At 54.6% G+C, this 129,599-nt stretch overlaps 6 protein-coding genes across 18 annotated transcripts; 1 reads left to right on the forward strand and 5 right to left on the reverse strand.

The window, feature by feature from the left end:
• Positions 1-228: 228 nt before the first annotated feature.
• On the reverse strand, positions 229-21,443 carry PNPLA6 (patatin like phospholipase domain containing 6). Of its 7 annotated transcripts, XM_059695723.1 has the most exons (34): positions 21,422-21,443; positions 19,901-19,969; positions 19,468-19,555; positions 19,224-19,306; positions 18,958-19,055; positions 17,206-17,346; positions 16,971-17,130; positions 16,563-16,643; positions 16,245-16,373; positions 15,837-15,917; positions 15,579-15,741; positions 15,185-15,268; positions 14,814-14,923; positions 14,567-14,734; positions 14,396-14,473; positions 10,527-10,732; positions 10,202-10,333; positions 9,993-10,116; positions 9,506-9,619; positions 9,223-9,298; positions 6,781-6,924; positions 6,529-6,592; positions 6,138-6,306; positions 5,787-5,969; positions 5,518-5,636; positions 5,178-5,334; positions 4,791-4,907; positions 4,635-4,704; positions 4,089-4,205; positions 1,981-2,282; positions 1,044-1,160; positions 786-882; positions 568-677; positions 229-476 (listed from the first exon to the last, which is right to left on the reverse strand). In XM_059695723.1, exons 2-34 carry the CDS (start codon positions 19,901-19,903, stop codon positions 402-404), a joined length of 3,960 nt encoding a protein of 1,319 aa, XP_059551706.1. In that variant the 5' UTR covers positions 19,904-19,969; positions 21,422-21,443; the 3' UTR covers positions 229-401. The 7 variants fall into 7 exon arrangements, with proteins under 7 accessions (XP_059551706.1, XP_059551701.1, XP_059551703.1 ...); XM_059695718.1 differs by lacking the exons at positions 4,089-4,205; positions 19,901-19,969; positions 21,422-21,443 and adding an exon at positions 4,292-4,408 and having other exon boundaries at positions 19,468-19,823; XM_059695720.1 differs by lacking the exons at positions 19,901-19,969; positions 21,422-21,443 and having other exon boundaries at positions 14,829-14,923; positions 19,468-19,820.
• Positions 21,444-21,627: 184 nt separating this feature from the next.
• On the reverse strand, positions 21,628-30,103 carry MCOLN1 (mucolipin TRP cation channel 1). The gene is made up of 14 exons (XM_059695728.1): positions 29,911-30,103; positions 27,617-27,822; positions 26,746-26,913; positions 26,488-26,653; positions 25,806-25,914; positions 25,461-25,557; positions 25,164-25,263; positions 24,814-24,920; positions 24,541-24,690; positions 24,307-24,408; positions 23,868-23,990; positions 23,247-23,462; positions 21,890-22,029; positions 21,628-21,807 (listed from the first exon to the last, which is right to left on the reverse strand). The coding sequence occupies exons 1-14, from the start codon at positions 29,939-29,941 to the stop codon at positions 21,771-21,773; spliced, it is 1,752 nt and encodes a 583-aa protein (XP_059551711.1). The 5' UTR covers positions 29,942-30,103; the 3' UTR covers positions 21,628-21,770.
• Positions 30,104-31,701: 1,598 nt separating this feature from the next.
• ZNF358 (zinc finger protein 358) lies at positions 31,702-35,306 on the reverse strand. Of its 3 annotated transcripts, none has more exons than XM_059695724.1 (3): positions 35,151-35,306; positions 33,716-33,820; positions 31,702-33,483 (listed from the first exon to the last, which is right to left on the reverse strand). In XM_059695724.1, exons 2-3 carry the CDS (start codon positions 33,786-33,788, stop codon positions 31,778-31,780), a joined length of 1,779 nt encoding a protein of 592 aa, XP_059551707.1. In that variant the 5' UTR covers positions 33,789-33,820; positions 35,151-35,306; the 3' UTR covers positions 31,702-31,777. The 3 variants fall into 3 exon arrangements, with proteins under 3 accessions (XP_059551707.1, XP_059551708.1, XP_059551709.1); XM_059695725.1 differs by having other exon boundaries at positions 33,716-33,979; positions 35,151-35,296; XM_059695726.1 differs by lacking the exon at positions 33,716-33,820 and having other exon boundaries at positions 35,151-35,302.
• Positions 35,307-42,695: 7,389 nt separating this feature from the next.
• Positions 42,696-47,095, reverse strand: SAXO5 (stabilizer of axonemal microtubules 5). The gene is made up of 8 exons (XM_059695126.1): positions 46,452-47,095; positions 45,134-45,255; positions 44,952-45,052; positions 44,579-44,691; positions 44,392-44,501; positions 43,862-44,063; positions 43,382-43,467; positions 42,696-42,920 (listed from the first exon to the last, which is right to left on the reverse strand). Exons 1-8 carry the CDS (start codon positions 47,005-47,007, stop codon positions 42,696-42,698), a joined length of 1,515 nt encoding a protein of 504 aa, XP_059551109.1. The 5' UTR covers positions 47,008-47,095.
• An 11,474-nt stretch (positions 47,096-58,569) lies between these two features.
• Positions 58,570-64,179, forward strand: PEX11G (peroxisomal biogenesis factor 11 gamma). 2 transcript variants are annotated; one of them, XM_059695737.1, is made up of 5 exons: positions 58,575-58,735; positions 59,956-60,144; positions 60,537-60,715; positions 62,926-62,988; positions 63,552-64,179. In XM_059695737.1, exons 1-5 carry the CDS (start codon positions 58,676-58,678, stop codon positions 63,784-63,786), a joined length of 726 nt encoding a protein of 241 aa, XP_059551720.1. In that variant the 5' UTR covers positions 58,575-58,675; the 3' UTR covers positions 63,787-64,179. The 2 variants fall into 2 exon arrangements, with proteins under 2 accessions (XP_059551721.1, XP_059551720.1); XM_059695738.1 differs by lacking the exon at positions 62,926-62,988 and having other exon boundaries at positions 58,570-58,735.
• A 1,635-nt stretch (positions 64,180-65,814) lies between these two features.
• Positions 65,815-121,327, reverse strand: ARHGEF18 (Rho/Rac guanine nucleotide exchange factor 18). Of its 4 annotated transcripts, none has more exons than XM_059695732.1 (20): positions 121,173-121,327; positions 87,568-87,706; positions 86,674-86,786; positions 86,394-86,534; positions 84,278-84,528; positions 82,708-82,833; positions 81,247-81,364; positions 80,226-80,474; positions 78,464-78,540; positions 76,729-76,907; positions 75,566-75,657; positions 72,437-72,616; positions 71,088-71,222; positions 70,574-70,698; positions 69,973-70,029; positions 69,838-69,885; positions 69,264-69,734; positions 68,640-68,904; positions 67,763-67,891; positions 65,815-67,687 (listed from the first exon to the last, which is right to left on the reverse strand). In XM_059695732.1, exons 2-20 carry the CDS (start codon positions 87,633-87,635, stop codon positions 67,554-67,556), a joined length of 2,958 nt encoding a protein of 985 aa, XP_059551715.1. In that variant the 5' UTR covers positions 87,636-87,706; positions 121,173-121,327; the 3' UTR covers positions 65,815-67,553. The 4 variants fall into 4 exon arrangements, with proteins under 4 accessions (XP_059551715.1, XP_059551713.1, XP_059551712.1 ...); XM_059695730.1 differs by lacking the exon at positions 121,173-121,327 and having other exon boundaries at positions 65,815-66,441; positions 67,539-67,687; positions 87,568-87,959; XM_059695729.1 differs by lacking the exon at positions 121,173-121,327 and having other exon boundaries at positions 87,568-87,959.
• Positions 121,328-129,599: the final 8,272 nt, after the last annotated feature.

The raw sequence follows: 129,599 nt of genomic DNA on the forward strand, positions 1-129,599 counted from the left end.
GCGTCAGGACAGGCACCCATCTGGGACCCCCAGGGCGGGCATGTAGCGTTTGGAGGCCCTGTGCTCAGTAGTGGGGCTACAGGTGGATTCTGGGATGGCACTCCCAGCTCATGGAGCTCAGCCAGAGGCTGGGTACATGGGTCACTGTGCAAGCTCCAGCCCCAGCTGTCCTCAGCATGGAAGGTGGGGCGCGACACCCCTGAACCCAAAGAACGACATGGGCCCTCCTCCGAGAATAGAGGTTTATTGGGAATGACTGTTCAAGGTCCTCAGTGCAGTGCCGCCCTCCTGGAGGGGCAGCTATCCAGTGTGTGGGCCCTGGAGGTCCCAGGAGACCAGGAGGCCACAGGCACAGCAGCAGGCGGTGGGGGAGCAGCCCAGCTCCGGGGCCCCTGTGTTCCTCAGGTGTCTGCGGGCGAGCTGGCAGCGTCCTGTGGCAGGTGGCGCCGGTGCCTGAGCACCGTCCTGTCCTCCTCCTGCGGAACAGGAGCCCCCACACGTCACACAGAACAGGTCCTGGGACAGGTCACTCCGCACAACCTCCCGGGGCCGGGCAGCTCCTCTCACCATCTCAGAGGCGGTGCTGGGGCTGGCACCCTCGGGGGAGCCCCCTTCGTCCCGTGAGCAGTCAGGTCCTGCGTCCTCCTCATACTCGGTCAGGCAATCTGACTCTTCCCCTGGAATTCGGGGAGCAGCGGGACAGTGAGGGGACATGGGCAGGCCTGGCATTTCCAGCCACATCCCATTGACCCCGGGCCTAGCCCCGCCTCTGGAAGCGCCCTCACCATCAGCACAGCCATCAGAAACATAGCTGGTGGGGGGCTCAATCCGGGACACGATCTCCGCCAAGTCAGTGAAGCCAGAACTGGGGAAGGCCAGCACCTGTGGGGGACAGGGGTGAGGTCTCAGGCTCCATGGTGTCCTGGGGTGCTGGGGGACTGTGCCTGGGGGACACATCCTGAGGAGAGTTCTCTGGTCGGAGGAGCTCAGAGAAACCCAGGGAGTCTGGGGTCACCAGAGGGGCAGGTGGGTCCCCGGCTTACGTCTGCACGGCGGCTCTCAATCAGGTCAGCAGACCGCCGGTCTGTGAGCATCTTCTCAATGACGTCGCCCCGGCTCCAGCCCCCAAACACAGCCTTCCCGTACTGGTAGCCCACATCCTGCAGGGAGAAGGGGACTGGGGCCATCCACACTGCAACTCCCCCAGATGCTCCCCGCCTGGTCCGCTTGCTTAGCCCGTTGCCTGCCCCTGGCCTGGCCCCTCAAAAGCTGCTGCTTCGGGAAACTAGCATCGAGGCTAACCCTATTTTGGAGTCAGCCGTATGTAGCACTCTTGGCCCATGTCCTCCATCCTGTGCCCCTGCCAGACATTACCAATCCATCACTTCATGTTCTTACCCACTCATCCCCATGCAGTGGGCCAAGTACCAAATGACTTGAGATGGTGGTGGCAACCTCATTTCAAGTTCTCCAAATGTGCAGTCTATTGTGGGTATCGCCAGCTCCCATACCCAGAACAGACACCACTAATCCACCAGGGCACACTGTCCCCGTCAGCCCTGAAAGAGCATCAGACATGTACCCAGGTCTCTGGGCAGCAGCTAACCATCCGTTTTAGGTGGCACGGGCTATGGCACATTCTTCAGGGCCTGTGACACATGACACACACTGCTCCTTCCCTCGCTTACCTGTGGCAGGCATTACTAGTTGATCACTGTCCCCATGCCCACCAATGCAGAAATCTCTACAGTGCTTCAGGTAGTGCAGCTGGCACATAAGCAGCTTAGTTCATACACAGCATGTGGGCAGCGTGTTCCATTGCCACGTCAATACAGACATCACTAATTGATTACTGTTCTATTCCCCGCAGTTCCCAGCTGGGAAGGGAGTCCTAGAACCGTTCGCCTTGTGTTGCTCTGGGCGCTCAATAGTAAGCCCTGCTGGCCCCGCACTGACACCAGGCCACTCCCACCCACTCACATAGATCTGGTCGAACTTCCCAAAGTCCATGGTCTTGAAGCAGTCGATGGGGGGGCGCAGGTACTCGCAGTAGGAGCTGGACTTGACAACCTCCAGCTGGCGTACGCAGGACACGTAGGCCAGGCGGGACTGAATCTCAGCCATGTCTGGAACCTTGATCTTATCCGTCCAAGGGTTTAGCCGCTTCCACAGCAGCCACCAGCCAGACAGGCTGTCCCCGTAGGTGCTGAGGTCTGTCTCGTCCTGGCTCCCGACGTCAATGGCAATGACTGTCTTGGCACCCATGCTGCGGGCGATGTCCGCTGTGGGGCCAGGGGGTCAGCGGGTGGCTCCCCACCAGGGCCCAGAGCAGAAAAGTTCAACCCAGTCCCACAGACACCATCATGCAATGTCACGCAAAACCCATGCAAACAGCATGTTGGCATGCAAATGGCATGGAAAGTGATGCCCATGATGAGGAGAAGACAGGGTCAGATGGCGGAGCTTTTAGAGGTGAGGAACCACGCCAGAGGGATGTAGGGGTTAGAGACAGAGGGATAAAATTGCTGGGGAAAAGGCAGGACAGAGAAGTGGGAGGAGAGTGATGTAGAGACAGAGCCATAAGGACACCTGGAGATAGAGATGCAAGTAGTGAAGACGGCAGGAGACGGGCCACAGAGAGAAATGCAGGGAAGCAGAATTAGCAAGAGGTTTGGGGAGGAGAAAGAGATCAAGAGTTAGAGAAATGGAAGAAGAGAGAGTCTGGGGCTGTGACAAGGGACAGAGAGCCAAGAACAGGAAAGCAGAACAGAGGAGGTGATGGGGAGGGGCCCGGCAGGGAGGGTGGTGTGTCCGTGGGTCCATGTGGCCCACTGAGGGGCCCTGAGTGGGTCTGGGGAAACCTGGGGGGATAGGGACAGGGTCCTATAACCACACTCAGCCCAGAAAAACAGAGTCTCTGTCAGATTTCCATGTGTCCCTCAGGAGCTGGTGTGTAAGTCTGAGTGCGCATGCCCACGGCAGGTGTCCCTGCTGTCTGTGTGCGTCTCCCGTCCACGTGTCTCTGTGAGCACACACACCTCTGGGCATGCTACATCTCTGTCCACATCCCTGGGCATGTCTGTGTTCATTTAAGTCATCATGCAGCTAGATCAACGTCTGTGTTTCCTGTGCGTCCGAGTATGCATCCACCTAGGGGCTTACACACACATGAAGGTGTGTGGTTATGTTAGTGCAGGTATGTGTACAGAGCGCCTATACAAGAGTTGGCAAATTTTTTCTGGAAATGGCCAGCAAGAAAATAATTTCAGCTTTGCAGGCCACATGGTCTGTGTCACAACTACTCAACTGCGCTATTGTGGCAAAAAAGCAGCCACAAACAATGAGTAAATGACTGGGTGTGATTGACAAAATCAGGCGGGGGCCGATTTGACCTTCAGGGCAGAGTCTGCCAAGCCCTGCGTGCAGGATTGCAAGTGTGTGTGTGCAACCAGTGAAGGTGTCCACTTGTGCATGCACGTGTCCGGGCATGTAAAATTTTAAATTGCAAACCTGCCTGCCTCTTATCTGCACACAAGTCAGAGGGTGTGAAAAGATACTTGACTTGGTCTCGTAGGTGCCCCCCCTACCTCAGTGTGTACGCTTATGCTCATCTTAGGAAGCATGAGGGTGAGTGTGGGCGGACTGGTGTGAGAGCACATGTACCCAATTTCATTTCATTAATGCATGTGTTTTCATCCAAGCACATGCATCCAACCTTGAGCACACAAGTACCCTACCTGCCATCTGAGCATCTACGTCAATGTGCACGTCAGCAGATGCATGTGGAGATGTCCCGTTCTGTCCTCTGTCCGGTGCTGTGTGTACATGTCTGTGTGCATTCACCTGCATCTTACATATGGTACACTTTCCACCTGCACGTTCCCGTCCTGGGCTCATCCACATATCTGCTTGTGCATCTGTGTGTGTGTGTGTGTGTGTGTGTGTGTGTGTCCAGAGCCCTGCACCGGTCTGCTTGCACACACGTCCTCCTGGGCACCTGTCTGCATGTGTGCCTGTGCATGGGCCCACTCGCTCACTATTTGCCTGTGTGCATGTGTGTGCACATGAGCGAGCGGGCAGCCACTTGCCTGGCAGGTTGTTGATGTAGCCGCCGTCCATGAGGAGGTGCCCGTCCTTGGGGTCGCACAGCGGGGGCAGGTAGCCCGAGAGCGTCATGCTGGCGCGCACGTATCGCCATAGGGAGCCTGCCCAGTGGGATACACAGACACAGACACGCACAGACACTCTCAGACACGCTCAGAGGCCCGGCCAGCCCGGTGGGCTCGCTGACCTGGCACGTTGTTGACGTAGCACCCGTCCACCAGCAGGTGCCCGTCCTTGGGGTCGCAGAGCGGGGGCAGGTAGGGGCAGTAGGAGGCACTGGCCCGGACGTAGCGCCACACGCAGCCTGCAGGGATGGCGTGAGCGGGTGAGGTGCCCGACTATTTCCTGGTCCCCACCCTGAGGACAGACCTACCTGGGACCTCTGGGGCATTAGTGGGTGATGGTTAGTGCTGGCAATCAGGTCAGGATGGACGGTCACTCGTGTTAACAGTGTCCCAGGCACTTGGCTGCCCTGCCTGCCCCCCTCCCCACGTGGACACAGATGCTGTGGGCCAGCCAGGGGCACCCACCATCTTTGTGAACACGCATGGCCGAGGCAGTGATGTCCGTAGTCACATTGAAGTATGGCAGCCACAGGTCCTATGAGGATGAGGACCAAGGTTGGGGAGGAGTGGGGACACGTGTGGACAGGGGCAGGGACAGAGCAGGGGTGGGAGAGGGCGCACCTCAATCTGCTTGTCCTGGAAGACGCGGTGGATGCTACGGTTGAAGGCTGACCCCGTGAACATGGACGTGGCGGGGTAGGTGAGGTCCAGCATGGGTTCCAGCACGGAAGTCATGCTCTAGGGGCAAGGGGGGCAGCTGGGGTGAAACAGGAGTCACTTGGGGTCACTAACAGGGGGTCACTAAGAATGCCGATTGCTCAAGCTGGGGACTGGGGGCTGAGGTCGCTAGCCAGAATGTGGTAGGGGTCATCCAAAGTCCGGAAGGTATTCCGTTAAGCGTCCACAAATTAAATGAGGAAAAGGTTGGCAGAAACCCAGAAGCTCCCATGGGATCGTTTTAGGGTGCTTCTGGGGTGGGGAGCTCCCCCCCGCCCCCCCCACACACACCTTCGCCCACTCTCGGGCCCGCTGCTTAGTTCGGCTGGCGCTTCGCTCTTCGGCATACAGGGCCCCAATGAAGGAGCCGATAGAAGTGCCGCCCACTAGGTCAACAGGGACCCCCGCCTCTTCTAATGCCTTCAGCACCCCAATGTGTGAGCAGCCCCTGCAAGGAAGAGGCGCCCTGGTGACCCGCTGGGAATCCCTTCGGCTGCGCCCCCAGGAGAGGCCCTTCTCCAACTCCCCACTGGCCTGGACCAAGGTGCCAGCTCCACCCCTATGGGATCTCACCCCAGTAAGCTCCACCCCCGGGCACCGCTCACGCCCGATGCCGGCCACACCCCCTCACCTGGCTCCGCCCCCGCCCAGCACCAGGGCGATGGTGTTGCCGGTGAGCACCCGCGCCAGGCGGGAGAAATCGCTGTGCCGGTCTGCGCGCCTGGAGAACACCTTCTCATACAGCTCATGCTGGGATGAGAACAGAGAGGCGACCCGTAAGAATGGGGTGCAGAGGGAGCATCGGGATGCCGCAGGGCTGCAGTTCCCTAAGCCACGCCCCCCGTAGCCACACCCCAGAGAAGTCCGAGGAGGGACCTTTTCCTTGGATCCCGCCCTCACCAGTTTGGCAGGACTGCGACGCGAGAACAGGCGGCGCGGACAGCGCAGGTGCAGGTGCCCCGAGCACCAGCTGCGCATGTTGAGCCACTCCACGGTGCGCGTGGGGCCCGGGCCCTCCTCCCGGTGCAGCAGGACCAGCTGCTTGAGGGCGCGCACGGCCGTGTTCTCCAGCATCTGCTCCAGCTGCCGGGGAGCCCAGGGCGGGTGTCACCAATCACCAGTCGTTTCCTCCTCCACTGGGGCCCCTAAGATTTAGCCTAACCCCACAGTGAGGGTGCATGTGGCACTGGTGCTAGCACTGGAGGGGAGGGGGCGGTCCGGGAGTGGGGTCCCTGTGGACGGTTTCCAGACCTGGCCCAGCGTGGGCTCCTGGTCGCCCAGGCCCACGATGAGGATGCAGTCAGCCTGGCGCAGGCAGCGCACCGTCCAGGGCGTCAGTGACGAGTCTGTCTGGTAGAGCACAATGCGGTGGGTGTCCTCCTGCTGGGCCAGCCATCCGGACAGCCGAAACTCTTGGATGCTGGGTGGGGGTGGGGGGAGAATCATCTGGAGCTGGTCAGAGACCATTCCAAGGCCACTGCTGGGGGAGAGGGACTCCACACCTAGGCTCCCACACACATCCCTCCAGGCGGATTCATCCCACTAACTAGGTACAGGGGAGCACGCTCCTCAGCCCGCAGCCTAGATCTGAAATTGCAGCTGAAAGAATCCTAGACTCCCACCCCCTGCCCCCAGCACACACCTGTCCAGTGCGGAGGCGCCCAGGCGAGCCCGGATGATGTCACTGTTGAGGAGGAGTGTGGGGCCTGAGGATGGGTAAGGAAGAGAGGTTAGGAGCCCAGGTCAACAGAGCTGGGGCCTCTCCCAGAACAGAACACCCCCCACCCCACTCCCGTGGCCCTGTTCTGCCCCACCCCCCATGGACCCTCGGGGCATCTCCACTCATTGGCCAGTGCCCCACCCACACGCGCCTTGCCCCGCAGATCCGACTGACCGATGGCTTGCAAAGCATGCTGGAGCTCCAGTGTGAAGGCCACCATGGGCACCTCCGCGCACACAGGCAGGATTGCTACCGTGGCCAGGTTGCTGGCTGGGTTGGTGAGTTCCGAGTGAGGGGGGACACCCAGTCCCGAGCCTGCTGAGACCCCAAAGGATGAAATCTGCTGTGCAGACGTGTCCCGAGAGGGAGACCTCCTCCTCCTCCTCAGAAACCCTGCCCTGTGTCCCACAGCTGAGGCTCAGTGAGACCACAGTGACGATCCTGGGCCACACATGACAGGACTTGGCCATCCAACCTTCCATTTTGGCTCCAATGTCCTCAGTGGCCCTCACTAAGCACATCGAAGCCTCTGATTCCCACAGGGCCTGCATGCACCCATTCTGCCCGCCCTATGCTGGCCTGGGTGCCTCTGTCCACTGAAGAGACTTGAACACAAAACTAAGCAAAAAACACAAAAATGTCACTTCTGTTGAGGGGGGAGTGTTAGGGGTGAGCTTCGTTCTAGGCGGCAGGACCTGGCTGAAGGATGGAGAAGAGGGTGTGCTGGGAAGTGGGTTCCTGGCTGGTGTTTGGGCCCCGGGGCTGTGGAGAAGGGGCTCTGACGTTGCCAGCAGCTGGCAGCTGTGATTTCCATGAACTAGGGAGCCCTGGGAATGGGAGTTGGGTTTGAGTTGTATGGAAACATGGGACTGAGACTGGCAGCCTCTTTGTCTCCCTTTTACCCCAGGGGCTTCTGCCCCATCAGCTTTGACTCCTGCTCCCCCCCCGCCCCCCCGCCCCCCGGGTGGTGGCAGCGGTGAGCAGTGGCCAAGAAGCGCCTCATGCCCATCGTCAGGTGCCCCCTCCGCCACAGCCTGAATTGTATGTATACAAACGCGGGAGCCATCCTTGAGGTGATGCTTGGGCGGCCCTGGGGCGGGGCCGTTAAGATGCTGGGCTTCCAAGAGCCTCCCTGCTGATGCTCCACAAAAGGCATTTGTGCCCTGGCCAGTTTGTAACATTTTAGATTCCTCATGCCCATCTACTGCTTCCCAGCGTCTCCACTAACACCTCACACTCCCACTAACCGCCAGGGTGCGGAGCCTCTCACTGCCTCCAGCCGCTTCCCATGCCCTCTGAACAGCTCAAATGCCTTTCCAGGGCCCCTCGCCCCTATGCGACTTGCCCTGGCCGTTTCTCCCCATCACTCACTGTCCTCCTCCAAGGATTTCAAAACCACCAAACCCTGTGTGCAGAACCTTCAAAGTTCTCTTCCATGTCCGGCCCCATCTCATTTATCAGGGCTCAGCTCTGTCCTCTGAAAAGCCAGTCACCCTCAATCAAGACCCTGCTTGTTGTCTTACAGTGCTGGTCTGGTGTTTTGCCTGTGGCTGTAAACCGCTCTAGGGCCTGCTGTGCACTCCCCCACGCCCATGCTGGGCACAGTGCCTAGCACACACTAGGTGCTACTGGAATGTGCCTCTTCTTTTTGCTGTTCCCTCACCGGAGGAGTGAAGATATTTTTTCCATTGATTTTTAGAGAGAGTGGAAAAGAGGGTGTGGAAGGGGGAGGGGGAGGAAGAGGGGGAGAGGGCGAGAGGGAGAGGGAGAGAGGGAGGGAGAGAGAGATTGATTGGTTGCCTCCTGCTCTTGTCCTGATGAGGGCGGGGGATTGAACTGCAAGTCGGGACCGATGCTCTCACCGCTGAGCAAACTGGCCAGGGCACAAATGCCTTTTGTGGAGCATCAGCAGGGAGGCTCTTGGAAGCCCAGCATCTTAACGGCCCCGCCCCAGGGCCGCCCAAGCATCACCTCAAGGATGGCTCCCGCGTTTGTATACATACAATTCAGGCTGTGGCGGAGGGGGCACCTGACGATGGGCATGAGGCGCTTCTTGGCCACTGCTCACCGCTGCCACCACCCGGGGGGCGGGGGGCCGGGGCAGGAGTCAAAGCTGATGGGGCAGAAGCCCCTGGGGTAAAAGGGAGGCCAAGAGGCTGCCAGTCTCAGTCCCATGTTTCCATACAACTCAAACCCAACTCCCATTCCCAGGGCTCCCTAGTTCATGGAAATCACAGCTGCCAGCTGCTGGCAACGTCAGAGCCCCTTCTCCACAGCCCCGGGGCCCAAACACCAGCCAGGAACCCACTTCCCAGCACACCCTCTTCTCCATCCTTCAGCCAGGTCCTGCCGCCTAGAACGAAGCTCACCCCTAAAACTCCCCCCTCAACAGAAGTGACCTTTTAGATTCCACAGCAAGTAGCCCGAGTCTAACTCCGTTCGGGCAGGCCCAGGCCCCTGACTCCCTCCGGCAGGGCCGGAGCTCCAAGCCCCACTTCTGCAAACCCCCAGAGGGGGCCTTGGTTTCCCAGCATGCCCTGGGCCAGGGCGCTCTCCCAGCAAGTCCCAGGTGTCCACGACATCCCCGCAGCATCTGGGGCACCTGCCGGATCTCACCTGGGAAAGGTCCTTGCAGCTGCTGCAAATTCCCCAGAATTTTCTGGCTCAGCAGGTGAATGAGGCGGGTCACGACCTGGGGCGTTGAGATCGGCGGTCCAGCGGGACTGGAGGGGCCGCAGTGCGAGCCCATCTTCCCCCCGCGTTCCCAGCCCCCCTCCAAGAGTCCCGCCTACACTCCGCACCTCCAAACTTTAGGCCCTGCCCCCTGCCCCCCCACCCCCATCAGCCGGCCCGTTAGAAAGCCAGCCCGCAGCCCACAGCCCGCAACCCGGAGTCGCACCTGCGGGTACCGGCGCTTGATGTGGCCCAGGGTGCCCTCGGGGAGCTTGGCCAGCTCCGTGTCGCGCACCGCGTGCACCGTGGTGGCGCGCGGCTGCCGCGTCAGCGCCTCCACCTGGGGGACCCGCGCGTGACCGAGCCGCTCGGGCAGGAGGCTCCGAACAGGGAGGACGGGTGAGGGGAGGCCCGGGGGCAGGGCCGCTCTGCTTGGTTCCCCAGAGGCGGCGGGAGGAACCAGCCTCGCTGCCCGTTAGCCCGGGAGAGGGAGTGCAGGGACCCGGGCGCGGTCCGAGGGGGAGGGCTGGGGGCAGGCCAGGCGCCATCCCGATGGGTTCCCCACCCCCGCCGCGGGCAGGCCCGGGAGAAACGGACCGGGCGAGGTCACGGTGTGCCCCACCCGGGCAGACTAGCGGATAGTGTGTGTGTGTGTGTGGGGGGAGAACACCGGACAGGGAGGGGCCAGCGGTCAGGGGCGTGGCCGCGCTCACCACTCCCACGAGGTCCCCGCGGCCGTACTCGCCCACCAGCTCCTTCTTGCCGCTGCCGCGCTGGATGACGCTGCGCAGCCGCCCGTTGAGCACGATGTAGGTGCAGTCGGAGCGGTCGCCCTGCCTGGGTGGGGTGTGCGTCACGCGGGCTCCAGCCGGTCCGAGGCCGGGCCTGGGCGGCGGGGGCGGGGGCGGGGGCGGGGCTGCACCTGTACAGCGCTCGTCCGGCCTCCACGGCGGTCCAGTCGATGGCGAAGTCCATCTGGCGCACGAAGGGGGACATCCTCGCCGCCACCGTGTGCGCGGCGCTCAGCACCACACTGGGCTGTGCGCGCATGATCCTGGAGAGGAAGGACGGGGAGCAGGGGCTCGGGTGTCCTGGGGCTGCCCTGAGGGAGGGGCCGGGCGGGTGATGGCCGGGAGGTGGGGCTGGAAGGGCCCAAAGCGCCCCTGTTCAGGTGTAAGCCTTCAGGGGGGTGGTTTCTCCCATGGCAGAAGGGAGTCAGGGCCCCCCAACATAGGGCCCCGTCGTACTCATAGAAGTCGCTCTTGGAGATCCGCAGGAAAGTGCAGTCCCGCTGGGCTCGCAGCGTGAAGATGAGGGGCTCCCCAGTGAGCACAGCCAGCTGCCCAACCAGCTCGCCTGGCTGTGCTACGAACAGGCACACGTCCTCAGCCTTGTCGATCATGCGCTGGTAGACGTGCAGGCAGCCCCAGAGCACAAAGTGCAGGCTCACGTCCTACGGGCAGGCACCAGGAGATGGGCACAGGGCCAACACTTCCACCCCCACCTCAGGTCAGTTCACCCCGCAGGAAGCGGAGGAGGGGGTGAAGGCTTTGCATAGCTCAGCTGATATATATATATACACATACACACATACATATACACACACATATACATATACATATCTCCATATTATTCAGCTCCCAGGGCAGATATTGCTAATGGATCACCAAACTCTTAAGCCCAGATTATGGCCCATGAATTCTTTCCAACACAGCCAGCAAGAGGCTGCAAGCATTGGCTACGTAGGGGGTGTGGCTTCAATCCTCTTTGCTCTTCTGGGCAATTGGATAGCCGCAGGGAAGAATAAAGTTGGATCCTCACCTTACACCATATCAAAATGGATTAAAAACATGAATGTAAGAATTAAAAGTATAAAACTCTTCAAAGAAAATACAGGGATCCATATTCATGACCTTGAATTTGATAATGGATTTTTGTTGCATAAGCAACAAAATAAAACTTTTGCACTTCAAAGGACATTATCAAGAAAGTAACTGGACAAGTCACAGTACGGGAGAACGTATTTGCAAATCATATGGCCTACTAAGGGTCTTGAATTCGGAATATATAAAGAAATCTTATAACTCAATAATAAAACAAATAACCCAATTTAAAAATGGACAAAGGATCTGAATATAAGAGAGATAAGCACATGAAAAGATCATGACTCATTAGGGAAATGCAAATCAAAACAAAAACGAGATGCCACTTCACACTCACTAGGAGAGCTAGGATCAAAAAATGTTAAAGAGAATGTGGAGAAATCAGAACCTCACACAGCAGGCGGGCGGGGAGAGGACAGGTGCAGCCAGAGAGTTAGAAGCAGAGTTGCCGTATGACCCAGCCGTTTGACTCCCAGGTATCTACCCAACAGAAATGAAACTCACGTCCACATGGACACTGTGCGTAAGTGATCACAGCAGCACTGTGCATCATAGCCCGGAGGGAGAAAATAACCCACATGTACATCAACTGGGGAATGGATCGGCAAAAGGCTGAGTGTCCGCACAGTAAAACATCATTCGGACATAGAAAGGAGTGACGCACTAACACGCGCTTCCACAGGACTGAACCTTGAAAACACGCTGCTCAGTTGGAAGCCAAACACAGAAGCCCACAGAGCATGAGATTCCACGTACATGAAGTGTCCAGAACAGGCCAGTAGATAGAAATAAGACCAGAGCTGTTTAGGGCATGGGGTGGGTGGGTGGCTCAGGAGGCAGGAGACTGATAGCTGCAGAGTATGGGATTTCTTTTCAAGGTGACAAAAACGTTCTAAAATGGATTGTGCAACTCTGTGAATATACTAAAAACCACTGAAGCACACTCTTTCAATGGGTGGACTGCACAGTATGTGAATTATATCTCAATAAAACTGTCACCAAAAGTAAAAAATCCCCTCTGCTCCCCGTTCCCTGTTCCCTCCATGCCTGCGGACATCCTTGGTTTCTAGAAAACGGCGCATGGCTTCTCCCCACAGCAAGTAACTGGCACAGCGTTCCCTCTGCTCAGAATGCTCCTTCCTCCCCTCACACTTACCTCCCTCCCACCTTCCTTCTTAGCTGCAGGTCACGACCTCAGAGATGCTGCCCCCGCCCCCCGAGCCAGAGTCTGTAGGGCCGAGAACAGATCCTTCTATCTATGCACTAAGCACATAGGATCTTACGTCCTCTGAATGGAATGTCCATCAGAACTGTGGGCTTCCCAGGGGTAGAGGCCTGGTTTTTCCGCCTCTGCAGCTGCTACACAGGGCCTGGGACATCTGTCCAGCAGGACCTGAGACACAGCAAATACTGAGTACGAACAGGTGCCCCTCTCCTTCCTCTCTGGTTGGCCTGCCTACCTGGACACCTCCCTTTTCCAACCTTTGATAAATAAGGAAGTGAAACTGTACAGATATGGAAAGATTTCTTCTTCACCCAACATAGCAACCTGCCTGGCGCCTCACAAAGCTCCAGTGAGCACCAAAACACTGCAAGGACCCCTGGGAGGGCCAGCCCCGGAGATACACACATGTGCTGGAACCGCCTACGACAATTTCTGGCTGCGTCTGGGATGTGAACCACGTTACTGACATGAGGCTGCCATTTGCCACCAGGTCGGGAAGCAAGTCTCTCTACTGCAGCACTCCTCAGAGCCTTGAATATGCTAATGCTGTTCAATGGGACTTCCACAAAGAGAGAAAGCAGCCGGCATTTCCCAAGCCTATTGGCCACGGACCCCTTGTGCTGCAGGTGTGTCACGAAACACACTTTGAGAAATATCTGTGCAAAGCAGAGTTCCCAGCCTTGGCGTTACTGACATTTTAGGCTGGATCATTCTGCTGGGGGGCTGTCCTGTGTGTTCTCGCATCCCTGGCCTTGAACCATTAGACGCCAGGAGCACCCTCCCAAGTCAGGAAAAAACACCTCTACATTACCAAATGTCTGCTGGGGGCAACATTCTCCCAGGTGGAAAGCCATCAGTGTGAAGTTTCAGAGAGAGGCACAGTCACATCCCTAACAAAGCTCCTGAGAAGTTCCTGAGAAGACCCCGAGTGGCCACAGGACAGCGATCCGTTAGCATCCATGGCTGCACTGAGCCCAACAGGGTCTCCCAGATCAGCAGGGCCTAAGTGCCCCCGCAGGAGCCAAGGTAGGACCGCACTTTCTCAGCTCATTCCCCAAAACCACAAACAGCTGGCAAAAGCATCACCCACTCCCTCTGCAGAAAGGAGCCCAACCCTGTAGTAAGCAGCTTGAGGCGACGGCTGAATCAGCCGCCAACAGGCAGGCGCCCCACGTCCACCCAAGCAGTGCTGCAGTCTCAGTACCTATGCCATGCTGCCCTCTGCGTCACCCCGGAGCTGCTGCTCCACACCCTTCCCTGGGCTTGTCACCCTTTCAAACCTTAGGCAGCTCTGACTATTTCCTCTTTCATGCTGGTGGCAGTTACTGCAATACTTCCATCCCACAGATGAGGAAGCAGAGAACATCCTAGATGACTTGCCCAAGGTCACACAGGGTATCTGGCCAGAGTCCTGATTTTAATCTAGCCCCTCCCTCCAGAACCCTCTTCCTGTGCTTCCTGATATGAGATCACGGCCTCAGTGTCCCCAAATGGAGACTAGAGGGATTCATGGGGCAGTTTCCAAACCTCCAGGTGCTACCAGCAGGCACTGAAGTCCAGCTCCTGGGGCCAGTTCATGGCCTCTGGGTCCTGATTCCAATTCGTACACATTTATCAAGTGCCCAGCAGGGGGCCAAACCATCAGGGTGTATTACAGAAACAGAAGCTCAGAAAACAGGTTGCAGGAAAGGCCAAGGCAGGCAACAGATCTAGGGGCCAGGGTCTTAGAAAAAAGTGTTGGAGGTCAAAGACTGATTGGTCCAGAGCAAGCATGTTAAACTCATAGGCTAACACGGGCCAAATAAACAAGGCCCATGGGCAGAAAGTTTGACATGCTTGGTCCAGAGGATAAGGGGTGTGTGAGCTGGGGGTCAGTCGTAGGATCCGAGGGTCAGGGACTGGAAATCATAGACTAAGAGTTCTACATGTGGGGTCAAAGAGCAAGGATCAGAGATCAGAGGGGTCTCAGGTCACAGTTGTATGTTTAAAGGTCAGGGGTCAGCCTCACCTGGTCCCCCTGGCGGGCGATGATGGTGCCGGCTTTGGCATGATGTAGCAAGACTCGGCTGTTCAGGAGGGAGGGGTCCTAGGGAGGGAGGGAGGTTAGACTGGTCCAGCCAGGCCTCCCCCCCCCCCCCCCCCCACCTAGTCCCCCAGCTCCTGGGCCAAGGCCGCCCACCTCAATCCGCATCAACTTGGACAGCTCCCGCTTTGCCGCCTCGAAGATGCTACTGGTCTGGCGGCCCTGGTAGGGCCCGAAGGGGCAGCCGCCGGTGGCTGACTCATCCTCACAGTAGCTGTACTCGCAGGCCCCTGCCGGCTGCTCCCGGGGCTCCTGAGTGGGAGTCTACATGGGACAGGGCCTGTGACCTCCCTGCTCCTCAGGGGCCTCTGCCAGGGGAAGGGCAGAGAGGGCAGGGCCTTACCCGAACAGGGACTACCTGGGGCCCCCCTGAAGCCTCTTCTTGCAGAGACACGGAAATCCGGCCACGTTCATATGCCATGTCGAAGTCTGAGCGGGGACCTCCCTGCAAGCCTGCAGTGGGCAGGGGACAATAAAAGCAACAGAGACAAGACTGACCACAACTGCCAACCCGTGCAGACGTGACTAACCAATGACTGCACTCCTCGATCCTCACCACAGTAGGGAGGGCATCATTCAATGAGCACCCATGAGAAAGACAGCAGAAAGTGCTGCCAGGGTTTCCATTTGACAGATAAGAAAAATAAAGACTGACCAGCCTGCATTCCAACCCAGAAGTTCGATGCCTCCCCCTCCCGGCCCAAGGCCCCAGACCTGAGATGTCCACTGGCATGGAGATGCAGCGGCTCAGCAGGGGGGCCGAGGGCGCTTCCAGGGATGTGGGCTTCACCAGGTCCCCTGGGGGAGACACGTGTTCAGGCTCCTGCCATTGGGGGTGGGGGACGGAAGGGGGCCTGGGGAGCAGTCAACTCAGAGTCCCTGGGGACTGGGAGACTAGGAAAGGTCCTTCCAATGGGTCCACAGCAAGCATGTCAAACTCAAAGGCTAACACGGCCAAATAAACGAGGCATGCCGCCCGCAGGCCGTGAGTCTGACATGCTTGGTCTACAAAGCTGAGGCCACAGGTCACTGGGGGACCAGCCAGGAGTCAGATCTGGGTTCCCAGGTAAGAGGCCACTGGGGCTCCAGCATGGGTCATCTCAGGTACCTGCAGGTCCAGGCAGAGGGGCCCCGGTGGGGTCAGGTGGCCGGCCAGGGGCCTCGCGAGGCTCCTCAGGTGCCGAGGTGCTGCCAACACGCTTGGAGCCTCGAACGGGGCTGGTGCGAGCCGGGAGGCCGGGGCTGGGGAAGAGGCGCAGCGGTTGGATCTCCTGGGGGCAGAGAGCACCTTATAGCAAGTCCTGGGAGGCATGTGCCGCTGCACCTTCCAACCCACCCCCTACTCCGTGCTCTCCGAGTGACTCACATGGCTGAAGAGCTCATTGGTCAGACCCAGGTAGTTGTGGAGGGCCAGGAAGGTGACTCGCTGCAGCCTCACCATGATGATCTGCAGGGGCGTGGTCAGCAGGGGCAGAGCCAGAAGAGGGGCAGCAGAGGGGCCAAAGAAAGTTGAGAGGAAGCATTAAAGGGGTGAGGAGGCTGGGTGGAGCCAAGACCAAGGCTGGGAGCACTGAGGGGAGAGCAGAGCCACAGAGGCTCCAGTGAGGAACCCACAATGAGGTGGCAGAAGCCTGGGGAGATGGGTCAAGACAGCTAACGGGAAGAGTCGGGCAGCACAGAGGTCTGGCTGCTCAGGGCTAACAGCATAGCTTGAGAGACTGCTGGGTGCCAGCCCGCGGGCGCCGGTGACGAGGGAGGTGGAAGGCCTGCTGACCTGCACCACCCGCACCAGGCTCTCAGGGTACTTGGTGAAAACTGCAGAGAAGGCCTCCACCGGCAGCCGCAGTACAGTGGAGTCTCGGGCTGCGCGGGCAGACACTGTACGCTGGGGGTGCTGGTGACCCTGGGGATGCAGGGATAGGAGGAGAATCAAGGTCAGGGGCTGAGAGTCCTCACTGCTCCCCCAGCTCTTTCTAACTCTAGTGCCTAGAGGAACCACCAGCAGCATCAGGAGACCGGGGCCTCTCCAACCCGGTCCACGGGGTGTGGCGCTGAACCCCAGCCACCCTGCCGCCCCAAACTGATCGCTCACAGTGATGACATCCAGGATGCTCAGAAGGCTGTTGACACTGTCCCCGGGGACTACCTCCTTCACCACACACTCCTTCCCATCCTGTAACACATGGCGGTGGGAGTCAGGGCAGTGACCAGGGCTGCCAACCAGCATGCCATCTCCAACCACACCACTGGCCCTCACACTCACCCACCCCTGATCACTGATGCCCCGATCTCTGACCCCACCGAACCTTCTGACCAGAACCCACTTCTTGCCCATAACTAACTGCAACCACTGACCACCCCAGATACCCTCGGGCATCTGCTCCCAACTCCTGCCTGCACATCTCAAGACCACCAGCCCTATGACCAACAGCGGTGCCTGTCCCCTGTGGCCACTGCATCACTGCTCGTCTCCCCGCATCCCCCTTCGGGCAGCACGTACAGGCCCTGGCAGGCAGAGCTCCAGCAGCCCGTCCTGCACCACATAGATGCTGGCATCTGGCTGGCCTGGCCGGAAGACGTAGTCACCCTGGCTGAGCCGCTGGAAGATCATGTGCCGGCAGAGCTCCAGGAAGAGCGGCTTCTCGAAGTGGCCCAGCACCCTGTGGGGGGGGAGGAGGAATGCAGGTCAGATCGGCACCCGGCTCTGCAGCCCCCGCCTGCACTCCGACACTGACCGGACGTTCTTCAGCATGTAGAGCACCTCGGAGGGCAGGTGGGAGTTGGCCAGGTCGCCCTCGGTCAGGTCAGCCTCCAGCACGGCCGGCGGGGGCTCCTTCCGCTGCAGTGTTGGGGTCTCTTTCTGGATGCGGAGGATCCTGGTGGGAGGAGAAAGGTATGGGGGCGAGCAGGGAGAAGGCACGGGCAGACCTGAGATCCCCATATACCCTTTCTCCTGAGGCACAGAGAACAGGGATCAGCAAATTCTGGCCTACTGGCCAAATCAGGCCCCCCACTTCTTTTTTGTACGTAAAGTTTTGGTGGCACATAGGTACAGTCATTCATTCATGTCCGTGTCGTCTGGCTATTTTCATGCTACAACAGGGTTGAATAGTTATAGCAGAGTTGTATGTGGCCTGCACAGCCTAAGATGTTTACTACCTGGCCCTATACAGAAAACCCTGAGCTCACTCCTCCACTAGTCATAGGCCCCTGAAATGGACCCTCTAGTTAGACCCCTGGCATAGCTTCTAAGACACGGGCAGACTTTAGAAAAAACACCTGTTCGTCATGGGAACCCTGACATAGTCCTTCCAGCAATCACACACCAGACTCCTGAGATAGCCCTTCTAGTGTAGGCAGACCCCCGGCATAACTTCCATTATATGAGGAGACTTCAGATACAGCCGCTCTGTTCTTTATAAGGTCCCTGAGCTAATCCTTCCTCCCAGGTCTCAGCGCTCATTACATGTGGAGAATCCAGGCACAGCCTCTGCTGTTCATAGGCCTGGGAGAGCCCTTCCCCGCACGTCAGTTACTCTGACAGCCTCTACACTGGTCACAAGATGCCTGAGATAGACCCTCCAGTGTGAGCAATTCCGAGTTCAACCCCATGATACAGAGAAATCCAGACAGAGCGCCTCATCTGAACAGGGAGAACCCTGGGCTAGCCCTTTCCCAGGTCAGATTCCTGAGACAGCCCTCTGATGGTCATGACAACATCAGGGCAGACACTGAGATGTGGGGACTTGAGATACGGTGTCTGATCATGGAGAACTAGAGACAGCCCTCGCAAGCCACAGAAAGTCATGTGACAGGACATGTTGGTCATGGACAGCCCTGGGACAGACCTTCATATCTCATGAAGTGGATTCCATGATGGTAGGAGACCCCAGAGCCAGCTCGCAACTTAGCAAGATCCCCGGAAGAGCCTTCCTCAGACCCTGAGGGCGTCCTTGCTAATGACAGGCACCCCTAAATGTCCTTCCTATGTTTCTCGTGCAAGAAGACTCTAGAGATAACTCCCAGGGAACGCAATCCCTGACACAGCCTCCTTATGAGGGAAGAACTCCAAGGTAGTGACATGGAGAGATGTTTTCTGAGGTAGCAAGACTGCTCAGATAACCCGGGAGAACGGAGCCTACAGACAGCTCTTCCAGCTGAGATAACCCCAACGCGCACCCTTGTGTGAGGAGACCCATGAAACAGCCTACCTAGAAACCCCAGATAGAGACCCCACAAGGTGCCAGAGATACTGACCGAAGAGCAAATAGCTCATAGATAACCTCTAGGGAGAGGCGTCGCTGGCAGGGGAGTATCTCTGAGAGAGCCTAGGGGGCCAGCCTGTCTGGTGAGGCAGCTCAGGGATGGCCTCGCTGATGTGAAGACTCCCGACAGCCCACGGGGTAGAAAGAAACTCGGGATACGCGGGCTGATCACTCAGACGGCCCCTGGGTCGCCCCGGGCCGGGGCACTCCGCACAGCCTTACTTCTTGGCAATGTTCAGCATCTTGAGTTTCTTCTTCATGCGTGGCCTGGAGGCGGCGGAGACGGAGGTGTCCACCAGGGAGGAAGTGGACTGTGACACCTAGCATAATTAAGGGGAAGAGCAGTCAGCTGCTAGCTCAGACCCCGGGGACGAGGGGTGTCAGATGCCTAGGTCCTTAACCAAGGAGGAGGGGTTTACAGGAGTTGTGACTAAGTGAAGGGCAGGGCTTCTGCGTGGCCAGCGGGAGCCTGTTGGTCCTGGACTCACCTTCCGCATAATCTTCCGGCCATAGAAAAGCACTTTGTCTCTCTTCCGGAATCGGTACCGCGGGCCCTCCGGGGCGGGGGTTTCTAGGATCAGGGGAGAGGGGCACTCAGCTCTGCGCAGACGCCACGCGGCCAGAGGGGACCCTGCGTGCAGACCCTAGGCAGTCCAATCCCGCCTGCCTCCGGAGCCGGCATTTCAGCTCCCCACAACGCAGCCTCCCCAGAGGGACCCGCGGGATCCTCACTCGGCACTCGCAGCCTCCGCACTAGCAGGAGGATGAGCACGGCAGTGACCAGCACGGCGACTCCGGCCCCGATCATCACGCCCAGCACCTGCGGGACGAATGGCACTGGCTGCGCATCGCAAACCCGCCCCGCCGAGCCCTCCCCGGGGGCCAGGACGTCCTGGACCCCATCCCACTGCGCTACGTCCACACCCGAGACGTTCACAGCGGCCCCTGTCTTCTGTGTCTCCATCTGTAGAATGGGACAGCGCGACTCCCCCCCAGGGCGGGGGCAGGAGGCGGCGCGACTCTTCCCGGCGGCTCTGCCGTCCGCGCGCGGTGCACGCCGGGAAATATAGTTCCGCCTGAACAGACATTGCCCAGTTCTTGCGGGACGCGCTGAGCACGTCGGGAGTTGTAGTCCCCGCGGAGCCTCGCACCCTCGGAGCTTTACCATTCTTGCATGCAGAGGGGCCTCCACCAGCTGTTTCTGGCGAGTCGACAGGTTTGGTAGCCCAGAGTCCTGGGAATCAAGAAGCAGGAGGAACCCGTCACTCTGGGCCCGCCTCTCCCCTGCCACAAGCCCTGCCCCTTCGTACCCGTAGCCTGGGTGGGGGAGAGCTGGAGGGGCGCGGCAGGGCCGAGGGGTGGGGCAAATTGACCTCGGGTCGGGCTGGGAGTGAGGCGTGTCTCGGTCCCGCCTGGCTCTCTTCACTTAGCACCTGGGCCGACCAGCCGCTCTACCTGTCCAACCCCCACCCTAGGGCCAAAGGGCTGCCGCCGGGCACCCGCTATGCGCAGCCAACGCCCGGGTGGAGGCCTCCTGATCTCCCCCCCCCCTCCCCGCGAAAACTGGAGCCTAAGCTAAGGGGTCGGGGAAGATGCCTGGCTCCTGGCTCAAGCCTGCCCGGGGGAAGACCCAGAGGCTGGGGCACCTGGGGGTGCTACTGGGAGCTCCTACCCAAGGGTGAAGCATAGTAACCTCCATCAGGTAAAAACTGCTGTTTAAAAATTTAACCCTGCTATTCTGGCTTCTGTAAACGTTTTCTTGCTTAAATAACAGGGAAAATAAGACTACTCCCCATTCCAGAGAGGCCATAAACTCTGCCCCAGAGTTGTCAGTGCTGGCGCCAGGCCAGGCCTTGAGATATGGTCTCACTGCCCTGTCCCAGCAAACAGGACTTTTTCTCGGAAGGTCCAGAAGTCTAGTTCCAAATTTGGAAAACAAAGAGCTGAAAAACATATAAATAATGGAGACTTCCACCATATTGGGCCCCAGAATTTGAGAAGCAAGAGTTCCTCTGGGCCCGCTAGTGCTGGCGAAAATGACCAGGACTCCAAATAAATTGGGCTTGTTGATGAAGGCGTCTTCTGATTTACAATATAACGAGGGGTCTGGGAGGGTGCCGAGGTCTTGGAAGGGTCCTGGGGCTCTGGGAGTGAGTGGGATCCCGGGCGTTACTGGCTGATGCTGGAGATCTACTGTCACGTGATAGTAAACAGCATCCCTGGGACTCGATGCTGGGGACGCCGGGATTACTGGGGACAGTGAAAAATCACTGAGATTCTGAGGACAGAACTCTTACTGGGAAACCCGGGAGCTGGGGCGCACGTCCCTGGGGTCGTTCGGGGTGGAGCGCGCCGGCTCCTTGGCAGATTCGAGGAAAGCTGGACTATTACTGCGACTTTTCCGAGAGGCTGCGAATGCTTCTGGCTTCGCTAGAGTATTAATGGGAGTTTAACGCAATTGGACCCTTGAGACATTACCTAGAAGCTTCAGGGCGGGGTGGGTGGATGGGACTAGTCCCCTCCCACTTTAGGGAACACCTGGCTCCCGGTGCGGAAACACCTGCCGGAAACCGGGGAATGAGCATCAGAAAGTCGGGGGCGTCCATTAGTCGGCGGAGGACTGATCTTGGGAAAGCCGAGGACTCGCTCACAACCCCCGAAGGCGGGGATGGAAACCCGGACTCACCCGGAGGCCGCAGCCGGATGCACTCTGCCAACGCCGCTGGAGTCGCCCCCCAGCGCGGCCCCTTTAAGTTACTCGCCGAAGGCGCTCGAAGCCCCGCCCCGCCGCTGGGAAGGCCGCGGAGCCAGGCCGAGTGTGGCGACGCCTTAAAGGGGCTTTAGACGAGGGGCTCTTGGAATGCACCTCCCGCTAGAAATGGGACCACCACGTGTATTTTCCCTTTTTATTTAACATCCACCCTACGCTGGTCCGACCCAGTGGCCCACGCCTGCACAGGGTGCGAGAGCCAGTCCTAAGTCACCCCTAAAAACGGCCAGCCCGGCTCTCCGCGGTCCGCGGTCCCGGGTCCGGGTCAGTTCACCAGCAGCGGTCGCTCCTCCGAGGCGTCCCTGGAGGAGGGCAGTGTCAGGGGGCGGGCAGGCGGCAGTTCCCCGGCAGCCCTCCCGGTTCCCGGGGGATGGGGGATCGAACCTGCTCCTGCTCCGGCCGCAGCAGCACAGGCTGCAGGCCGAGCCGCTCCCGCGGCGGAACTTGCCGGAGGTGGGGCTGTCCTGGCACTGCGCGATGTAGGCCTGCAGCTCGCTGGGCTCCACGCCCGTGCTGCCCGGGTGCTGCGGAGAGATGCGGGTGGCCGCCGTGGAAGGGGCTCCTCGGATCTGCCCTCCCCCACGTCCTCCCCCGCCATCTGGGTCTCCTCGCTGTGCTGTCCGAGCGGCTCCCACCTCTGGGCCCTTGTGCGTCAGGGTTTGACTCCAGGAAGACCTCCCTGACTCCTGGATGCGTGGGATGTGCGACCCCGCACCTGGGCCAGGTGGCGCCCATCTACTCCTCAGTGGGTGGACACCGCAGCTTTCAGCGAGCCCAGCCTTTGCCCTCCGCCTCGGGAGGGAGCCACCATCTCTTCCCCAAGTTCTTTCTGGCTACGTGGCCTTTGCTCCAGGTGCCCCTTCCCCCTGGTGCTCCCTCTCTTGGGATCCCAATCTAGAACTTTCTGATATGACGGAAAGGTTTGATTCTAGGGTGTTCAATCAGGAAGCCGCTAGCCACATGGGCTCCTGGGCACTTGATGTGTGGATGGTGTGAGTGAGGAACTGAATTTTGGAATTGTATTTCATTTTAATTAAAATCAAAATTTAAATAGTCCCATGAGGTTAGAGGCTCTTATTGAACAGCACATTTTAGAGACTTTCCTTGCTTCCTAGCTCTCACCGGCAGTGATCATATCCTGCTCATGCATTATCCGTCCTGCCCACTGGCTCTGGGCAGCCTGTGTACACCTCACCTTGTTTCCTAGAGGCCTGGCCCAGCACAGGGCCTGGCTCACAATGGGCCCTTGGACGCGTTGGCTATAAGAATCTGCCACCCGCACATTCTGCTCTGCCCCTTTCTCTCCTCTAACCCCCACTGTCTGCCCCCACAGGACAGAGGGTGAGGAGCAAGGCTTCCTGGTGGAGCCTGGTTTCACCCCTAGTTGCTGATCTTGGTAAGTCACTGAATCTCTGCGGCCTGGTGTCCCTGTTGGTAAAAGCCGACTCGAGACCCTACCTGGCCGGAGCTCACCTGATCAAACTGAGAAGGTGGCAAGTAAGCCATGACAGCAGCCCCACCTGTGACCCCTAACTTCCAGCCACCACTTCCTTTGGCTTTGCAGAGTCTCCCACATTCTCTCCCTGGGTCCTTCTCTCCTCACCCCGCCATGTCCTCTGGAACCGCCCCCCCCCCCCCCCCCCCCGTGGTGGCTTCCAAGGGACACGGAGCCCTGGTTAGCGCTGTGTGTGACGGGGGCTGGCCCCGTGGGGAGGCAAGCGGGAGGGGAGGCGCGGCTGACCTTGATGGCGTCATAGGCGCCGGTGATGAGCGCGATGAAGAGGCTCAACACCATGTAGATGAAGAGGCTGATGAAGGAGTAAAGGTAGATCTGGGAGAAGAGCCAGACAAGGCTGCTGCGGCCCTGCTGCGTCTGCATCGCCGCAAACGTCACAAACATGTCGTCCCCATTGATGAGCGAGAACAGGCACTCCGACACCATGGACAGCGAGCGGAACTGTGGCCAGGCAGCGGAGTCAGTGGGATTGTAGGGAGGCGGGGCTGGGCGGGGGGACCGGGAGTCAGAGGGGACAGCAGGGTACTAGTTACAATGGGGCCACCTGGGGCTCACTATGCAATGACAGTGCCCTAGAGTCAAGGCCAGGGTTACCAGGGGTCAGAGGGGCAGTGGGCAGAATATCAGCAGTTACAATGGGGTCGTCATGTCAATAAGGTCATAAGGCCAGAGTCAGTGGGCAGAGCCGCTGCAGACCTCTTGGTAAAGTACAGAGGGTCACGCAGTGTGTCCAGGTCAGTGAGAGTTAAACCAGGGGCCAAGGGCTTGGGACGTAGGCTCGGAGGCAGGGAGCCAGAGAACCTTCACCTGTGGGCCGTGCACCCCCACAGCCCTGCTGGTCCCTACCTTCACGTGGTAGGGCCCCAACACGATCCAGCCGCAGAAGCAGTAGCCCAGGTAGATGACAGCCACACAGCAGCAGAAGCGCATGACGCTGGGCAGGGCCACCCGCAGCGTGGCGATGAGGATCTGCAGCGGGCAGATGGCTGATGAGGGCATGGCCACGACCCTGGTCGTCAGTGCGCACGGGCGAAGCGGGCAGGGCCTGGCTGAGGGCACAGCTGGGGAGCTGAGAAGGGGGAGCCTGGAGCTGAGGGCCAGGCTCACACGGTCCCTGCTCAGAGTCAGTGACAGGCACGTCTGGGTGGACAGGTATATGGCTAAAAGGCTCATGACGGGTCCGCTGCAGGGGCTGGTGACTGCGCATGAGGATGAATTTGGGAGGTGGGAACTGGGGGATGTGTGGCTGCCACCCGGGAGGGCCCGGCTGCACCCACAGGCTCACATTGTACTTGTGGAAGAAGGTCAGGTAGCGGATGACGCCGACCCAGACGAGCAGCGTCGAGGTGCCCAGGAGGATGCTGCAGACATCGTAGCTGGCCAGGTTCTAGGAGTGGGAACAGTGTCAACCACATCTGGCTGGGGAATGTGGCCCCAGGTGGGCATCGGTGGGGGCAGTATAGGGGCCAAGGTCTGGAAGGGGCTGCGTGGCCCCGGGCAAGGTGTGGGCAGGACCCACCTTAGCTTCAATGCCGATCTTCATGATGGTGCCCGAGATGGTGAGCACATCGCTGGTGACCAGCAGGATGTACCAGCCGTTAACAAATTCCAGCCGCTCCCACAGGCTGATGGCCCGTCCCCGCTGCCGCCACATGAACCCCACAAACTCCTGCAGGAGGCAGGCGGGGTGAGGGCTTTTCTAGGCCCGGGAGCCTCCTGCCACCCACAGCCCTTCTGGCCCCAGAACTGGGCAAGGCCGGTTTGGCACATGTGACGCTGGGATGGCTCTCACATTCTGCAGCAGGAAGCCACGGAGCAGGGAGCGGGCACACAGCAGGAAGGAGAAGGAGCAGGTGAGGATCACTACCACGTCAAACAGGAGCCGGAAGCTGTTGTCTCCTGTGGGGAGGGGCCTTGGGTAGAGCTGGGGTAGCCTGGGGCCTTGGGAGGCCAGGGCTGGGGCCGGGCCAGGCCAAGGGGACTGCAGGGCTGGGCTGGGCTGGGCAGGGGGCTCATGACTAATCTGAGTGAGAAGCTCAGTCAGTGTGGGTCTGAGGTTCAGGGATCCCTCGGTAGGTCAGGGTCCCTGGTTGATGCTGGTCTGGGGTGTTGAAATCCCTGGTCTAGGGTTTGAGGACTCACCATGCCTGAAGACACTGGGGTGCTTACACTCCTGGATGTGGACCTGGGTCTCCAGGCTGATGGGGACACGCCCGCTGAATGCCTTATTGTCAAACGTGATCTGTGTGGGATACAGAGTGAGCCTGGACAGGCCTGGGCGCCCAGACCTGCATGAAGGATGGTCTGTGTAGCTCCAGGCTCTCAGCACCCACATGCGGTCCTTGGCCACGGGTCCCTAGCCCTGGAGCTCAGAAGTCCTGCTCCCCACCCCAGATCACGGCTGGGTCCATGCTCTTACTCGGGACACCGCGGGCTCACCAGGATGCTGAAGGTGTAGCAGTCGGGGATCTCATTGTTGATCAGGCTTTGAAGGTTGATGGTCTTCAGCTGGAAGTGGATGGTGACGTTGATCAGCCTGAGGGGAGGGTTCTGGTGAGGGGGAGGGAGCTCCACAGCTCCCTGAGGCCCTAGAGTGCCAACACTCCTGCCCGATGCTGACTCTGCAGCTGGCAGAGGGAAGTGATCACTCAGCAGGCATCCGCCTGGCCCGCCCTGCCCCCACCTTCAGGGAAGTGGCTGCCAGGGGGGCCCCAAGGACACCTGGCCTCCTGCCTCCCCCCACCCTCTGCCCAGCCCCTGGTGACCCCCTCCACCGGGCAGTACTTGTGGAATTTGAGCGTGAGGTTCTTGTAACTGGCGCTGCCGTCCAAGAGAGAGAAGTCATCACTGGGGGGCACAAAGGGTCTCTCAGGAGGGTCCACCCGGATGCAATCTGAGGACAGGGAGTCAGGGAAGGGGCACAGGATAGAAGAGGCACAGGCAAGTCTCCCTGCTCTCATTCACTTTGTACTTGAGCATTTGTTGTTTGTCCCCCGTTTCCCTGGGGTAGGGCCCAGTATGTCTATTCCCTGAACAGACACTAGGGCCTGGAGCTCTGTAGGCCCTAACTCAGCCGTGGGAAAACTACAGCCCGGCCCGTTTGAAATGAATAAAACTAAAAAAAAAAAAAAAGACCATACCCTTTTATGTAATGATGTTTACTTTGAATTTATATTAGTTCACACAAACACTCCATCCATGCTTTTGTTCCGGCCCTCCGGTCCAGTTTAAGAACCCATTGTGGCCCTCGAGCCAAAAAGTTTGCCCACCCCTGCCCTAACTGATTAGTGGATTAATGATATTAAACATAACACCTGGCTCTTTCTACATGCCAAGCATTCTTCTAGACACGTTGCATACATTATCAATACTCAAGACAACCCATCTCCTGGATGAGGGTAGAGCTGGGATTTTAATCCCAGCAGCCAGGGACCCCCAATAGCTCAGTCCTGCCTTGTCCACTCACCAGTGACAACCCTTGGGTCGATGTCAAAGGTGTCATTGGCTGGGTCCACGTGGCCGCGGTTGTAGTACCGCTGGCAGAGGGCCAGGGCTGAGCCATTGGCCCAGGGGCTGCCCCCGCCCCGTACATATGCGTAGTGGCCCAGCGACACATTAGGGAGCATCAGGTACTGTAGGCAGAGAAGGGGAGGGTCCGTCAGCCCCACCACCACCACCTGCCCACCTGCCCTGGCTGCCTGCACCTGCCCTTGGCTGCCCGCACCTGGTCCACAGCATAGAAGATAGCCTGGTAGAGCTGCTCCCGCGTATAGGCGGCGAAGGTGTCGTCTGCCCCATCAGAGTAGCCCAGGAGGAAGAGGTGGCGGAAGGCAATGGTGTTCTCCTCGCGGAATGTCACTGCCAGCTGGTTGCTGAGCCCGAAAAGGATGAGCTGGTGGGATGACAGAGGGTTGACACTGCTGGGATGGGACCGCCCTCGATGCGTGAATGGAGGAAGAGTAGAGGACCCACTCCATGCCCGCCATCTTCCATGCCCACCATTTGTTCCCAATGCATAGCACATAGTGGCACTCATATATCTCAGGGTAGCAACTAGTGGTCATGAAATGTTTACCTGGTGCCAACTTCCATGTTAACCCAAACCTATAGGGTAAGTGCCACAGTGCTGGAACCCTTACCAAGGGGAAATTAGAAGCACAGTCACATGTCCAAAGTCACAGCGCCTAGGGCAGGGTCTGATTCATCTTGGGATCACAAGACCCCAGCACAGAGCCTGGCATGGGAAAGGGGGCAAGTATCTGTTCAGCCACTGGGTCAGTTCTCTTTGAGGGTCAGCATGGTGCCAGACTGCCTGGGTTCAAGTGCCAGCAAATCCCAGTGCCTGGTTGCCATGTGACTTTGGACAAATCCCCTCACCTCGCTGAGCCTCAGCTGCCTCATCTACAAAACAGGGGCATGTGTGAGGTTAAAAGAAGCTGCTCACCTAGAGCTCAGCGGGTTTTCTGACTTATTACTGCCACTGTTACAGTCATTATGCTGCCGCAGGGTCAGGACGAGGTTCTGACTCCCAGACTCTCCTTCAAGGAACACAGTGGCCACAGCACCATTCCTGCTGGGGCCCCCACAGGTCTCACCTGTACAGTGACTACCAAGATCTTAACCACTTGCAGCATCAGCTTAAAGGGCTTGCGGCCCTTGGCCCGAAACTTGTCACAGGGACTCATAAAGAAGTACTTGAGACGGCGGCGGAGGTCTTCTTCCTCCAGAGGGGCTGGAGGGGCCGGCGACGCCCCCGCCTGGGTCCCATACCCGGGGCTGGCGGTCAGGAGGTGCTCGGTCTCTGTGGGAATGGAAGAGAGCAGTGGGGACCGGACCCCGCCCGGCCTACCTCCCCAAAGGAAGGCAGATCTCACATCCCAGCCAAGAAAGAATTCTGGGAGATCTCAGAAAATCTGAAAACCTACGTTTTATGCATATACGCAGCAGTGCTGCTCGGAGGTTGCAAAGTCAAGTTTGGGACTCAAAAGGGCCTGAGTTGATACCTGACCCTGATGCTCACTGGCACGGACAGGGCACCCAGACTCTCTGGGCTCAAGTTCTCATTGGCAAAATGTGGCAATAGCATCTCTCACAGGAAGCTGAGGATTTGATGCTTACAAAGTCTTTATCACAGAGCTTGTAGTGTGGTGAGAATGCCAGGACATCCCACCATTATTCCTGTTGATCTGTGAGGAGAGAATGAATTGCTCCCACTGGCTTCTCACAGGGTACTCAAGGCTCCTGGGCACATCCCAACTCCAAACCCCAGGCATGAACATGGAACTCAGCTGCATTCTAGTATTTTCTGGAAAACCCTTCCCACTCATCATGACCTGATCTGCCCAGCTGACGCTCTCACAGCCACAGGCTTGGAGAAGGGAATGTCAACACGTAGGGCAATAAGGGAATGCATTTGCTGAAGACTCACTGCGCGTGGGCCAATGTTATTACAGCACTGCCCGTATGTCAGTTTGTGAGCTAATACGGCATCTTCATTAAGGCTACCAGCTCCTGGAAACCACACAGCCCTAGGACCAAATCCCAGACCTGCCTCTTCCCGGTCGGGGGACCCAGGCACCTTCCTAAGTCTCAGTTCCCTCATCTGAAAAACGGAAAAAGCCTGGGCGCTGGGGCCAGTGGTTGAGCATCAACCCACGAACTAGGAGCTGGTCTTCCCGTCCCTGTCAGGCACATGCACGGGTTTCGGGCTCGATGCCCAGGAGGAGGCATGCAGGAGGCAGCCAATGATTCTCTCTCATCATTGATGTTTTATCTCTCTCTCCCTCTCCCTTTCTTTCTGAAATTAATTTTTTTATAGTGGAAATTTTTTAAAAGTCTCCCCCTGAGGCCAAAACCCTGAGAATGCTTCCAGAATGGAGTGAGACAACGCAGCTCAGCTCGAATATCAGTAATTGTTCAGGAGACAGGGGCTATTCTAAGCACTGCCTTTTCCCTTCAATCCCCACCAGCCTAAGAGGAAGGGCCAAGGTTTCCACAACTGCTGGGGTCACAGCTGGTCACAGCAGCCCAGAACTGTCCCTGGCACCCCCCCCCCAACCACCCTACTGGGAGAACCCAGCTTCTTTCCAGGACCTGGCTGCCCCCCTGCCTGGCACTGCCACCAAGATGACTGTGGCCACTGCCAGAACCTGTTCTGCAGGGAGGGCCAGCTCCTGACTGGTCCCGTCCCTTTGGAGTCTGGATGCTTTCGCAGTTGTCTACAGGAGAGCTGGACGGAAGCCAGAGGGCAGGCCGGCCTCTCTCTCTGGGTCATAGCTACCCCATCCCAGGCCCTACCAGTGAGACACCTTTCAGGGTATCCCGCTAGCTCTACAAGGGAAGATCAACAGCAGGGCCTTCCTCCAGGCTCCCCCGGGAGAGGTGGAGACTGAAGGGACTGGAGGCGGGGCACCCCACGCCTGCATTCAGGAAAGCTGAGCTTCCAGGGTTCGGAGATCTGAGAGAGAGAGTCAGGCGCCGAGGCTCAAGGAGGCAATGCCCCAGTGCTCGGCCTGGGGTTAGAGAAGCGGAGCATCCACTCCTGGATGGGGGAAGGAGTCTCGTGGGGATGGAGAAACCGGTGCCCGCCGAGTTCCAGCAAAGCTGAGCGGTCAGAGCCGAGGCTCAGAACGGGAGCCTCGCTGCCCAAGTCAGAGAAGCTGGCGGGGCCCGCTCGCGGTCGGAGTTCGGGACCTCCGAGCACAGCCTGGGTCCAGGAAGGCCGTCGGGAGCCCCGCCACTCCGCGTCGGGAAAGCCGGTGCCCGCCCGCCTCCCGGGTCCAGGAGCCCAAATCCCCACCGCCCTAAGCTGCGAGGTCAGCACGGGAGTTCGGGACAGGGAAACCGGGACTGCGCCGCCCCGAGTCGGGGCAGCCGCCCGCGACCTCACCTGAGCCACCCCAGCCCCCGGGGGCTGCCATCCCGGGGCGGGGAGCGCCGGACGCCGGCGGGCGCGGCGGAGCAGCCAGGGCACCAGCGCCCGCCGCTGTCACTGCGGTCTCGCTCCCTCGCGGCGCCGCTTCAAACCCTTGCGCGTCAGGTGACTCGCGCCGGGTCACGTGCCCAGGGCGCCCTGGGAGGCACGTGACAGGATGCGACCCCGGAGCCCTGCGCCGAGACCGCGCCTGCCATCGCGGAGTGCGCGCGCACCAACGCGGGCGCCGGGTGCCGAGGGCGGTCGCGGGGCCCTAGCGCCGCCGGGCGAGCCAGATGCTGCAGCATGGGCGGGCTCCCTGTCCTGCCTGCGTCCTGCCCGCATCTTGCCTTCCATGTCCGCGATGTCCAGCGATGACCCTACATCTTTCTAAGGGTTGTTTCCCTCCATCCTCCCAGAAATTCCCTGATTGCTCTCAAATCCTTCCTCTTCGGCCCCTCTCATGACCTATCAGCAAATCCTATTTCACTTCCTAATTATATCCCACAGAGGCCCACTTGTTCTCACTTTTATAGCTCTCAGCCCAGAGTCCCCACCACGCCTGGCTCGGACCACTGCAGCAACCTCCTCTCCGATCTTAGACTCCCACTCCCGACCCCTCCCATTACACCTCCATCAGCAGCCAGGCCGTCTTGGAAGAATAATTCCTATCAGTCCTTCCCCAGAACCTGCCGGCGACTTCCCGTTTCTCTGAGATGACAAACTCCCTGTAGCAACCTACCAGAGCCGTCTGGTCCGCCGCCACCTCCTCTCTTATTTCATCTTTCTTTTTAAAAAAATTATTGGTATTGAGTTCAGAGAGGAAAGGAGAGGGAGATAGAAACATCAATGATGAGACAGAGCCCACAACCCGGGCCAGTGCCCTGACTGGGAATTGAACCATAACCTCCTGGTTCATAGGGTGATGCTCAACCCCTGAGCCACACGGTCGGGCCCCCAGTTCATCTTTCAATGGCCCCAGAGCCTTTGAGCACTCTTGCCCTGGAGAGTAATGGTTAAGAACACAGGCTGGGGGATGGGGGCAGACAATTCCGGTTAAAATCTAGGCGCTGCCAACTGCCATTTCTTGTCTCCCAAAGAGCCCCTGAAAGTCCGTGTGCCTCGGTTTCATCATTTGCCGAATGGGGATGCTCGACCATAGTTGCCTGCTTCATGGAGAAAACGCAAAAGTGTAGCACAAGGCTGGGCAGTGCTGATGATTAAATTAGTGGTCCTTCCTGAGAAAGCTGTCCCCAAACTAAATCAGAGTCCTTTATACATTTAGAACGTACCAGACCATGTAATTACTGTTTAAATGTTTCCAAATGTGGTACCTGTGAGCTCTCAATAGATGTTTATTGAATGCATACATGAGCAACCTCCTTTGTCCAGTGGTGTACCTATAGTGTGGACTTCGAGGGGCAAGGGGTAAGTCAGGGGAACAGACAAGGCAGAACTGCCCCATGGCTTCTTATCCGCCTCCATTATCAGCCCCCTAACTTCAGCATGCCAGACCCCACCATCAGATAAACCAAAGGGAAGGATGCTCTCCGACCGCCTGCAGGGTAAGTCTGCTGCTAACGAAGGTGACCAGGTCTGGGGGCGCAAAGTGGTAACTGCTCGGATGGGGGACGCTGGGAAGCGTGGAGGATGTCAGGGGGGAGCCGGAACATTAGGATTCCGGATGTATGGCTGGCTCAGGCCACACCTTCCGTTTCGAGGAGCTATGCATTAAGGGAAAAAAACCGGAGAACCATGAAACAGAGCGAGCAGGCAGTGGGAAGATTTTACTAACTGCACAACACACAACTTCTCCAGGCCTCCATGGGTGATGGCACCCCTTTCAGCCGTCAGGCCCCAGCAGTGCCCCTCGCTCCTGCACCCTTTCAGGATTCTCACAGGTAGGGAGGGCTGAGCTGTCGTGGGTGGGAGGGCTGGGCTCAGGGCGGGACTCAGGGTTGGGGTTGGGGCTGGGCACAGGATCTGGGTCCGAGCTGTGACCAGATCTGTGGCCAGGGCTGGCCACAAGGTCAGGATTGGCATCATGACCAGGCTTAGCGTCAGAGGACTTGACAGGATCAGGGGTGAGGGTAGATTCCGAGCCAGGGCCAGGTTTAGGGCTGGGATTGGGGAGGGAGCCCAGCATAGAGCATGGGTCCGTGCCCAGGCCAGAGCTGGGGCCCAGGCCAGAACCAAGCACAGGGGCAGCATCAGGACCCGGGAGGGAGACCTGCCCAGGCCGCAACATCGAAGCAGGGCTAAGGCCCAGGCCAGTGGCAGCAGCTGTGGCTGCTGCGGCTGCCGCAGCTGCGCCCTCATGCACCCTCTTGTGCTTGGTGAGGCTGGAAGCTTGGCCGAAGGCCTTGCCGCAGAGCTGGCAGCGGTAGGGGCGCTCTCCGGAATGCACGTGCAAGTGCTGCAGCAGCGCGGAGCTCTGCCCGAAGGCCTTGGAGCAGTGGGGACAGGCATAAGGCCGCTCGCCAGTGTGGATGCGCAGGTGATGCTGCAGGTTGGAGCTCTGGCCAAACGCCTTGCCGCAGTGGGGACAGCGGTAGGGGCGCTCGGCCGTGTGCGTGCGCTGGTGCTGCAGCAGCGCCGAGCTCTGCCCGAAGGCCTTGCCGCACTGAGGGCACGGGTAGGGCCGCTCGCCCGTGTGCGTGCGGAGGTGCTTCAGCAGCGCCGAGCCCTGCCCGAAGCCCTTGGCGCACACCGGGCACTTGTGCGGCCGCGGCCCGCCGTGCGTGCGCAGGTGCTGCGCCAGCAGCGAGCCATGCCCGAAGGCCTTGCCGCACACGGGGCAGTGGTGCGGCTTCTCGCCGCTGTGGCTGCTGCGGTGCTTGAGCAGCGTGGAGCGCCAGCCGAAGGCCTTGCCGCACGCTGCGCACTGGTAGGGCCGTGCGCCCGTGTGGATGCCGCGGTGCTGGGCCAGCGTGGCGCCGTGGCTGAACGATTTGCCGCAGTCGGGGCAGCGGTAGGGCTTCTCGCCGCTGTGGGTGCGGCGGTGCTGGCTCAGCCCCGAACTGCGCCGGAAGGCTCGCCCACAATCGGGGCAGGAGAAGGGCCGGGGCGGGCTGGCGGGGGCCGGGATCACCGCCGGGCTGGTGGCCAGGCCTTCCGGGGTGGCAGTAAGGCTGGAGGAGAGGGGGTCCAGGTCTGGGGCTTCTGGGGGACTGAGGGTGTCGCTGTTAGGGTCAAGGACCAGGGGCACAGGGCCAATGACGTCTGGATCGAGATCAAAACTTGAAGACATGGGGTCGAGATCTTGGGCATCCATGGCACCGGTCCCCAAGATGGAGCCTGGAGTTCCCGCGTCAGGGTCCAGATCATCAGAGACAGGCTCTAGCTCTTCATAGCCGGGGTCCACGTCTTCAGAGACAGAGTTGAGGTCCTCCAGGTCGGGCTCTGGGTCTTCGGGGCCGGGGTCCAGGTCTTCTGAGTCTGAGCCAAGCTCTTCGTAAGCAGGCCCCGGGCCTTTGTGGCTTGGGTTCCTGACCAGCACCGAGCGCCGCATCCCAGCTGTGGAGGTGCCAGCTGCTTCCAGGGCAGGATCTGCAGGGCGAGGACAGGGTGGGCAGAGGTAGGTTCTGGGGAGCAGGGGGTCTCTTTTAGAGCCTGGGCAGGGATGGGATAGGTGGCCAAGCTGTGCCCCCAAACCCGCTTCTGAGCATACACACGGGTCCTTCTTGTTCTAGGCTGCAGGCAGATTGTGGCTCGCCCTGGCTGGGGCCCGAGGAGAGACCCTGGTGGGACATGAGGGGCCCCTCCCTTCTCGGCCCCACACCTGGATGGAAGTCATGGGATCTGGCACTAGAGGCCTCCAGTGCCCAACTCCATGGCTCTGCCCCTCTCTCCATCCTGGACTCCTCCTCTGTGGGAAGCTTGGGTCCTGTAGAGAGAGAGTCCTGGGCTCCTACCCCTCATGGGGAAGGGGTGGGTGTCCGGGATCCTGTGCTTGCTTCTAAGTACACGGCCTGAATTGTTGTCCCACAGTCGGAGGGGCATATTTGGGAGTTTCTGGTGGAGTGGGGGACCTCTGGCTCAAGTACTAGAGATAAAGCATCCCGAACTTAGAAGCCTGTATCTGGGGGATGAAGGCGATGGGGGGGGGGGGGCGCAAACAACATCTGGTAGTGCTCTGGGGGCCTTGGGGGAGTGCAGGGGACCTGGCTCACTTTCTGGGGAAGAGACCGCCTGAATGCCAAGCCTCACAGTTCCGGAGCACCTGTGTTCTGTGTTCCCGAACGCCAGGTCCTGAAGCTGGCAGGTGGGGAATAACCTGTGGGCCCGTGGGATGGGGGAGACCATGGATCCCAAAGTCGGGGCACCTGTTGCCCAACTGGATAGAAGATTCTGAATTCTAACCCCTAGCTGGGGGCTGCGCAGAAACAATACCCGTGGCCCCTCTGGGTGACTGGGGGACCCCTGAGCCAACTCCCAGGAGGAGGAGACTCCTGAGTGCCCGGCGGGTATGGGGAAGTGTCAGGACACTTTTGTCCCCTCGGGGAGGAAAGATCCATAGGGAAAGGGGTGGAGAAACGACAGCAGGGACCCTGCTGGGAGCAGGGGGAGCTCGGGATGACCTGGCGGGAGGTGATGCCTTACGCTACCCACCCATGGCTGGGTATTGGGGGAACCTCTCCTGGGGAGGGAGACATCCACCCATAGCTGGGGGTGGGTAAGCAAGTGGGGTGCAGAGTTCCTGGATCACCCCCTCTACCCACAGCCCCAGGTGGGCAGGTGGGGGGACAACGCCCAGGTCCCTCCGGGTTCCTGGATCACCTCCCGGGGAAGTGGCTCCCGACGCTGGGCTCGCAGCCTGGAGAGTGAGGAACAATAGCGGGTCCCTCTACGGGGAGGGCCGGCGGAACTCCCGGCCCGGCCCGGGGCGGGGGAACAATGCCTGGGCCCTGCTGGGTTTCGGGGCAGAGGGTCCGGATCGCCTCGGGAGGAGGGGCGCCCTGAACTCCCGGCCCACAGCGGGGTGCCCCATCCTTCCCTCCCGAAGGCGCCCAGCTCGGCCGGGCCCTCCCTGGGCCGCAGCGCTGGTCTGGCGCGCTAGGCCCGCGGGCGGCCGGCCCCTCGCGCGGGGCCACGACCCTGCTCTCCGGCCCGGGCGGCGGCGTGCGCGGCGGGGGCGCACGGGGCCGCCCCCCGCACCGGGGTCCCGCCCCCCCCACCGGGCCCTCGTCCGCCGGCCCGCTCGCGGGGACACTCACCCGGCGCCCCTCGCCCCTGCCCGGCCCGCCGCTCCCGCCGGCGCCCCCGGGGCCCGCAGCCAGCGCCCCGCCCGCTCGCCCGCCGGCGGCCCCCTCGGCCCAGCGGCCCCGCCAGGCGCTCCCCGGGATCGAGGGGGGCCGGCCGCAGCGGGAGCTGCTGGGACTTGTAGTTCCCCCGCGCCCGCCCGGCCGGAGCCTTCGCCGCCCCGCCCTCGCCCCCCGCCCGCCGGCCTTTGTCCCGACCGCCTGCCGGCCCGTGGCGGGCGCTCCTGTGCCGGCCTCCCCGTCCCCGTCCCCGTCCCCGCCTCTTTCTCCATCCCCGTCCCGGTCCGGCCCCGCCGTCTATCCCTATTCCTTTCTCTGCGTCTCCATTGCCATCATTTTGCCTCTGTACCCCTCTCTCTCCCGCTCCTGCCTCTAATTCTGTCTTTGTTCAAAAAGCACCATTTTGTCTCTCTCAAGACTGGCAGCGCGCACAAGCATAATCAAGGCTCCGAGAAGCCCTGCACTTTACAAACTTCTTTATCTTTGCTTAAGGCAGCGTTGCCCTAAGGCCCGAGGAGGAGTTGGGGCGTCTGTCCCTGGGTGTCTCCCGCTCCCGGCCCAGTCAGGGGCCGCTCTGCTGTCACCCTGAGCCCGGCTCTCCCTGGAGGGACGATCTCTGGGAGAAGCCGGGCGGAGACGGGGAAGGACGGGGGCAGCTTTACCTGGAGACAAAGGTCCCCGGGAAGAGGGAACCAAAGCTCGGCTGCAGCTGGGCCGCGACGTTCTTCACGGAACATAAACAGCCACGGAGCATAAACACGGAGCGCACAAGGCCACGCCGTGCCCACGTCTGCGCCAAGCCAGAGACAGCACTCCAGCCGCAGAAATGCACACACAGCCCCTCCGGCCCCACTGACAGCTCCGCTTCTGAGATAACCACCACCCCTCTGCTCCCTGCCTCCTGACGGCTCCGAGGACGGCTTCTGCGCTCTTCCACTCTCCTCAAAACTACCCAGCACCTGTCCCGATCCCATAAGATGCCCGCCTGCCCCCAGCGCGCTCCTACAGACGCGCTCCGTGGTTCCCCAGTGTGTGGTCTTCGTGGCCGGGGCAAACGAAACAAGCCTCGAGCACAGGTGTGTTCTGATGGTCTTGGCCCGGTGAATGTTGACACCACCTACCCTTGAATACAGCCTTGAGCAAATCAGGACTCTAGCAGCTGTCTCTCTTCCTTCCTGAACCTTCTAGATCTGCACTTGCCTGTGGCGGGAGACCTGCTTTTCACCGCCCGCAGCAGTTCTGAGAGCCCTGAGACTGCAATTGCATTATGTTGCTGGTTCTTCATCCTGCCACCTCCTGGATGACCCTAGTGCAAATACTACTTGTAATGCCAGCTGTTGTTTCTGTCTGCTTAGTAGCTCCACCAGCACCTTGCTTTCCCTCTGTGGGTCCCCCTCCACTTCTCCAGATGGGCCCGGATCTAACACAACCACCCCAGTGCCATGTGACCTACACTTATCAAAGAACCCCATCCCCTGGCCACAGTGATTAGGTCTGGGATGAGGACATGGCTTTGGAGGGTCTCACTCTTCTGGGATTATAAGCTTTATACAGAGCCTCATTCTGCCTGCAGTCATCTTCCTTCGCTGTCTGCAAGGATAGTCTGCAGACTGAAGCCAATCTCCACCGGACGTAAAGGTGAGACACAGCTCTGGCTATATTGGTTCAGCTCTTGGTGATAACCACGCCTGAAGCCAGAAGCCCTCATTCTTTATTATGAGCCAACACATTTCCTGGATTTTTGAGCTACTTTTACTGGGTTTCTGTCCCTTGCATCTCTGACAGTCTTGACTAATTTAGAAATTAGTACCTGAAAAGGGGAGAGTATTAAAGGAAATAAAATGTGAACTTGGCTGAGCAGAGGTGAACTGCCTCTAGCCTGGCCGACTGGTGCTAATGGCCTCCTATATAATAAAAGGGTAATATGCAAATCAACCAAACGGCTGAACGACTGGTCGCTATGACACGCACTGACCACCAGGGGCAGACATTCAATGCAGGAGCTGCCCCCTGGTGGTCAGTGCACTCCCACAGGGGAGTGCCCCTCAGCCAGAAGCTGGCTGACCAGGAGTGGGACTGTCAGTCGGACACCCCCTGAGGGCTCCCGGACTGCAAAAGGGCACAGGCTGGGCTGAGGGACCCTCCCCACCCCTAGTGCACGAATGCTGTGCACTGGGCCTCTAATACATATATATTCACTGTAAAGGGAATAGGGCTTCCAAGATCTGTGCATTGCACAACCTGCCCAGGTGTATATGGCATCCCTGTAGAATAGCCCTCCTCAGGAAACGAAATCTCTGTTATGTGAAAGAAAAATAGCTGATTAAATTGTTGCTATTTTGTCTTGGGACTCTACCCATGTGTTTTCCGAGACTGAGGCTTATGGGCTTTGGAGGAAAATATCAGGATGCTGTAATATAAACAGAGTTTAGCATCTACACAATCTTGTGAGAATGCCAGAGCTGAATTCTCTGCCCCAAACTAAAAGAGGAAGTTAGTAATGAGGTAGGAAGTAAAGTTGGGACTATCAGAGGACTGGGTGGAGGTTCTCAAACACTGAGCACTCCCTGTCTGTACAGGAAGCAGTCACCCTCCCAGGGAAGAGCCCATTAGCTGTCTTTCCACCGTCCAGACTGTAACCTGGGGTAAGACAGATCTTAAGGGGTATGGGCAGGCTCAGGTCTGTGGCTAGAGACAGAATCCAGCAAGGTTGGGCTCCACACTCAGAGATTCTCGGGTGGACTGGGGAACCAAATCGCTCTGGGTGGGTTAGCGAGCTGGGCCATCCAATCTCAGCTGTGAAGTTTGTGCTGTGCATGTGACTCCAGTAGGCCAATCAGAGTGTTCCTTAAATTCCAATATGAGTTGGGAGGGGGAGATGACCCTGTTTCCTTTGGGGCTTTAATTCTAAGGACCTGTGGTACCTCTGTGTGTGTGTGTGTGTGTGTGTGTGTGTGTGTGTGTGTGTTTGTTTTTTGTTTGTTTGGGGGGGTGTTTTTTGTTTTTTTGCCACCTGCTTGTTGTTAAATTGTGAGGAAGAGTCCTGATGTGGATCCAGCATGTCTGATGTTAGACCTACTTCCAGACTTTCTTGATTCTAAGTTAATAAAATCCCTTGCCGAAACCGGTTTGGCTCAGTGGATAGAGCGTCAGCCTGCGGACTGAAAGGTCCCAGGTTCGATTCCGGTCAAGGGCATGTACCTTGGTTGCGAGCACATCTCCAGTAGGATATGTGCAGGAGGCAGCTGATCGATGTTTCTCTCTCATCGATGTTTCTGACCCTCTATCTCTCTCCCTTCCTCTCTGTAAAAAATCAATAAAATATATTTAAAAAATAAAATAAAATCCCTTTCCACTTGAGCTAGAGCTGGGTTTTTGTCACTTGCAACAAAAATGACTTAAGACATTAAATTTAGGCACCATTTGTGGAGCTGCAGCGAGGGGTGGGCCTGTCCTAAGCATGGACCGAGCACAGTTTACTTGACCCTTGTGACCACTCGGTGAAGGAAGAGCTATGGCCACCCCCAGGCTACCAGTGAGCAGCGAGGGCCAGCACGAAGGCGCTTGTTGAAGGACAGAAATGCAGGTCAGGGGAAGGTCTGAACTCTGCTGCTCAGTGATGCTTCCCATGGACAAAGTTGTTTTCCTTTATATTCCGTCCTCTTCACCTTATTTCATAAACCTTTTTGGGTTTTGTCGTTTGCAGGAAATGCCTTTTTTAGAAGGTGAGTAGGATATAGGAGGGACCGACATAAAGTACTGTACATCCAGAATCATCAAGATGTTGTGTCTTTCTGCACTGATTAAATATTTCCAGTAAGGTTTCTTTTCTTTCTTGGCAACCCATCCTGGGACTGGTCAGTGTCGTTATTAAAAATTGCTTCAAGGTTTGCTGAAATCTGTCTCCTTGTAAGTCCTACCCATTGTTTCTCACCCAGTGTCTGGGTTGCTTTAAGGCATTCCTAGAACCAGGCAGGAGCACACAGAAATTCTGTAACTGGAGCTGCATGGGATGGAACACCAAGGCAAGCTTTCAGAGTGTCTGGCAGGCACGGCAAGAAGGGAAAGCCGTTTTGATCGGGTAATCTGGCCAAGAAGCAGACCAGCTCCATCAGGAGGACCTGATTGGTCCTGGGAATCGTTGTTCGGTGGATTTATTGCAATAGTGCTCAACAGGGCAACTCTCCCCCAGGGGACATTTGGCAATATCTGCAGACCTTTTTGGTTGTCACAGCTGGTGGGGGGAGAGGGAGTGTGCTAACGGCGTGGAATTGTTAAAGGTCAGGGAGGAGGCTGAACATGTCCTCTGACAACAAAGAATGATCTCCATTTGTCAGTAGTGCCGAGAAAGCAGCTCTGGTTTATCATGGAGTAAGTCATAAGAGTGCCACCTTGTCTCTGGAAGCTGCTCTCCTTTCCTTTCTGTGGAAATGACCACACAGCCCCACGGAATTGCTGCCCACAGGGAAAGGGCTCCTGGCGGGGCTTGGGGGTGGCTTTTAACAGCCCATGCGCTTGAGGGCCTTGGTCTTTTTTTTTTGTTATCCTCACCCGAGGATATGTTTATTGATTTGAGAGAGGAAGGGAGACAGAGAAACATTGATCTGTTGCCTCCCATATGTGCCCCAATCTGGGATCAAACCCAAAATCTAGGTATATGTACTGACCAGGTATTGAACCCTCAACCTTTTGATGTATAGGCTGACACTCTGACCAACTGACCCACCCAGCCAGGGCAGGAGGGCCGTGGTCTTCTGAAGATCTGACTACAGGGCCGGGGAGTGATATTCATTATTAAAAGGGTAATATGCTAATTAGACCAGACGTCATTCCAGACGTCCTTCTTGAGGAAGCCAGGGCCGGAGGGAAGCCAGCCTGGGTCCCAGGTGCCTGCAGGCGGCCAGAGGAGGGAAGCCCGGGTCCCTGGTGCCAGAGGGAAGCTGGTGCCGGCAGCTGGGGGAAGGAAGGCCTACATTTGCACGAATTTTCATGCATCGAGCCTCTAGTCCTATCTAATAAAAGAGAAACATGGTAATTAGCCATACATCCGCTACCCTTCCCATTGGCTAATCAGGGCGATATGCAAATTAACTGCCAGCCAAGATGGCGGCCGGCAGCCGGGCAGCTTAAAGCTAACATGAGGCTTGCTTGCTTCAGTGACAGAGGAAACCAATGTTCCCTGCCTGCCTTGCTGGCCTCTGAGCTTGCAGTTTGAAACATTATTACAAATATAGAAGCTAAACAAAACCCCAGAAACCTGCTTTCAGCCAGCCTGGATCTCAGAGCTGGAGTTGATACAGTGTTTCGATTATAGAACACAAACAAACCAGATACCTGCTTTCAGCAGCAGAGGCCTCAGAGCTGGAGCCAGAGCTAAAGCTGGCCCAGAATTAAAAAAAAGAAAAAAAGGAGCAGTTGGGAGCTTCAGTCACCCGCCAGCCTGAAAACAGCCCTCAGCCCCTCACCCAGACTGGCACGGCACCCCAGTGGGGACCCCCACCCTGATCCAGGACACCCTTCAGGGCAAACCAGCCGGCCCCCACCCATGCACCAGGCCTCTAACCTATATAGTAAAAGGGTAATATGCCTCCCAGCACCGGGATCAGCGTGACAGGGGACAGCGCCCAAACCCCCAATCGCCCGGTGGTTCTGTGTGTGACAGGGGGCGGGGCCACAACCTCCCTATCCACCCTGCTCTGTTCGTGACAGGGGAAGGCGCCCCAACCCCCTGATCAGCCCTGCTCTGTGCCTGATAGCGGGGAGCTCCCCAACCCCCTGATCACCCTGCGGCTCTGTGTATGACAGGGTGCGGCGCCCCCCACCCCCCGCCACGGACCCTGCTCTGTGTGTGATGGGGTAGAGCCATAACCTCCCCATCGGCCCTGCCCTGAGTGTGACAGGGTGCGGCGCCCCAACCCCCTGATCCGCCCTGCTCTGTGTGTGACAGGGGGCGGTGCCCCAACTCCTCTATTGGCCCTACTCTGTGAGTGACAGGGGGGAGCTCCTCAACCCCCTGATGGGCCCTGCTCTGTGCGTGACAGGGGGTGGCACCGCAACCTCCCCATCAACCCTGCCTTGAGTGTGACAGGGGGCGGTGCCCCAACCCCCCAATTGGTCCTACCCTGAGTGTGACTGAGGGTGGCATCGCAACCTCCCGATCCGCCCTGCTCTGTGCATGACAGGGGGCAGTGCCCCAACTCCCCAATCAGCCCTGCTCTGAGCCCGACCAGGGGCTGCACCTAGGGATTGGGCCTGCCCTCTGCCACCCGGGAGCAGGCCTAAGCCAGCAGGTCATTATCTCCCGAGGGGTCCCAGACTTCGAGAGGGCACAGGCTGGGCTGAGTGCACAAATTTTTGTGCACTGTCCTCTAGTATATATATAATTGATTTCAGAAAGGAAGGAAGAGGAAGAGAGATAGAAACATCAATGATGAGAGAGGACCATTGATTGGCTGTCTCCTGCACGCCCTCCACAACCAGGGCATGTGCCCTTTACCGGAATCAAACCCGGGACCCTTCAGTCCGCAGGCCAATGCTCTATCCACTGAGCCAAACCAGCTAGGGCCATATTCATTCTTTGATTCTTAACAGCCTACAGAGGCAGGTCCTGGGTATGGCCACCAAGACCCTTCTTATCCCAGATTGAACCACCCAGCTTCTTGGTGTTCCTGCCAGACCCCAGACGGGGCAGGTAGGTGCTGTCCAAGGTACTGGTCCTTTCTTTACCTGCTGAACAGCTTACCCATGGGCTGCAGGGGCCCCACCCCATCCTCCTCTTTCCCACCCTTTTCATCTTGTTGCTGGCTGGACACCTATACCCTTGAACCTCATCATATCCTGATGGATTTTGTGAGTTCTGACTAGTCACCCAGCCAGTCAGTGCCCCAATAATCTCCCAGCCTTTGCCCACAATGGAGGAAACTGCAGGGCCAATATGGTGTCGACCCCTTCATTCCCCTTCTGAGCCCTACCCAGTCTTTTAATGATTGAAATCTCACAACTTCATTGTCTTCTCACCTACTCACCTTTATCTTCAGAAGATAAGCTCTCTCCCTCCTTTACCCCAGCCACACATTTCACATTTATAACATTCACGGAGAGAGCTACTATTTATCTCCATTTTACAGATGAACAAACTGAGGCTAGAGGGGTTAAATTACTTGCCCAATGCTACAATCCAGGGCATAGAGAAGTCAGGATTTGGACTTTGTCCATCAGCCACAGAAGCCTGCATTCTCAATGTCTTGCCACACTGCCTCTGTTCAGTACTAACTCCATCCTCTCCATGCAATTCTTCAATTCATAAATTGGCACCTGAACATTTTATACCAAATCTGTCCGCCAAGTCTTTGCACAAACTGGCAAGGCCTCCCGCCCAGAGTGGGGCAACCTCCAGAGTCCCCTGATGGAGTCATTCTTTCCTGTGCAGTCCCCATTCACCCAAGCATCCTCTTTCATGTCTGATTGACAGAGAGGGACTGGATGTTGCCAGGGTGGTGTTTATTGCTGGCTAGGGCACGGGTAGGTAGGGACCTGGGGGGCCTGAGGGTCTACCGTCCCACTCCAGCAGCACTGGTCAGAGGAGCCCAGTGGCAAGTGGCTTTCCTGGAAGTTGCCAAATCTCAGCGCTGTCGGACCCTGGTACTTGAAGGCAAACTGGTCCTTGTATTGGGTTGAGAAGAAGCGCTGACTGCCCAGCGGGGGCTCCATGTGGCTATGCTTGCACTGTGGAGTCAGGGCGGGTCGCCTGGCAGGGCAGCCTGGAGGGTGGCTGACCCCCCTGGCCACCCTGTGGCTCACCACCCTGGGAGGACCAACACTTGGTCATGGGCTCTGGGGAGGTGGGCAAAAGGGACCCCAGTTTGGGCTGCCCCAGGAGCTGAATGAGAAACTGGGGGAGTGGCTGGGGTGACTCCAGGCAACCCTGAGATAACCCTCAGCTTATGGTGTAACTGTGGCTGGTGATACAAAGATGTTTCTGAGCTGACCCTGCCATGACCCTGGAGATGAGCTTGCAACGATCTTGAGGCTGGGATGACATCGCATCAAGATAACCTTGAGTTTGGGGTGACTCTAGAGTGACTCTGAGAGGACCTGACTAATTCTGAGTCTGAGGTGACATTAAAGCCTCCTGAGATAACTCTGCACTGACTTGAGGGTTCCCTGGTAAGGGAGGGGCCCCTCACCTGCTGTAGCATCTCCTGGGTCATGGAGGCTGGAGCTGTTCTGTGTGGTTTCAGCATCTTCTGGTTCATGGTCAATAAATCTGGTGCTGGAGATTTGAGTGTGGGTGGCTGAACTGAGGGGCTGAGGAGGAGAGGCAGGCCCCAGAGAGCAGGGACATAGGAGATTAAGAATGGGTAGGGGTTCAGGGTGCAGCCGGGCCCGTGCTGATTAGGAGGCGGGAAGGAGAGAGGGGCTGAGGTGTCTGTTGGGGATGAGGGTAGGGTAGGCTAGTGAGTCGGGAACCCAGCCAGAACCTGACTGAGGAAGGGTGGTGTGATGGTGGAGGTGGGGGGGGGGTGGTCATGACGACGAGAGGCGGGTTGTCTAGGGCAGGAGGTGGGATCTTGGTGGATGGAGTGGGATCTAGCCCTCCCGGAAGCAGAACCAGAATGAGTCCGAGCGGTGGCAGGGGCGGGCCTTCTGGGGTGGGTCTCACTCACCGCCCAAGCCCTCCTGCATGTTGCTGGGCACCAAGTGCAGGTTGGGCGCTTTCTCTGGCCGCTCCGTGCTGGTGGAGGGATAGTCCGTGCCCATGGTGGTCTGGAAGAACTGCCCCCGCAGCTTCGACTCCCCTAGGATCACGTGATCCTGCAATTTCTCATGAGGTATGTGGCGGCTGTTTGGGTTGGTCACCGGTGGCGGCTATAGGACCACAGGACACTAGGAAGCTCCCATGTCCCGCGTGTCCCGAGGCCCGGTCGGAGGGAAGAGCTGTGTGACCTTGGACAGCGCAACCCTCTCTGGACCCCACTGGATGGCACTCAGAGTTGGTATTCTCTCATTTCACAGACAGGGTCACTGGGGCTGGGAGTGGTTACGGGGCTGCCCTAGATCATGCAAACAGGTTCAGGAGAGCACTGTACACATGTCAAGCTTACTCCTACCTCAGGGCCTTTGCACATGCTATTTGCTCTCCCTGGGAAGCCCTTTTCCCCAATGAGCCCTGCCTGCTCCCTGACTTCCCACCGACCTGGCCATAGAAGAAGTTCATGGAGGTGGTGAGGCTGCCTGGACCAGGGCACCGATTTCCTTCCAGGATGTGGGACTCCGGAGTCTGGTCACTGTGATGAACAAAAGGCTCTGCCAGCGGCAGAGTGCGGCTCAGCAGCTCTAGGGGGCTGCCCTGGAGCCAGGGGCGGGCCAGCCGCAGCTCTCACCTGGCTGCCGGGCATAGAAGTGCTCAGCACTGGTGGTCCTGTCATGGAAGAGGCCGTCTCCAGGACTAGCACTCGAATAGTGGATGCAGGCTGAGGCCTGGGCCTTGTCATACCTGCATATAGAGGGGTGGGGGTGGGGGAGGCATCCATCTGATCTGGGCCCTGGAAACTCCCAGGAAAAGGGATGGGGGCAGGGTTCCTAGTGGGCAAGCATGTGGTGCTAATGGGGGAGATCTGGCACAGCAGTGGGCCTAGTCTGCAGGTAAGAGAGACCCCAGAGGCACAGTGTTGGCCCCACAGTCTTTGGTGGCACACTACCCATCGCCGAGAGCCCTTAGCCCTGTCTTGGTGGCGGGTCAGGGCCCCTCTGTACCTGTCTGGGGGCAGATTCCTGGGCCTGTAGGCTTGTTTCTGCTCGGAATACATGGGCCCGTAGCCAATCTTGAAGTCTCCCAGGGTGACACTGGAGGAGTCCTGCGAGTGGACAGGGGTGGGAAGGGCAGGGCCACCAGCCAGATCACTGCCCTCCCCAGCCACACAGCAGACTTAATTTACCCTCTTACACATCAAGGCAGGGGGGCCCATCAGGGCCTGGAACTGCCTCTGGTAGGAGGTCCTGTCATCCCATCTCTCGTGGTCCCATCTCCTGTGATCCCACTTGAGGGGGGAGGGGCCCCCTGAGGGTGGCAAGATGACAGAGACCAGGGGGTTAGGGCCCTGCAGCCTCAGGCCCACTGTGGAAGTAGGCAGTCCTGACTAGCTTAGCCTGAGGGTTGCTTGGCAAACACCAAAAATAATACAAATAACAAAAACAAGAATAACTGCCAAGAACTGAGCCAGATATCTAGGTTAAGTGCTTTGCACCTCACTCATTTGGGGCGGGGGGGGGGGGGGGGCTGGCATTAGCCCCTCCTTCACTTTGCAGCCTCTCTGAGGCTCAGAGCCTTTAGGAATCACAGGAATCCAGCCCTGGCCCATGTGTCTCAATGGGCTGGGCATCGCACCAAAAGGCTGCAGGTTCATTCCCGGTCAGGGCACACGCTGGGGTTTCAGGCTCCATCCCTGGTGGGGTTTCAGGAGGCTGCGAATGTTTGGTTCTCACATCTATGTTTCTCTTTCTCTTTCTCCCTCTCCCTTTCTCTCTCTAAAAATCAAAAATCTTAAACAAAGAAAAAGGAGGAGGAGGAGGAGGAGGAGGAGGAGGAGGAGGAGGAGGAGGAGGAGGAGGAGGAGGAGAGAAAAGAAAAGAAAAAGAAATCAAAGAAATTCAGAACCAGAACTGAGTCTGACAATCGCTGGACCCAGGGGCTCTGCCCAGCGATACCCACCAGCCGTTCCCCTTGACTGAGAATTGGAGTGTCACGATGACAGCTGCTCTGGTGGAGCGCCCACCCTATGCCGGGCACCTGCGCCTGGGCGCTGTTTGCTTCCCAGCTGCCGCCGAGGGGAGAGGGCTGTGCTGTTGCCAGCGGCGGTGTGGAGGTCGGCGCTCAGGTGCTCAAGCACTGAGGCGCAGGGCGGGGGTGGGGGGGTGGGGAGGGTCACTAGCAGACTTGTCTGACCCCCAGTCCAACGTTCATTACTTCTGCCCACAGCACAGCCTCTGACAGGATTCAGGAGATGTGCCCATTCCACGGGCGCAAACGTGAGGTTCCGGGGTTTTCCAACCTCGCACTATTGACCTCTGGGGCTGGATCATTATCGTGGGCTGCCCTGTGCATGGTGGGATGTTTAGCAGCACCCCTCTCCCCGCTGTGACAACCAAACCCATCCCCAGACATTGCCAAATGTCCCCTGGGGGAGGGTGCCGAGTCCCGCCCGCTTCGAGCGCCTCTGGGCGGCGCAGACGGCGCGGGGCGTCGGGGGCGCTCACCGAGGTGGCGGCTGGACGCGCGGGGCTGCGGGCGCGCGTCGTGGGGCAGGAAGAGCGCCTGCTGGGTGGTCGGCGGGAAGGGCAGCTTGGCTCCGTGGCCGAGCGGCACCGAGTCGCGGTGGAAGATGAGGCGCGCGCCGCGGCTCTGCTGGCTGCCGCGCTCCGGGAGCTGCGGCCACCGGAAGTCGGCGCGCGTGGTGGAGAGGCCGGCGCCCCGGCGCGGGTCCGCGTGCAGGTGCAGGTGGCTGGCCTGCATGGCGAGCCGGCGCGCCCGCTCCAGCTCCCGGGACTGCGTGGGCTGCGGCGCGAACGCGGCGTGCGCCTCGGACACGCGCTCCTCGCGGGCCCAGCGCGCGTCCTGCTGGAAGAGGGTCGCTCGGGACGGCGGCGCGCTGGGCGGCGCGGGGGCCCCGTCGGGGTAGGGCGGGAAGTCCCGGTGCGCCGTGGAGAGCGCGGCGCTCATGTGCAGCCGCGCGTCTGGCCCCAGAGTGAAGTGCGAGGCGCGGAGGAGGTCCGGCCCCGCCGTCGGGAGCTGCAGCCGGACCCCCGCGGCCATCGCCGGGCGCCGCGCCACCTGTGAGGGGGTGGGGACGCGGACTGAGCGGCGTGCCCGCCGGGACCGTCTGTGTTTTGCTGTGTGTGCCGGGCGCGGGGCTCGGTGTTGGGGGCCTGGGAAGAGACAGGCGCAGCCCCTGCGCTGCCCCAGGGAGAACACAATATGAAACAGCGTTTATTGGACAGTTACTTCGTGCCCGCCGGGACGTGGGCTCCTGGAAAGGGGCGCATCAGTTAACAGAACAGGCCGAGAGCCCTGCCCTGTGGAGATGATAATGGGGCAGGGAGGTGACAGACCATAACATAACAACAACATTGTAATATAATAATAATACATTGTAAAATTATTATATGTCACAATTATGATACATACTTGTGGTAAATAAATTATCTACACTAATAAAAGAGAAAAATGGTAATTGGCGTACGACGATACCCTTTTCATTGGCTAATCAGGGCTATATGCAAATTAACTGCCAACTAAGATTGGCAGTTAACTGCCAACAAGATGGCGGTTAATTTGCATATGTAGGCACAATGCAGGGAGGCGAAAGGGAAAGCAGGAAGAAGCCCCCTGCCACTGACAGTGATCGGAAACCCAGGGGGAGCTAAGAGCTGGGGGGCAGGGCAAAGGCTGCCCGAGGGCCGCCTTTGCCCTGCCCCCCAGCCGTGATGGGAGAATCAGGCGCCTTTGCCGCCCTGGCCAGTGATAGCAGGAAGTAGGGGTGGAGCCAGCGATGGGAGCTGGGCACGGTGGAAGCTGGCAGTCCCGGGAGCTAGGGGTCCCTTGCCTGGGCCAAAAGCGGAGCCCACGATCGCGGGGCCGCTGCAGCTGCGGGTCCCCGCTGCCCGAGCCGGACGCCTCAGCCAGAGGCATTAGGCCTGAGCAGGGGCGGAGCCTGCAACCACAGGGAGCTGGGGGTCCCCTGCCCAGGCCTGACACCTCTGCTGGAGGCCTCAGGCCTGGTCAAGGGGCCGATCCGGTGATTGGTGATTGGAGGGTGATGAGGGTCAACTCCTCTGGCCGAGGCATCAGGCCTGGGCGGGGGGCTGAGCCGGGGATTGGAGGAATATGATGGTCCCCTTGCCCAGGCCTGAAGCCTGGGTCAGAGGCGTCAGGCTTGGGCGGGGGGTGGAGCAAGCGATCAGAGGGAGATGGGGGTCCCCTGCCCAGGCATGATTCCTGGGCCTGAGGCCTCAGGCCTGGGCGGGGGCCAGAGCCAGTGATCGGGGGGGAGATGGGAGTCCCCTGCCCAAGCCTGACACCTCTGGCGGAGGCGTCAGGCCTGGGCAAGGGGCCGATCAGGTGATCAGAGGGTGATGGGGGTCTACGCCTCTGGCTGAGGCATCAGGCCTGGGCAAGGGGCAGAGCCAACAATCGGAGGGGGCTGGGGGCAGAACCAGTGATGGGGGGAAATGAGGGTCCCCTGCCCAGGCCTGACGCCTCTGTCAGAGGCGTCAGGCCTGGGCAAGGGGCCGATCCTGCGATTGGAGGGTGATGGGGGTCAACGCCTGAGGGCTCCCAGTATGTGAAAGGGGGCAGGCTGGGCTGAGGGACACTCCCCCCCCCCCCCACACACCCAGTGCACGAATTTCGTGCACCAGGCCCCTAGTTATTATATAATAACACGAAATTCGTGCACTGGGTGTGTGTGTGTGTGGGGGGGGAGTGTCCCTCAGCCCAGCCTGCCCCCTCTCACATACTGGGAGCCCTCAGGCGTTGACCCCCATCACCCTCCAATCGCAGGATCGGCCCCTTGCCCAGGCCTGATGCCTCGGCCAGAGGCATAGACCCCCATCACCCTCCGATCGCCTGATCGGCCCCTTGCCCAGGCCTGACGCCTCCGCCAGAGGCATAGACCCCCATCACCCTCCGATCGCCTGATCAGCCCCTTGCCCAGGCCTGACGCCTCCGCCAGAGGCGTACACCCCCATCACCCTCCGATCGCCTGATCGGCCCCTTGCCCAGGCCTGACGCCTCTGCCAGAGGTGTCAGGCTTGGACAGGGGACCCCCATCTCCCCCTGATCACTGGCTCTGGCCCCCGCCCAGGCCTGAGGCCTCTGGCCCAGGAATCATGCCTGGGCAGGGGACCCCCATCTCCCTCTGATCGCTTGCTCCACCCCCCGCCCAAGCCTGATGCCTCTGACCCAGGCTTCAGGCCTGGGCAAGGGGACCATCATATCCCCCCAATCCCCGGCTCCGCCCCCCACCCAGGCCTGATGCCTTGGCCAGAGGAGTTGACCCTCATCACCCTCCGATCACCAATCACCGGATCGGTCCCTTGACCAGGCCTGAGGCCTCTGGCAGAGGTGTCAGGCCTGGGCAGGGGACCCCCAGCTCCCCGCGGTTGCAGGCTCCGCCCCTGCCCAAACCTAACACCTCTGGCCTAGGCGTTCGTCCCGGGCAGCAGGGACCCACAGCTGCAGCGGCCCCGTGATCGTGGGCTCCGCTTTAGGCCCAGGCAAGGGACCCCTAGCTCCCGGGACTGCCAGCTTCCACCGTGCCCAGCTCCCATCGCTGGCTCCACCCCTACTTCCTGCTATCACTGGCCAGGGCGGCAAAGGAGCCTGATTCTCCGATCATGGCTGGGGGGCAGGGCAAAGGCGGCCCCAGGGCCGCCTTTGCCCTGCCCCCCAGCTCTTAGCTCCCCCCTGGGTTTCCGATCACTGTCAGTGGCAGGGGGCTTCTTCCTGCTTTCCCTTTCCCCTCCCTGCATTGTGCCTACATATGCAAATTAACCGCCATCTTGTTGGCAGTTTACTGCCAATCTTAGTTGGCAGTTAACTGCCAATCATAGTTGGCAGTTAACTGCCAATCATAGTTGGCAGTTAACTGCCAATCATAGTTGGCAGTTAATTTGCATATAGCCCTGATTAGCCAATGAAAAGGGTATCATCGTACGCCAATTACCATTTTTCTCTTTTATTAGATAGGATAATGAAATGCATTGCAATGTAAATAGAAGGTGACCAGTGCTGTGGGAACTAAAGTCACAAGGGTGGGAGGATGGGGGTCAGGGTGGGGGGCTGCCGCTTTAGAAAGGAAGGCATCCCTGAGATGACAGGTAAGCAAAGGCCTGAGGAAGGTAGAGGGGGCATTTGGGCGCCTGAAGAGCAGCGGGCACAGTGAGCATGGGGAGCGGGAGGAATTGACCTCCGCGTTCTGCAGTGTCTGAGGGGGAGCCCTCTCTCCTCACCCGCAGTCCTCGGCTCTCCCCTCCATGTCTGGGAGTCCTTCTGTCTCTGCCATACTCCTCCCTGGTGGCCCTGCCTCTGCAGTTGTCCTGGGTCCTGACTATTCCCCGATCCCTTCCTGTCCACAGGCTGTCAGAGGTCTGCCTACCTCGCACTCAAGTCTCTGACCTTCAGCTCCAGTCTCTCAGGATCCTGTTTAGTTGACTAGGACTTTCTTGCCTTCCTCAGAGCAGAAGTGTCTCTCCCACCGTTTTCCCTGCTCCGTGGAGACCAGGCCCGCGGGTGCCAGCAGCACTCCCAGCTCAGGCTCACCTCCTGCGGGAAGCCCTCCCAGACCACTTCAGCCCACCACTACGTCTCATGTTGACCGCTAGGGAAAACATGCATCAAGGACTTGACTCCTTGAGTCTCAGTTTTGTCCCCTGGACAGTGGGGCTCGGTAACTACTTTGGAAAGCAGCCGTGAGGATTCATACAAGAGGCTGCGGGTCTCTTCTTACCATTGTCTCGAGTTTTCCTCGAGACACAAATCACAGGTTTTTAGTCACCTTGGAATGAGTAGCTGGGCTCCTGTGCGCTTCAGCTTCCTCTCAGGGATGAAGAAGATAGGGTACCTACCTCGAGGGGTGGCATGGGAGCCAATGAGCCTTAGAAAATGCACGTGACGGGTTGACCCTCTGACTCCCTCTGTCCCCTGACCCTCTGACTCCCTCTGTCCTGTCTCCCAGAGACGCTCACGTGCTCCCGCCTTCCCATTGTGACTCAAGAGCTTGCCCGCCAATGCTGTCACAGTGGTCCCCCAGCAACTCTGGGGGCAGCGAGGAGAGAAGTTGGGAGCAAGACCAGAGGGCCCTGCCTCCTGCGGCCTCAGGGAGCCTCCACAGACTTGACTCCTTCACGTCTCAGTTTTGTCCCCTGGACAGTGGGGCTGGGAGTGGTAGCTACTTGGAAAGCAGCGGTGAGGATTCATACAAGAGGCTGCGGGTCTCTTCTTACCATCGTCTCGAGTTTTCCTCTTCATCTGCCTCCTAAATCTCCCACGCAAGCTGGGAAATCTCTCTGCGTCATTGCCCCGCTTACTGTCCCCCCAGGGCTCGCGGGCCTCCAAGGCCCCCTTAAAGCGCCAGTGCCCACCCCTCCAGCCCATGACCCTCAGGGGCACACCTGTGGTTGGACAAATCCGGGCTTAGGACTCAGTGCAGCTGGGAAGAGCACAGGCCAGGGGAGTGTGGGCATCTCAGGAGGGTGTAGGGGCCTGATCAGGCTTGGACTTGTCTCCGGTGCTTTGGGGGCGGTTTAGAGAAGTGGGGCTCTAGCCTGGCCGGTGTGGCTCCGTGGATAGAGCGTTGGCCTGAGGACTAAGGAGTCCTGGGTTTGATTCCGGTCAAGGGCACACACCTAGATTGTAGGTTTGGTCTCCAGTCCAAATCAGGACAGGAGTGGGAGGCAGCCAATCGATGTGCCTCACATCAATGTTTCTCTCTCTGTCTCTTCCCCTTCCCTTACACTCTCTCTAAAATTCAATGGAGCCCTGCCTTTGTGGCTCAGTGGTTGAAAGTTGACCTAGGAACCAGGAGGTCACAGTTTGAAAGTTGTGGGCTCAATCCCCTGTAGGGGGTGTGCAGGAGGCAGACAATCAATGATTCTCTTTCACCATTGATATTTCTATCTTCCTCTCCCTTCCTCTCTAAAATCAATAAAAATAAAAATGGGTGGGGGGGGGGAGGAAAGAACCTAGAAAGATAAAATTAAGAGCTTTGATAAAAAGTATTTTTTATTTTTCTTATTATTTTATTTTTAAATAATTCTTTATTGTTGAAAATATTACATCTGTCCCCTTTTGTTCCCCCATTGACCCCCTCCAGCCAGCCCCCGCCCCCCTCACCCCAGACCCTCAACACCCCATTGTCTGTGTCCATGGGCCATGCACATATGCATACAAGGTCCTTGGTTGATTACCTCCCACCCACCCACCCTCCCCCGCCTTCCATCCAAGAGATAAAAAAATATATTAAAAAAAAAAATCAGCAGCCCTAACCGGTTTGGCTCAGTGGATAGAGCGTTGGCCTGTGGACTCAAGGGTCCCGGGTTTGATTCTGGTCAAGGGCATGTACCTTGGTTGCGGGCACATCCCCAGTGGGGAGTGTGCAGGAGGCAGCTGATCGGTGTTTCTCTCTCATGGATGTTTCTAACTCTCTATCCCTCCCCCATCTTCTCTGTAAAAAATCAATAAAATATATTTTTTAAAAAATCAACAAAAGATGCTCGGGTGGGGATTAACAAAAAGAGAAAAGGAAAGGAAAGGAAGAAGTGGGGCTCTGCTCTGCATTGCAGGCTTTTACTGGTTGGAGGTTTGACTTCCTTTTTTCGGAAGATCTGACAAATAAAAAGAATGTATACAACAGGAAAGGGGATGCAGAGTTAGTGTTGCTGTTGTTGTTGTTATTATTATTATTATTATTATTATTTTTTTTTTGTAGTTTCAGAGAGGAAGGGAGAGGGAGAGAGAGATAGAAACATCAATGATGAGAGAGAATAATTGATTGGCTGCCTCCTCCATGCCCCAGCACACAACCCGGGCATGTGCCCTGACTGGAATCAAACCGCCTCCTGGTTCATGGGTTTGACCCTCCGCCCCTGAGCCACGCCGGCCGGGTGGGAGTTAGTGTTTAAGGGGGACAGAGCTTTAGTTTGGGATGACAGCAAAGCTCTGGAGGTGAATGATGACTGCACAACAGTGTGAATGCACTTAATGCCACTGAACTGGACACTTAAAGATGATTAAAATGGCAATTGTATATATATATATTTTAATTAAATCTTTATTGTTCAGATTATTACATTTGTTCCTCTTTTTTCCCCCCATAACTCCCCTCCTCCCAGTTCCCACCCCACCCTCCGCCCTCACTCCCCACCCACTCTCCTCATCCATAGGTGCATGATTTTTGTCCAGTCTCTTCCCGCATCCCCCACACCCCTCCCCCCCAAGAATAGTCAGTCCATTCCCTTTCTATGTCCCTGATTCTATTATAATCACCAGTTCATTCTGTTCATCAGATTATTTATTCACTTGATTCTTAGATTCACTTGTTGATAGATGCGTATTTGTTGTTCATGATTTGTAACTTTACCTTTTTCTTCTTCTTCCTCTTCTTAAAGGATACCTTTCAGCATTTCATATAATACTGGTTTGGTGGTGATGAACTCCTTTAGCTTTTCCTTATCTGTGAAGCTCTTTATCTGACCTTCGATTCTGAATGATAGCTTTGCTGGATAAAGTCATCTTGGTTGTAGGTTCTTGGTATTCATCACTTTGAATATTTCTTGCCACTCCCTTCTGGCCTGCAAAGTTTCTGTTGAGAAATCAGCTGACAGTCGTATGGGTATTCCCTTGTAGGTAACTGACTGTTTTTCTCTTGCTGCTTTTAAGATTCTCTCTTTGTCTTTTGCTCTTGGCATTTTAATTATGATGTGTCTTGGTGTGGTCCTCTTTGGATTCCTTTTGTTTGGGGTTCTCTGCGCTTCCTGAACTTGTAAGTCTATTTCTTTCACCAGGTAGGGGAAGTTTTCTGTCATTATTTCTTCAAATAGGTTTTCAATATCTTGCTCTCTCTCATCTTCTGGCACCCCTAAAATTCGGATGTTGGTACGCTTGAAGCTGTCCCAGAGGCTCCTTACACTATCTTCATATTTTTGGATTCTTTTTTCATTTTGCTTTTCTGGTTGGGTGTTTTTTGCTTCTTCGCATTTCAAATCTTTGACTCGATTCTTGCGCTCCTCTGGTCTGCTGTTGGGAGTCTGTATAATATTCTTTATTTCAGTCAGTGTATGCTTAATTTCTAGTTGGTCCTTTATCAAAACATTGAGGGTCTCATTAGATTTCTTGAAGATCTCACTATATTTATCGGCGGTCTCACCAGTCTTTTCGAGGGCCTTACTAAATTTATCGGCGGCTTCTAGACAGTTCTTGAGAGACCTTAAAAGTGTGGTTTTGAACTCTATATCCTCCATTTCTGTCATTTGTGTCCTGTTTCTTTGTCTCCGCATTTTTTATGCTTTCTTGGTGCACCCCCTAGTGGTCTTTGCGTGCAGTCTTGTTGTAGTTAAGCCTTTATTGTTGTAGGTAACACTGGGGGGCATTTGACCTTCAGGCCAACTGGCTGTGAGCGGCAATTGTATATTGTATGTATATTTTACCACAATAAAAAATTTGTAAAAGGCCGGAACCGGTTTGGCTCAGTGGATAAGAGCGTTGGCCTGCGGACTGAAAGGTCCCAGGTTCGATTCCGGTCAAGGGCATGTACCTGGGTTGCGGGCACATCCCCAGTAGGAGATGTGCAGGAGGCAGCTGATCGATGTTTCTCTCTCATCGATGTTTCTAACTCTCTATCTCTCTCCCTTCCTCTCTGTAAAAAATCAATAATATATATAAAAAAATTGTAAAAGGAAAGAAGATAAACATGAAATAAAGATATAAAGGTAGTAAACCCCGTCTGAGTTCATCATACCCCCAATCACCACTGAATTGGTCCTTTTTTTGAGATATAATTGACATGCAACATTATGGAAGTTTAAGGGTTACAACCTATTGATCTGAATCACCTACATTGCATTGTGTTGCCATTGTAGCTAACACCCCTACGGTCTCACATCACTGTAATTTCTTCTAATTTGGGAACAAGATCTAGTCTCTGAACAAGTTTAATGTTTATGGTACAGTTTTGCTGTAACTCCTGTGCTGAGTAATGAGTCCTGGGTCTTCAGGACTCATTTACCGAGTGGGTCCCTCTTCACTAAATTTGAGCTAATTGTTGTGTTCACTGAGTTAAGGTCCCATCAGCTGCCCCCAGCACTGAGCCCCGTCAACAGGGCTTTGGTGCAGCCAGGCTGGTACAAGTGCACAGGCCAGCCGAGTCCCTTGCCCGTGGGAAAGCAGGGAAGCAAGGGAAGAAGGAGCTATTATCGAGGACCTTAATTTGCACCCAGCAGTCTGAGGAGTGAAGCAGGAACCAAGCTGGGATTGGTCAAGGAGCAGCGAATGTCTGTCTCTGGCCGCTGCTGCTCTTGGGCAGTGCTCACGCTTCGCCTGTCAGACATGACGATGACTGGCCGTATTTTGTGTTGTTCCCCATGGTCACTGTGTGCCCCGTCCGCTGATGGCTGTGAAAGCACTGATGTCTGGCAGGAGCGGGAGAAGGCCAGGGCCTTGTTGTGACTGCCAGGCCAGCGCTCAGCAATGCCAAGGTCAGCGGGACCAGCAGGCCAGCTCCTATCTCCTTCTCAAAGGTCAAGCTCAGCCCTAACCAGATGGTGGAGGACGCTGGGCGGGCTGGGCAGGGTCTGCGAAGTTCACGGCTGTGCCCTTGGTGCCTGAGCAGGGCCAGGCACACAGGGGGCTGTTACAAGGTGGCCGGGGACCCGTCGCTCAGGCAGGCTCTGCAGGCCCAGAGCTTGGCTTAGATTTTTTTTCTGGGGGGAACAGTGTCTCCAGTTGGGGGCTGGGGGGACACCAACCCCTGCACCCTAGTCTAAAGCAAGGAGGGCTGTGATTGGGTGTGGGGATTAAAGAATCTCTGGGGTGTTGTGGGAAAGCAGGCCTGGGGGCAGCGGGGACTTGGGGTCCAGGTGAGAGATGGGGGTTCCTTATGGAGGAGGCTGTGGGCTGGGAAGAATTGGATGGGCTCAAGGGGTATTTTGGTGACTGTTGGGACATGGGTGGAGCATGTGTGGAGGGAAAGAGTAAGCATGGCGCCCAGGTCTCCTGTGGCTGAGTGGCAGTGCGGCCGGAGGGCTGGGCGGCTGTGGGACCTCCCTGGGATGGGGACATGGGAGAACAAGATGTGTGGGGATGACGCTGTGGTCAGTCTGGCACTTGCTGAGTGTGAGGGGGCTTGTAGGATGCACAGGGGAAGTGTCCAGGTGGGAGCAGGAGACTGGTCAGGACTGGGGGAGGACGGGGAGAGGCCAGTGAAGGAGGCCAAGTCGTGGGAGCGGACAAGGCCTCCCAGGACAGTGTGGGTACAGCATGAGGAAGGGAGTGTGCACAGGCAGCTGAGCCCTGAAGGCGACACTTCCTGAGAGCTGGTTGGGGCCAGGCTGTGGGGAGATAGCAGCCACCAAGACAGATACAAATCCCTGCCCTGGTGTAGTTCACATTCTGTTGAGGCGAGACAAGTAAGTAGACAGCTAGCTAATGCAACAAAAATACAGTTGCACTTGATAGTGTTACAAGCTAAGGAGAAAAATCAGACACAGGAAAGGTGGGTGGGAAGGGCGGCCCTGTGAGGGGAGGTCCTGGGAGAAGATGATGTTTGAGTAAACCTGAGGGGGAGGCGAAGGAGGGGCCAAGTGGGGCTCTGGAAGGTGAGCATTCCTCGCAGAGGGAACGGCCAGTGCAAAGATCCTGAGGCAGGATGTGCTGCAGCTTCAAGGAATAGGAACCAGGCAGTGGTTGGGAAGGAGTGAGTGAGACAGAATGAGTCATAGGAGTTGAAACCAAGAGGAAATATTTTGCAAAAGGCAATCAGTCAATATCATTAGTCATTAGGAAAAGGCCAAACAAAGTTACATTGAAATACCACTTCACATCCAGTAGAATGACTGTAATAATAATTTTTAAGAAGCAAAATAAAAGTGTTGGCAAGAATGTGGAGAATTTTGTGCATCATTGGTGGGAATGTAAAATGGTACAGCCACTGTGGAAACCAATGTTTTAACTTTTCCTCAAAAAGTCAACCATAGCCCTAGCTCAGTGGTTCTCAACCTTCCTAATGCCGTGACTCTTAAATACAGTTCCTCATGTTGTGGTGACCCCCAACCATAAAATTATTTTCGTTGCTACTTCATAACTGTAATGTTGCTACTGTTATGAGTCGTCATGTAAATATCTGATATGCAGGATGTATTTTCATGGTTACAAATTGAACATAATTAAAGCATAGTGATTCATCACAAAAACAATATGTAATTATATATGTGTTTTCCGATGGTCTTAGGTGACCCCTGTGAAAGGGTTGTCGTGACCCACAGGTTGGTGACCCACAGGTTGAGAACCGCTGCCCTAGCTGGTTTGCTCAATGGATAGAGCAGGCCTGTGGACTGAAGGGTCTCGGGTTCGATTCCCGTCAACCGCACATGCTCAGGTTGTGGGCTCAATCCCCAGTAGGGGGCGTGCAGGAGGCAGCCAATCAATGATTCTCTCCCTCTCCCTCTCCCTTCCTTTCTGAGATCAATAAAAATATATTAAAGAAAAAGTCAATCATAGAGTTACTGTATGATCTAGCAATTCCACTCTTCGGTCTCTACCCAACGGTACTGAACGCAGGGACTTGGACAGGTACACGCACACTTACGTCCACAACAGCACTAGTCACAACAGCCGAGAGGAGGAAACAGCCTCGGTGTCCATGAGCTGATCAACAGGTACACAAGCGTGGCCCACCCGTAGGATGGAGTATTATCCGAAAGGAATGAACTCCAGCCTGGGTTATCCTCAACAATACTCTGCCCAGTGAAGGAAGCCGGACACAAATGGCCTCGTACTGTGACTCCATTTATATGAGATGCCCAGAACAGGCGAACCCAGAGACAGAAAACAGACGGTGGTCCCAGGTGGGGAGGGGGAGTGAGTGACTGCCGACTGACACGCGTCTGTCCTTTCAGGGTGAGGAGAACGTTTCTATTAGAAAGGAGTGCTGTTTATACAGCACATGAATGTGCTAACCGCCCTTGAACTGTACTTTTTAAAATGGAGACTTTTATTGCAAAAAAAGGAAACAGGCTCTGTTAACTTTTTGGAAAAAAAAAAAAGTATCTGACTTGCTGATGAGACAGTGCCTGCATATTGCACAAAATTCCAAAGCTACGAAGAGGCACGAAAGTGGAAGTTTAATCTCCTCTTCCCGCCGCCAGTCACTGGGGTTAGCAGATTCTTGCCTGCTCTCTGGCGCGAACCTGCGCGGACCAACTTAAGCAGAAAATGCGGAAAGGGTGCAACAGCAACAAGAAGCGCCTTGGATCCGAGCGAACGGGTTTGGGGATTTTGCTTGAAATAATTGTTCCCCGTGGGCAGAGGAGGCTGGTTACACTGCGCTGGGCCAGGGAAGGGTTAGGGCTAGGGTTAGGGCGCCCGCGGGCAGAGGGCAGAGGGCGCACGGCCCGCAGCAAACTCGGTTAGTCAAAGGGCGGGGTCGGTGTGTTCAGTGGTTAGAGTGCGGGTGTGATTCCTGGTCAAGGGCACTGCCTGGGCTGCAGGTTCACCCCCGCCCCTGGAGGCAACCAATCCACGTCTTCCGTCTCTGTTCCTCTGTCTGTCTGTCCCTCCCTTCCACGCTCTCTAAAAAGTAGGTGAAAGGTGAGGATTAACGAGAAGGAAAGAAAGGGCCGGTTCCGGGACAAAGGGCTGCGGCCGCGCCGGCGCAGAAGGTCCCGGGCAGCGGGGAGGGGGGGCCCCCGCGAGGTGACGGCGGGTTGCCATGGCGGCGCTGAGCGGCCTGGCGTCGGCGCTGGAGTCGTACCGCGGCCGCGACCGCCTGGTGAGGCTGGGACGGAGCGCAGCCGAGGCCCCCGGATCGGGCCCAACCTCAGACCCGGGAAGCGGAGGCCGCGGGCGGGATCCCCGTGCAGCGGGCCCTGCCCCGCGGGGCTCAGCCCGGCCCAGCGGCGACCTCCGGGCGGCCCCGGCCCCAGCAGCGCTTCGGGGCAGTGCCCGCCGACCTAGCGCCGGGCTGGGCGGACCCGACCGGACCGCCAAGAAGGGGGCGGGCTGGGCCGTCTCAGGACGTGCGCTTCCACCGGCTCAGCCGCGGGGCGGCACTGCCACCAGAGCCGCGGACGTCCCGGGTCTGCCCGCTTGTCCGGGGAAATCGCGGGGATTCGGGTCTGGATGTTGGCGATGAGCGCAGCCTCTCTGGTTGGGACCCCCTGACTCCCTCCAAGCCCCCGTCGCTCTCCGGCGGCCTCACGGGCCAGCAGAGGGCGCCCCGGGCGGGGCAGGCAGTTCAGTCCCCACCCCTGCTGCTCAGCGAGGGGGTGTAAGACCGGGAGAAGCGGGCGGAATCAAGATGGAAGGTGGCGAGGCTGACCCGGTTCACACGCCCCACAGCACCGAGCGGGCTGCTTCTTACGGAATAATTTATGCAGATCACCCTTCGTCCGCGGCCGAGGCAGCCTCCCGTCCCCATCGCCCAGCCCGGCCCGGTTCGTCCGGGTGGATGCAGATACACGTGTCTGCCTCGTCCGTTGCCAGCGGGGAAGGGAGGCCCGGAGGTGGGAAGTGGGGTTCCCTTTTCTGGTCCCCATCACATCTGTCTCCGGAGGCCGTGGCCTCCTGACATGAGCCAGCCCTTTGTTAGAGTCGGCGCAGTGCCTTCTGGACAACATGTCCTGGTTTTCCATTCGTCCTGCGCGTTTCTTTTTGAACTTTCAGCTTTTATTGAAACCTTGTTGAGTTACCAGTGGTTCTCCACCTTCTGGCCCTTTAAATACAGCTCCTCATGTTGTGACCCAACCATAACATTATTTTCGTTGCTACTTCCTAACTGTGATGTTGCTACTGTGGTGAATCGTCATGTAAATATCTGATCTGCAGGGTGGTCTTAGGCGACCCCTGTGAAAGGGTCGTTCGACCGCCAGAGGGGTCCCCACCGACTGGTTGAGAACCTCTGAGACTCTCCTGCCTGCTCACCCGCAGGCCCCCCTCCAGGTGCTCCCCTCCGCCGGGAGCAGAGCCTGCTGACAGTGTCTGCTTCCCCAGCTCCGGACCCTGGCGTACTGCTCCCAGCTGGTCGGCGGGGTGTTGGTGGAACAAGGCCCGGCCAGGGCAGACGTGGGGGCGCGCCTGCTGGCGGTGTCCTCCCAGCTCAGCGGCTGTCGGACCATCCTTCGCCTCTTCGATGACGTGGCCATGTTTGTGTACACGAAGCAGTATGGCCTGGGGGCAGAGGTAAGGGGTGCAGCCCGCAGGGACTTGTCTAAAGGCACCTGTGCAGCAGAGTCCTGCAGGTCCATGGCCTGAGGCGCGTCCCTGTAGGTGGCAGCTCACCCTGAGCACCTCAGTTTGCCTGTTTGCCAGGATGGTGACCACCCCTCTGGTTTGGGAGAGGGACCCGTCCTGCAGCCTGGAGTTACCACCCCACCCAGCTCTGCCCCACCAGCTTCTCTGAGGACTGCCTGCCTGCTTCCCTCCCAGGGTCCTGTGCAGGGAGCCTGTGGCAGGGCAGGGAGGCTGCGAGGCAGGGGGTCCAGAGTCATGGCTTTTCATGGCCTGGCCCGGGCCCCTAATATGGGCAGTGGGTAGGTCGGCCCTAGGCCCAGCTCCCTCTCCTGGTCCTGCAGGAGGAGGACATCTTGGTCCGCTGTGTGTCTGTCCTGGGCAACCTGGCCGACCAGCTGTACTACCCCTGTGAGCACATTGCCTGGGCTGCTGATGCCAAGATCCTCCACGTGGACGCCGCCCGGTGGTGGGTGCTGAGCACGGCCTTCTGGGGGCTCTCGCTGCTGCTGGGGATTGTCAGGTAGGCGTTGCCGCTGCTCCCGCGGGCTGGAGGGAGGGAGCGCTCATCGCTGGTGCGGTTGGCAGACAGGCGGGAGCTGTGTGGTCTTGGCCGCCCTGCTATTCCTATTGTTGCCACCTCACTGTGTGCACCCGACCACGGCACACAGACGTGGCTTTGAACAACACACGTTGATTGTCTTAGAGTTCCGGAGGCCAGAAGCCCAACATGGTCTCACTGGGCTAACCTCAGGCTGTGGGCAGGGCTGTGGCCCTCTGGAGGCTCAGGGAGAATGTTCCTGCCTTTTCCAGTTTCTAGAATTCCTTCCTGCATTCCTTAGCTCCGGGCCCTTCCGTCTTTGAAGCACATCACCCCAGCCTCTGCTTCTGCTGCTGGGCCTCCCTCCTCTGAGGTCCCTGGTGTCGGCATTGGGCCCACCTGGATAACCTCCCAGCTCAAGACCCTTCACTCAGTCCCATCTGCCGCATAAGGGAACACACTCATGGATCCTGGGGATTAGGACGTGGGCATCCTTGGGGGCCATGATTGTGCCACTGGGCTCAGGAAGAATAACTGTGGCCTGGAGGAGTGGCCAGCGTGGCTGCCTTCACCGGGCCCCTGGGTCCTGCTCGCGTCGCCATCAGCAAACAGCCCTGGTGAAACAGCCAGGAGTTTCCTGCTGGCTGTGCTTCCAAAAGCCGTAGGTTCCTAGAACTTTAAAATAACGGTTTCCTCCCAAACATTTTCTTCTCTGCACATTGCTGAGCGGGTTTGTTCAGTCCCTTGGCCCAGAAAACACAGGGCGTGAAGGGCCTCCCGTGGCAGAATTTCATGCCGCAACAGTCTCTTGGGTCCCTGAAGGGAGGCAGCCGACCCCTGACCTTGAGGGCCTGGGGGAGGCGGGCGTGTCCCTCGCCCTGGGCTAGGCCTGCCATCCAATAGCCCTGTTCTCCCCGTTACAGATGCTCTAGTTACAGTTCATCCCAGACAGTCTGGAAAACAAACGAACCCCAAGTGGAAGATTCCAATCACCCACGGGCCAGAGGGGACCCCGAGATCCCGCTGTTTAGACTCTGATGACTCTTCTATCCTTTGACCTCACACTCTGCGGACACATTTTCCTTGCTCTGATCTCCTCGTTACACGGACGGGGCTTGGTCTTGATCATGAGCCCTCCTCACGTTCATGGTCACTGTGTCTGTGACCTTCCCGTGGGCGTGGGGCCCCGACAGGGGCCTGGGCTCTGGATACTCCCGAGGCTGCAGATCCCAGGGGCCTGGTGACCTCTGCGCTGAGATCCACCATTCCTGTTTTAGGGGCGGCCTCGATTCCATTCATTTTAAAAAATAGACTATATTTTAGAGCAGTTTTAGGTTCACAGCAAAACTGAGCTGAAAGTAGAGTTCCCACGTCCCACCTGCCCCACACAGCCTCCCAGCCATGGCGTGAGAGAGGGACATCCGTTGCAGTCGATGAGCCTGCACCGACATGTCATCCTCACCCGGCCGTGGTCTACACTAGGGTCCCTCCGCTGCACGGTCCCTGGGTCTGGTGAGATGTAACCCGACATCCACCATCACAGCATCACACAGAGCGGTTTCCCAGTCCTGACAATCCCGTGCTCTGCCTGATGCCACTCGTGTTTGGAGCATGTTGTTTTCCCAGGATTGTTCCGTATTTGGTGTTAGCAAGAGTGTGCAGTGGAGGAGCGTGTGTGCTCGTCATGACCAGGCGTCCTTAAGACCCCAGGATGCTGCAGAGTCACCTGGAAGGTTGGAGAGATGCCTGGGGCCAGAGGTTCTGATTCCACTGGTCTAGGGACCAAGCACCGAGGACTTGGTTTTGCCTTAGTTCCCCACTTACCTCACTACAGGTGTGGCCCTGCGTCCCATACTCTCTGGCCGCCTGCAGCCCAGGGTGCAGGGCCAGGTGGGCAGTCGGGGCGGGCGCTCTGCAGGCCTGAGAGCCCTGGGGGGGCACCAGGGGTGCCTGCGGCTGGCTGCTTCCTCCGCCTGCAGATGCCGGCCCTCCGAGCCCAGAAAGTTGTCAGGACCACTTCCCACAGGCTGGTTGGAGCCACTTACGGCAGAGCTCAGCACCCGTTAGGGTAACCTGTGGCCGAGCAGCAGGTGGCAGAGCCTCCCCAGGGCCTGCATTGGGGATCGAACCCTGGCACCCACCCTGCTGCTCTTGCCCTCCGGCAGGGCCCCTCATCCTCTCTGGTGTTGCAGGTCCCTGTGGGTGGTCCTGAAGCTGAGACAGCAGCTGAGGAGCCCTGCAGCGGCCGTCACCAGGTATTTCCCGGGGAGAACGGCCACCTTCCCTCTCACAGGCCCCAGGAGTTTCCCCAGCCTCCGGGGGTGCTCTGAGTTGCCACCATTATCAGCCCTGTCCCTGCACAAGGCCCGGGGGGAGGGGGGGCGGTGCCTGGGTCACCGGGCTCACCACAGCCTCCGGTAGCACCCTCACTTGTGGGGACAGTGAGGCTTGCTCGAGGCCCACAGGCAGGACACAGCAGCCAGGACTCGGGCTGAGTCCTCACGCTGCACCCGCAGAGCAGGACCGGAGGACCAGGGCAGTGTCCCTTTCTCCTGGGAACCGCTGTGCCTGGCGCAGGCCTGGGACCTGCCCGGGGCCAGTCCTGCCCCATCCCTGACTGGTTCCCGGGGTCAGGACTGAGATGTGGATTTGAGACGTTCCACACAGGTCTGTGCCCTGGTCACATGGGCTCCCTCTGGGGGTGACAGGACTCCTCCTTGCTCACAAACAGGGTCTGTGGTCACTACCCCCCCCTGCCCGTCCGGGCCAGCACAGGCACCCCTGGGCCTGCCCTGACGACTCCTCTTTGACCCCACAGCCAGCGGCCCCGGAGCACGCGGGGGGCCGTGGAGGCCCGGATCCAGTCGGAGCTCATGACCCTCCTGAGCAACCTGGCCGACCTGGCCAACGCCGTGCACTGGCTGCCCCCGGGTTTCCTGTGGGCCGGCCGCTTCCCCCCGTGGCTCGTGGGCCTCCTGGGCACCATCTCCTCCCTCCTCAGCGTGTTCCAGGCAGCCCGGGCCAGCGGCTGGGCGGACAAGGCCGCCTCCTGACCGGCCGGAGGTGCACGGACAGGAACCACCGGGCAGGAGGCTGGGTCTCTGCGCAAACCAGGGCCAGATGCGGGAGCTGCCACCCAGAGAACACAGGCGTGACCTGGGGCATGAGCTCAGTGAGGCAGGATGTGGTGGGCTGAGGTCCCCGGGTGCTGGGGGTCCGGGCCCTTCCACCCAGGGCCCCCCCCCCCCCCGCCCACTTGGAGGAGGCGTCTCTCAGGGCCAGAGCAGAGGACCCGGGACTCCCATGTAGACGAAAAGGCCACAGCGGCCTAAACAGCCTCACTCCCGTCCCTGGCATCCTGTACCCAGATAGGCAGGCCAGGATGGTACGCGCCAAACGGGCCTTCGGAAAGCTGACATGAGAATCAATTAAAACTGTGGTGCTGGTGCGAGGCCCAGGGTGTGTCCTTTTTCCTAAACGCACCAGCTCCTTGCCCCTCCCGTCCGCAGGCCCGCTCATTGCACGCCCTCTCCCTGCACCTTAGTTTAGGGAGGGCGTGCGGTACCACCTCTGGACGTGACGGCCCATGTGCCTGGGTGGCTTCTCAGGGGACAGAGCTGCAGTGGGAGGCCGCACCTCCCATGACCCTTTCTGGAACCTCTGGCCGGTGGTCCTATCGGTGAAGGCTGCTGGGGCAGCAGGCTGTGCTGGCTGCCACCCACGCTGCCTCCTGCCAGGCCGTGCCCACATCACATCCTTCCTCCTGATCCCTGGGAGGTGCTTGTGGTCGAAGCAGCTGACACTCAGCCACCGCTCGGACCAGGGCCGGCATCCTTCAGGCCAGTCCGGCACCTCGTAGGGTCCTCGCGGGCCGGCCGGTGTCTGAAGATGCCGTGGCGCTGCCTCCGCCTCAGGGAGGCGTGGCGGGACCGGTGCGCTTGTTTTCAGTCCGACATCTGCGGCCGCAAGTGCGTGCATGTGGCATTGGTAGATGCCCCCCAGCCTGCGCCTGCTGGGCGATCTCCATGTGTCCCTGGACCCTCCACCTTAGTCCCCGTGGGAAAAAGGGAATCAGGCTCTGCCTTACGTCCCCAAAGTGCCTGGAAGACTCACCAAGACCTGTGCTTGCAGTCTGAAGCCTCATGATGGCTCTTTTCTGGGAAGATAAGTGGCTGGCAACAGCGGGGATGGAGGGCTGCTCGGGGTAACATGGGTGCAGAAGAAACCCCACCCTACACTGGCTCAGTCTCCCCCTCCCTATTGCAAAGCCGAGCAGCTGGCATGTTCCAGCGCCCGAGGAACCAGCGAGACTAGGTGGGGTCAGAGCAGCACCGCCTGCCCGTCTGGAGACTCGGGGAGTACATTAAGCGCTGCACGAGTGGGCGAGCCACGTGGACACCTGGCTATGCCACATCAGGCCCCGGGGCTCTGGCTGCTGGTCAGCCTGGGGGCCACCGCTGGCCAGGCTCAGGCACACTGCTGGGCAGCTGAGATGACCCTGCCTGCAGAGTGGCCACACCCCTGCCCACTGCTAGGTCCTTGGTGGGGGGTAAGGCGTCACTGGTCCTGGGAGCACGTCTGTGGCAAACGGCTCAGGGAGCAGGGGGCCATCACCTCAGGGCCACAGGGCCAGGCTAGCCAGGGTGGGAGGGCGTGGCGGCATTCCCCAAAAGCTGACCTGCATTGGGGGGTTCACTCTGGGCCTTCTGCCTCTACCTCTGACTGTCCAAAAAGGATCATGCGGGGACTTCTCAGACGAACAGAGCAGACTCCGCTCGCCACAGGCGTGGGGTACAGGCAGCTGGTCAGGCTAGTCCTGAGGCTGCCTCCCTGCACTCCCCGCCCCAGCTACAGGGCAGGAGTGGGGACAGCAGCCGAGGGGGCTCCTAGGGTGTCGTGGGCCCACTGGGAGGTGGGACATCAGACTCTGGTCCTCAGGCTCCTGCAAGACTCTGGGTCTGGTCAGACCTCCCTCCAGTTCTCCTGCAGCACCTGGCGTGCGGCCCCGCTGGCGAGGTGAGCCTGGGGGAGCCCCACCAAGAGACGACCCTGCCGCAGTGAAGGACAGCCGCTCCGCCAGCTCGTCTTCAGACACCTTTATTGCTAGAATCGGGCTTGAGCTCTAAGGCAGTTCTGAAACATCCCGCATGAGGACATGCTGCGATCGTAGCATCACTGGGTGGACTGAGATCATGTCAAAGTTACCAAAGATGTACCCAGATCCCACAGGAGTAACACTGCTCAGCCGCCAACTTTACAAATAAAACCGGGCCCTACCCAGGAGTCACCGCAGGCTACCTGCCCGCTGCACGGCACACGCCGAGGAGGAGCCTTGGACATCTCTTCCTGTGGGCCTGAGGCCCAGGAAAGCACAAAGGACAGGAGTAAAGGAGAATTCTCTAAAGTGCTCTGATTCGTCTCAGTACAAACACACAACACTGATTACAGACCCAGCACAGGCAGGCTCTCGTGTCCAGGGGACGGAGGACACGTCTCTTTGGCCCTTGCTGATGCTGCTGGTCCCGTAGGCAGAGTTGAGGGTCAGGGCCAGCGGGGGCCGGGGCCGGAGTGGTTCTGAACGGCTGCTGTCAGCTCGTCACTCACTGGCTGTGTCACCTTGACCCTGTGGTGCCCCAACTCCTGGGCAGCCCAGGACCCATTCTGCCAACGCTTCGGGAGGTGCTGGGCTCTGGGCCGGTGGAGGGAGCCTGGGATGCAGAAAAGTGAGTCATGTCCCCTTCCTGCACCAGCACCCGGCTTGTGTTTGGCCAGAGGTGGGACGTGGCTCTGGCTCAGTCACCACCCTGACATGTGACACCACCCCAACACCCACAGCCTTGCGAGTGGACTGGTGGCCCTTGACCTCTTCCAGGGATAAGGGGACAGCCCGCTACAGCGGCTCACTGGATGTGTGGGCCTGTGAGGTGGCCACCTGCCCACTGGAGGTCTCCAGGCCACATGTGCTCCCAGTGTGTCACCTTCATTGGCAGCGCCACCGCTCTGCTCTGTGTTGTACCTGCATCAGCCCATCAGCACCGGAGACCAGCCCATCTCATGGGGACTGAGGGCCCCCTGCTGGGGGCTGGGACTTTGGGGTGTGCTGGCCTGGCTAAACCTCTTGATTTGGCTTTCCCAGGCCGAGCACCTGGAGAGCCACGCGGACTCGGTGAGGTGCCTGGGAAATCACAAAGATTGACTACAGCAGGTTTTAAAAAACCCACTAAATTAACACGGGTTCCAGTCAGACCCCTTCGAGGTGAGTTCTGCCCTAAAGAACTCGCGTACAACTGGCCATCCTTTCCAGGCACTCTGCCCTGGGGGCCCTCTGTCCCTGGGGCTATGTACGCCCTCGCCTTGCCTGTGCCCTTGCCTTGAGGCTCACCATGAACCCATGTACATCTCGGCTTTGATTCTGCCAAGGGAGACAGCTGACACTACCCTGGCCCTTCTGCTGCCCTAATGACCAGTCCAGCTCCAGTGTCTCCTCCTCCTCAGACCGAGGTCTGGCCCGTCGTCAGGCTCCGTGTGGGACCCCCAGTCTGTCACTACCTGGGAAAACTGCTTGGAGTGGGCCTCTCCCTACCCAAGCGGGGGCTGTCATTAAAATAGCTCCTCAGTTAGCTTAGGTTCAACCTTCAATTAAAAATGTCCCTTTTCGTATAAAAAAAGGCACCGCCGCTGATCAATCCTACAGCAAGAGCCTGGAGACGACAGGCGGCCCCGGCCCAAACCTGGCCAGGTGGGCATCCACGGTGGTGTGCTGGGCAGGGGGAGGGCAGCCGGCGAGTCCCAGAGAGCATGGCACCTCAAGCCACTGGCCCTAGAAGAAGATGACGTCTTCTTTGCTCACTTCTTCCTTGTCGAGTGGGGTAAGGGGCTGCAGCACGGGCAGGAAGGGGGGACACTCGGGGGATGTGTCCTCCACGGCTGGGCTGGGCGCCGGGCAGGAGAGGTCTGGAAGACAGAGGATGGTGGTGTCGGCAGCCACCAGGCACTGCGGAGGCCCTGCGCCTGGGTGGCTGGGCTCACCTTGGGGGGATGCGGAGCGGTGGCTGCTGCGCCGGACGGGACTCAGTGAGCTGTGGCTCCGAGAGGCATACTCCTCCTTGCCCGTGAGTTTGCTGAAAAGCTGCTGCTGCTGCTTCAGGTCGAACGAAGCTGACAGAGGGAAGAGGGTGCAGCCTGGGTGCTCAGCCCGGCTCCCGCACATGGCAGCCCCCACCCCTGCTCTTGAGCACTTCCCAGGACACTGTTCCAGGGGGACCCCGCTCAGACAGTAAGCCCCAAATGCAGTGACACAAAATGGGGAGAACAGCCCCCAGCCGACCCCAGGTAGCCCCTAGAATAAGCCAACCTCTGGACCCAGTCCTGGGACACAGGCCCTGCTCTGTAGGTCCCAGGAGGGCTCCCTGACCACACCTGCACACTCACAGCACCTGAGGGAGCCCCGAAGCTGGGTCAGAGACCCCTGGCATCGTCACCAGTGTCCCCGAGTGACTAGGGTGCTCTGACTGCTGGCCTCTGGTGCCACCCCACAAGGCCCGCCAGGCCCTTCTTTCTGAATTGCCAAGACACGCCCTTCCTGGTCCAGTTTGAGGACTGAGGTGGAACGGACCTGGGGTCTGCCAGGCCCATGTGGCTTCCAGAGGATACACCTCCCCAGGGTGGGGGAAGGGCCTCAGCACATGGCCAGCTGCATCTCCCGGAGGACGGAGGACGGCCTGGTCCTGTGGTTCGCCCACAAGGAGGGGCTTTGGTGTCACTAATTGCCCCTGACTGGATCTCCTAGTCCGGGAGGGGCTGGGCCGGCACTGGAGGCCACGTCTCCCAGAGATCACCTAGACCCCTACTCCATAGACGGAGCTGGGCCCCACCCGCCACACCCTCCCTCAGGCACAGAGCTCACCTGAACTCTCGCTGCGCTGGGAGCCCCTGCTCTTGCCGCCCTTGTCCTTGCCGCCCTTGGTGAAGGCCGCCAGCTTGGTGGGGATCTGCTGCTGCACGGCCGCCTGCCTCTGGATCTGGTTGGTGGTGCTGAGCAGCTGGATAGGCACGTCGCTCCTGGCTGGCCGGCTCTCGGCTGGGGTGCTGTCCCGGCGAGCCACCTCGGGGCGCTCAGGGCCTTCCAGCCCCTCCCCGTTGAAGCTGGGGGAGTGGCTTGGGGGCTGGGCCTGGAAGAGGGACAGAGACACACCCCAGAGATGCTCCTCAGGGAAGCCCTTCCTGGGACAGAGGGGAGGTGCTCTCCTCAGCACCGCCCACTCCCAGGGCTTTGGGGAGAGCCTTGTCCACCCGCCCGGAACCTGGGCCCGCAGCTTGCAGCCTCTTAGCTGGGCCGATGGAGCTGCCATTTGCTGCCTGACCCCTAAACACACACACACACACACACACACACACACACACACACAGAGCTCGCAGCCCCAACACGGGCACTTGCATGGTGACACTCACACATGCCCTTGTCCCCCGCGTGTTCACGCATGCGCTGCCGCCACGCACCACACCGGCGGCTGCCCGCTCCCTCGCTCACCTCTGTGGGCAGCTCAGGTGGCAGCGCCCCGGGCGCTGTGTTCTGCTTCTTGAGCCTCTGCAGCAGCTCCAGCCGCTCCCGCTCGCGCTGCACGAGGCGCTGGGCCTCCCGAAGCCGCTCCAGGTCGTGCTGGTAGGCCTGGCGCTGCTGCTCCAGCTCGGCGCGCTCCTGGGCCAGCTGCTCGTGCAGCCGCGCTGCCTCGCTCTGGCGCTGCTGCAGGTGGGCCAAGGCCAGGTCCAGCTCCTGCCGCTGCTGCTCCCGCTGGCGCTCCCAGCGCTGCTGCTCCAGCCGCAGCTGGCTCTGCAGCTTCTGCACGCCCGCCAGCTCCTCCCGCTGCTTCTCGAAGTTACGCTGCCGCTCCTGCTCCAGCAGCAGGTTCCCCCGTGTCGACTGCAGCCGGAACTGCTTCTCGCGCTCCTGGATGGAGGCCCTCTGCATCTCCACGTAGCTGTCCTGCTGGGTGATGACCGCCTGGGGAAGTGGACTCATGAGGTGCTGGCCCTGCCCTCTCCCAGATCCCCGCCGCAAGCAGGCAAAGGGCAGTGCAGCCTGTCCCTGCCCACCACGCCTGTACCTGGAGGCTCAGGAGCAGCTGGGACAGTGTCTGGACTCGCTGGACCAGCTGTGGAGAGACAGAGTGCTGGCTTTCCGCCCGAAGCCCTCCCGGTGTGCGTGCCAGTCCCCAGGAGATGGACGAGCCTGAGCCTACCTCCAACTCCAGGACAGTGGGCAGACGGGGGCCAGACTCAGTGCCTGGGGCCTCCACCTGCGGAAACAATGTCGGAGCACACAGCTGCTAAGGAAGCAAGCCAGACTCCGTGCTGACAAGACTGCCCCAGCATGGCAGGCTTTCCTCACTGCCTGGGCAGTGAGGGCGCAGGGTGGCTCCGGAGGCGGAGGCAGCTGGCAGGGGCCTGGCCATGGCACTGGCCTCGGACTCAGCACGCCGCCCGGCCCTGCTCTCACCCCGACGCTTGGCAAGGGTGGGTGTTCTGAGTCGAAGGGGAGGGAGCAGCCAGCATGATTGGCACCCGTGGCTGTGAGGACACTGACCGCTCATGGCCCCGCATGGTGCTGCTCACCTGTGGGGAGGCCACGGCTGCTGCCCTGAGCCCGCCCCCCCGGCCTCCCACCTGCCGGCTGCAGGAACAGACACGAGGCTCACTAGCTGGCGCGCTGACCTGACTGAGACAGGCTATTCCCCACGAAGCCAACAGCACATGCCGCTGGCTGTGAGGGGAGGCTGAGCAGTGACAAGAACTGGGCCGGCGCTGTCCTGAGCGCAGGACTGGCCCGAGGGAGCAACGTACCACCCACGGCGCTTCCTCAGAGGCGCCCGGGGTGTCGCCGAGCTTCGCATCTGCGCTGCTCACGGGGTCTTGCCGGTCTCCTGGGCTGAGGTCACCGCTGCATACCTTCTTCCTACAACCGTCACCTAGAAGCCCAGGCCAGGCCCGTGAGGATGCTTGGGGTTCTGCAGGGTCTAGACCCCCTCTCCCCCCGCCCGAACCCAGGCAGGAAATGGTGGCTGGGCTGCTGCCTTAGGCCTGTGCCGAAACGCGGCATCTGTGGCGCAGAGATCAGCAGGAGCAGGCCCGGCTGCTGTCAGACATGACCAACAACACTCAGACGGTCCCTGACCCTGACCATAGCGGGTTTACGGACGCCGACAGGAAGCAGCAGCAGAGACGCCAAACAGCAGGTGCCGGCTTTGCCGAGGATGCGAGCAAAGGGAACATCTGAGGAGCCCGAACCTGCTGCCGCTACTGGCCTTCCTTCCCGAGGGTCCCGGGGCCCAGCCCTTGCGGAGGAGGTACCACTCACTCTTGCCAGGGTCACTGGTGCTGTCGGAGCCTCCAAAGGCCTCTGCCCTCTGGTGCAGGCCCGCAGGGGCACCCCCATCTGCCTGGCCACTGGTGCCGCCCAGCCGCCTGCAGATGAGGCTCTGGATGTCTTCGACTGTGGAAGGAGACAGGCGGGATGCGGTCACACTGTGCGCGTCAGGTGTGGTGCAGGGCCAGGGCAGAGGGCGGTGGGGACCAGCCCCACTGACCCTGTGCACTCCCTGCACAGGCGCTCTGCCCAGGTCAGGCCTCTCCGTGGCTAAAGGAGAGACCAGCCCCGTGGGGCAGCATGTGGACGGGGCATCCTGGACCCTGGGCCTGAGGGTATGCTGGGTCCAGCAAGGAACTGTGTGGCCACTGCTTGTGTGGTGACCATCATCCAGAATGTTAGGGGTCATGGAGGGAGGATTTGGGGACATGGCTGGTCACACAAAGTGCTCTAGGACAAGCAGGCTTTGCCCAGGTGAGGCAGTTGGCCGAGGCCCAGGACACAAGAGGCCTCAGGGGCCAAGAACAACAGCCACTGAAGAAATGGGAGGAACACTGCTACGGCTGCGGAAGCCAGACCGAATGGGGACAGAGTCCGTGGGAGCCCCTCTGCTGTGACCTGCACTGTGAGGGGAGGGGATGTGTCTGCCTTGTTTGCTGCTGAAAGAGGGTGAATGAGCACGGCTGCGGGCCTGACGTGGGGGCTCAGGAGCTGCATGGAAGCTGCCTGGGCTCTGGCACGGACCCCGACTGCTCCGCGAAGCAGGCCTGGCAGGACGCGCACAGGGGCGGGCCACCCACCGGCCAGCGCCCTCCCATGGCTGCTGGTGCATCTTCCCACCAGACCCTGGGCCAGCTCCTAGGAGGGCTGCTGGGTCCAGGAGCCCTCGGAAAGGACCATCAATGTGTACGTGTGCGTGTTTCTGGATATATCACCGTGACCCACTACTCAGAAAGGAGAGTCACCTCTTGAATGTGGGGACTCGTCTCTGTCGACTTCAGATCCCTGGGGCCCAGAACAGTGCCTTGCATGCGGCAGGCACCGGGAGTGTCAAATGTGCGAGAAAGTGGTCTAAGTCCGCGACCAGGGGCTTGCACTGGGTCTCGTCTAACGACCCTCTGGCTCTAACAGGTGCTGGGGAGGGTGCCCAGCCGCCCAGCCAGATAGAAGTGTGCCCCGGAGAGGGCGGCGAGTTGGCCACACCGGGCCAAGGAACTACCGGGCAGAAGGGTGCCGGAGAGGGCGGCGAGTTGGCCACACCGGGCCAAGGAACTACCGGGCAGAAGGGTGCCGGAGAGGGCGGCGCTGTCCCATGAGGACCTTGGGGCGAGGCTACTTACTCTCGGTCATGGCTGACTTGAGGATCCACTCGCCCTGCAGGTTCTCTGAGAGGTCCCCTCCTCGGAAGAGGCGCGGCTGAGCCGAGGCGTCCAGGCCACTCATCTCGGCCATCTCCAGGAAGATCTGCTGCTTCTCTCGCAGGCTCTGTGCGATCTGCTGGTCTTTCAGGCTCAGTCGCTCTGCGAAGCCACGGAGGTGGCCGTCAGGCTCTCTAGGATTGTTCCCCAGGAGTCGGCACTGGGGGGGCCTCACAGAGTGGGCTGGCCTCCGGGGACCCCTGCTGATCCACCTCACCCCAAGGTCCACTGCTCCCTCCATCCAACCTTCGTGAGGCAGTGAGGGACTGGCCCTGCCTCTGATTGCTTCCCACAATCATAAATAGCAAACGGTGGGGTATGGTGAGACCATTAACAAGCCAATTTTGGGACAAACTGAGAGCCTGGTAAGATTTAGTTTTCTAATCTTGAACGTCCTCCTCCAGGCATTTAGGTCAAACTCCTTCCTACAAGTCTTCCTGTTTTATGCTTGTATGGCTGCCATCTCGGCGACTTACTGGATCAGACTTCCTCACTGGTGATTGTTAGTACATCTACATCACGTTCAGACTTATAAATCCCTCACTCTCTCATCAGTTCCAATCATTTTCCAGTTGATTCTATTGTATTTTATAGGCAAAATAATCATGTCATAGGCAAAAACATCATTCTGCATATTTTAATACCATTTTTACACATGCTTTGATGAATCATTTCCTTCTGATTCTGGGTTTTTTGTCATTCATACAAGGAATTTGCTCACTGCTATAAATTAAATACATTCACCCATTTTCTTAAAAAACAAATAAAGAAAACACACACACACACACTCACACACAAAACCACAATTCTGTTGCCACCCTTCCAATCATGCCTTACTTCTGTCTCTCCCAACATTCCCTGGCTGGGACTGCCAAGGTGAAGATGATAATGGAGAGTGGATGGCTCCAGTTTTTTAAATCCTCACCGGGAGGATATGTTTTTTAATTGATTTTAGAGAGAGCGCAAGGGAGAGAGAGAAATATTAATCAGCCTTACATACGCACCCTGACCAAAGATCAAACCCACAACCTAAGTGTGTGCCCTAACTGGGAATCGAACCTGCAACCTTTTGGTGTAGGGGACAATGCTCCAATCAACTGAGCCACCCAGCCAGGGCTGACTTCTGGTTTTGATGGGAGTGTCTCAAAGTTAAGGGTGAGTTCAGCTTTTGATCCAAAATGGGAAAGAATATCTTGATAAAAATATATAGTCCTAATTCACTAAGAATCTTGGGAATGAGTGATGAAGACACATCACTGTGTGACTCTACAGTCTCCATGCAGGACAGATATTTCATTGCTATCAGAGAAAATTGTGAGTTAGAATGAGATGAAATGAATACTTTGCTAGGATTATGCCCTCCAGGGTCCAATGGGATTTCCTCCCCTTTCTTTTGGATATTTTAATTAATTAATATATTTAAATGTGCACTTCCTCACAAAGAGAAATAAAATATATACTACCCAATTTTATGTACCTATTGCGTAAATGTTACTTTATTTAAAATAATGCCCTTAGTGAGCGGGAAGAGGGAAGAGGGAAGTTGATTGAGACCAGAGTACTAGGCACTGCTCTTGGCAATGACCTTGCTGAAATCTCACAGGAATTTGTTGAAACTGGGAGGAGAGTAAACAAGCACAATGCGTTACACTCACACAATGGAATATTCCTCAGTCATAACAAGGAAGGAAATTCTGACACCTGCTGCAAAGTGATGGACCTTGACAATATGCTAAGTGAAATAAGCAAGATGTAAAAGGAGAAATGCTTATAACTCCATTTATACAAGGTCCCTGGAATAGCCACATTCAGAGATAATTGACTAGAACAGTGGTTCTCAACCTTCCTAATGCTGTGACCCTTTAATACAGCTCCTCATGTTGTGGTGACCCCCCAACCATAAAATTATTTTTGTTGCTACTTCATAACTGTAATTTTGCTACTGTTATGAATCGTCATGTAAATATCTGACATGCAGGATGTATTTTCATTGTTACAAATTGAACATAATTAAAGCATAGTGATTAATCACAAAAACAATATGTAATTATATATGTGTTTTCCGATGGTCTTAGGCGACCCCTGTGAAAGGGTCGTTCGACCCCCAAAGGGGTCGCAACCCACAGGTTGAGAACCGCTGGACTAGAAGTTATCGAGCTGGGGGAGGAAGAGCAGAGAGTGACTGCTACCAGGGACTGAGGTTTCTTTTGGGGTGATAAAAATGGTCTACAATTAATTGTGGTGCCCTGGCTGGTTTGGCTCAGTGGATAGAATGTTGGCCTGCGGACTGCAGGGTCCCAGGTTCGATTCCAGTGAAGGGCACGTGCCCAGGTTGTGGGCTTGATCCCCTGAGGGGGACGTGCAGGAGGCAGCCAATTAATGATTCTCTCTCATCATTGATGTTTCTAGCTCTCTTTCCCTTTCTCTTCCTCTCTGAAATCAATATATATTTAAAAAAAATAATAATAAAATAAAATAAAATAAATTGTGGTGATGGCTGTGATGTGCTAAAATCCATTGCATGGGACATTTTAAATGGGTGAATTATATGGTGTGAGAATTCTATCTCAATAAAGTAGTTTAAAAAATTAAAATGGGGAGGAGAAAGCCAAGGTCCCCGAGCCAGGCTGTGGAAGGAGGCTGTGGGTCCTGCGCTAGTACAGGGCCGGGTGCGCCTTCGTGCGTGACTTGGGACACTCACCGTGAACTCCCCTGAATGCGGACGGTGGGAGGGGGCCTGTATGGCAAAGCAGTCGCGTCTGGAAGGGGCTCTGGGACGCTGTGCCCCTCCTCCCTTCCCCACACCCCGGAGACCACTCTGCACCTCCTGACAAAGCTGCTGCAACAGCCCGCAGGGCTGGACCCGAGGCGGCCACAGCAGATCCGGTCACTTGCGCAGTGATTCTCGCCACGGCCAATCCCAGTGGGACAGAACAGAAATGCCACTGGTGGGCCCAGGCCTGCTGCCTAAGGAGTGCTCTGCAGGGCCATGTCACCACCATGTAGGGGGCACATCTGTGGGCATGGGCGCCCAGACTCCCTCCCTCTTACCTTGGAAGTCCCTCAGCCTCAGGGCGCGGGCCTCCACCACCTTCCTCTCCTCCTCAGCCTCGCTGAAGGGCCCTTCCTCCTCGTCAGGACAGCTGCGGGGAGGGGGACAGACGGCTGAGAATGCTCACGGGCGGACTGGCCTCGGAAACGGGCCGAGAAGTTTATCTCAGAACCAGCTGCTAAAGAGGGTCTCATTGTGTGGTGGGGTTAGCTGGTCAATGTGGCAGGAGAACAAGGACAGGGAAGAGCAAGACAGCCCTTAGCATGAACCTCATCTCAGTGCTGGGATATCACCAGCCACAGGTTTTATTATTTATTTATTTAAAATGCCTTGAAAGCCATGTCACCGCTTTTTAAATTTTTAAAATTTGATTGATTTTGAGAGAGAAAGACACACATCAATTTGTTGTCCCACTTACTTATGCATTCATTGGTTAATTTTTGTATGTGTCTTGACCGGGGTTCAAACCCGAAACCTTAGTGGATCAGGACGATGCTCTAACCAACCGAACTACTGGGCCAGGACCAGCCACGTTTTAAATGCCGGCCACAGCGGGAGGAAGAGACTGGGGATAGCTCTTCCTAGGGCCCTGCCCCGCACGGAGGCTGCAAGGCTAGCAGGGCTGAGGCGAGGATGGAGGGAGCTCCCAACAGGCTAAGGCTTTGGGAGGTTTCCAGGCACCGAGAGAGGAAGCGGCAGGCTGCCTAGGTGTGGGGGCTGGGCCCCCTTTTCCCACCTGCTGGGTGGACCAGGAGCCAGGCATCACACAGAACCACAGGGCTGGGGTCCGAGGTTCCCTGGCCCGGGGAGGAAGGACAGAATGCCACGATCTGCTCCAACAGGTCTGGCCCCAGACGGGGGTTGGGGGCGGGGAGATGGGTGGTGGTAGGATGGGGACAGCTTGTGTGTCAGGCTTGTGTCCCACCAGAACGGAAGTCAGAGCTGCCGGGCTCCACGTCTCCTGGCGAGACACGCTGGGGTCTCTTTAGAGGAGTCGGAATGGTGGCATCTTTGAATAAAGGGGAGGAAAAAGCACAAGGTGGAGAGTGGAGAGGGGAAGCAAAGGTCTCTGTCCGCCTGTGGTTTCTGGTGCTCTCTTGGGCAGGTCAAGGTCACAGCCAAGGGCAAAATGGCCCGCGTGGAACACACCGGCCCTGCTCACCTCTCAACGGCCCTTCGGATGTGGGCCATCCAGGCGTTTCTCTCCTCCTTGGAACTGGTGTAGATCTCGTACATCTCAGGCCCTTTCAGGGAGGCACTGATCAGAAACATGGCTTTTTCCTCGTTGGCTACTTCCCTCACAATGAGCTTTTGCAATGAGATGACGGGGCGCTTCGAGTCCTACGTGGGTGGAACAAGGTGGGAGGGTCACCTTTTACCTACCGCAGGGCGCCCCACTTATTTCCAAACAATCCAAAGTAGAAATATTTTACCATCTGGGGGAAAAAGACACGATTGCTATGACATCCTTGTATCCTTTAATGCATCTGTTTAATGTGCTTAAACAAATGTGTTTTATAATCAGCTAGAGGCCCAGTACATGAATGCGTGCACAGGTGGGGTCCGGCGGGGCTGTGGGTGGTGGTCAGCGGGCCCCACCCTCTGGCTGAACTCCTGGTAGAACTCCCAGCTGAGGGGACAATTTGCATATTGGCCTTTTTTATATAGGATAACACATGCACACAGCACAAAACTAAAAAACAACAACAAAAAAACAAACAGAAAAACAAGAGCAGATAGTAACTCTAACACTAAATCTCCCTCCTGACCCTGGTCCCAAACACCCAGGGCCAACCAGTACTCCCAGTGAGCAGTCCGTAAGAAGATAGTAAAATACACATTTTCAGCTGGTTGTTTTGGGCTGAATGGTGTTCCCTCAAATTCATACGTTGAAGCCATCACCCCCTGCACTCAGAACGTGACTGCATTTGGAGACGGGCCTTCGCGTGGGTGATTAAGTTAAAACGAGGTCATTAAGGTGGGCCTGATCCAATCTGACTGGTGTCCCTATAAGAAGAGACAGACGCGCGCAGAGGGACAACCATGCGGGGACACAGGGAGCAGGCACCAAGCAGACCGCAGCATCGCATCACCCTCAAGCGAGGGCACCGACAGCACACAGGTGTGCTGGAGCCAAGGCCAGACGAGGTTCCACCGAGCAGCCCGACCCGTCCGCGTGCTGGGAAACCTGGCAGGCTTTCAAATCTGGGAAAGGTACGTGACTTCATAGTTGAGTCAGCGCTGCCCTCCTCGTCAGGTGAACCTGGAGGCCTGGCGGGGGGTCACGCCTCCCCTGCAGGGAGGTCTGTGCTGTCAGACCCTGAGGACGCGGGGCCCTGCAGGTGAGCAGAGGAGGAAGCAAGTCCCGGGGGCTGTGGGTGGGGAGGGTGACTGGCATCCCAGCCCGACCCCCAGCCCACCGGCTGCGCAGAGCCCGTGGCAGGCGTGGCTCCCACAGCAAGGGTCTCCTGGGGCCAGCCTGCTGTGGGATCAACATGGTCACAGCACAGGGTGGTGGCTGCCTGAGCGTGTTCTCAGCGTCGAGGCGGAAAGTCCCCGGGAAGGGCAGAGGGGCTTTCCTGGCAAGGCCGGGGCCGGTGAGGATCTGAGCGCTCTGACAGAAAGACACAGAATGCAGACAGAGGATGTCTGCACGAGCCCTTGCAGCCTCGTCAGACCAATTAGACAGGACCCCTGTTCTGGGGAACTTCTACTCCTGCCTTCTGGAACCTTCTGGCCCTGGGAGGACCGGGGACAGCACGTGACTTATGGATGGGCTTGTCCAGCCACCTCGCTCTGTGCTGTTCTCGTCTAGTTGTGGATGCAGCCTGGCCACCCCTCCACCCAGCGCCTTCTGCGCAGCCAGCAGCCCTTCGCGTGAAGAGAGGGACACATACCACAGAAGCAAAGACGTACTTCTGGTCCTTTTCTTGTAGCAGCAACAGCACATCGGTCAACAGGACGGCAAGGACATCTAAGGGGAGAGGACAGGAGGCAATGCACGGGGTGCCAGGAGACATGGACCCTGAGGAGGCCTTGGGCACCATGGGAGGAGCCTGGGCCACTCTCAGCCCCGAGCCATGATGCTTTTGCAGGAGCCTGAGGGTTTCCTTTCAACCTCAAGCCTCCCCCCCGCCCCGCCCCCACCTGCCTGGGTTCCCACGTTTCTGCTGCTGCACTGCCGGGCCCTGCGCCCCAACGCCCCCTGTTGTAACGGTGCCTGCTGGGTCTGGTCTTTGAGGTTCTCTCACTATGATTTCTCAAATGTGAACTCCGCCCCCTCCCTCCTTCTACCTGCCCAGGCCACCTGGGACCTGAGGTGCTGGACCCCGGCTTCCTGCCTCCTCCTGCAGCAATGCACTCCTGTCCCCTCGTGGCTGAGGCCTCCTTCCTGGGGCAGCAGGTGGGTGTCTTGTCCCTGTGAGTACCTCTCACAGCACCCGAGCACATGGTACGATCCTGAGTGTAGTTCCGACACGAGCACTCATGCCTGGGAACACGGCTTTCTCAGGGAGAATCAGACACCCTCTCAACCCAGCCTCTGGCTTCCCTCAAAGCACTTACTACACTTCGCACTATGTTTCTGTTGACTGGTTTCTCTCTGCCCGCTGACGGGAGCCCCATAAGGGCAGGGGCCTTCTACCACCCACCTCAGGCCTGGCACACGGGAGGCACTAACCTAGTGGTTCTCAACCTTCCTAAGGCCGCGACCCTTTCACACAGTTCCTCATGTTGTGGTGACCCCCAACCATAACATTATTTTTGTTGCTACTTCATAACTGTAATGTCCCTACTGTTATGAATCGTCATGTAAATATCTGATATGCAGGATGTATTTTCATTGTTCGCGACCCACAGGTTGAGAACCGCTGCAACTGTATCTACTGGACGCATGTCATGCAAAATACCACAGACACATTCCATCGTTTGACCACCTGAGGATTTTGCCACTCCCTTTAGGATCTTTACAGATGCTGATGCCAGTGGACAGGCCAGGATGCTTCTAGAGGCTCATGAACCTCGAGCGTGAGATCACGCCATGAATTCTGAAAGCTGGGCTCAGAGCACACCCTTAGCCGTGACTGGGGTGCCCGGGGATACTGAGGTCTGTGTGGTGTTTTCTACCCAAACCAGGCTCTTCGGTGGTTGGGCCACTGCAGGCGCACCCACGGCTTGTTTGGAAGTAACCTGGGCCTCACGAAGCTTTGGATTTCTGTTCAAACGCCCGTGAGTCCCATGCCCGCCTGGTGTGCATCCCACCACCTTAAACATGGAGGGAGAGGGTGCTGGTGTGAGCATCTCATTCTCACTACACTCCTGGCTGCCTGTGCTCATACCGACTCTGCACACAATCTCCCTTCAGCCACAAAGCAGCCAGGCCACAGTGGCTCTGGCCAGCGGCACCCACCAACCCCAAATGGTGCTGCTCACTGACCCAGAGGGCACCCCCTACTCCAAGGTCGTGGCACCACTCCAAGTTGGCAGCACCTATTCAAGAAGGTGGTACCAAACCAAGAAGGTGCCACCGGTCGAAGATGGGAGCCACTACTCCTCGATGGCACCAGCAATGCAGAGGGTGCCCACCCCCTCGGACGGTGCTCCTGCTCCAAAGCAGTGCCCAGCACCCCCAGAGCGCGCTGCACGCCGGGCAGACTTCACCTTTCAGGCGCCCCGCCGTGGTCTTCCAGGCCAGCGTGCCTTCCAGGTGCAGCTGCCGCTGCAGCATGTCCTCCTTGCGGAAGGGCAGCCCGTTCTTGAGCTTGCTGGAGGACTTCAGGTCCATCCTCCCTGCGATCTCTCTGAGGCGCTGGCCTTTCTCGCACTCGCTGACCTGGGTGTCCACTTGTGAGATAACGTCTTTGATGAGGTTCAGGGCCTGGGTCAGGTCTTCGTAGTCCTTGGAGCCAGCTGCCACACACAGCAGAGTTAGTGCCTTCCTTCGTCTGCGTTCATGAACACGACAGAGGGGGACACACTACGGGGTCTGTGAGCTGCATTCCCTGAGGCAGGACTGCTTGGAGGACCCTCGAGATCACCTCCCAACTTGAATTTCCCAAGACATCAATGCTTCTCCAAAATACATGCACTAGCCCAGCGCTGGGGTTTTGCCCAGAGTGTCTGTTGAAGTCAGGTGCACCGCACTGGTAAGAGCAGCCCTGCACAGCTCCGTGGGCACTGCCTGGTCAACAGCCTCCCTGCACCCCTGCCATCGCCACGAGCTAGGGATACGGCTTTCACGGTGGGGAAACGTGCTCATTTTCCCACGCTCAAGTCCCCTGGAGCTGAGGGAGCAGGGCCAGCACTGCCCTGGCCTTCTCCTCTGCCCTCCATGTTGTAGGCAAGTCCCTCTCACGGCCCTGCCCCTGGACTCTGTGCCCGTCTGGATCACTCAGGAGTGACCTTAATGAGGGCACTTTCTCCATCATTCATCCACTCCCCAGATGCCTGTGCCAGGGGCAGGGGTAACAGCAGGCAAACGAGACTCAGTGCCCATCTTTCTTTGTTGGAAACCCCAGCACCCAACACAGTGGATTCGCATGGTGGCACTTGGCTCATGATCGCCACGCTCAGCTGAACCCAGAGAACCAGGGACAAATCCGAGGGGCACTTATCCAATCCGCTGCCCAGAGGGGCAAGCAGACAGACCCAGCACCACGGGCAGGACAGGGCGGCGGCGCACCTTCCGTGTTCTGAAGGATGCGCTCCAGCAGCACGGGGTACTTGGTTATGCGCTGAGCGACCAGAAGAACGCACTCCTGCACGCCAAGGCGTCTCACGATGGAAGAGCTGCCGATTTTCTATGAAATGGAAAGAAACCATGACACGCTGACGTTTTATTCCCGCCAAATCAGGGAGTTTAACTGGATCGGATCCTGAGGCTGGGCGCGCCTTCCTCTCCTGGCTGGTGGGCACCTTTTCTCTGCACTTCACCGGGTATTTAAAAGCAGGGAGCCCCTCTGTTTGCGTAAAGGCAACAAAGGCCAAGACAGCCATGCCTGTTGTAAGAGGGCCCCCGAGAGACCAGCTGAGAAGAACCAGACCCAGCCAGGGGCGGGTATGGGAACCACCTGGAGAGCTGCATGATGCACACACGCACCCTGCATGGGATCCCAACCCTGACTGACGGCTGCTGGAACCTTCCAGAATGAATGGGCGGGGGCCTCCTGAACCGCTCCCTGCTGGCGTCTGATGCACACCTCTGGTAAGAGCCCAAGAACTGGCCTTCAGAAGCCGTTCCTGGGTGGGGACTGAGAGCAGCTCTCCAGAGCATACCAGCCCACCGTCCGCCTGCTTCAGAAATGCCAACACTGCAGAGAGGGCTGGGAGTCCCGGTGGGATGCGTGAGACTCATCAGAACCTGCCCACTTCCCAGGTGTTTCTAGCCATGACGTCGGGTGGCCTGTCCCACTGCTCAGCACAGATGAATTCAGGCCCTGAAGTGCCCTCTCCCTTTCATGTCTACCCACTAGGATGGTAATGGAGTGAAGTGACCATTCGTTAGAGAATGTCACCTCAGGGTACAGGTGGCAGGGGCTGCTGCAGAGCCACGCTGATGGAGCCCCGCAGCCTCAACCAGGTGTCCTTTCTAGAACATGGGAGGCGGGCCTTGCCCGACCGGCTGACCCAGGCTGGGGACGTATTTTTAGTTCTGAGCTTGAGCGTCCACACACTGATAGGCAAAACATGGGTGTGGGTCATTCCACAGGCTATCAGGGAACAAATGGGGACCAGAGAGGGGAGGAGGCAAAGGTTTAGAGTAAGGCACACCTTGCATCAGTCGGAGTGTTTGAAGCCACAACAGGTGACTCTGGAGGGGGTGGCTCCCAGGGAAGGGTGCCCCTTGAAACCACACTGTGTCACCTCAACATTTTGAGAAGGGTGGTCAGCGGGCTCTATGCTGGGGCATCTCAGGGGCCACCGTGGTGTGTCGAGGAACAAAGCTCTAACTCTACTTTGCACCTAGGGATTCTCCAGAAGATTCCTCTGACTTGTTCTGAATGTGTCATTAAGAATGAAATAACAACTTGAAAATCATTGATTTATAACAGGCACCTTAATCAAAGGATATCCAAACAGCTCTGTAGGGGAAAACCTACAGCAAAGAGGATATGTTTTTAATTAAAATTATAGTTCTTTTTACCTTGATCAAGTTTTGAAATTTCTTATTTTGTTGCAGCAACAATTTGTAATGACTGACTGCTTCGTTGTGTCCACTACAAAAGACACCATATTTCTTTTTCATCCTCTCTCCATTTTCACCTGAAAACTGAAGAAAGACAGTGGAGATGTTAACCACCAGGGAAAGTTTTCTTCCAGCTCATCTGTTTTCTCCTAAAACAAATACTAAGTTCACTTGCAATTTAACTTTCTTCTCTAACACACCCTCAAACACAGCAATGCTTCATTACAGGTGTCTCACGGCAAGGCACAGAAAGCTAAAGTGCTCATGAGCTTATGCCATTATAGGTGCTGTAACAACTTCCTGAAATCTGAGAAGAAAAAATATATTTAAGCCAAAGAATGTTAGAAAAATTTAAAAGCAAAAGGGGTATCTTCTAATTAATTCTCATGAGCTGACTCAGATCCTGGAGCACTCTGAGGTCAGATGAGGGGTAACGAGATCCTCTGTCAATCTTGGCCAAGACTCAGAGGTTGACTCTGAAGTCAATTCAGGGTCAGCACCCCCCTCCCCCATGAATGGTTTTGGGTAATCAATACGCTTCTAACAAAGAAACACAGCCACCAAGACAAAAAAAATAAAGGCCAGCCAATCAACCAAAGAAAAGCCCAGAATGCACTGCTGGACAGTGATTGCACAAGCGTGTTGCTATTTAGGCGTCTGTGGTTAGACCATTAGCTGCACACACAGCAGGAAGGGCCCCGGATCACTGTCTTCTAGAGCGGCAGGCTCTCAACCAATCGGGGGAAAGGGTTCCTGGGCCCAATTCCAATGTGGGGGCGGTCCCCTCCATAGTAATGATTCTCAGACAACAGCAGGGTCGGACACTGTCTACCTGGAGACAGCGTGAGATTCCACAGTTAAGGGTACAGTCCCTCAAAAGTATCCCTCCCCAGGACACCAGGTGTCACCCGAGCCCCTGACCGACTGGCTATAAACCAGAGGTCCCACCATCCCCTTCTTGGGTTAGATGAATTTGCTAGAGTGGCTCACAGAACGGAGAGACATGGTACTTGCTAGATCACTGGTTTGTTATAAAGGATGTAACTCAGGAACAGCCAGATGGAAGAGATGCGTGGGACCAGGATGGGAAAAGGTGCAGAGCTTCCGCGACCTGCCCAGGCACCACTCCCCAAATCTCCATGTGCTCACAGCCTGCACGCTCTCCAAACCGTACTGGGTTTTTATGGTGGCTTCACTACACAGTTACTATTGATTAACTCAATGACCACTATCAATTGTTCAACCTCCACCCCCTCTTGTTGGGGGTGGGACGAAATTCCAACCCTCTCATCAATGGTCGGGTCCCCTGGCAATCAGCTGCCATCCTTAGGCTCTTCCTGACAGTTACCTCATTCACAGATCAGACACCTTTGCTCTCAGCACTCAGGAGACCCTAGGGCTGGGAGCTGGGAGCCAGGAAGCTGGATGAAGACCACGTGTATTTCTTATGAATTCCAATACTGCAGGGAGCCATGTTTTTGTGATTAGGAGGAACAGAGGGGGCGGGGCTTGTGCTGGCCTTGCCCACCTGCTGTACCAGGAGGTCCCCGATTTTCTGGATGATGTAATTCCGGTCGCTGCCCTCTTCCAGGGACTCCTGGCGGCGTTCCTTTAGCCGAGAGAGAAAGTGGCCATGCACCTCGAGCAGGTCGTCTGCACACGGGAAGAGGCGGCTGACGGCCTTGCTGCTGAACTGCAGCTCCTCCTGCAGGGCCCTGGAGTAGACCTTCAGCATGATCTTGAGCGTCCGCACGTGGTGCACCTCCGTCTGTATCAGCTCTGCGGAGACATGGACGACAGAACTTACCCCGAGTGGGAGCACACCCTGGCTTGGCTCCTCGTGTCCCACGGGGGCACTGTGTGTGCTGCCTGCCCACCACGCACCAGGCTGGCTTCTCAGTTCTCCACCCAAATCCTTGTCCCCGTGGCCTTACTGCCCAGGGGCCAGGCCTTCCGGCCCCAGTCCTGCAGGGGTCCCAGCTTAAGGGAGCAGCGGGGGATGGAGTGACATCAGGACAGGGAGGACCCACGATGTGTACTGTCCTCAAATTCACAGGAGGGTGTTTTTTTTGTTGTTAATCCTGCCTGAGGATTTTTCGATTGACTCTTAGGGAGAGTGGAAGGGAGGGAGACAGAGAAAGAGAAATATTGATGTGTGAGACACACATCTACTGGCTGCTTCCCGACCGGGGCTGGGGATTGAGCCTGCAACCGAGATAGTGCTCTTGACAGGAATTGAACCCAGGACCCTTCAGTCCTTGGCCTAATGCTCTATCCACTGAGCCAAATCAGCTGGGGCCACAGGAGGGCTTTGTGCCTAGAGTCGAACAAAGACATTTCAAGGCTGTTTAAGCCAGAAGATTGGATAAACACCATTCCTTGGGGTGTGAAACTCACACATTTGAGCATGTCAGTGGCCAGACTCAGACTAAGCCACCCGGCCAGGGCAAGTGAGATTTGAATTCATTGTAAAAGGCAAAGAAAGATCAGGTTTTGTGTTAGAGTTTTTCTGATATTCAAGACAAGGCCTTAAAGCTCTTCAAGATAAAACCAACGTCAACAGGGCTGGGCCCCAGGTGTCCAGAGGGGGCCGGAGGAGGGCTGGAAGCAGTCTGTGTTCGCCCAGCAGTATAGATCAGGTGGCAACTGGCTGCCCAGATGGAAGGGGGGATCTAGGCTGGTCCCCCTGTCCCTCTCTGCAGGATCTGTGGCCTGGCTCTGGACCCTGAGGGAAAGCATCCACCAAGGTTTTCCTCCACAGCCACACCCCACTTTACCCTGGGCCAGGCAGGGGGCTCAGCGTGTGAAACGCAGAAGGACGTGAGTGCCAGTGGACATTACCAAGTGGCCCACGGGGGTCTCGGAGCTAGACCTGCCGTGTGGGATACCAAGAGAGAACGCTTCTGGAAATGCCAGCATTTCCTCCCAGAATGCCATCAGGAACAGCAAAGTGCCTCCTCAGGTGACACAATACTCATTCTTGGGGGATGGCTCCCACGAAGAGAGGACCATGAGAAGAGCCAGTAACAGCCCTGGCTGCGCTGGCTCAGTTGGCTGGAACATCATCCTGTACACCGAAAGGTCGTGGGTTCGATTCCTGTCAGGACACATCCCTAGGTGTGGGTTCAGTCCTCGGTTGGGGTGCGTACGAGAGGCAACCAATCGATGCTTCTCTCTCCCACTGCTGTTGAAAGGGGCTTGGAGGGCTAGGGCCCCCAGCACAGCTCTTGGCCTGGGAATGGCTCTGTGCCTTAGGAGCTGGGATTTTCATTGCAACCCACAACATCTCGTCTCAGGACAGTGGCTGCCCATGGCCTGGTTCTCTGACAGCCAGTGGGAAGGAGCGCCTACCAGGAAGCTGGTGCTACAGTCACATGGGGAGAAAGGGACATGCTTCCCAAACACCCCAATCACAGCCACGCTGAGGCCGTTCTTCTCTCAGGGTCACCCACAGGGCATTTGGCCATCCTGACCCTTGGGGGTGTTCCTGGACACCTCTTCCCTGTCCTGGGGAGAGCAGTGAGCGGCTGAGAGTCTCAGGGGGCGTCAGCAGTGGAGCCCAGATTCCAGGTGGAAAAATTTGAAAAAAAGAAAAAAGGAAAGAAAAGAAGGAAATGCCAGTGTGGGGGCGTAGGATTTCTTACCATAAATCACATCCTGTCTCTTCGCCACCTCCTTCTTTTGTTCCTTTGCGTACGCCGGGTCCACAGACAGGCTCCAGGACTCGGCCTCGAACTCGTGGGCGTCCGATTCGATCTCACTCCTCAGGGAGGCAGTGTAGGGGTCTGGGGGAGGGCGGGAGGCCACTGCTTAGCACCTCAGCCTGACTGGCCTTCATCCCATGAACAAACTGACATGGGTCCCAGCATCCCCAGGGTGAGTGGGGACCACATGTCACCAGTGAAGGAATTGGGAAGACAGTACCTTCTACAAAAATGGACTCGGCATTCGAGGATGTAAGTGAAAGGGAGTCGTCAGCTACCTGCTTAAATTTCAAAAATACAGAGTCGGCTTCATCCATTTCTCCTATGACTGGTCTAAAAAAAAAAAATCATAAAAACAATTATTTCAAAATATTGAATTAAATATGCACACCCCATCCTATGAAGGCAAATTAGACTGTTCATCAATCTGCTTAAATACGATGGAGAACTTCGTGGATTTTAGTATGAGCCTTTACTTCGTCACAAGTCACTTTTGAAAATTAGAAGACTGCCAACACAACATCAGGACCTCTTCAGCATAACGAACTTTACTGTCCAGACACAGTCGGGGTGCGGTAAGTGTAAGCTTCCTTTACTGGCCAGTGGCGCCCTCGCCCCCAAATTCCTTCAAGCGAGAGCTCAGAGTTCGAGAGCTCAGAGTTCGTGGACAAAGCCTCACTCCGCGGGGGGTTGGGGGAGAACCCTTCAGAGAAAGCCCACCGGCTCCCTTCCCGCCATCCAACAAGGATCACACGAAGACCTTTCAGCAGGAGGCCTGCTCCCCCAGCACTGCTGAAAGCGGCATCGGATGAGCCACCGGGAGGCCTGCAAACACTGCGGTGGGGCATCAATAACAGGACGCAACCTCCACGGCGACCTCAGTGGGACTTTTAGCCTCGTCTTGAGTAAAGAAAGGGACCCCGGACGAGGGTCCTTCGAGAGCAAGAAGCAAAACCACAGCTTTTAAAAAGGGAAAGCAGTGGCTCTGAACCGGCGTTCCTGGAACCTCACCTCCAGGCCGGGTCTCCCTTCAGAGAGGCCGACGGAGGGTCCCCTCCGACCGCCACCCCGAGCTCCCTCCCGCTCCGCACCCACAGCCGAGAGGGCCGCTTACCCGAGTCTCGCCCCTGTTCCCGCCTGGCTGGGTGCTGGCTGTGGACTGCCCTTCTGCGAGACGGTCATGCCGGCATTCCTGGAGAGGGCCAGGCTGCCGTCAGAGAGGAGCGTGGGCGGCGGGGGCTCCTTCACGGCCGCTGTGACGGAGGCAAGGACAGAGTTGGTGCTGAGGAAGTGGGCAGGGTAGGGGAGGCGGCCCGTCTGGAAGCCCTGCTCTGACTGTGGCCGCAGCATGGACAGGATCTTGGAGGTCAGCAGCTCGTTATTTAGAAAGACATTCTCGCCCCATCTCCTCGGAAAGGAGCCACAGAAGGACAGCTCGGGGCGGGGCGGCGCACTGGCCCTGCCGCTGCCTTTGGGATGCGCGTTCCCCATGCTCGCGGTCGGGGCTCCCGGACTCTAGCAGTTTTATGCCTCCGTGAGATCCTTCTGGAAATGTGAAGTGGCGCCTGCTCTTACTGTATTGGCCGCTGCCGCCGCAGCTCTGGAAGCAGGAAATTGGTCCCTACTGTGACCGTTTAGGGTGCAAATCGCGCCACATTTTTTCTTTGGCAGAATAACAGCAACAAAGCATCCTCCGTGTCAGCGGGGAGTCAAGAGCAGAGAGCAGGTCTGTTCACTATAGAGAAGCTCAGATCATGAAAAGGGAGCTCCATGCTCGTGTGGCTGTGCTGACATCACACACACACACACACTGAGGCTCAGAGACCACCACGGTGAGGGACATGCACTGCGGTTCACAAGAATTCTAGAAGAATCTAACCACCAAGCAGACAGCAGGCTCTGATCCTATTCATAGGGTGACTGTAAACCAACCTAACATGCAACAGGTGACCAGAGGGCTATCCACTCCTATCTGCTCATTAACTAAGAGCTGAGCTATTAGGAAGCACCTTCCCACCGATGGAAGCAACTCTGAGAACCAAGCTATCATTAACTAGGCTGGGTTCCCTTCCTATTTAACAGGTGAACCATTTAACTCAAGTAGGCTGCCTGGTTAATTTATTCTCAGGTGAAAGCCACATTTGAAAGCTTTGCTCCAAGACCAACAGCAGCATAAGAAGAAACCTGCCCGGTGGCCTTCCCGACCTGGCTCTGGGTCCCCCACACTCCCACCCATCAAGGTTTCTGGAAGAAAGTGGCTGGAGCTCTGGTCTCAGAAGCAGGGAGACTGTCACCTGGGGGTGGGCACAGGGCTGGCCCTAGAGGAAACTACTTCTTTCAGGAGCTCGGCATGCTGGGTGAGTTTTAATTTTGGTGGAAATTTAGGGAGCTTGCAAGTGTGCAGGTGGGCATGTGTCCAGGGGAAATTTCTGGTAGAGGAGTAATGGAAAAGCTCGCAAACTGAAACTCCACATGCACAGAAAGTGTACTGTCCCACTACTCATTCTTTAACGAGCGTAGCGTGGTGAGGATGCCACCTGGGCAGTGACCCCCAAACACAGTGACATCACCATCCATAGCGGCTAGCAATCGCCATGAAATCGAGGCCTTCGGGGTCCAGGGCAGGCATTGGCCGCCATTTCTGCACCACAGTAAACTCCACCCTGGCGATTAGGACCTTCTCGTAGAAATATGAGACAGGTCCCGAAATGCACCCTTTGCCGGCATCCTGGGAGGACTGACACATTGCTCCTGTGACCCCCAGTGTTGCCTGAAGCGGGATGGATTCTACCTTAACCAAATAGTCCACAGAAGAAAAACACTCTCTAAGAAGCACTGGTTCCAGAGGTTGTTCAAGGGTCAACTGTACTTATTTATTCTGATCTGAGTCTGTTTCCCCAACTGAATGGAGGACAGTGCCTCCTATAAAACAGGTCAAGGAATCATTTTTTCATGAAATGTTATTCAGTCGTAAAAAGGAAGGACACCCTCCATCGACGAGCCTTGAGGCCTTCATGCTCCATGAAATGAGCCAGCCACAAAAGGACAGTATTGCAGGATTCTACTCATCCGAGGTTCCTGGAGCAACAATTTTCCACCGGTGTGACCCAAGAGTTTTTAAAACATGCAATACCTGGCTATTTACTCAGGAGCACTGACTAAATAAAAAAGTGACAGTAGCCAATACAATAGTTCCTATCTGGTGTGAACGAATCAAAACTAGACCTATTTTTTGGTCAGACTGGCAAAATGTATGTTTTTTTGGTGTGCCACAGGATTACAGTAATTAGTTTATAATTACTAGGTATCAATTTGGGGGTTACAAATACATTTTAGCAAATAAGTGAATTCATAAATACAGAATCTGCTAATAATAAGGACTGAGTATATTAGGTGTTAAATGAGAAGTTATTATATTTTAGGACACCTGTATTTTTGCTCAAACACACACCACAGAGCACCGGTTTCTTCCAAAAGTATATGAGATGGCCTTTTATTTTGGGGAACTTCTTACAGAAAACTTTAACGATGCCCATTTGGGGGCAATGTGACTTTTCCGAAATAAACTCTTCTTCCTCTGCAGCAGTCTGACTGTCACACCACTCAAGCTACAGAAGACTTAAAATAAGACACACAGCCACCAATCGAGTCTTTCTGTAACATATGCAGCCTTGGAAATAACGGCTCGATCAAGACATGAATCAGCACCTATGCCGAAGATCAGCTGTATGAAGCATGTCTTTTTGTTCTGTATTTTTGATGGTCTGACATCTGGGGCCCAGCTCACCTGGAAGGACTGCCCCCACTGCAAGGGCAGCCGGTTCCTGGAGATGGTGAGGACTCACCTGCAGGAGTTAAATTCATGAATAAGCAAAGCAACCACCCAGAGCCCACCTCCCAACCACCTCCTTGATGGAGCCTCGCACTCAGGGTCACCACCCACCTGCCTTAAGCTTATCACCCGGGCCTGTGCCCCAGATCCCCTGTTCGCAGGAGCCCATCCTCATGCCGTCAGCCCTGCCTCGCCCTTTCCTCCCCAGGGAACCCACAGTCAAGGCCCTGGCTCAGGTTTCCCCTCTCCCTTTCTTCCTCACAGACCCTGGCGCTTCGCTGTGCGGCCCTGATACAGCTACGGTCAGGGTGGACCTGGAAAATGCGCGGAGGGAAAGGCCAGCCACAGACCACGTTTTCAGGGTTCCCTCCCCAGGAAATGGGCAGAACAGGCGGATCCATGGAGGCAGGAAGTAGAGCAAGAGGTGCCCAGGTCGGGGGGAGACTGGAGGGTGGGTGTGGGGTTTCTTTTTTGGGTCCTAAAGTTAATTGCACTGACTCTGAATATACTAAAAGGCCCTGAACTGTACACTTAAATGGGTGAATTGGACGGAATGAGAATTAAACAGATAAACTCTGCAGGACCAGCCGGCCTTCTGCAGGAGAACAAGGCGTCTGGTTTGTAGTTCAACACACAGTACGCGTTAGGCATCGAGCTCGGGGCTGTGAGACAGAAACACGCACGTATCCTACCCAGACAGCCACCCTGGGACAGATGGGCAGCGTGTGGCGCTGGGTCCAGCCCCACGCGGACTGGGGCAGAGGCTGCCCCCACCGTCTGCACGGCCACAAACGCCCTCCAGGGCCTAATTAGCACTGTCTGCCCACCGCTGAGCGGCCATCGACTGGCACACAGGGCTGTTTCTAACGGGACCGAGGAGCAGCAGGGAAAAAGCAGTGAACAGTGAAAATGGAGAAAGTTCTTTGCCTGGAGGAAAACAGCCCCCCAGCCCCCATTCTCAGCGACAAACACAGATGGCGGCCTGTTCCCATGATCTTTAGCCTGTTTTGTCTTAGTTTCTTGAACCAAAGAGGAGTCTCTGAGCAAACCTGACCAAGCTGCGTGACAGATACCAGGGTCCTGCCTGACCAGGCTCCACACGTCCAGGGGCTACTTTCTAGTGCAGTTATGCTCCACCTGCATACACCCTCCTCTCTAAGACACAAACACGACCCCATTAGCCTTTGTAGGAATTGTAAGGACCCATAAGGAAATTCTGTGAATGAGATTTAATAGCTACGAATCCTTTGAAAGTCATTTTTTGAGAAAGCTTAATATGGCATATCAAGTGATCATCTTAATTGGTTTTAAATTGTCATTTATCATCTCAAAACACACTGGCTTCAAGAAAAATTGACTTTCAAGCAAAAATTTTATATTCTAAATGGTAGATTCCTCCTGCTGTTTGATGGGGAAGCAGCTGGACCCTGGCACAGAGGTTCCTGCAGTTTTCTGCAAAAAGCCACACGAACGGGCCAGACCAGCAGCATGTTTCGGCAGGAACAGCCATGCCCAGCTCCACAGCAGTTCCCAAGGCCTGGCTGCGGAATAACTGCTCCTTTCCTCCCACTCCGTGAGGTCCTGCGTACCCCCCCTGCCCCCACTCTCTATCTCAGCAAACTTTCCTTTCAGGCTGACAGTGTCGCCCGCTCTGGAAAGTTCTAGCAAGCTCGAGCTATGAGCAAGTGTTAGAGAGACAATTAAAAAACTCTGACACAAGATGAAGTTTTCAGTTCACAGTTCCCGTCTTTTCTGACGCCTGAGAAGAGACTAAATCGATGCCAAGATGACTCATTGATTTCTCTGCCCTGCTTCATTTAGATGTCACACAAGCAAGATGGTATAACAAAGAATAAAACTACAGGAGGAGAAAAACACCATAGCCCCATGTTTTAGGGCACAAAGGAAAAAAGGTATCTTGTGGCTTAGACGATAACATGAGCCAGAAAGAACACTCTTTCTAAACCTGATCTTACCCCATAGAAAGTACACGAGCCCCCTACTCCCCAATTATCCAGGATAACATTTAAAACACTGTGGTATCTGCTTGACTATGTGTGCAGAAAACTTAAAGACCACAGAAAGGTATAAAAGTAGAAATAATCCATAATGCCACCATCCACAGTTAATTGCTGCTAGTATAAATACTTTTATAAGTTGAGAAATAATGTTTAGTAATGATGATTGGGAATTTGTGTTGAAAAATCCCTCACAAATAGCAAAAGGATAATATTAATAGGAAACACATATTTTTTGCATAATCCTCATACAGGACATGTGGGTATGCCATTCACTGAGCGATGTGGGGGTTAGGGGCACTGATCCCGGCAGTCAAAACTCTGCATGGAACTTTCGACTCCTCCAAAAGCTAACCTACTGTTGATAGTAGCTTCACTAATAACATGAGCAGGTGTGTAACACATACTTTGTGTGTTCTATGTACTATATACTGTATTATCACAATAAAGCAAGCTAGAGAATAGATGTCATTAAGAAAATCAATGTAATAATCTGAACAATAAAGATTTAATAATTAAAAAAAATCCAAAAAAAAGAAAATCATAAAATACATTTCCAGTACTGCACTGTATTTATCGATACTATAAGTTTATGTGGTCTGCTTATAAGATGAATGATCTGTCAGCACCTACATCAATATTGTCCTATGTGATACAGAAACACTGTAGATATTCTATGTATTACTAAGACTAGACCTGGAACATGAAAAGATATTGTGAAAAAAGCATTCATATTTATTTACATATGTAACGATTCAGGCATTGATAATCAAGCAGCAGCAGCAATATGATTGCTTTGTGTGGTCTAATGCAGCGGTCGCCAACCTTTCGGACCTCACGGACCACTAGTGGTCCGCAGACCACCAGTTGGCGACCGCTGGTCTAGTGTAATTGACACAATTGCTTCACGGTAGTAAGAAAATCTCAAAAATATTTTCCAATATATTGAAGTGTACCCATGCAGTCCAAACGCATATTGTTCAAGGGTCAACTGTACAATACCACAAAACCATATTCTGTATTACTCTATGGATAATTCTGGAAGTTAAAATAGAAAGAACGATGACGCCATGTCTGTAGGCATAAAAATAAATCTCAACCTAAACTTCTTGCTTTTCACAAAAATGAACTCAGAATGGACCAGATTTATACGGAAAACGTAACACTATAAACCTCTCCATAGATAACAGGGGAAGGTCCTCAGGAACTATGGCTTGGATACTGAAGAGTTTTTGATGCGACGCCAAGAGCCCAGTCCACATTTTAAAAAATCTATAGATTGACTTCATCATAACTAAAAACGTTTGCTATGAAAAACCCTGTGAAGAGGATAAAATGACAAGCTAGGGGGAGGGAGGAAATATTTGCAAACCACCCATCTGACAAAGAACTCTCAAAACTCGAGAGTAAAAATACAAACAACCCTCTCAGAAAATGAGCAAAAGAGATGAAGATACATTTCCCTGATGTAAACAGATGTGTAAGAGGTGTTCCACATCATTGGCCATTAGAGAAATGCAAATTAAAACCACCCTGAGTTATCACTAACAGAACGATGAAAATAAAAACGACTCTAAATGCTGGCGAGGATGTGGAGAAACTGGGATATTCACGTGTGAATATAAAATGGTACAGCCGCTTGGAAAACATTTGGGCAGTTTGTATAGAAAACGAAATAATTGCACCCCTCAGTATTAATCTCAGAAATGCAAAACTTGGGTCTAGACAAAAACCTGCACAACGACGGTTGGTAGCAGCCTTATTCTTTTTTCTGTTATATTTTATTGATTTTTTACAGAGAAGAATGGAGAGGGATAGAGAGTTAGAAAATCGATGAGAGAGATCGATTAGCTGCCTCCTGCACGCCCCCCACTGGGGATGCGCCTGCAACCCAGGTACATGCCCTCGACTGGAATCGAACCTGAGACCCTTCAGTCTGCAGGCCGACACTCTATCCACTGAGCCAAATCGATTCGGCCAGCCTTATTCTTAATAGCCCCAAACTGGAACAACCTAGATGCCTTTCACTGGGCAAATGGTTAGACAAACTGTGGTCCATCGGTACTACATAACATGCAAAAAGTCACTGTATGATTCCATTTACAGAACATTCTTTTCTAAAAAATATATGTTTTTATTGGTTTTAGAGAGAGGGAGAGGGAGAAAAAACATTGATCGGCTGCCTCCTGCAAGCCCCCTTCTGGGGATAGAGGCTGCAACCTGGGCATGTGCCCTGACAGGGAATCGAACCGGTGATCTCTCAGTGCACAGGACAAAGTTCAACCAAGTGAGCCACACTGGCCTGGGCTGCAGAACATTCTTGAAATGAGAAAATGAAATCACAGAGATGGAGAACAGATAAGTGACTGCCTGGGGTTAGCGATGGTGGGGAGCAGGTGTGACCATAGAGAGGAAGTTCAAGGGTGATCTTTGTAGTGATGGATAGTCCTGATCTTGATGGTGGTGGTGATGGGAACCTGCACATGCGATTGCATTTTGCACACAGAACTAGATTCACATTCACACACTGTGCCCGTGACAATTTGCTGGCTTTGATATCCTATATAGTTACCTAAGAAGTAAGCAATGGAGAGAACTGGGTGAAGGGGACATGTAACCCCTCTGTACCCACCTTTGCAATTAACTGTGAATCTATAGTGATTTTGAAAGGAAAAGTTTGAAATAAACCAAAGTACTACCAACAAAAAAATAGAACACTCACGTCCACTGTCTTAGTTAGCTCTAGCTGCCATACAATGGGTGGCTGAAGCAACAGAAATTTATTTCCTACAGTTCTGGAGGCTGAAGTCCCAGATCAAAACTGATTTGGTCCTTGGTGAGGACTCTCTTCCTGGCTTGCAGATGGCAGCCTTCTGGTTGTGTCCTCACATGGAGAAGAACAAGCTCTCTGCTGCCTTTTTCTAATGGAACTAGTCCAATCATGGGGCCCCTCCCTCATGACCTCACGTACCCTAATCACCTCCCAAAGGCCACAGCTCCAAATACATCACATTGGGGGTTAGGGCTTCAGTATGGGGAGATGAGGGGGGGCACAATTCAGCCTATAGCGCCCAACAATGAATAAAACCATGCATCCTGAGAACTCATTTAAACCCAGAGCTTCTCTTATCGCTCACTAGATGGCAAGCAGCTCTCTACTTCCTGCCTTCCCTTCACCTCTCAGTGGGAAGACCAAAGGGCACGGCTGCTTAGGGACGATTACTGGAGAAGTGATGGACACATAGCTCAGACTTCGGGCAGATGTTCTCATGGCTAAGGAGGAGGGTCTGAGAATGATTCTTTGTGAGAACATTCAGAGAGGATTACTGAGCAAATGAGAAATGTCTGGGGACCTCACAGCAAAGTACTTTAATATGGGGAGACAGCTAAGGCTGTGACGAGTATAAAAAGCCATGAGAAGCCATGGCGGGTAGCTCAGTTCGTTAAAACATTGACCCAATACACCAAGGTTGCGGGTTCAATTTCCGGTCAGGGCACATCCAAGAAGCACCAATGAATGCATAAATAAGTGGAACAACAAACTGATGTTTCTCTCTCCCCCCACCCCCTCTGTGTCTCTAAAATCAGTAATAAAAACAAAGCCATGAGAAAGCATCGTAAGATAAACTGAGCAACCCAGTAGGATGTGTGACTGCTTTTTCTTTTCTTTTTTTTCATTGTGGTAAATATGCATCATATTTATCATCTTGACTATTCATAAGTGTACAATCACTGGCATTAAATACATTCACTATATTGTGAAACCATCACCACTATCTTCCTCTAACCAAGACTTCTGCACCACACCCAACAGAACCTGTCCCCATTAAACACTAACTCTCCGTTCTCTCTGCACCAGGGTGTGGTAACCACCTCCGTCTACTCCGTCTTTATGAATGTGCCTCTTTTGCGCCCCTCCTCTAAGTGGAATCACACACATGAACCAAGCTCAGGAGGAAGCTCTCCGGTGGAATGCCAAGGGCTCTGTCCTCAGCGCTCCTGAGATGAGAGCACAAAAGGCTCTCATTAGATTCACAGATGACACAAAGCAGAGGCGCGGCCTTAAATGGTGTTTGGAAATGAAGACAGGGAGACGAGTTAACACAAAATGATCCTGACAGGTTACAGTGAAGAAAGTCTCCAGAGGCAGCAAAGATGGGCGGGGTAGGGCCCCCCCTGCAGGGCAGCACAGGTGAAGAAAATGGGGGTTACTGGGTACCGGCCAGCAGACTCAGTCAACAGCACGGTGCACACAGGGCCGGTCACCTCAGGTCGTCAATACAGGGCAATTACAAGGCGCAGGGCAGCCACGCTGCACGTGGTCAGGCCTGCCAGGGAGTTTCTAGAAAGTAGAACTGCTTTTGCAGCAGTGTATTTCCTTTGCTATTTGGAGTCATTAGGAAGAATACCTAGGGTCCCTAGCCAGAGACATGGTTTTTTGTCTGGTATTGTTTTCTTGAGTTCTCAAAGATCTCTAAACAGTTATTTTCACCAAGTTGCCCATGTCAGCTCGGACCTCAGAGTCCCTGGCGCTGTGGCCCAGTTGCCCCTTGGCCTGGTTGGCTTTGGGATGAGGCCAGAATCCCTCGGGGCCACTCTCCCCTACTCCCCGCCCCCACAGCCTAGGCCGGCCTGCGTGCTTCCTTTACCCTGTCACCTGCTGACTTTAATTGCACTGCCTCACTGAACCTTGACCTTCTCGAGGGCAAGGGTCTGGTGCCACTCATCTGTGGGTGTTAGCATTGCCTTTGATCTATGTGCTCTGTCAGCCCGCTCCTGGGTACACAGATCTGGTCCCTGCCAGGGAGGGCAGGGGGCACACAGAGAGGGATTAGGGAGGGCGTCCAAAGGTGAGGGTGTACGCCCAGTCTTGGCTATTTCACTTTAAAGACAATCTGCTATTTAAGGATTATTCTCATTGGTTAAAGAAAAAAAAAAATCTCTACGTAACAGATGGTGTGGTTGCTGGACTCTGATGGAAGGTGGGGGTAGGAGATGGCCAGGAAGTGGCTGCTAACCTTCATGGCTCACGTCTTAATGAACTTTACGCTGCGTGCTGACCCAGCTCCGCCCCTGTCCTGGGCACCCTGCAGGCTGACCTCTCTCAGGCCCCTCTTCTCCTTGGGTCTCGGGGTAGGGTTGGGGTTGCCTGCTGCCCTGGCTGATCTCACAAGGATAACCCTCCTCCTCCGTATGTGCCCACAGACATCCCCACCCTCGGGGACACTGGTGGTGTCATCTGTAATCCCCAAGATCTCCCTGAGGCTCTCCAGCCCCAGAATTCTCTTGTGTTATCTTTCTTTGAGACTCAGAAGGCTCTTCAGAACTTTCAATACTTCTAGGTGGCTTATGATTTTTTAAAAAAAGTTTTGCCCTAGCTGGCTTGGCTCAATGGTTAGAGTGTCGGCCGCTGGACTGAAGGGTCCCGGTTTCGATTACGATCAAGGGCATCCGTACCTCGATTGCAGGCTCAGTCCTCACCCTGGTCGGGGCACGTGCAGGAGGCAACCAATCAATATGTCTCTCACCCTCCCTTCCACTCTCTCTAAAAATCAATGGAAAAATATCCTTGGGTGAAGATTAACAACAAAAACACACACAAAAAGTCTCGCCCTGGCTGATGTGGTTCAGTTAGTTGGAGTGTCGTCCCATGCATTGAAAGGTTGTGGTTCAATTCCCAGTCGGGGCATAACCTGGGTTGCAGGTTCGATCTCTGGTTGGGACACATACGGGAAGGTAACCAAGCCATGTTTCTCACATCAAGGTTTCTCTCTCTCTCTCTCTCTCTCTTCCCCTTCCCCTCTCTCTAAAATCAACATGCATGCCCTCGGGTGAGGATTTAAAAAAATGTTTTGCCAGCACACTAAGAAAAAATTCGAGCTCCATGGTGAGAAACCACACCTCTCCATGAAACCACCTGAAGTTGCTTTTCCTTCTGGAACATCTAGAAGTCAGAGACAATTCCTGGTAAAAAACATATGTGCTGCCAACTAGAATATTAATGTAAGACCTTTATCCTGGCAGAAACCATCCATTCTGTACCAATGTTCCCTCAAGCAGTCTACCATCATTTCGGTGACATGATGTGCAGAGAAATATTACTCTGATTCTGTGTAAGGGGAACACTGAGGTGGAAATGGGAGAGTCGGGCAGAAAGCTTGATTTTAGTGCCCAACCCTCTAGATGTTGGTTAAGTATCTGGTATAATGCCTAGGAGTGGATTCTCATTTTTTAAAAAATATATTTTTATTGATTTGATAGAGGAAAGGAGAGGGAGAGAGAATCATTGATTGGCCGCCTCCTGCATGCCCCCTACTGGGGATCGAGCCGGCAACTCAGGCATGTGCACTTAACCAGAATCCAACCCGGGACCCTTCAGTCTGTAGGCCGACGCTCTATCCACTGAGCCAAACTGGCTAGGGCTGGATTCTCATTTTTAATAAACCTTAACTTCAAAGATTTTTTTGGGGGGGTGGGGGAGACTGCCCATTTAATTATTTTATTGGAAAATAAGGTATGTCTCTAAATTAATGTCTAATACTCAGATGGCATTTCTCTAAGTTAGTCTTGTTTAATAAAGATAAGTGTGGCTCAGTCGCTGGGCGTTGTCCTGCACCTCAAAGGGTTGGTGGTCCGATTCCTGGTCAGGGCACATACCCGGGTTGTGGGCTTGATCCCTGGTAGGGGGTATACAAGAGACAACTGATGAATGTTCTCTCTCACATAGATGTTTCTCTCTCTCTTTCTCCTCTCCTCTCTCTAAAAATCAATAAGAAATCTTTAAAAACTAAGGCAAACTGCTATAGGTGAGTCATCTTAGGAGGAAGAAAAGAACAAGGTGGAAGGAACGTTCTCGGGCACAAGTCCAGCCAGCTGCGTGTTGCGGCTGAAGTACAACTGCAGGCCCAACCGCTCACCTGCAGAGGTTCCTGGCTGATGAGAGACGGGCCTCCTGACACGCTGATAAGGGCGCATGAAAACATGTCGCCTACGTCACCATTACCGGAACTTGACGCCTCTTGGTTAATACTAGTACAAGAGTGAACTTCAAATGTAAAACAGGGAAACATTAAAATAAAATGAAAATCAACAGTTTTCTTACCGCCACTTCCTACGCCCCACTTGTATGTGCACGGGTGCGTGTTTATGATCACAGTGACCACACAACGCGTCCCACGTTTCATGGTGCCACGTCTTCGTAAGTACTGTTTAATCATGGGCTTTCCAATCACACACACGAGTCCCAGAGAGACAGAACTATGGAGGCAAAGGTCAGGTAAGCACCACCAGGCTGCATTTCCAAAGTACTGCACGAACTAGTACAGCACCTTGCAGGAAAACACGTACAAAGAAGGAAAATCCCAGAAGGTGACACAATAAAAAGACAGCTAATTTTAGTTGCACAGGATTATGGGTGTTTTCCCTTATTTTTCTATTTTCCTGCAATGGCTATATGACTTTCATAATTTAAAAAAGTTAACAGTAGGAGGAAGCTAGGTGCTGGGTTTATGGAAACTCTCTGCACAATCTTTTTTAAAAACTGTTCTGTAAACCTAAAATTATTTCAAAGTAAAATTCTGAGAAAAAGCTTGAAGCAGGTGGCAGCAATTTTTGGTGCCGCCTAAAGTCAACGCTGCTTCAGTAGTATAAGATCCAGTACTTCAGTTTTCCCCCAGTGTGCGCTGCAGAATTAGGCACATTTTCTTAAAAATTGTTCCTCCAAGACAGAGTCAGGTGGACCAGGAGTCTGAATCTTGACTCTGTCACCTGCTACGACCATCTCTTTGGTCTGGGCCAACGACTTATGCCCCCGGAGACTGTTCGGTCCTCTGTGCAGAACAGTACATGGAATCCTCTCCCAGGGCTCTGGGAGGGTTACAGGAAGAAATAAATGCAAAGAGTCTAGGAACAGAGCGAGCGGTAAACTGTTAGCTCCCTCTTGCCCAAGCTCATGAGAACACAGGCGTTTTCCTGCGGGCACGGCCGTGGACCTAGGTTTAATACCAGAATACACCTAAGGCACTGGGGAACGGGGATGGGGCTGGCTCCTTCCAGCTGACCCCTGCCTGCACTGTCCAGGCTGTCACAGCTTATGAAAGAACTAGGTTTCCCCCCAAGTAATAATAATAATGTTTACAAATCTATTTTAAAAAACTTAAAACACATCTCTTTGTGGGAGTAATGGTATCTGAGTGAGATGGATCCCCAGCCCAGAGTAGCCCAGGTGATCAAGGCGGTGTCGTGGGAACAAATAATGATGGGATTTCCAGCTGGGAGCTGAGAGTGTCCCAAGGAAGAAGGCAAGTAACTCTGCCTGAGGGTGAGGGAGGTGTCATGGCAGGGCATCACCTGCACTGGATCTTGAAGGATGAGTAGGAGTCCTGAGGAGAAAGAAAAGGGGAAGGCCGTTCCACGGGAGCGCAATGAGCAGAAGCAGAGGCGACACACAGGGATGAGGGCCAGAGGACGAAGATGGTTAAGGCACAGGGGAGTGGGCGGGCAGAGAGAAGATAAGAAAGCAGGCTGGGCTAAGAGTGTGCCTCCCTAAAGCACTTTTACTTCCGGGCCATGGGCCATGGGCCATGGGACAGGTTGTAGGTCAAGGAGACACCAGTGAGCAATGAGACAGGGACAGAGAGAGACCACAAGCAGGAAACCAGGTCAGCAGTCTGAGCGCCAGGTGACCACATGCTCAATGCAGGCAGAGGGTGGGAAGACAGAATGGGAGTCCAGAGGCAGGACCAGCAGGGCATGGCGCTCTGTTAAGATGGGCTGGATGGATGGACCAGGATGACGGGGACATCTGGTTTGGGCCTCTGGGCTCTGCTTTCAATGAGGTGAGACCAGATGAAGCACGGGAGATGGGGCAGAGGAAGACCCCAGAATTCTCACTTCCGACACGGTCACTGAATTGTCCCCAGGACACTGGTCACAGAAGTCCTTGAAGGCAGCTGAAAATACCTCTGGAATGAGGGTAAAGGTCAACCTGGGGATACCTGGGGGCAACCTGTGTGTAGAAACAGCGTGAACAAACATCCTATATAATAAAAGTGTAATATGTTGTAATATGTTAAGTGTCTGACTGACTGGTTGACCGTCTGGTCAACCGCTCAACCAGTTGCTATGACGCGCACTGACCACAAGGGGGCAGACGCTCCGACCGGGAAGTTAGCTTGCTGCTGGGGTCCAGCAGATTGGGACTGGGCGAGAGGGCTGGGCACACCCTGGAACCCTCCCCGGAGAGTGGGCCCCCATTGGCCCCGATTGCCAGCCAGGCTGAGGGACGGCACCCGTGCAAGAATTCTAGGAGAGAGTAAGATGGAAAGATGGGTGCACCTCGCTCTATTGTACTTCACTGCATATCCAGTGTCTCAGCATCAGGGCAAGACCTCCACCAGCAAAAGTGGCAACTCACTGAAGGCTCAGAAGATGATAAGCATTTTTTAGCAATAAAGTATTTTTTAAAATATATTGTACTGATTTCTTACAGAGAGGAAGGCAGAGGAATAGAGAGTTAGAAACATCGATGAGAGAGAAACATCAATCAGCTGCTTCCTGCACACTCCCTACTGGGTATGTGCCTGCAACCAAGGTACATGCCCTTGACCAGACTCGAACCTGGGACCCTTGAGTCTGCAGGCCGATGCTCTGTCCATTGAGCCAAACCAGTTAGGGCAGCAATAAAGTATTTTTTAAAAATATATTTCATTGATTTTCCACAGAGAGGACGGGAGAGGGATAGAGAGTTAGAAACATCGATGAGAGAGAAACATCGATCAGCTGCCTCCTGCACACCCCCTACTGGGGATGTGCCCGCAACCAAGGTATGTGCAATTGACCAGAAGCGAACCTGGGACCCTTCAGTCCGCAGGCCGATGCTCTATTCACTGAGCCAAACGGGCTAGGGCAGCAATAAAGTATTTTTAAATTAAGATATCTATATTGCTGCCTAGCCGGTTCGATTCCCGGTCAGGGCACATGCCTAGGTTGTGGGCTCAATCTCAGTGGGGAGGTGGGTGCAGGAGGAAGTTGATTGGTGTTTGCCTCTCATTGATGTTACAAAATATATTAAACATTTAAAAAAAGATATTTACATTAGCCCTAACCAGTTTGGCTCAGTGGATAGAGCGTCGGCCTGCGGACTCAAGGGTCCTAGGTTCGATTCTGGCCAAGGGCATGTACCTTGGTTGAGGGCACATCCCCAGTGGGGAGTGTGCAGGAGGCAACTGATTGATGTTTCTCTCTCATCGATGTTTCTAACTCTCTATTCCTCTCCCTTCCTCTCTGTAAAAAATCAATAAAATATATTTAAAAAAAAAGATATTTACATTATTTTTAGATATGTTACTGCACAGTTAACAAACTCCAGTACATACGCTGGGAAACCACAAACGTGTGACTTGCTTTGTGATGTTCGCTTTATTGCGGTGGTCTGGGGCTGAGCCCGCCATATCTCCAAGGGGTGCCTGTAGTTGAAGACAGAGTCTGGAGCATGGCACTTAGTAAACGCAGGGTTTGGATGTGAGCTCTCTACTGTTTACCCTGGGTGAACGGGCACATTTGTAAGCAACACAATTCTAAAGCAACTTCCACTTAACAGGCCCACTGATAACTGAAGCCTCTCCATCCAAGTGCGCACAACTCAGGACTGAGGCAAACGCAGGCCGACAGGATGGATGGACACTCTTGCTGTCTGCCGTAAACTTCTGTGTATGCCAGCGCTACTTGCTATAATAGTTACGTTCTCTAATGAGACAATGTGACCTCAACTCATGACCCACCAGTGCAAAAGAGTTAGTGTTTTTATAAAACGAAGTCATATGTTCTGGAAAAATGTATAAGAAAGTTGCGTAAAAACAAAACAGTCCGGCTGGTGTTGCTCAGTGGTTGAATACTGACCCGTGAACCAGGTCACGATTTAATTCCAGGTCAGGGCGCATGCTTGGGTTATAGGCTTGATCCCTGGTGGAGGGCATGCGGGGGGAGTGGGGGCGGCCGACTGGTAATTCTCTCTCATCATTGATGTTTCTATCTCTTCCTCTCTCTGAAATCAACAACAACAACAAAATTAAAAACAAAAAACCAAAACAAAGTTCCATCTGATGAGGAGAAGGCGAACTACAAAGGAACAGAAAGCTGGAAGGACTCAGCACTCGAGGGCTTCTAAGGTCTTAAATTCTCGTTAGATGCATATCAGACGGCACCACCTGTATTATAAGTCTGGGTTAAAGCAAGAGAAATGACAGGGATTCCATTTCCAAAGGAAAGGCTGTTGCACCAAAAGACTGGAAAATAAAAATACATTTATCTACTTCTAAGTGAAATCATGTATTTAAAGCATATAACTTTTAAAAATAAAATAAATTGCCGGCCTTTTCCGATCAGTTGGTGATTTCTGAGTGCTCACGGCTGCAGCCGTCCTGGGCTGGGCGGCCACCTGCCACAGGGCCTATGTGGTTCAAAGAGTGCAGCTGCCCAACTCATACCCAACCCTGCTTTTACTAAGTACCATGCTCCAGACTCTCTGTCTTCAACTACAGGTCCCTACGGAGGTGCCTCAAAAAATTAATAGAATTGCCATATGATCCAGGTATTTCTTGTCTGGGCATTTATCCCAAAACTATGAAAACAGTAATTTGAAAAGGTATATGCACCCTGTGTTCACTGTAGCCAAAATAAAACACTCTGAGTGTCTGTCGATGAATGAATGGATAAAGAAGAGGTGGTACATATACGATGGAACACTACTCAGCCATCAAGAGAAGGAAACCCTGCCATTTACAACATGGATGGACCTTGAGGGTGTGCTAAGTGAAAGAAGTCAGACAAAGAGAGACAAACCCCATGTGATTTCACTTATATGTGGAATCTACAAAACAAACAAAGGAACAACCAAACAAAATGAAAAAAAAACAAATGTATAGATAAAGAGAACAGATTGGTGGTGGGGGCGTGTGGGAAGGGGGTAGATGAAAGGGGTGAAGGGGCTTTGGTAACAAGACTTTTTTGGGTGACTGCTTTGTTGTGCATGCAGATGTTGAATTATAATGCTGCAAACAGAAACTTATAAAATTAAGATAAAACATACCAAAAAACCAGCACTGAAATGGTGAGAGCCACTGGAGCAGGCTCAGGGATGGAAAGTCTGTGACTAGGGAGACTAGGGAAAAGGGCCCTGCTCCAGACCTCCGGTATGGCTCACTGACGCCCTACACGTCTGTCCTGGCGCTGGCTGGTCCAGGGCATGTGGAAGCACCGGCCTCGGGCAGGCGCTGTGCAAGTGATGGGCTGCAAGCTGAAGTGGCTCCATGGGGTGGAATGATGAATCTCAAGGGAAAGGGGTGGGGGGGGGGGGTGGATCGAAGAGGAAGACTAGGGAGATGCCAAAGGCAGTTAAAGGCAGCCTCAAAGGGCATGCTCCTGAGACAGGCTGGGGACAAGGAGTCCTCTTCAAGCAGACAGGGCTCCCAGGCCGGGTGAAGGGATTGCCGGTGTGCCTGGGGTGCAGGGGACAAACGTGTGTTGAACAGAAGACATCCTCCGATGCAGAAGTGAAGGGGAAGGTGTGCCAGAAGGTGCACAGTAGTGAATGGAGATGTTTCACTACTGCAGCAAAGATCCCCCCAAACAAGTACAGTTGCCCCTTGACTTACAATGGGGTTATGCCTGATAAATCCATTGTAAGTTACATCACAACTTAGCCCAGTCCTCTGGGCAAATCCTCTCACTGCTGCTGCCCAGCACCACAGAGTGTATCGGACCATGCATGTATCACCAGATCCAAATTCAAAACTTGAAGTATGCATATTGCTTGTGCACCACTGTAAAGTTGAAAAATCATAAATGAAATCATGGTAAGTCAGGGACCATCTGTATTTGTGGAAACTCAAAAGAACTACCCCTCTCCACACTGTCTCTACTTCCTCTTTTCCCTCTTTCTCCCTTGAATCCACAAGGATCAGATGGCCCCTCCCCCATCTCCACATTTCTAAATCCATCTCAGTCCTTACTTTACTGGCAAACAGTTCAAGGCAGTTCAGGGCAGCATTAGGAATACAGGAGCTGGAGCTAGATCCACTCAGATCCCATCCTATGAGATCCTGAACCAATGACCTAATCGCTCCCTGCCTCCATTTTCCCATCTATAGAATGGGTATAACAGAAGCACCCTCCTCAGAAGGTGGCTGTAATGGATGGAGAACATTCTGGAATAGGTCTGTCATGATGTAAGCATTGGTGTTGCCTATTTGCACTACTGCTCACTCCCAAGCAGCTGCCAGAATGATGCCGGTAACACCAAGCCAGTGGACTCCTCCTCTGATCAAGGGTCCGCCAGGGGTCCCATCTCCCTCAGGAGCCCTGTTTTACTACGGCCGTCAGGACGGAACAAAATGTGGCCTCAGGGCCAAATCCAGCATCTCTGTGAGGCAAGAATAGGTTTTACATGTTTAAAAGGCTGTAAAGAAAAGAAGAAAAAGAATATGTGACAGAGATGGACGTGGCCCACGAAGCCTAACATTTGCTATGAGGCCTTACAGACAGTCAGCTGGCCTCTGGGCCCACGGTCCTGCCAGCTCCCTGCCCTCATCTCACCACCCTGGCTCCAGCCACCTCGCCATCCATGTCCCTCAAACACATACACCCCCCTCTGGAGCTCCTGCAGTCACTGTTCCTTCAGCCTGTCCCCCACTTCCTCAGAGGCCCCAGGAGCAAGAGCCCAACACACACCCCCTCTTCTGGTTTTAATTTCCTCCAGCACCACCCCCATGTGGATACTATGAACAGTTAATGCTCATTATTTCCGTGGTTATGTCTATAAAGTTGCTGTGAACACTGAACTGGCGAATACCGAGCCACTGCTCCTCGAGGGAATGCAAGGTCATGTTTTGGTCAACCCATCAACACATCACGGTGTTGCGCGTGTTTTGGTTAAAAGATGCCTCATTTAATATATACTGTCGATTCATTAACACTGAACTGATGGCCGACAGCAGGATAACTGAGACATGACTGAAGTTTGTCTGACACAAGTTCTCTCTGCAAGGCGCCCCTCAGCCTTCCAGTGCTCCAGAATCTAGACAGAGCTTCGGCACTGTGCTTGGGCCATTTACAACGAAATCATCAAGGAAAAGCACAACACTGTGAAAAGTGCGGCCCCAAGTACACCACAGGAAGGACCCTTGTTTACAGTTGGATCTGAAGCAAGGAGGCAGACGTCGCAGCGCCCTCGCCCCCCTCCCCTCCAGCTCCGCTGGGCATGGGCTTGTCGAGTGACTCAAACTTAGAGTTTATAGTTAACCAATGAAATGAAGCTACAGAAAGGTTTATGCGCAGGTATTAGATCAGATTTGCCTCTGGAAACAGTGGCTGCAGCGTGGGGAGTAGACTGGAAGGGGCTGCAGGTAGATGTAGGGACAGGACCGACACAGGTGACCTGGGAAGGGCAGACTCAGACTGGGAGATGGAGAGGTGGCGAGTCCCACTTCAGATCTAAGTCACTTAAGCGGCCCATGAGGACTCCAGGCCATGGCAGGTGGCAGCTGACATGGGAGTGCGGCGTGCAGGAGAGGGTGAGACGAGGGATGACATTTGGGCATAGGAGGTTTCTGAGCCAAGGAGAAGCTGAGATTCTAGGGGTAGAGAGACTGGTGCAGAGCTGCCTGGGGACTGACTGAATGAGATAAGGCATGGAATGAAGTGTTCTTAGGGTCCCTGCTTGTTGCAAGTGGTCTTGGTACCACAACAGCCTAACCCAGCCGTGGGCAAACTACGGCCCGTTTGAAATGAATAAAACTAAAAAAAAAAAAAAAAAAGACCATACCCTTTTATGTAATGATGTTTACTTTGAATTTATATTAGTTCACACAAACACTCCATCCATGCTTTTGTTCCGGCCCTCCGGTCCAGTTTAAAAACCCATTGTGGCCCTCGAGTCAAAAAGTTTGCCCACCCCTGGGTAACCACATCCTTTTTAATTTTTATGTTTTGCGGGGGCAAGGGGAGGAGTTGGGGAGGACTGCTGTATCACAACCACTGGCTCAAACTATTATTATTGTTGTTGTTGTTGTTATTATCAACTGAAATCTCTAAGTTGCTTTCTCATAGGCTGTCACTTGGTCCTATTTTATCCTCTCACACTTACACAGCTGCTTTTTTAGACCTGTCATTCTCAACTGGGGGTGATTCTGTTCCCCAAGGGACATGTGGCAAAGCCTGGAAACATTTTTGATAGTTGCTATTGGGGGAATGCTGCTGGTATCGAATAGGTCTCCACGGAGCATGCTACTCAGCCACAGGGTGGCCCCACCAGAGAACTGCCTGGCCCCAAATGTCCACAGGCCAAGGCTGGGAAACGCTGCCTCAGACCCAGGCAGGGAATGGAAACACCCACCACACTCAGTCCACCTTGCTGGCTGCAGCCAATACGCTCAGTCCCTGAGGCTTCTGGGTCCTCATTCTGTGACACTGAGAAGAAGGCCACCCCTCCAGTTGCCAGCAGCTTTGAGACACTTCCTGCATCTCTGTCGAAGTTACACTGTCAACAGCCAGTGAGGACGAGCGGAGGATGGAACCCTGGGTGGTCTAGCTCTAACCTGACGCTAGTACCCGAATTAACGCCCTGTGGGAACTTTCATCCAACTAAGTGGTGAGCCTGGCTGAAGAATGATTAGCTCAGAATTACCTTAATATTTCTGTGGGCTTCTCCTCCTGCCCCGAGAACACTGAGCCCAAAACCTGGGCATGTGTCCTGACTGGGAATCAAACTGTGACCTCCTGGCTCATAGGTCAATGCTCAAGCACTGAGCCACGCAGCTGGGCTGAGTACTCTTACAATTTGAATTCAATGATAAAAAATAATCCAATTCAAAAATGAGTAAAGGGCTTGAACAGACATTTCTCTAAAGACATACAAATGGCCACAAGCATGTAAAAAGGTGCTAAACATTACAAATCATTAGGGAAATGCACTCAAAACCACAATGAGATGCCACTTCACACCCACTAGCATGACACAATTTTTTTCTTTTAATTTTTATGTATTGATTTTAGAGAGGGAGAAGAAGGGAATGAGGAAGGAGGGAGGGAGGGAGGGAGGGTAGGAGAAAGAGAAAGACCGATTTGTTGTTCCACTTATTTATGCATTTACGGTTTGATTTTTATATGTGCCCTGACCAGGGATCAAATCCACTACTTTGGTGTATCCAGATGATATAGTTTTAAAAAATGAAAAGTGTTGATGAAGATGTAGAGAAACTGGAATCCTCATATATTGCTGGTAGGCATGTAAAATGGTGCAGCTGTTGTGAAAAAGTTTGGTGATTCTGCAAAAAGTCAGACATGGGCCCTGGCTGGGCTTCTCAGTGGTTAGAGCATCAGCCTGTGGACCAAAGGGTCACGGGTTCAATTCTCGGTCAAGGGCATGTACCTCAGTTGTGGGTTTGATCCCCGGTCCTGGTCTGGGTGCATGCAGGAGGCAAACAATCGATGTTTCTCTCTTTCCCCCTCCCTGTCTTCCCCGCTTCCACTCTGTCTGAAAATCAATGGAAAAAATATCCTCGGGTGAGGATTTAAATAAATACATGTCAAACATGGAACTACCGTATGACCCAGGAATTCCACTTTTGAGTGTAGACCCAAAAGAACTGAAAGCAGGGATTCAAAGATACATGTTCACAGAAGCATTATTCACAATAGCCCAAAAGGGGAAACAATCCAAGTGTCTATTGACGAATGAATGGATAAACAATGTGGTGTATAGGATTCAGCCTTAAAAAGGACATTCTGACACCTGCTACAACATGGATGAACCTTGGAAATATTATGCTCAGTGAAATAAGCCAGTCACAAAGGAACAGATGTTGTGCGATTCCACTCATAGGAGGTCCCTAAAGGAGTCAAATTCATAGAGACAAAAAGTGGATGGGTGCCAGGGGCTGGGGACTGGGGGAGTCAGTATTTGCAGGGGACAGAGTTTCAGGTGGGGAAGATGAGAAAGTTCCAGAGATGGATGGTGGGGATGGATGTACAGCAATGTGAATGTACTTAATGCCACTGAACTACACTTAAAAATGGTAAAAAAAAAAAAAAAAAAAAAAAAGGTACAAGCAATGCTGCAGGAGACTTGAACTTCAGAATGTCTACTCCTCAACCATGGTGGATTGAGACTTTTCCTTATTAACATACCTGACAAGGAACGTGCAGAAGAACAGACGCCCTGCACTGTTCAGGCTTGTCCCTGAGCTCACCTGCGGGCCCCTTGCTCGATTTCACACTATTTTCTGGTGTCAGAAAGGAGGCACCTTCAACATCATACACGGGCAGTTCAGACCCAGAAAAAGCACTTGCCTGGGAGTGTTTCTCGTGACTCTGGGTCCAAGGCCAGATGCCGAACTGCTGGGACCCAGCGAGGCATTCCTCGCTCCTCTCAGGCATTTAAAACATAATTATGTTAATTCAACTGACTATACACAAATCAAAATGACGTGGCTGAAAAACACTTTAATGAAAAGAAATGATTTTGAACAGACTAACTCAGCTACTATACATCTGAAATCTTCCCCAACTGGCCTTATTACCTTTTTTAAAAACCTCTGATGGGAGAAATAAAGAGCAAATGTTAGCAGAGGTGGCTGTAAGAAGGGCAGAGGAAATCAAACACTTGACAGAGGCCCGTGGGTTTGTCTTTCAGCAGATAAAAAGCATTCAGTTAAAGGCGGAAGGCAGGAAAGACAAACATGCACAGCAATGCCAGAAAAAACCTGTTTGCTTTCAATGGCCTGGGAAATTATTCAAGGGCAATGCATTTCTGTAAAAAGACAACTGCAATTGTACCAGTGTCCTTGGGGCTTAGAAAAGATCCTCCACAGGGAGCTCCAAGTGCTAACTCACACCTGTGCCCTTCACCTGTTTCTCACCAGCTTTACAAGGTCAGAGTCATGGCCCTAGAATCAGAACGGGAACAATCATGGGTTGTTATAGGGCAGTGGTTCTCCACCTTGGCTGCACATTAGAATCACCTGGGAATCTTTTTAAAATCCTGATTTCTGGGCCTCACGCTCCGGAAATTGTTTCTTTGTTACTCATGCTGTGGCCCCACCCCATAACAAAGATACGGAATTTCCGGAGGATGAGGCCCAGAAACCAGGATTTTCAAAAGATTCCCAGGTGATTCTAATGTGCAGCCACGGTTGAGAACCACTGTTATGGGGGCTGGCAACTGGGCTCTCGGCAAGCCACCTGTTTTGCAAATAAAGTTTTATGGGAACATAGCCACACCCACTTGTTTTTGTGTGGTCTGGGGCTGCTTTTTCCAGTGGAGTAGCTGCAACAAGGACTGTGGTCTGCAAAGTCTCACATATTTACTACTGGCTTTTCACAGAAAAAGTCTGCGGATCCCTCATAACTGTATCTAATTGGATTGTTCTGGAAGGAGGAACATTCCCAACAATCAAAATGCAGCCTGCTGGGCTCATGGGAAGCTCCCCCGTTTAATCCCTGGCATGCAGAAGAGAATGGAGTAAAGTGGTGACTGACCCTGTGAAGTCATTACTGGATTCCAGAGGCCCAAATACTGCACGCTGGTAGCAAACAGGTACGAGCTGGTTTCTGAGCATCTCTAAATCCCGACAATCCTAAGGATGCTGGCCATGACCATTAAAGGAGACCAGCAACCAGCTCCTACATTAGGAAAATTCCAGAACCTTGCAAAGACCTTCATTAGTATTCTTTTTAGAACTGCAAAGGTGTGAACTTGAATTTATTTTACAACTCACATCTCAAGGTCAGGAAGAAAACAATGTCATGTGCAGGGCTAGACAGACGGAACACTCCCTCCCTCCCCCCTTAAAGTCTACAAAACTTTTGTATTTGGTGAAAGTGGTATTTTAATGCACAGAGAAGGAATATATTCTAAAATGTAGAGTATAGGCAAACATTTGACAGGCATCTTTTTATACAGTCACATGCCATATGATGGTTAATGACAGACCAAATACATGACCATGGGCTCGTATATAATGGAGTTGAAAAATTCCTATCACCCAGTGACACTGTAGCCATCATAACCATAGTGCAATGCATTACTCACAAGTTTGTGGTGATGCTGGTGTAAACAAACCTACTGAGCTGCTTGTTGTATAAAGTATAGCACATGCAATTATGGACAGGACATAATACTTGTCTCTTGATGGTATAATTTTCTTTTGTGCTTGATTTAATCTCAGGTTGTTTTATAAATGTAAGGTAGCCTGCCCTAGCCGGTTTGGCTCAGTGGATAAAGAGTCGGCCTGCAGACCTAAGGGTCTGGTGTTCAATTCTGGTTAAGGGCACGTGCCCTGGTTACAGGCTCCTCCCCGGCCCAAGCCCTGGTTGGGGTGCATGTAGGAGGCAACCAGTTGACGTGTTTCTCTCACATCGATGTTTCTCTCTGTCTTTCCCTCTCTCTAAAAATCAATGGAAAAATATCCTCGGGTGAGGATTAACAAAAGATAAATACAAATGTAGTGTAGCCTAAGCGTAGTTCTTAGAGTCCACAGTAGTGTGCAGGAGTGTCCTAGGCCTTCACACTCACTCGCCCTCACTCACCGATTCACTCAGAATCACTTCCAGGCCTGCAAGCTCCATTTGTGGTAAGTGCCCTTTACAGGTGCACCATTTTTTATCATTTATTTATTTATTTATTTAATTTATTTTTATTGATTTCAGAGAAGAAGGGAGAGAGTGAGATAGAAACATCAATGATGAGAGAAATATTGATCAGCGGCCTCCTGCACGCCTCACACTGGGGATCAAGCCCGAAATCCAGGCATATTTCCCAAGTTGGAATCAAACCAATCTCCTGGTTCATAGATCGATGCTCAACCACTGAGCCATGCTGGTTGGGCCCTTTTTTCTTATCTTTTATACTGTATTTTTACTTTCCCTTACCTATGCTTAGGTCTCTTTAAATACACAAATACTTACGACGATGTTGCAACTGCCTACACCAGTGGTCGGCAAACTGCGGGTCGGCAAACTGCGGCCAGTAACATGCAGTAGGCTGGAGCCTAGGAGCAGCAGGCTGTGCCAGCCTAGCCTGTGGTAGGTCGCACACCTAGGTTTGTGTAAGTGCCCTCTGTGATGGTCGCACGACGACATCGCCTAGCGACACATCAGATTTAGAAGCTTTTCAAACAAGAAGCTAGTTCTTCTTAAGATCTTCTCCCCTTTCCTCTCTTGACTTACTGGGTTCCCAAGAGTAAGTCCAAGTTGAACACTTATTTTAACTTTAAAATATGTGAAAAGAACTACATGTTGAAAAGAACCTAAGAGCCCTAGCCGGTTTGGCTCAGTGGACAGAGCATCGGCCCTTGGACTGAAAGGTCCCACATTCAATTCCGATCAAGGGCACATGCTTGGGTTGTGGGCTCGATCCCCAGTGGGGGGCTTGCAGGAGGCAGCCGTTCAATGAGTCTCTCTCATCACTGATGTTTCTAGCTCTTTCTCTGAAATCAATAAAAATATATTTTAAAAAAAGATTGAGTTTTTTAAAAAAATAACCTAAGAAATGAGGACCAGTTACTTGTAAACTTGTTCTATTTATGAGTAACAAGATACAGAAGATTCCTGGTGGGTTGACTAGGGTTCCTCCCAAATTTCAGAACCTCGGAATGTGGCCTTATTTAGAATTAGGGTCTTTGCAGAAGTATGAGGATTTCGAGATGAAATCACCCTGGATTTAGGGTGGGCCCTAGATCCAATGACTGGTGCGTCTGTAAGAGAAAAGAGAGAGAGTTTTGGACACAGACAGACACAAACACACAGAAGAGAAAGCCAAATGCATACAGAGGCAGAGACTAGAGAGGAAGCCACAACCCAAAGGAACAACGTCTAGGGCCACCTTCTAGAAGCCGGAAGGGGTGAGGGAGGATCTTCCCCAGAGCCTCCTGAGGGAATGTGGCCCTGCAGACACCCTGATGCCAGACTCCCGGGAGAATGTTTCTCTGATTGAAAGCTACCCAGGGGGTAGCAATTTATTACAGCAGCCCTAGGAAACACAGACAAAGCTATTAATGGTAGTGCCAGCACTTACTTTTTCCTAAACATTTCCTACTGTATAGTGTCCTGGGATTCCGAGGCTGCATTTTGACATTGTAAACTGTGATCCATTAGTGAGTTGGAAAAAGTTTCTCACAACATAAAATATAACAGAAAATACCAGTGTCTATCATGAGTAATGAAAATGAGTATTCTTCGGTAAAACTTTGGGTGCCCTCATGTGTGCAGGGTCACTGGGTAAAGAATTAGTTTTCATTATGATCACAGTCATAACGAAATACACCCATCTAAGGGACTGTGCTATATAGAGTCCCAGAAGCCCCCATCTTTGGACCCATCTATAAGGTGAACATTCTGACTATTGGGAAACAACCCTAGTTTTTAAAATCTCCGGGGACCAAGCTCCTCGGTGATTGGTTAGTTTTCCCATTTAAAAGGCCGTTACATTTCATCTTAACTGTGTTTCTGCTTCCCTTGACTGTTGATCAGTTATCCAATTCACTAAGTGTTCAGGGGACAGCATAGGTAGGACCCAGAGGCAGAGGCAGTGGCCATGACGCCCCTCAACCAAGGAGTCAGCATAGGAAACTAATCAACACCCATTAGAGGACACTGGGTCAGGTCAACCGATGAAACGACACTGCCCCTGGGGCAGACTGGGCCCACCCTGACATGTCCCATGTCACTATTCCTTTAATGGTCATGTTGTCATGGATTTAAAAAAATCGTTAGATTGCTCCACTGTTGTGGTTCAATGGTTGAGCATCAACCCATGTACCATGAGGTCATGGTTTAATTCCAAGGCAGGGCACATGCCCGGGATGCAGGCTTGATCCCCAGTAGGTGGTGTGCAGGAGGCAGCCGATCAATAATTCTCTCTCATTATTGATGTTTCTATCTCTCGCTCCCTCTCCCTTGCTCTCTGATATCAATAAAAAAATATTTTTAAAAAATAGCTAGATTCAGGCTACCATGTGGATGAACCTTGAAAACAGTAAAAGAAGCCACATGCAAAAAGCCACACACCGTAGAATTCCATTTATAGGAATTTGTTGAGATTAGGCAAATCTATAGAGATAGGAAGTAGATTCATGGTTGCCAGAGGCTTGGGGACAGGGAAGTGACTACTAATGTGTACAGGACTTCCTTTTGGGGTGATAAGAATGAAAACACACACACACTGAATTATACACTTTAAAAGGGTGAATATTGCAGTATGTGAATTACAATATCCCAATTTTAAAAAGCAGAATGGCTGACCCTATGGACAGCAGGGCTCTCCTCAGCCAGAGGGGAAGCTGGAGGGCTTTCCCCTGAGGAGCTTTTGGAACATTCTGGAAGAGGGAGAAACACTAAAAGTTTTAGCTTCCTGATAATAGGTCAGGTGGGGCTAATGACAACTTAAAAGCAGTAATTTACAAGATGTAACATATGATTGTTCCTCAAATTTCAGGTTGCACTTCATTTTAAAATATATATATATTGATTTCAGAGAGGAAGGGAGAGGAAGCGAGAGATAGAAACATCAATGATGAGAGAGAATCATTGATCGGCTGCCTCCTGCACACCCACCACTGGGGATTGAGCCCACAACCCGGGCATGTGCCCTTGGCTGGAATCAAACCTGGACTCTTCAGTTGGCAGGCCGACGCTCTATCCACCGAGCCAAACCAGCTATGACTGCACTTCATTTTTAAAATAAATTATTTTAATTTAGTTTGTACTTCATGAATAAAGTTATATTTTTCAAATAGGAAGAAAGAGCTACGTTTGTTTACTGTTGCAACCCTTGTACCTGACACACAGTAGGAGCCTGGTAATAATCTGGTGAATGAACAAACGAACACACCCAAACATTACTGAGTACTCCACAAGCAATAACCATCCGCTGTCATGCTTCTAATGTTACAGACAGGAAGCTGAGATTAGAGGGTGTAAGTAGCATCTCCAATGACCTGAGCTCTCTGTCCACAGGCTCATGGGTTTGTGTGTGTGTGTGTGTGTGTATGTGTGTGCGCGCACGTGTGTGTAGAAGCGGCCATGAACCCTTCCTTCACCTTCAAAGCCAGCAGTGGAGCATCTTCTCTCTCTGACTCTGCTTCCATCCTCACATCTCCTCCTCAGACCTGGACCCTCCTCTCCCTCTCATAAGGATCCCTTTTGATGACACTGGGTCCACCTGGATAATCCAGGAGAGTCTCCCATCGCCAGATGCTTAACTTAATCAGAAACCAAAAGTCCCTTCTGCCCTGTAAGGTCACACATTCCAAGTTCTCAGTGGTTAGGAGGTAGGTCTCTGGGGAGCTGTTATTCTGTCAACCCACTGGTTATGACGTTTCACCAGATCAATGTGGTGGGAGAGGCCAACCATAAATTATGGACAGAGGACAGAGGCAGATGTCCCTCGAGTCTGCAAAACCACGACTCCCCATGCATAGTGCGCTGTGCGGGGACTTGGGTGGCTGGTAACTGCTGGGAATGAACAAAAAAGCCCACAACTGCAAGGGCACGGACAGCGCTGGCTCCCAGGAGGCAGACTCCTGAAACTGTGGCCTCAGTTAAAAACGCATTAACCAGATCACTGCTCCACTGTCAGGCTGACTTCATTTTCATTTCTGGTGGATTCTGCAATACTTAGCTGGCAGGTTCTCTGCCACTCTCCTTCCTCCCTCGACCACCAACCTCTAGAACAAACATGTCAAACATACGGCCCACAACGAATATCTTGTGGCCCAGCCAATATAACGGTATGTAAGAAATATTTTAATAAAAATTTCATAACTTAATTTTTACAATATCCTGCTATACATAATTATTAATAACAAACTACAACGTTCGCTAATGACTGATGACTATAATCGTGTTGCATTCATTTCCCTTACGCGCCTTACGCGCAGGCGCACCATTTCTCTCCACTAATACTAGCAGCGAATATTTTAGCAGCTGATTGCCACGTCATTAATCTTGAACTGACTTGTTTGGTGTGCGCAACAGGAAATATTTCACTTTCAGAGAACAAGAAAAATAGGTTTATTTGCGTTACGCTTATTAATTTGTGCAGTTATTCATTGTCTGGTAAGTTAATGTTCAAGAAAAAATATGAATTTTTATTAAAATGTTCTATTATTTTATGTTAACGATGACTCATTTATTTCAGTCCTTTGTATTCAACATGTCTCTATTGAAATAAACCTACATTTTTATGAAAATTGAAGCTTTTGTTTTTTTTGCGGCCCACATACACTTACACCCTGTTTATTTGGCCCGTGTGAGCCTTTGAGTTTGACAGGCTTGCTCTAAAAGGTAGTGGCTGCTTTCTAAACCTTGTACATAGCTTTCTGCCCTGCCCCTACTGCACCCAAAGCGCTACCCCCCCTAGAGGCCTTGAAGGCCTATGAAGGGCTACTCTTCCCTGTGCTTGAACCCAGAAAGACCTTGGGAAGAGGTGGGGGTAGTGGAAAAGAGACCCCAGATCTGAAGGCAGGGAACAGTTTCCCCTTCTTGACTGCAAGATAAATGTGAGAAGTGTGAACTGGTCATCTACTAATGGGGGCCCACGCAGTACAAGAAAGAGTTCAACTAGCTGATGACTCAGGGCCCACCACCTACCCGGTCACCTCCGTCAAACTCCTCCTCACACTGTCAACTAAGCCCCAACACATCTATCTCCCAACAGACTGACCTCTTTCCACACTGCTCAGATCCAAGTCATCTCCCAATACTGCTCCCTGTCTCCAGCCTCCGCCCTTGCCAAGCCCACTGATGGAAACAGCCAGAAAGTCACCCGTAGTAACACACCAGTCCATAAGACGCTCGTGTCAGCTCTATCCAACCAACAGCATGCTGTCCGACTCAGCCTTCACACACGCTGTGCGCACGGTGAACCGTCACTCCACAGGACAGAGGGCTTTCCTGCCCACGCCGGGCTATGTCCAGGATGAAGGTCTGACCCCACATCTCTGTCTCAAGCCGTTACAATGGACGGCACAGAGGACTTTGTAACCATCTGCTACATGGCAGGGAGCCTATACTTGACTTTAGGAAAATGAGAATCTATTCATATCAATAATCCAGCTGTAAATCATGATGTTGGCAAGCTGTCCCCTTTTCTTCAGAGCTGTCTGATCTTTGCCTCTCGGCCTCTAGTTTCTCCATCTCAAACCATTTCTTACAATTCTGACTGTGCCCATAGCCACTTCCACTGAGCTCTAGCTCTCCTGTCCCCTCTTATCTGACAGTGAGATGAACCCACATACCACGTAATCCACATTTTTAAAGTGCAGTCGACGGCTTTTAGCACATGCAGATTGTACATCCATACAATCAATTTTAGAACATTTTTTTTAACATCCCCAAAAGAAACCCTGTACCTCTTAGTTGTCACTCCCCACCTACCTCTCCCTCCAGTCCCATGCAACCACTAATCTACTTTTTGTCTCTATGGATTTGCCTCTTCTAGATATTTCTCATAATTGGAATCAGACAATATGTGCCCTTTTGTGTCTGGCTTCTTTCACTTAGCATAACGTTTTCAAGGCTCATCCACGTTACAGCGTATGTCGGAACTTCATTCCTTTTTGTGGGTGAGCAATATTCCACTGCATGGACAGACCGCATCTTATTTTTCGCTCATTAGCTGATGGCATCTGGGTTGTTTCCACCTTTTGTCTATTGTGAACAACGCTCCTCCGGACACCTGTGCGCCAGTTTTTGTGCGGAGGACTTAGGTTTCCATTTTTCTTAGGCGCGTACCTAGGAGTGGAATTGATGGACCTTATGGTAATTCTGTGTTGAACCTTTTGAGGAGCAGTCAGATTGTTTTCCAAAGTGGCCGCCCCACTCTACAGTCCCACCACTCGTGCTGAGGGCCTCACTGCTTCCATCTTCCCGTCTCTCGCTATAGTCTTGGATTAGGAGCCCCCAATGGACACTGCAAAGGGTCACAAGAACCTGCCATTGATCACACCCTGGAATTCCGAAAGCCACAGAGCGGACGCCTTACTGCTCGGGACACCCAACAACGCTGAGTCTTTTGCGCTACACGTGTCTGGTCAGTCACTGTCCACCTCACTTAGCAGAGAGCACACGGACCTCTACCGTGGATTTATTCTTCTTTCTAAACTCATTTTCACTTTGCAAAATAATCTCAGCAATCAGTTATCCACACACAGCACATAACTGTCCTCGGGTGCAGGGTCCTGCCTGATTCCAGCCCTCCATCGCACGCTGCAGTGGAGAGGCAGCTGCCCACCACATCTCTGCTTTACCTTCCTCTCCTCTGATACCCACCGCTAAGAATGACCAGCTGATAAAATGTTCTGGAGTTAGTGTTAACAGTTGTATAACTCTGTTACTGTACTAAAACCACTGAGTGGCACATTTTAAAAGGATGAATTATATGGTGTGTGAATTATATCTCAGTAAAACTGTTAGGCTGAAAAAGAGTGACATGATTTTAAAACATAACCTCCCCACAATGTGTTAAATGTATATACTTAAACCTTTAGAATATTTTTTTCAAAAGGTGATGTAAATCAGTGAAGGTATTTGCTGCTTTGAACATAACCAACTGCAACTTTATTCTCAGTGGAAACTATGAACCTATCTAAGAACAAAAGCAGAGAAGCAAGCAAGCTGCGTTTAGTTTACACCCAAAGCAATTTTAACAAGAATGAGCAGAGCTGCAGGGGTCCTGTCACGGAGCTCTCGGGAGGACACTGTTTTCATCAGTTTGAACCTCCCCCTTCACCCATTTCCCTCCCCCGAAAAGGTCCCACAGGCAGCACTGGAGCTGTGACTGCAATTATTTTGCACCTGGCCAGGGTTTTGAAAAGGGCAGCTCTTTATGACTTTCAGGGGGAAAGTAAAGTGTAACTAACAAACAACAAAGAAACCACAATTGCTTGAACTTACTAAACTCTCCCGGCTTTAAGTTATTTTTGAAAAGCTGTGATGAAAATGTTCGAAAAGTCAGCTGGAACTTGAAGAAATGGAAATAGGCCCGGGGAGGAGTGAGGAAGAATGAAGGAGACTCTGACTGAAGGATCAGAAATATGCTGAACATGTGCAAGGTAAACACCCAGGGAGGCACGGCTGCTGACCACAGCCCTGGTCCCGGCGGCTGGGGACAAGGAAAATGGTAATTGCTACTGTGTGACGAGAATAAAAATTACATCCGGCTCTGCCAGAAGCAGTGTAGGCACAGGCAGCTTTCAAAGTGGGGCATTCTCAAATCAGCTTGAGAGAAAGGAATCACAGAACCGCTCTGCCTTTAACATATGGCATTTAAAAGTGAAAAGCTAATTGAAAGGAAAACAAAGTACCTTTACAACAGTGGTTCTCAACCTTCCTAATGCCGCGACCCTTTCATATAGTTCCTCATGTTGTAGTGACCCCCACCCATAAAATTATTTTCGTTGCTACTTCATAACTGTAATGTTGCTACTGTTATGAATCGTAATGTAAATATCTGATATGCAGGAGGTATTTTCATTGTTACAAATTGAACATAATGAAAGCATAGTGATTCATCACAAAAACAATATGTAATTATATATGTGTTTTCAGATGGTCTTAGGCGACCCCTGTGAAAGGGTCGTTCGACCCCCAAAGGGGTTGCGACCCATAGGTTGAGAACCGCTGCTTTACAAGAACTAAGTTATTATGCCTTCTGGCTGCTTGCTCTTATTTGCTTTAAAACAACTTTTTTCCCCCTCCCTCTCTCTCTCAAGAGGACCTGACCGATAGAAGCTGTAAACTCTTGATGAAGTGTAAACTCTGACCCTGTCCCAACAACCACCGAAATGCTCACACTTTCCAGACCGTGTGTTACCGGGAAGGGCAACCTAAAAATACAACCTAAAGATACAGGGCATGCGCATGTGCACAAAATAGACATTTATTGAGCATTCATCATTTGCCAGGCACTCTGCTACGCGCCTTGCACATATTATCACATCAAATCCTCAACTAGTCCTTATTCCCGGCTTAAAGATGGGGAGACCGGGGTTCGGCGAGGTTACATGGCTAATTTGTGGCAGAAACTGGGACCAGAACCAGGTTGTGATCTGTCACTCCAGCCTGTGCTCTTGACACTTCCCGTATAGCTCCAGGATTAATCACTCACCCGGATACGTGCAAAATCATCCCCATAAATCGCCCTGGGCCACGGGGCTGTCGCACTGTCCTGAACGCTCCCTAGGCAACCAGAAGAGAGGGTCCCTTAACCTGCCGGCTGGCGTTCCGCCCCCCGAGGCCCGGGGGAGCCGTTTTCTTCCCTCCGTGGGTAACGCTCCAGGAGAACGTCGACCCTCGGGGCCAGGCATCTGAGCGCTTCGGTCTCAGCGGAGCGACAGGTGGGAAGAGCACGTCGGCGACCACAGACCGCGCCCACGCCAAGGGCCTCTCCTGCTGCCCGCAACGAGAACGGCACCCACCGTCTCCATGCTCCCGCCAGACGCCGAGGGAGGAGCGAGGGGTGCGTGCGCCCACAGCCCATGCCCTTTCGGGGCTGGTTGCCCCCACACGCGCGGCAGAGGAACTCTGCTCCGGGAGGTGAGCTCTCGGCGGAGGACTCCAGCCCCGGTGCTGGCTACAGTGACGGTTCCTATCGCTTCCCTGGTCCTGCCCCAGGTGCCCCTGGCCCTGGAGCGATGACCTTCCCCTCCCGATCGAGAGGACGGGGCACCGTCCAAGGGCCGGGGATCGGAGGGCACCGGCGGGCATCGCCGCCACCTCTGCATTCGCCGCCAGCTCGGAGGCGGCCGCCCCAGTGCCCGACGGCGCCCGCGGGCCCGAGGCCTCCCCCCGGAGCGCCCGTCCAGCCGCCCTCACCTCGGCGCGGCACCTCGCAGGCCGCTCGCGGGCCGCTGCACAGCCAGCCTCCCGGCGCCGCCGCCGCCCACCCTCGGTGCCGCCTCAGCCGCTCGCTGCGCGGAGCCGGAAGCGGAAAGCCGCGCGGCGGAGTCGCGCAGGCGCAGCCCCGCCCCGGGGGCAGGCAGAGGGTGTGCCCTGAGGGGGCGGGGCTCGCGGCTGAGCCTGGGGCGCAGGGATTGGCCAGCCGCCTGTTCGCGGGGCGGGGTCTGCTGCGGAGGGCGGTCCTCGGGGGCGGGTCAGCGGGGCGGGGTCCACCGCAGCCCGGCAATTAGCCGGGCGGGTTCTGGGTGCGAGGACAGTGGGGCTGGGGGGCGATGGGGGGGATCGGGTGCTGGGAGGTCAGCGGGCACCTGGGGACGTTGGCGCGTTGAGGGCGAGTCTGAGGGCAAGAAGAAGGGAGCGTACAAGAAACGGAGCGAACAGATCTGTCACCTATGAAGAAGGGTCGGTGTAGACTACAGACAGAAGTGCCTGAAAGTCAGGTGGTCCCAGACATTTTACCATAGGTCGCCCAGCGATCCCAAACATGCCAGGCAGACACCCAGGCAGGGGCCATCAGATACTTTCAGGCCAGACAACTGCTCAGACACCCCACCTAGGTCTGTTAGAGCCCCAATACTAGCATTCAGAATCTGAAAAACGTGCCAAATATCCCCAAAGTACCACATACCTTCATCCAGGAGCCATCAGATACCCCCAAACAGGCTTTCGGGCACCCAGAAACCTCTGAGACCCCACATAGCAACTTTTAGATCCTCCCCCAAAACACAAACCAGATTCCCTCAATAGAGATGCGAGAGACCCTCACACAGGCCAGAGACCCTCACACAGGTGTTCTTAGATATGCCTTCCCCAGTGCCAGCACCTGCTCAGGTACCATCAGACATCCTTGCCCTGAGGCTGCTGGTCCCATCCAGGTCCCTCACAGGTGGGGCCTTTGGGCAGTGACCAGGAGAGGAACCAAGTACCTCTCACCCAAGGTTCAACTGCTCCGCCGGGCCAAGCTCTCCCCAAATCAAATTCAATTCGACACATACGCACATATTCTGTGGTCAAGAGCCCTCACTTCAGAAACTGGGGGTGAAGGTGGGGGATCCTCAAATGACCTGCCTTCAGTTTAAGTCTGGTCTTTGTGGTTGAGAGAAGAAGAATGCCGAGGGAACTGGAGACTCCAGAAGTGCAAGGACATGCTTCATCAGACACCCAACTCTGATGTAGGCCAGAAGCCCCAATTTGGGTCATTTGAAGTCCTTATGGGTCGGTATATGTTCACTCTCTGAATTGCTATGACTTTTGGACTTTACCCGAAGGCACTGGGGAGCCATTAAAGATTTTAAGCAGGAAGAGTGGTATAACCCTTATTTCTGTAGCCATCTTGGTTATAGAAACCTTCAGGTGACATAGCTCTCCCCTAAAGGTAGAAACTGACTTTTCAAAGAGCCTGGCAAGGAGAGATATCTCTTGTCTTTTACCCATCCAACCATTCTGTACCTACGGAGTCTTTATCATGGGCCATAGGCTTTACTAAGAGCTAAAGAGACACAGAGAGCGTAAGTCTACAGCAGCATTTCTTAGTCTTAGCATTATTGACAATTGGGCTGGATAAGTCTCTGTTGTGGGGGCTGCCTGTGCATTGGAGGATGTTAAACAGCATTCATGGCCTTTACCCATCCTATCTAATAATAGACAAACATGGTAATTGACCATACCTTCACTACGCCTTCCATTGGCTAATCAGCATGATATGCAAATTAACCCAACCAAGATGGCGGCCAGCAGCCACACAGCTGAAGCGAGCAGGAGGCTTGCTTGCTCCAGTGATGGAGGAAGCCAAGGTTCCCCGCCTGCCGCAGCCCAGCTCTGAGCTTCAGAAGCAACAATGTTTCAATTATAGAAGCTAAACAAACCCCAGATACCTGCTTTTAGCAGCCCCTGCTCTCAGAGCTGGAGCAAGCAGGAGCCGGCTCTCAGCTCCAGTGACGGCAACAAAGTTTCAATTATAGAAGCTAAACAAACCCCAGATACCTGCTTTCAGCAGGCCATGTCCTCAGAGCTGGAGCAAGCAGGAGCCGGCTCTCAGCTCCAGTGACGGCAACAAAGTTTCAATTATAGAAGGTAAATAAATCCCAGAATAAAAAAAGAAAGAAAAAAAGAGAGGCTGGAGCTTCTGTCACTGGCCAGCCTGAAAATGGCCCTAAGCCCCTCACCCAGACTGGCCAGGCACCCCAGTGGGGACCCCCACCCTGAAGGGGGTGTGGGCAGCTGCAAACAGCCATCATCCCCTCATCCAGGCTGGCCAGGCACCCCAGTGGGGACCCCCACCCTGAAGGGGGTGCGGGCAGCTGCAAACAGCCATCAGCCCCTCACCCAGGCTGGCCAGGCACCCCAGCGGAACCCCCACTCTGATCCAGGACACCCTTCAAGGCAAACCAGCCGGCCCCCACCCATGCACCAGGCCTCTATCCTATATAGTAAAAGGGTAATATGCAAACTGACCCTAACAGCAGAACGACTGGGAATGACTGGTCACTATGACACACACTGACCACCAGGGGGCAGACGCTCAATCAGGAGCTGCCCTCTGGTGGTCAGTGTGCTCCCACATGGGGGAGCTCTGCTCAGCCACAAGCCAGGCTGATGGCTGCCAGTACAGCGGTGGTGGTGGGAGCCTCTCCTGCCTCCTCAGTAGTGCTAAGGATGTCCGACTGCAGCTAAGGCCTGCTCCCCACTGGCAAGTGGACATCCCCCGAGGGCTGCCGGGCTGCCAGAAGGATGTCTGATTGCCAGCTTAGACCCAATCCCCCGGGGAGCAGGCCTAAGCCAGCAGCTGGTCTTCCCCCGAGGGGTCCCAGACTGTGAGAGGGCACAGGCCGGGCTGAGGGACCGCCCCCCCCCCAAGTGCACAAATTTTTGTGCACCAGGCCTCTAGTTAGATATAAGTAGCACTCCCAGGCCTGACCATCAAAAATGCCTGCAGGCATTGTCAAATGTCCCCTGGAGGACAGAATAACCTTCAGCTGACAGCAACTGCTCTAAGAGACACTCAGACACATACAGTCACCTGATGCAGGCTTCACAGTGGAAGTGGATCTGCACTATGTTTTAAAAGGTGAGTAAGAGTTAGGTGGCCCAGGGAGTTCCAGGAACAGCACTGAATGAGCAAGCACTCTGCATGGGCAGCCACAAGACTCCAGGGTGGCTGGGCTTTGGAGCCAAGGTGGCTGAATAGTGGGAGAGAAGGGTGGAGGGGTAGGCGGGGTCAGACCATGAAGAGCCTCAAAGGCCAAGGCCAGGAACAGGACTGTCTGGAATGGTATTCCTTTAGAGGGCTGGTCTCTGGGAAAGCATGTCAGCTTTACCCTGGAGACCCACCTTCTGTAATTACCTGGAGGGTGAGTCATTCCCTATTCTGTTTCACTTACTGTGGGGCTGTTTCCTCTAGGGGACAGAGAGGGATGTGTGGCTTTGAATGTCTCCCATGGTAGATAAGCTTGTGGTGAGTTATACCTGGCGGTGCCTGCTCTCAGCCTGTAGGAAGTGAGACACGGCTGTTCTGGCTTCCTGTGCCTCTTTAGACAGGTGTGTGGGGCTGTGGTAAAAGCCTAGGCTTAGGGTCTATGCTTTAGATGCTAGTTTTGTCCTCACACAACAACAAATAGTGATGGTGATGATGATGATGATGATGATGATGATGATGATGATGACGGTGATGATGATAGACGCTACTATTGCCCTTCCATACCAGGCACCATGCTAAGTGCTACCTACATAATTTCTTTCACACAAACTCAAATCTTCCCTAAGCTTAAAGGGTTATTTTGAAAATCAAATGTCTCCAAGAGCTGGAGCTTGATTTCTTCCAACCTGAGAGTAGACCCAACTGAGTGACTGGCTTCTAACCAATAGAGTAGGAAGAGGGAAAAATAGCAACCTGGCAGACGTTACTTAAACTAGGGCATGAAGGTTAACATCCCCAGGGATGTCATGATCATAGCACTTGCCCTCTGATATGATGAGGCAAGAGGTTCCTCAAACCATAACCCTTGTGTCTAATTATGAGGACACATCAGACAAACCTAGACTGGAGGACACTGTACAAGACACATCTCAAGACTGTCACAGTCATGAACAATAAGAAGCGACTGAGAAACCGTCACAGACCAGAGAGACGGGAGGCAGGATGATTAAAGATAATGTGTCCTGAGTAGGATCCAAAAATAGGAAAAGCACCCTAACGGAAACAACAAAACAACACCAACAACAACCCGGTGAAATCTGAAGTTGGAGTTTGGTAAGTAGTATTGTTCCAATGTTGGTTGCTAAATTGTGACCAATGTACTGTGGTCAGCTATAATAATAAAAGGGTAATATGCTAATTAGACCGGACATCTTCCAGATGTCATTCCAGACGTCCTTCCTCACGAAGCCAGGGCCAGAGGGAAGCCAGCCCAGGCCAGCCGGGGGAAGGGAAGGCTACTCTTGCACGAATTTTCGTGCATCGGGCCTCTGGTACTAGTATAAGAGGTTAACATTAGGGGAAGCTGAGTGAAAGGTATAAGGGAACCCTCTTTATTCTTTTTGCACCTTTCTTTAAATCTAAAATTAAAAGCTTAGGGGAAAGAAGGGGGTCCCCCATGGAGGGATAGGAGGAGTTAGTTTCGTTAAGCATCCTAAGATAGTTGTATACTCTTAAGTTGGGGTATATTGCCAAAATGCAGCATAATATTCCAGCTACAAGTTATAGTTGGGTCATTTTGAAACCTGACCTGTTGGTTTGTTATAATGTTGAAATCTCTGCATAGGAGCTAGTTCCTCCGGAGTATATACTTAGTGCTGATTTTTCCTGTAACAAAATAAAACATTAAGGTATGGCTCCTGCCCTGCCTTGCATTGTGTTCTAGACTTGGTTGCTCAATGGTGTCTGTTAGCCACACAAAGCAACCAATGACAGTGTCATGCTTGTACCAAAGAATTAAATCTGATCCTTAATATCTAGTATTTCACCAGTAAGTCTACTGGTAAGAGATTATAGGAAGCCAGTCATAAAATTTGAAAATAAACTCTAGTCTCTCCTTAGCTATTTTAGGCTTTTATAGAAAGCAAGAACTCATTGCAAAACATTTTTACAAGTTTGAATGCTTATATTTGATCCAGGCAAAACATTTTTGCCTGGTTTAGAATTACTGGTAGCTTATTTTATTTATTTACTTATTTATTTTAGAGAGAATGGAAGGGAGGGTGAGAGACAGAGAGAGAAACATCGATGTGAGAGACACATTGATTGGTTGCCTCCTGCCCCAACTGGGGCTGAAGCCTGCAACCAAGGTACTTGTACTGACCCCTTTGACCGGAATCAAACCGGGGACCTTTCAGTCCCCAGGCCCATGCTCTAACTGCTGTGCCAAACTGGCTAGGGCACTGGGAGCTTATTTTAAAGCAAAAGCAAAACAATTATGAGTTCACTGTCTTCAGAACAGTTTGAGAAAATATGGTAGAAAGGTGTTTTCAATTTCCTGTTATTTTAAATGTTATTACACAGAGTTATTATTAATATCGTTTTGGTGGGAAAACCTTAAAAATTGCCCCCAAATATTGATGATAAAGCACATCAAAGAACAAAATGTTTTGACATATTAAACTTCTGTTCTTCATGCAGCTGTAATTAAATTTTCTTTTTTTTCTCCATGTCTTTTTTTTTTTTAATTGAGGTATTTATTTTCTTTTAAAATATAAAATTTCGGTTTTGGTAGAACTAAAATAATTAAAAGATTATTTTATTATTATTAAAAATTGAATGGCCTGCCGTAACCGGTTTGGCTCAGTGGATAGAGTGTCAGCCTGCGGACTGAAAGGTCCCAGGTTCGATTCCGGTCAAGGGCATGTACCTTGGTTGCGGGCACATCCCCAGTGGGGGGTGTGCAGGAGGCAGCTGATCGATGTTTCTCTCTCATCGATGTTTCTAACTCTCTATTCCTCTCCCTTCCTCTCTGTGAAAAATCAATAAAATATATTTAAAAAAAAATTGAATGGCGTGATGTGACAGTGGATTGGTGACCAGGGCTGGGCTCTGGGCTGGAATGCGGCCTGTGTGACCCTGGGCAAACGCTCAACTGCTTTGGGCCTCTCTTCCCTCACCTGTCGAAGGGGAAGCACAGTGGTGAGGGCTGTGAGGAATCCGCTGAGCGCACAGGGCGTTCGGGGGAGTGTAAGTGCCCAGTGATGTAATGTTACCCATTATTCCTATTATTTGTGCAAAATCTGTGATTGTAAAGTGGCCTTCAGGAGCTCAGTCCCTGTTGGAACCCTCCTCTTTCAAGATCATCCTGGTAAGGGGTTTATTGATCTGCTGGCCAGGGTAAGTCTTCTTGGGTCTTCCTTGCTGCAGAGCAAGTTAGTTCAAGGGCCAGCAACCGTTTCTGTCAAGAGCCCCATGGCAAATATTTTCACCTTTGGGATCGATCCTGCTGCAGAATACTCCAGCTCGCCCCTGTAGCGTGAAAGCAGCCGCTCCCTTATGTCCGTCTATGGATGGTTCTAGAGCTCACCCTTCTTTCTGCTGACTCACCAACTCCTTGAATCAGATGCCTGAGATAGGGCTCGCGTGATCCAGGCCCTCCAGGAAGGCCCCCTGCAGAGCAGGGGAGTCAGCAGACCAGGAAATCACCTGCTGCTTAGAAGCACTTCAAGACCAGAGGTTGTCAGTGCATTTTGCACTTGCAAAGCCCATGCCAGCCTCAGCCAAAGACAGGTTGTGTGTCAGAAAGCGGGCCGGAGCGCCTTCGATGGACAAACAGTTCAAAACCGTGCACTCCTGACCACCGCACCAGCAGCAGGACACCCAGGGCTCCACACGAGGCGGGAATGAGGAAGAAGGAACTAACGCTCCGCCCCGTGTGGAGCCAGGAAAGGCAAGGAGTGAAAAATCCACCCTGACCTGCTCCGAGGGTGGAGGTGTGATTTCTAGGTCCTGCTCTCCATCTCTCTGGCCCCTGATTCTCACCCAGGGCAATCCTATCCTCCAGGAAACATGTGGCCACGTCTGGGGCCATTTTTGGTTGTCCTGACTCATGGGAGGGGTGCTGGCTTCTCGTGGGTGGGGGCCAGGTATGCGGTTCAACATCCCGCCGTGCCTCAGAGTGCCCCCCACAATGGGGGTGTGACTGGGAGAACGGACGTGTGGGACGCGTGGGAAACACCCCTCCCTGCTGTTGTCGTCTCCCTGGTACTCAAGAAGCCCATTTGCAGCCTCCAAACCAGCCCTTGGAAGATAAAATAGCAGAAGAAATAGAAGCTGATGGGACCCTGTGTTCCTGCAGCAGTTCTGGCCTGCATCTTGCCTGCTCTGGGGGGCGGGGGGGCGGGGAGGGAGAGGGTTGTCACTCTTGCCCCTCTCTCTCCTGTCCTGGTCCATGTCCCGTCAGCCTTGCACTGCTGGCGGCCAGGTGCACAGTGGGCTCCCAGTGATCGCTGGCTCCTGATCCCCGGGGCCCGGGGGGAGGGAACTGAAGAGTGGCTCCCCAGAAAAGGCTCACAGCCCAAATGTGAAGAGCCCTTGGCACACACTCGCTAGTCTTTGAAATTTACCCCTGGGGTGTGAAACCCCAAGCACCCCCCACCCCCCACCCCAGCCTGCTTAGGCCCAGGAGGGGCAGTCAGACCCTGTGCCCCTAGCCCAGCCGTGGGCAAACTACAGCCCGTGGGCCGGATCCGGCCCCTTTGAAATGAATAAAACTAAAAAAAAAAAAAGACCGTACCCTTTTATGTAATGATGTTTACTTTGAATTTATATTAGTTCACACAAACACTCCATCCATGCTATTGTTCCGGCCCTCCGGTCCAGTTTAAGAACCCATTGTGGCCCTTGAGTCAAAAAGTTTGCCCACCCCTGCCCTAGCCTGTGCCCCTAGCCTGGGACTTAGGGCGGCCCGCAGCCCCCTGTGAGTTCCCCAGCCAAGGCACCCCTCGGACCTCCTGGCTGGACACCAGGGGTTGGGGGAGGAGGCAACAGAGAATTCCTGGACAGAGAAAAGTCACCCAGAAAAGCGGCCCCGCAGTGTAGCCTGCCCTCTGCCCTGCTGCTGCGGGCGGAGCGGGAGCTGCAGTTCTGCTGGGCTGCCTTGCTGGGTGGGAAGTCCTGCCCTAGCCCGCGGCCAGCTTGGGAGTAATCCACACAGATGTGACCGCCTGTCATTACTGCTTCTCCCACAGCTACAGCAGGTAGAGAACAGCCTCCAAGGCACAGGTGCTCAGAGAAATAAAAGGGTTTGTAACCTGATCTTGGAAACTTGCTGGAAATAGAATTTGAACCCAGAAATGCCAGCTGGGCTCATTTCTTTCTTAAGGGACGCGGCCTCACGCTGCCAAGCCTCTTAAGACACTGAGGCT

The sequence above is a fragment of the Myotis daubentonii genome, chromosome 5 (assembly GCF_963259705.1).
Source record: "Myotis daubentonii chromosome 5, mMyoDau2.1, whole genome shotgun sequence".
In the NCBI taxonomy this organism is placed as follows: domain Eukaryota; kingdom Metazoa; phylum Chordata; class Mammalia; order Chiroptera; family Vespertilionidae; genus Myotis; species Myotis daubentonii.

Excerpts from the sequence above, each read along its gene's own strand:
- PNPLA6 (XM_059695718.1), bottom strand. The coding sequence starts at position 19,699 with ATGGAGACACAGAAGACAGGGGCCGCTGTGAACGTCTCGGGTGTGGAC. Across the intron at positions 10,117-10,201 it reads GCCGGACGAGCGCTGTACAG|GCAGGGCGACCGCTCCGACT; the intron begins GTGCAGCCCCGC and ends CACCCCACCCAG. Across the intron at positions 678-785 it reads TTCTGATGGCTGTGCTGATG|GGGAAGAGTCAGATTGCCTG; the intron begins GTGAGGGCGCTT and ends CCCGAATTCCAG.
- MCOLN1 (XM_059695728.1), bottom strand. The coding sequence starts at position 29,941 with ATGGCAGCCCCCGGGGGCTGGGGTGGCTCAG. Across the intron at positions 25,915-26,487 it reads CGACCCAAGGGTTGTCACTG|ATTGCATCCGGGTGGACCCT; the intron begins GTGAGTGGACAA and ends CCCTGTCCTCAG. Across the intron at positions 21,808-21,889 it reads TGCGGCCGGAGCAGGAGCAG|GGACGCCTCGGAGGAGCGAC; the intron begins GTTCGATCCCCC and ends GCCCTCCTCCAG.
- ZNF358 (XM_059695724.1), bottom strand. The coding sequence starts at position 33,788 with ATGGAGAGAGGGGCAGAGCCATGGAGTTGGGCACTGGAGGCCTCTAGT. Across the intron at positions 33,484-33,715 it reads ATCCCATGACTTCCATCCAG|ATCCTGCCCTGGAAGCAGCT; the intron begins GTGTGGGGCCGA and ends CTCGCCCTGCAG.
- SAXO5 (XM_059695126.1), bottom strand. The coding sequence starts at position 47,007 with ATGGCCGCGGGGGTCCGGCTGCAGCTCCCGACGGCGGGGCCGGACCTC. Across the intron at positions 45,053-45,133 it reads CTGCCTTGATGTGTAAGAGG|GACTCCTCCAGTGTCACCCT; the intron begins GTAAATTAAGTC and ends GTCCACTCGCAG. Across the intron at positions 44,064-44,391 it reads TGAACTTCTTCTATGGCCAG|CCGCCACCGGTGACCAACCC; the intron begins GTCGGTGGGAAG and ends GTGGTCCTATAG.
- PEX11G (XM_059695737.1), top strand. The coding sequence starts at position 58,676 with ATGGCGGCGCTGAGCGGCCTGGCGTCGGCGCTGGAGTCGTACCGCGGC. Across the intron at positions 60,145-60,536 it reads AGTATGGCCTGGGGGCAGAG|GAGGAGGACATCTTGGTCCG; the intron begins GTAAGGGGTGCA and ends CTGGTCCTGCAG. Across the intron at positions 60,716-62,925 it reads CTGCTGCTGGGGATTGTCAG|GTCCCTGTGGGTGGTCCTGA; the intron begins GTAGGCGTTGCC and ends CTGGTGTTGCAG.
- ARHGEF18 (XM_059695730.1), bottom strand. The coding sequence starts at position 87,944 with ATGGGGAACGCGCATCCCAAAGGCAGCGGCAGGGCCAGTGCGCCGCCC. Across the intron at positions 80,475-81,246 it reads CATCCTTCAGAACACGGAAG|CTGGCTCCAAGGACTACGAA; the intron begins GTGCGCCGCCGC and ends TGTGTGTGGCAG. Across the intron at positions 69,735-69,837 it reads AGCTGCTCCTGAGCCTCCAG|GCGGTCATCACCCAGCAGGA; the intron begins GTACAGGCGTGG and ends CCACTTCCCCAG.